This window comes from Gymnoscopelus braueri (genome assembly GCF_963280865.1).
Source record: "Gymnoscopelus braueri genome assembly, chromosome: 13".
Lineage (NCBI taxonomy): Eukaryota > Metazoa > Chordata > Actinopteri > Myctophiformes > Myctophidae > Gymnoscopelus > Gymnoscopelus braueri.
Window position 1 is genome coordinate 54,293,517 of NC_137615.1, and position 106,556 is coordinate 54,400,072.

The window sequence follows — 106,556 nt, forward strand, 5'->3', positions numbered from 1 at the left end:
AACCTGTGAACTTCAAGGGGTCACCATGAAATGTACTCATTGTCCTAGGAGGGAGAGAGGCTAGTATTTGGATATTGACTAGTTGTTGACTAGTTGTGACTAATTGTTGCAGTATCCCGTCCACGTATCCCGGGTTTGGTTGGTGAGAGTAGCTGGGTAGACCGTGAAATTGCGGGTCCTGTCTCGGGTAATCGCTGTCTTCGTTTAGAGGGCGAGTACCATGCGTCTCCTTCCTCGGGGTTGAGGTGCACTGTCCCTGATGGGAATCATCAAGGCTACTCCAGGTCGTGGCCTGGTTTGCCTCCTGAGACTTTATCTCCTGGAGGGTGGGTATGACGGGGGATATAGCCTGAATCAGGGTATCTAACTTCCGTTCTAGCCTAAATAGGCGGTCCTGGATCATGACCAGGATGTCGTCCTCGATGGCCTCACTACCAGTCTGTAGTTGCCAGTGTCCTATTCTTTGCAGTTGCCTGCTGGGGGGTTACTATTGGTCACCCCATGGCAACTTCCACATTATTCTTATTAGTGTTACCTCTGAGCACACCAAAACAAATTCCAACACAAAATGTTAGTTGGATTTGGCAATACATGATTGATTATTGAATATTATATGCATATCCTCATTAGCAACATAAGTCTGGATGACAGTAAAGCTACGGTCATTCATTTGTATCAGACTGTCGTAGTCAATACATCTGAAACGCAAGCCGATCTGTCAGACGCATCCATTTCCCATGGTATCTTGCAGTGCAGTGTAGGCAGTGCCGGCAGACGTGCTGCTTTCCCAGTGTGTATAGTTCATTTGACTTGGGTGTAGTGCTATTTTTAGAAGTGAGGGAACACACCTATAACGGAACACACCTATAAGGGTGTGCACGTGCATTATGTAAATAATAATTTGGCCCCATTATGAAGTTCTGTTGTAATGCAAGGAATCATTTACTATCATTTCAAGCCAAATGAATCACATTTTTCAAACTCAACTTTGAACACACTTAAGGATAAGGATAATTCCTTTTAACAGGTCGTTCATGAAAGTCCTTGCGGTCTTGTTTCCAATGAGAACCTGTGAGCAATTGGGGTTAAGAGTCTTGCTCAGGGACAAATTTCATATCATCGGCACATATGCTGGGATAGCCTGGAATCGAACCTGGGGCAACCAGGGCCAGCTGGTTCCCTAGGCGGGCTCACTAACCACTCAGCTATGGCCGCCCTGCCACTTCAGAAGTGGTAAGAACATTAACAGTAGTTTATAATTTATAAAAATGAATAAATAGCTATATACACTCAATTTGACATGCCTTCGAACTGTGCTGTTTCCTGCCCCATAGCTGCAAGTGCATCTCTGTGATGATGTTACATGCCCTGCGTGATGTCATTCCAACCTGGTCTGATAAAAGTTCTGGAGAAAATAAAATAGACTCTACTTTCACCAGACCTCCTGTCTGAAGATCAGTAACAATGTTCTGTCTGTCTGGATGTATTCACTGATCCAATTGCCACTCCATTTGGACACAACTACTGCAGAACCTGTATCACACATTACTGGGCTACTAATGATGTGTGCCATTGTCCACTATGCAATAGAAAATTCTCTAAGAGACTTTGTCTTTGTGATAATAAGTTCAGGAAGTCACAACTACCACCCGCTGAATTGGATGCATGAGCAACCAGCTGAACCAAATGAAGTCTCCTGTGAAGTCTGCATTGAGACCAAACTCAAAGCTCTGAAGTCCTGCCTGGTGTGTCAGATCTCCTACTGTGAGAAAACTACACAAACTAATCGACCCTGTAAAGAATCTGGAAGACGTGTAAGAAACATGACCTATGGAGCTGTTCTGTAAGACTGACCGTGTGTGTGTGTGTGTGTGTGTGTGTGTGTGTGTGTGTGTGTGTGTGTGTGTGTGTGTGTGTGTGTGTGTGTGTGTGTCATACCTGCACTGAGTCAGACAACAAGTTACACCAAATTGTATCTCTGAAAAAGGAATATGAAGAAAAGAAGGTGAGAACGGCAGAGGCTGAAGTTCAGCAGATGATCCAGGAGAGAAAACTGAAGATTCAGGAGGTCAACTACTCAGAAGAGATCAGCAAGATAGACACAGACAGAGATATATTAGATAGTGTGCAGGTCTTAACTGCTCTGAGGATCTTCATTGAAGAGAAGCTTAAAGGAGCCTCCGGTATTGGCTTAGGAATGCGACAAAAACAAAAACAATCTCCATGAATTCAAGGCTTCATGTTTTGGGTAAACTACTTTTTAAAGCAACAGAGAAACAGGCTGAAGAGTTCATAAAAGAGCTGGAACAGGACATCATTAACTTAAAGAAGAGCAACTCTCACACACTGAAAACCACCAGCACCTTCTCCAGAACTTAACATCCATCAGCACCCCTCCACCCACCAAGGACTGGACAACGGTCAATGTCCCTCAGTCTCAGAAGACTGAGGGACCTGGTTCCAGACAAATCTGCCATTGCAAAACAAAATTGTCTTCGCAGATTAGGTCCCAGATTAGTATCCTCCCCAGTTGTATATTGAGATGGCAGATATGTCACATTAAAAAGGACAAATCAAACAAATGGGACACTTTATTAGAACACAAAATAAATTGCTACAGCCTCAGTAGTCAACCAGTGAAATGATATAGAAATTATATATATTAATGACGCTTCTCATAAGGATTGCATTGACATCTGCAGTACATCGTTCTCCCGGAGTGGGTGCGCTGTCTCAATTGTGGGTGTGAATTTATAGTCCGCCATGTGTCTCTATTGGCACTGGGTGAAAAAATGGGTTACAAAAATCGTGGGACAAAAAGAGAGACATAGTGAGAGATAGACTATGGCCATTTAAAGCACCATGGACAGGGACACAGTGGCCTGGACATACAGCTTGATAGTGTCCACATACCTGTCGGGAACATTTCAAAATTACGTTCTCTGCATATCAAGCTATAAGTAAGGCACTAACACACATGCGTTGCATCTGTTAATTGCAGACAGTGCAGGATTTTGAGTGACCCATAGCTGTTCTTTTTTTGTCTTTTGATTTCCCATTCCCGCTCACATGCCATTTCAATAAAAACGCCCGCTCCTGCAACATTTCTATTGGTTCCCATGGAGCCCCGCGGATCACAACTACAAAGCAGGGATCCAATACAGAGTATTACTATGTTATTCCACTGTTTCTCGATGTAGGGTCCGGAGACCACTAGGGGTCTAAATGAACCCTTACAGGTCCGCAACTCTGAGAGTGTATATGTCACAGGGTGAATGGAGAACCAGGTAGATTGAAGACAGAGCGCTCGTTTTTAGGCACAGGGCTTCGGGGCGAGGCGGGGCTTTTAGCGAGGCTCGCGAGGAGGAGGAGGAGAAGGAGGACGCTGCGAGGCGGGGGTTTATTACGTGAGGCTCGCGAGGAGGAGCTCCTCCTCGCGAAATAAACCGTCCTCCTTCTCCTCCTCCGAGGAGGAGAAGGAGAACGCGGAGAGGCGGGGCTTTGATGTGCCGACGCGGACCTGTCTTTTGTTGTTCCCCCCCACATAGCAACCAGGAAGCTACGCTAGGGGAACGCTGAACACGCGTGCACACGCACACGCTTGTCCACGACGTAGGCGCGCCGACTTAGTGGAGCTTGAGGCCGAGGAAGCGCGCCCTCGCGCCTCCAGGCGCGAGTGCCCGCGCTGACCGGCCGATGCTCTACTAGTCGACTCAGCGCCGTTTGAGTTGTAAACCGATAGGGACAGAATAGTTCTTTTCATGGATCACTGTGTGTGTGTGTGTGTGTGTGTGTGTGTGTGTCAGGGAGAAAGTAAAACAAAAGCCAGAACACAATAAAAGTATCTTAACAGTCCTGCTTTCAATAAACCAAAAAAAGCATGAGCGTGTGCGCGCGTGTGTGTGCGCTTGTGTGTGTGTGTGTGTGTGTGACTGTGTGTGTGTGGTCGCAGCCATATACATGTTTGTGCACAAGCCTGGCTTGTGGCTCCCTCTAGTGTTGCTTCTACAGAATTGCTGGGTGGGTGGTAAAAACGAACGCGCCTTCTTCAATCTACCTGGTTCTCCATTCACCCTGTAACATATACATGGAACCAAATGGACCTGTAAGCACGCTGGGCAAGACCTGGGATGTTGCTTGTCTAGGAAGTGACAACCGGAAACGGTTGAATTTGACGGAAGTACCGCCCAAGGAAATGACGTTAATGCTTTAACAAATCTGTTAACATTCTCCGTGAATGAAACGAGTGTTGTGATTGGTCAAAAAATATCGTTTCCGGGGGAAACGCGTACGACGGAAATCCTACCCACTCAGGACTTCCTAGACACTCGCTGCTTTAGGTCGTAACCAGGCTCTTCTTTTCGCAGATGAGTGAGGCTGGGACCGAGGCTAACCTGTAAGGGGCCATTTGGTTCCATTTGTTTCTCAACCTGTGGCTCGGGGCACAAAGTGAGTCCCGGCAGAGCTCATTAAAAACTATTAAGATGAGATTCCAGTCTTTAACCACAACATCTTTCTAAATTAACTAGACAATGCCCAATCTATAAGATCACAATGTGACCTTGTAGATCGGGCATTTGCAAATACATTTTCAGAATGTTTTGAAAATAAAAATCATAAAATGAAACATAATTATAATTTGAATCAAAGTGTAAATAATTGAAAACAATCAAGAGGAGATTCCGCTCTTTATGCACAATTAATCATCAAGACAAAGATTAGCAGGACAGTACAGAACCTTTCATCAAAACAAGCCAGATAACCATAGTCCTTCAATACAGTAGTTCCCATGAGGAAGCTCAAAGGTTTTGTTGTGCGTCAACATTAGAAGAGAATCATTTAAAAAGATCTTGATGAACTTAAGACAATACATGAAAAATTAAATAGAAGCAGTCAAGACGAATACATGTTTAGAGAACTAGTGCAATAAAGAGTAAAGATATTTTTATGGTTGGACGTGTTCATTTGAATGGTTGATAACTTCTTCATTGTACGGTTGGCAAACTAGCTCAAATTACTTCCATAAACCTCCATTGAAAACCTGAATCGTACTGGTTCAACTGAATATCTTTTGTGTCCGGATAATAGTGCAACGCCTAGATATTTATACCTCAATGAAAGTTTTTCAATTGGAATTTGATACATTGCATTTCTGTTTTAAATACATTTAAAATAAATACATTTATTTTAAATGCCTGTTAGGTTCTTACATGACAGAAAGCCACTTCAGTCTCCATAGGTTACAGTGCTGACAAAAATATATACATAATGATATCAAACTCAATACATTTATATTAATACGGCATCTGGCCTCAAACGCTTGTGCAAATACAGAGGGATTAATGTTAGTAAAACATGGATATAGCCTGGATTCATCAATTAATGTGACTGCAGAAAAAAAGTTAAATGTAATCCTAGCGATTTTCTTTCCTTCAATACAGCTCTTCTATAGAAACAAACTTTATCAAGTATAACAAGAGATTGATGACATAAAAAATATTCCTTGTGTGCACAGTATTAACAGTGAAACACAATATAGATTTTCCAGTGTTTTACTTGCATATTAGGCTGCTTCATTCCCGGTCTCCAGGGTGTCTGAAACCTTTGGAATCATGTTATGAATACAGGCTTTTTAATTTAGCATCAGATGAAGAAATGAAGGTTGAGACAAAGTGACTTGAAGCTAAACCAATTTGATCCATGAAACATGGTATTCCATCTGCAAATGTCTGTGGTGCTTAGCACATTCCAATGACTCCACACCTTTCAGACACCCCTAAAAAATTAGTGACTAGACTAGGTTAAATAGCCCGATCCAAAACTATTTACATTTTCCCTTTAACCTCCAAAAGTGCAGTGTAGCAAAATCTCTGCTCACAAAGCCAGGTCCAGTAGGACACACACACACACACACACACACACACACACACACACACACATATATAATTATATATTAGAATTACACCCCCCTTTAATTAGTTCACAGCTCTAGTTTGTTACCATTCTGAAATCTATATTGCTTTCTTCCTCCCTTAAACTGAATTCACACCAGCAGCTCTATTTCACTTCCACGTTCTGCAAAAGCACAGAGGTTCAATGCATTGTCTATGGAGAGGAGCGACTGCAGCGGAGCTAGCAAAGGGCGGAGTGTAAAAGTTGAGAAAAAATATCTATTTTGACACTGCCACTCTGTGGCTAGACAGAGTGACAGTGCTCTGAATCAGAAGTGTGCTGTGCTCTGAAGTAGAGTTGGGATACGGATCCAACATTGTGGAGCCAGAATATGTTCCATCACATTTGGAACCGTTTCCGGGACCGGTTTATCACACGGTCAGAGCTGGTATGGACTTCACGTCTGCTATGCAATTACTATAACGGTGGGTCTAAATGATTTGTTCTTTTATTTCAAGGACCACCATGAGTTCCATTTATACACTCTCAGAGTTACAGACCTGTAAGGGTCCTTATGGAACCCCCTCAATTAACCCAGAAGGTCCCTGAACCTCACTTTGAGAACCACTACAATAATATGTATGCAATAGTTTTTGTATGATTTAATTTGTGTTTATTTAAGATTTGAATGAAAGTCAAAATTATATACTTTTTTTGTTTATATAGGAATTATTAAAGGGAACTGTCGTGGCAGGAATCGGACCGTTAAGAAGGAATCGTTAAGAAACCGGAATCATTAAAATCCTAAAGGATCCCAACCCTACTCTGAAGTAGACATCACTGTATGGAAGTAGCACATATTGATAATAAAGTTTTAGAACTCTCACTGGACTGCACCTGCAGCTTATTTATGAGAAAATACCTGGGAAACACCCAATTTATTGGATTTTGCGACAAACGCAATGACAGAAAATCTGAAATGGCTGCTGCTGGTGTGAATTCAATGTTAAAGTGCCAGTTTGCAACTTGCGACAAGTTTGCAACGTTGTGTCGTAATGTTTTGGATATTTCTTTTACTACAGCACAACAAGCTCTGATCAGAGCTCTCTACAAGTTCTAGAAGCTCACAATGTATCATGATGCGATGCAGATCGGCTATTTTCACATTGTGATACCGTCAAATATAAAAATGGGCCATAACCACTTAAGCCCAATATACTACATCATACGATATATAGCTGAGCTCGTACATATGCTATTTTTGAACATTTTGACGATGTTTATGAAAATGTCAATAATGACATGCCCAGAATAGGGACACCAGGTTGAAAATCGTTAAGCATGAATCCACCCCGATATCCTTCTAAAAAAAACAAAAACATCATGAACTGGCACTTTAACCGTGACATCATTGTAGCTGTGAAGTTATTGGACAGAAAAAACTAATCTAAATAAATATAGTAAATGAAGGTAAATATTTCTCTTTTGTTATTCAAATGAGTGGAAGCAGCAAAAGGAGCTGGTTTTCAGAATGGTGTGTGCTTTTTTTGGCAGGTGTTTCGGGCCGTTAGGATTCTAGCTGATGGTTGGAGGAGCCTGCGTCCTCGGGGGCTGTCTCTCCAGGGGCCGCCTCCATGTCCTGGTGCTCAGGAGCCCCGGGTTCAGGGGCCTCCTCCATGTCCTGGTGCTCAGGGGCCCCAGGTTCAGGGGCCTCCTCCAGGCCTCCGTGGGGCGTCTCCTCCTTGGGGAGAGACAGGGTTATTATAGTTAACCACTTAACTCTTTGACCGCCGTCGACGCGTTTTCGAGTCAATTGCTACTTAATCCATCCATGCCGTCGACGTGTTAGACGCGTTTTAATTGTTTAATAAACGATCGCGCTGTTCTCTGTACCATCCTTCATCATTTTCTCTTCCCACTCGCCTCCGACTCATCCTATGCAAAAATATCCGTAAACCGTTTCCTGTTTCCGGTTTTATCCTGTTTCCGGTGATTTGTAGGCAAAACCAGGGCAAAAACGAACGGAAAGCTCTGGTTATATTTTCTTATAAATGTTCTGTGGCCAGAGGGGGGGGGGGGGATACGAGCATTATCACCGGATATGGTGCCTGCAGCCTGTTTGCGCTGGTGAAAACTAACTCACACAGCTCGGCTCTGAAAACGTAACCCTTTGGTTGGTGGATGGATCGTGTGTGTTTATAAACACGGCCAGATGATGGATTATAATTGATATAACATTTCTGTGAAAATCGCTGGCACTGGGTGAGTATATAATGAAAATACTCAATGGCAGTCAAAGAGTTAAACACCAGCATCCGTATTGTGGGGAAAGCTTTCACAGAAAATAGCCGATCGACAAGCTCACAACGCATCACACTGAGCTTGTCAATCGGCAATTTTCAGCATCAGCTTTCCCCACAATAACAGAAAACAGAAGAGACACCAAAACTAGAACTGATGAAACATTTTAGTTAACTGAAGAATAAGATAAAAATGCTGGACAAAAAAAAAAAGATAACTAACTGAAACCGTTTTGTGTATTTTCAAAACCAACTAAAACCAACTAAATTCATAGAGAAAATGTCCTTAGTTTTAGTCTTTGTGAGTATCCAATATTATTCTTAAAGGGATTCTAGGTAACTTTAAGCTTAAATTAAAAAATATTTATATATATATGTATTTTTCCCCCTCTATCAGTAATGTGTGTATATAATGATTCTGGGGTGTTTTCCTGCATTGAAACACAGTACTCTTTCTGAAATCCGTATTTTCCCTACTATTTATGTTTTGACATCCGGGTATCCAGCTCTGTCCGGGACGTAAATGAAACGCACGCATGTGCGCGTCCGTGCACGTCCATGTCCGTGTGAAAAACATGACGAAAATAGCAAATCTACAAGCTCATAACGTGTCACATCATGTAATGAGGCTATTTCTGATATTCTTCTGAGCTTTTTGAATCTCGCCCCTGAATACCCCAATTAATAACAAAACGGAACTAAAACTAATCCCTTTCACAATATTGTTATTTTAATTTGAAAAACAATACAAATTGTGAAAATCACAGATTTACAAGCTCACAACGCTCGCTTTGCGAGTCGTTATTTTCACAATTCTTGTCCTGTATGCTGAAGTAGGGCAATTTTACAACAAAGCATAAAAAGAAATGTGGAGATACAAGGTTTCTGCGACAGCAACAACATAAAAACTAGCAAACAGGCTTAAAAACAAATCATAATTACAACTAAGCTGAAATTGAAAAATGAAATGAACTAAAAAGTGAATGAAACATTCAGAAGTGTGCTAACCTCGGGGACAGAGGGGGAGGGGGTGGGAGGTTTCTTGGTCAGCTCCTCAGCGTGTTCAACAGAGCTCGTCTCACTGGTGGAATCCAACGCTGCTACCGAGCGCCGGAATAACCTCTGACCTTTGGGAAAAGAAAGACAAGGCACTGACTACATTTACAAGACAACGTTGTCTTCTTGGTGCCGTGCTATTGGTCCATTATTAGAGCCCATGACATATTTGAGTGTCCAATGCTGATCCCGATTTTTGGGGAGTCTTATATACCACGATTACCCATGTTTTGACCCATATTTTGTCAAAGAGTGCACAATGTTCTGATCAATTTCAAAAACATAGATTTGATTAAAGTTTATATTGGAGGACATTTAACTTAAAGCTGCACTATGTAACTTTTCCTCTTCCACCCCAGATTTGAACCCGCTGCCATTTTTACCATTGAGCTAATAGAGCATGCCTGCTTGCTCAGTGGATAAATTGAATCTTAACCTTCAGGTTAAAATGTGTGTCAGATCCTGTGTCTAGGTGAGACATGACCTTTGACACAATCTAAATGTCTCAATAGAGGAGCAGGGAGACAAAATACAACCACCCCAAAGTTATATTGTATAATTAACATGCTCTACCATACAGATTGGACCACATTGCATTGTATTCATTAACAAGTTTCATAGTGCCGCTTTAAAAGGTGAAAGTGGGACACATCGGCTGCACAATTGCCGAAACCGATATCATCACAAACGTCCAATAATGGCCAATATATTGGCCATACAGTACATCATTATTCCAAAGCAGTAGACTTTTATAAATCCTATAACACTAAACGAAACCAGCTTCAATTTGTTGTGATCATGTGATTTCTGGGTGTACTCTTCATCATCATCATCATAATCAATCACAGGCTACGGAAGAGCGCCCTCTATCGTAAAACCTCTGAAAACACATGACGAGAATCTCGTCATTGGCGGTGTGAGCCTTGGTGAAAAATTACGAGAAATCTCGTCATTGGCAGTCAATGAGTTAACGGACATAAAAGGTAGAGATTGCAGTTTCAATAAATCATATTAGGCCGCATGGTGCCATGTCATTATTCCGATGTCCCGACTGGCCCCATTATCATCATAGGCATTCGTCCGTCAGTGATGACGATTGATTGCGCCTGAGGGGTCAGTTTTTCTTGCGGTGTGGTTGTACAGCCCCACTCTGGAGTGGGGCTCTACTGCAGTTGGCGCAGACGAATGGAGAGGGGTCTGGCACTGGAGTGGGGGCTGCTTCAAGCAGTTTCCTCTTCTGTCTCTTCGCCTGCAGCAAGAGATGTGCCTTTCCTCGGCAAGGCGAGTTCCTGTAGCGACAGTCTGCCTCCAAACGCCACAGTCTTTTGCAGCTTCCTCCCAGTTTTTGTGGTCAATGGCTGCCTGCTTCATATCACATTTGCAAACGTCCTTGAAGCGGAAGCGTGGGCGACGAGAGGTTTGGAGCCTGTTCACAGCTCACCGTACAGGACCGCTCTGGGGAGCCGGCTGGGGTCCATCCTGTGGACATGGCCAAGCCAGCTGAGGCGGCGCAGGCATGGTGAACATGCTGGTGGAGTGAGCACTACGTTCTAGAACTACTGTGTTGGGAACTTTATCATGCCAAGAGATTTCCAGGATGCAACGCAACGCAGGTGGAAGCTGTTTAGCTGTTTCTCATGTCTGGTGTAGGTGGTACAGGTAAACTATTCTATAACTGGCCATAACCCTATCCCTAACCCTAACCTAATAGTTAGGGAATTTTAGCAATATGTGTGGACCATCTGTGAAAAAATTTACTACCAATAGCTTTCTTCACCAATGTGTTCTTATAGGTGTCTAGAATCACCTCTCAATTAATATAAACCCAAATCCTCGTGGAAAATCCTGGAGAGCCAATCAAAGTTAAGGAGCCCAGAGGGCTTGGGTGAAAAATATGTAAGTCTAAAATGAACTTGTGAGGTGTCTAACTAGGGGTTTTCAGGGGTGCTGAATCCATTCCAACCATTATTTTTGAGTAAAAATGTCTCCCTGGCCATCTAATATTGGTATATTGGTTATTGTTAGTGTATAATCAGTGTATAATCAATGGTAGGGGATTGGGGTGTTGTTGAATTGATTCTATTCTGAAAAATAAAATAAGAAAATATTGCTAAACACTTGATAAGAGTGTACACGGGATACACTGTCTGCATGTGGGGAAGGAGCGGGAGTGTTGCATCCTGGCAAATATGTCTGGACGATTTTAAGGTACGGTAGTTTATCTACTTTTTGGCATTTATTTTCCTCTGCTGGCAAAACTTTTGATTACTGTGAATTTAGATGTCAATTTTCTCTAGCCTATTGCTTACATTGAACAACCATTAGTTAAACAATCATGACACTTGTCTTTTAGTAGACAACATGGAAGAGGATTCTGTAGCTTGTGGCTTAAGGTGCTTCATCTGTGGTGGTCCTGAGACTGAGCTCTCAAAAGTCACCCAAAAAGGCTATGCATAGATTTTGTCTTATTCTGAGAGTGTGGATGATGCAGCATTAATCAGAAGACTTCATGAGGACTGGAAAAACTGAGATGACCCCAAACTAAGATACCATTTGGAATGCAAAACCGAGCTATACAGTTGTGCAAGAAGTATATCCACTGGAAGTTTTTTTTCATTGTGATGAAAGTTGCCACTTGCAGATTTCAATCCTATTCTATGTTGTGAGTGACATCATGATTTAATAAAAACTTTAAACATAATCTATTCTTTAGAGCAAGATGAGCAACACCAACGGCCAGACAGGAAGAAAAGACGCAGGGCATTGTCTGGGTCAAGTAGTTCAAGTGCTAGCTGGCACACTTGATCTACCATAATACTTGCATCCTTTGCAATGAAGGTATCAATGTTGGCACATTGAAAAGAAACCCTGGTAAGTCTTTTGTATGTAAGATTCAAATGAATTTTTATAATTGTTTTTCTTGCTCCTCATTGTAGGCTTCCACTCAAAGTCAAATAATTTAATCATGCACATACTGTATGTGGCTACCTTTTATCCAGACAGAGCTTGGCAGTTGTATCGTGCACCTGATAATGTCTACCAGGACCGACTGAAAAGGAGTTTGATGCAGAGAGGAAAGCGACGAGGTGATGACTGGGGACTTGAAGTCGCTGGTCGCCTGGTGGCAGAAGAGGCAGTATATCATATTCGATGCAGAAGAGACTTTGAGAACCCTGTTACAAAGTCTGAAGTAACATTATATGGATACACAATACAGCTGTACAATGCAACTCACATTTCTTATCCTGAGGGAAGAAATATAATTTTCAAAATCATTTATTCTGCAAGATTGATATGGGTCCAGGAATGAGGGGGACTAATAAAGGATAAGAAATGTGAGTTGTATTGTACAGCTGTATTGTGTATCCATATAATGTTACCTCAGACTTTGTAACAGGGTTCTCAAAGTCTCTTCTTCATCGAATATGATATACTGCCTCTTCTGCCACCAAATCTATAATACCAGACAGGCGACCAGCGACTTCAAGTCCCCAGTCATCACCTCGTCGCTTTGCTCTCTGCATCAAACTCCTTTTCAGTCGGTCCTGGTAGACATTATCAGGTGCACGATACAACTGCCAAGCTCTGTCTGGATAAAAGGTAGCCACATACAGTATGTGCATGATTAAATTATTTGACTTTGAGTGGAAGCCTACAATGAGGAGCAAGAAAAACTATTATAAAAAATCATTTGAATCTTACATACAAAAGACTTACCAGGGTTTCTTTCAGCAAGTATTATGGTAGATCAAGTGTGCCAGCTAGCACTTGAACTACTTGACCCAGACAATGCCCTGCGTCTTTTCTTCCTGTCTGGCCGTTGGTGTTGCTCATCTTGCTCTAAAGAATAGATTATGTTTAAAGTTTTTATTAAATCATGATGTCACTCACAACATAGAATAGGATTGAAATCTGCAAGTGGCAACTTTCATCACAATGAAAAAAAACTTCCAGTGGATATACTTCTTGCACAACTGTATAGCTCGGTTTTGCATTCCAAATGGTATCTTAGTTTGGGGTCATCTCAGTTTTTCCAGTCCTCATGAAGTCTTCTGATTAATGCTGCATCATCCACACTCTCAGAATAAGACAAAATCTATGCATAGCCTTTTTGGGTGACTTTTGAGAGCTCAGTCTCAGGACCACCACAGATGAAGCACCTTAAGCCACAAGCTACAGAATCCTCTTCCATGTTGTCTACTAAAAGACAAGTGTCATGATTGTTTAACTAATGGTTGTTCAATGTAAGCAATAGGCTAGAGAAAATTGACATCTAAATTCACAGTAATCAAAAGTTTTGCCAGCAGAGGAAAATAAATGCCAAAAAGTAGATAAACTACCGTACCTTAAAATCGTCCAGACATATTTGCCAGGATGCAACACTCCCGCTCCTTCCCCACATGCAGACAGTGTATCCCGTGTACACTCTTATCAAGTGTTTAGCAATATTTTCTTATTTTATTTTTCAGAATAGAATCAATTCAACAACACCCCAATCCCCTACCATTGATTATACACTGATTATACACTAACAATAACCAATATACCAATATTAGATGGCCAGGGAGACATTTTTACTCAAAAATAATGGTTGGAATGGATTCAGCACCCCTGAAAACCCCTAGTTAGACACCTCACAAGTTCATTTTAGACTTACATATTTTTCACCCAAGCCCTCTGGGCTCCTTAACTTTGATTGGCTCTCCAGGATTTTCCACGAGGATTTGGGTTTATATTAATTGAGAGGTGATTCTAGACACCTATAAGAACACATTGGTGAAGAAAGCTATTGGTAGTACATTTTTTCACAGATGGTCCACACATATTGCTAAAATTCCCTAACTATAAGGGGCGGCAGTGGCTCAGGGGTAGAGTGGCCGGGTTGGGGGGCTCCCCCAGAGTTAGTGTCGAAGTGTCCTTGAGCAAGACGCTGAACCCCTAATTGCTCCCGATGAGCAGGTTTGGAGCAGCAGTAGTGTACCTGACAGTCTCTTATTGGAGGAGGTGGGTGTAGATAGTGTACCTGACAGTCTCTTATTGGATGAGGTGGGTGTAGATAGTGTACCTGGCAGTCTCTTATTGGATGAGGTGGGTGTAGATAGTGTACCTGGCAGTCTCTTATTGGAGGAGGTGGGTGTACTGTAGATAGTGTACCTACCTGTCAGTCTCTTATTGGATGAGGTGGGTGTAGATAGTGTACCTGACAGTCTCTTATTGGATGAGGTGGGTGTAGATAGTGTACCTGACAGTCTCTTATTGGATGAGGTGGGTGTAGATTGAGGTGCCAATCTGCCCATCTGAGCTTTGGTGTTGTAGGTGGACTCTGTGGAGTCTAGACAACCTGTGGACAACAACACCCCAGCAACATATTAACATACGATTCAGTAACTGCATCGAAATATCAATTTGAATTTCAACAATCAAAGTATATCAGTATGTAAACAGCAACATATCGTATTGTTTGACTTTGTATCTTATCGTATCGTTTTGCAATGCAAATAATCGATCATATCAATACTAAGTACTAGTGCATTGTATTTAGCGATTTTAAGAAGAAAAAAGAAAAAGAGGGGTTCAATTACTTTTCCATTCCATATAGCTACACTTAAATATAGATAAATGTGTGTAATCTCTGCGTTCATGTCAAGGTGTGGGTTTGTCCATATGTGTTCAAATACAATGTCCATGTATTTGCCAGAGAATCACTTTGTTTACGTATTTATATCCATAATAATAAATGTTTCCCGTAAAAAAACCTGCACTATACACATACTTTGCTAAATAGTTACTGTATCGATTTTAAATCATTGAATCGTATCGTATCGCCATGAATGAACCAATATCGTCCATGTATTGTATCGTCAACCATGTATCGAAAATTGAAAAATAGAAACCTCAAATAGAAACCTCTTATCTCCGTATTGTACGTTTTTTTCATAAATGAATGCCCTACCTCATCAAACTACAATGTCACACAAAGAAATATTATATATATATAGTCCATTCCATTTAATGTAAAATGGAATGGACTGGTCCATATCTCCATACTTTTTTTTACAGTGGTGAAAACAAGCCATTTTCTACGCACGATCACTCTGCAATGGCGGATCGCGCTAGAAATATTATTGTTCCAGTCGTTAGACGGGACCCTCAACCATCGCAACCTTATCGTCCTATAAATGGTCCTCACTAATGCTCATTATAAGATGCCACCATTTCTGTCTACTCACTGTCTCAGAGGGCTGTGGACAGTTCAGACATTTCAAACAAGAATTTATTTCATTTATTCTTATTATTTGTTATCAATGGCTTCTATTTCAGCATGCTAACTTTCAAGGAAGAGAAAGGCTGTAGTTTCTATTACCCTGGAATCCCCATCTATTCCAAGGTAATAGTCATCTGTAGGCATGTTTCTGAACAGTCCACAGCCCACCAATGAGAAGAGTAGACAGAAATTAAGCCATCTTATAATATACATTAGTGAGGACCAATTATTGAAAATGGGAGTGAAGTAGGGGTTTGACCAACTAGTCGACTACTATAACCACTAGTCCTGCTACCATAATTGGCGGCCACACTCATGGAGTGTACACGATTGTATGGGGCCAGTCTCCAAGCAGACACATGGCCCAACTAACTCCACATTTTCACCGAAAATTCCACAATATTCTGCCTGTAACAACAGCTGCTTCCCATACCGTTACTGTACTTGCACAATGTACAATTAATATGAAACGCATTATGCCCCAATACTTATGCAAATCACTTCCACAGCTCGCAATTTACTTCCGGATGGTCCGTTTAACAGCCAATCATCATCATCTACGACACAAACTGAGCACCTTCCTTGCCACATCCGTGAAACGGACGAGAAACAAGCGCTGCCGTGGTCAATGCAAACGAGCCCCAAAAGCGCGCCCAAATACGCCCAAAATCGCTTATACAAAAGGCAGACCTGGCAAGTTAACGCAGGCTACGCCAATCATGTTCGCGAGATCTACAAGCTATGGGGCAGAGACGCTATGTGCCGTATCTTAGCAACAACCTAAGCGCTAACTCTCATTGGTTGTGTCATGCTTAGGGCAGTTTCCAGACAGCAGCATCAAGTACTCGCTCAGATAGCTCGCTGCCGCCATTACAGTCAGACGCACTGACGCAGCAACGGCTGGCCTCCGTGATTGTTCTGCGAGCCCAGCTGGACAGCACAATCACCGTCATTTCTCGAATAAATCGCCCTGTCATTCATATTGTCAAGACTTTGAGGTCACTGCAGCCTCTTACTAATGTAACGCATGTTTATGTCCACTACTGTCATAAATTATTCATAACTTAACTCATTCATTGTAAAAAAAAACATTCAGTGCCACATTCAAAATTCATTGTAAAAAAAAAGTGCTTAGGAGCCGAGATTCAGTTAGAAGTTAAACAAGAAGTGAATGGAGCAGAACATTTTCAAATCATCATATCTTGGGTTCTGAATTTTTTTTTCAAAACGTTTTAGACGTCCTGTGGCACAGGGCTTATTACAACGGACGTTTTAGACGTCCAGTGGCACTGAATGAGTTAACATGAGCCGTTAGCATGCGGTTAACGCTAACGCACTTTCAACGTTAGCATGTAGCTAACGCTAACTTGGCTGAAGCGGCTGTGCAATCAATTTGTCAACAATGAACGTTAGTGTGGTGAATGTTAATATTCCTGCTCAGTTACTCCATTGTAGATGGTGCGCCCACATAAGCCCAAAATCGCTTATACGACAAACAGATCTGCCAACCCTCATCGTACACAGCATTGGCTGCTAACGTGGCCTGCAACTTGGATTCTTTTGCCCATGGTTGTTAATGCAGCCTGCTAATAGTGTCTAAAGCATGTATGTGAATGTTTATGTCCATTACTGTGTTGCCGTTAGTTGGGTTAAATGACTATTAGCCAAGCGCTGCCTATAATGAGCCGTTAGCGTGTAGCTAAGCTAACGAACGAGTAGCGTTAGCATGCGGCTAATGCTAACGCTGTTGTCGTGACTGAAACGGCTATGTTACACATCTTACCAACAACCTGTATGAACGTTAGTCTGGTAAATGTCATCAATGCTACCTAATTAGCCCGTTGAAGAGTTTCATTTTAGTTTATCTTGTGGGCTTTTGTGACACAATGTAACATAATGGCAGCGACGCGTTGCTGCGCAATCAGAGGGCATCAAAATCAGTTTTATTGTCACATCACAGGTTTACAAGGTAAAGAAGTGGGTGAAATTCGTTTTTGTACATCGTTCCCATCGCAACGTTAATTTCCATAGAAAGAAGAGGGGGGGGGGGGGCTATAAGTGGGTTCTACCTGGGCCCTAGGTGTATTCCAACCAACCAGAGTGCAGTGGCCATCACTCCAAATGTTGTGACGTCAGGGCTCTCAATACTGCTCATTGGGGGAGGAGTAGGGGCGCAGGGCGGGCGCGCAGATCGCTGAACCAATGGTAGCCCACGGATGTTTTCTCTGGAGATTTCAAATCCGCCCCTCTATGCCACATATCAGACGCGCTACAGGGTCTTTACTGACCGAGCCATGGCCCCACTGGCTACGCCACTGATATGCGCTGCCAAGTGGGCGCGGGCGCTACGTGGGCGCGGGCGCTAGAGCTGAGGCCCCGCGCAGAGGGGCCGAAGTTCTAGTCAAAGTAATAGAGGATTTGTTCATTATTATTATTCTAATTATTGAAACAAAATTGTTCCCTGAACCAATTAAAACCGGGAAAGCATAGGTGTCATTTGACATTGACAAGTGGTATTGGATGACAACCAGTGGTGTAAAGTAACTAAGTACATTTACTCAAGTACTGTACTTAACTCATTCACTGCCACTGACGTTAAAAAACGTTTTTTTCCCCGATTACCAATACTGCCAAAAACATAATAATAAAAAAGTTGCTGCTCCATTCACTTCTTAGTTAACTTATTACTTAACACATTAAGTGCCAAAGTTTTATTAAAACAGGGTACATCTAGTGCCAGCGCTTCTTACCATGTACACTGATATGTTGCGTGCTGTAGAAGCCACGACGAGGACGTGGATGTAAACAAAGGCTGCGTGCACGACGGTGGAGGGTCCCATCTATCGCCTGGAACAATAATATTTCTAACGCGATCCGCCATTGCAGAGTGATCGCCCATCAAAAACGGCTCGTTTCTCACGTTAAAAATAAATGGAGATATGAAGCTTTTTCTCAAGGAGTTATAATGGGAGAGGCCGAGAGGAAGTGTTTTTGTCATGGATCTACATCCGGCCTTTCCATTGTAGAGAATCCGTGCATGATCCCAAAGTTAGGGCGCCCCGTGTGGAAAAAATATATAAAAAACATGAATTGGCTAAAACGGTCCTGACCGTTTATAGCACTCCACGCATGGCTTTTCAAAAACGGTCCGGACCGTTTTTGGCAAACAATGTGTTAAAAATCATGTATCTCGGCTCCTGTGTACTTTTTTTTTATTATGTATTTTTGGCCGAGACATGCCATTTTCAAAGACTTATAAAAGCGAACGGGAGGTCGCAATGACATTTTTGTGATTAGTAACCATCAGGGGATCAATCATACTGGAGATAAATATTCTGTGACTACTTCAAAAGGTAAGAAAAATCAAAAAATCGCTGGCAGTGAGTGCACGCAGCCAGAAATAAGTCTGGCAGTGAAAGAGTTAAGTAAAATTTTGAGGTACTTTTACTTTACTGGAGTATTTCCAATTGTCAATACTTTTATTTCTACTCCACTACATCTCAGAGGCAAATATTGTACTTTTATTCCACTACAATTATTTGAAAACTTTAGTAAATAGTTACTTTGTAGATATGATCGCACGCGATGATATAATCGCGACTACATTTTGATACCAATACTTTACTCATGTTTTGTTTTGTTTTAGTTTCAACATCAAATGGTCAGAACAAACAAACTGAATAGATTATTAGATTAACATTATTTACACAGGTATCAACAAGCTAGTTCACTGCTCCATCCTAATTATCCGCAATAAGATTACTCGCACGCATGCACACACACACAGTACCTGCACTAAGGTTGAAGGTCCTGCCCATTATGGAGCTCTCTACTGGAGAAAACCAGTTCATCACGGAGCCCACTAGGGGGAGCTGTCTCAACATGCCCTGAGAACGAGAACGCACACACACACACACACACACACACACACACACACACACACACACACACACACACACACACACACACACACACACACACACACACACACACACACACACACACACACACACACACACACAGTTTGAAGTCAATCAGGCGGACGATTCTCAAGATGCATGAAGGACAAAATATGCAGATGTGTGCATTTATAGAGGGATTGGCTCAGATATAAAACACTGATATACTGATGTTGTGTACAAACACACACCTCTTCCATCAGCTTGTCCTGGTTGGCTTTTTGCAGCTGGAGTTCTGCTTCCAGAATGCCTTTCCTCACCACGTCCGTCATGTTCTCCAACAACTGTACACAACATTAATACACACCTTACTGTATACAGTATATGCAACACATCATGTGTGTTTAAACTGCAGAACACACACACACACACACACACACACACACACACACACACACACACACACACACACACACACACACACACACGTTTAAAACATACACAACACTCACAACTTATAGACACATTTATGTAAAGTTATAATGATATTATAATAATATGCATTATACAATGTACACAGAGACTGATATAGGCAACATAATCCTACCCTTCCACTCTCCTCTATGTCTGTCCCCAGGCTGATAATAATTAGGGATTATGGTGTTACTATTTCCCCCTTTTGTGCCAGGGATACCGATGTTGACCAATAGTGGCAAATATCGGCCGATATGGCCGATGTATCGGTGCATCCCTAATAATAATAATAATAATAATAAGGGTAATAAGGGTAATAATAATAATAAGGGTAATAATAATAATAATAATAATAATAATCATCATCTTACCCTTCCACTCTCCTTTATGTCTGTCCCCAGGCTAATAATAATAATAATAATAATAATAATAATCCTACCCTTCCACTCTCCTCTATGTCTGTCCCAAGGCTCATCATGGTCTCCACCAAGTCACAAACATCAAGGTCTTCTGTTGCCATGCCAACAAATACACAGTTCTGTTCTGTTCCACACTGTGATCCTAAAAGGACAAATAAAACAACATTCACTATCTACACATTTGCAGCTTTTCGTGCACATGTGGGTGTTTGGGGTTTGGTGTTTGGGTGGCTCCGGTGTTGCCAACAAGCTCAAAAGTAGCGACCAGTTTTACCACTTGAACCCTATTACATCAGCTATTTTCAAATAAATATAGCAACTACACTTCAGAAACAAGACCAAACAAAAGCAACCCGCAACTATGAATATAGTTAGCTCCAGCTTATGTGAGTGAAACAAGCGACCAGGTCGACGTAGCGGACATGCCACCACAATCTACGACAGAGAGAGCGAGAGAGAGAGAGATGAAGAGAGAGAGACAGTCTGTAATACAGATAATCGGCTGGTTGTTTAGAACCGGACTCAAGAGCCACTGTGAAGGCCTAGCTGGGTTGTAAGGCCAGCTAGTCATCCTGACTCTGCAATCCGTGATTAACTGGGTTGTAAGGCCAGCCAATATCCTGGTACTCTGGAGAGAGTTAAGATGCTCTTCGAGCGTCGCTGAGGACACTGCCTTAACCAGGGCCTCCAGCGACCTTTATATTGCTGGCTGTGCCCCTGATGTCACCACGAGGATGTCAGATAGTGTCAGATATCTCCATACATGGAGCTGCCCATGTCAGTTATGCCCAAATATGGGACCATGACGTCAGTCCTGGACGTGACGGCCATCTCCATAAATGGAGTCTCTGGGAAGGGTTCGCATATGTCAGACCCCGTATCTATGGCACGTCTTGGGTCTCTATGACGACTTCGTAGGTCGATCGTCTCCATTTATGGGGATCTCCATCTATAGGCCAGTGTTGGCAAGTATGCCCTGAACGTTCGCAACACAGTCTGGCAATACATCATTCGTATTGATGCAATATGAAATTGAAGTCAAGACAACAGTTACTGAAGGCCTGAAACATGCAGAATTGATTGCTTTAACCAGACCAGTCCTCCTCAGGGCGTAGATCTCCGCCAATCTCCGCCAGGCCGGGTTGTCTACCCAGGACCCGCAAACTTTGGAAGGCAGTCATAGCCACAGGAATGGGAAAAAAGCTGAACTTTTCAAAGAATGTTAACTACTACTGTAATAACTTCTTCTTAAAGAAGAATCTGAAAATTTCAATGACGGTTGATAAAACATAAAGTTTATATTATCAATAGGCTATGTTAAACGTTTAATTATTCTACAGTCTCATTTATTATTATTCAAATAAACGTTACTAATAATAATAATAATAATAAAATACACTACTCCTATTATATTAAAATTGGCTTAAGGGAGGACAGGTGGGCGGTTGGACCACGCCATCACACTCATGTCACCATGACTCAGCCATAACCATATACTAAGGAGTTCCCAAAGCAGCTACACCCAAATATGGAGTGTGTTGTCAATGTGTCATCATGGCATCAGGCACAAACAAATCACTCATCTCCATATATGGCCACAGAAGGGGCCATGCCCATTATTGGCTTATACTAATGACATCAGGTATCTCAATTTATGGCCATAAAAAAAGGACTGACAGATACAAAGATCTCAATATATGGCCATATCAGTCGGATCGGCGGTGCAACGTAGGCGTGAACTCTAGAACCTCTAGTTATTATACATTTCTAGGGGGTTGAATGTTTTGCATTATGTTTATTTTATTTTATTATTATGTTTTTTTACGGTGTGACTCCTGGAGGGCAAGCTGTCCTGTGTGTGTCTGTGTATATTGTTCAGTTTGTGAATTCATAATCTCAGATCGATCCACGATCTGAGCCTGTCCATATTTGGAGAAGACTGATGTCCTAGATATGACATCATCAAGATGATGTCATAGATCCACTGGGAAGCACTATTATTAGACAATGTTAAAGCAGCACTATGTAACATCTTTTAGTGAATTGTGTACAATCTGTATGGGAGAGTATGTCGATACAATATAACTTATACAATCTGTATGTTAATACAATATATTACACGGCTTGGTTGAATGCTTGATTCTGATTGGTCAATCGCTTAATTCAACGGCGTGTTATTTCTGGATAATGACCAATGAGCTCAATAACAGACCGCTGTCTAATCAAAGACTCAGAGCACCTGCTCATATCAACATGTGCTGCTTGATGTAATGATGTATGCAACATGACAGCCATGTAAACAAACACACCATGTCATGTAAACATTTGAAGCGAGAAATAGACAATGCAGTAACCAAAAATGTATTCTATTTGATCAGCCGCCTGTTTTCCGAGGCGACCGTGTCCACCCAGCGCAACACTTATGGAATACTTTCATTGCCATAAGCAAGGAAATACTTTGTTTTGTTGTTACTTTAGGATCAATTTATTAAATTATTTATCAAGTAGCCGTGTAATAAACGGGATAATTGACAGGTAGCTGGTCATTAGTTTTTTTTTAAATGAACAGCTACCCGTCAATTGTCCCTTGCATAACGTATACAATCTGTATGGTAGAGTATGTTAATACAATATAATCTATACAATTCGGGTGGTTGTATTTTGTCTCCCTGCTCTTCTATTGAGACATTTAGATCGTGTCAAAGGTCAAGTCTCACCAGACACAGGATCTGACACAGATTTTGACCTGATGGTCAAGATTCAATTTATCCCCTGAGCAAGCAGGCAGGCTTTATTAACTCAATGGTAAAAAATTCAGCACTTGCGCAGAAAAACGGGTTCAAATCCGAGAAAGAGGAAAGTTACATAATGCTGCTTTAACATCACAATTTATACATTTTATCTTTATTATTATAAATTATACATTTCCAAATGACTTGAGGTGTTTGTTTTTGTTTAGTTTTTTGCAGAGGAGTGCTTTGGATATCGTCGATGTCGGGCAAAATCCTTGTATTTCCATATTTAAACTTTTTTTGTTCTTAATGTATGCCATACTATATCATACAGGTGTCACACAAAAGTAGTGAAAATATCAGATCTACACGCTCACAACGTGTTGTGGTGGGACACATTGAAGCTTGCACATCTGCTATTTTCACGATTTTATTTAGAACTCATTAAGACCACGAAAGCATCCATGTCATTTTAGATTCTAGCGTTGGCTATTCAAAAATAGCAGATGTACAAGCTTGCAGGGCAGCACGACGTGACACGCTGTGAGCTATTTTTGAACATTCATGAAAAATCTTGAAAGTGTTTATTTTTTAATACAAAAAAGTTGGAGAACTACTGATTTAGAAGGTATTTGTAGAATCAACCTCAGGTCTTAATTTTATTGTTTTTAAATAATAAAGGAATAGTTTGGACATATGAGGTTTCCAACCGGCAGTGTCGATATCATCTTCTCACTAAATGCAAAAAGCTCAAAGAGCGTCTATTGACACAGATAATGCACCGAACCTATCAACCGTTGCTGTTTTCAAACATCGTGTCATCTGCGTTATTAGCAGAAATAGCCTAGCTGAAATGACAGTTAATAACAAGGACTTCTTTTTTTTATATAACAAAAGGGTCTTTCCTGTTTTTAAACGGTTCCAAAAACAACATTGATTAAAACATTTAAACATTAAAATAAGTTCTGGATTGCAGCTTTAAAAACAACAGCTCAAATCAAGAGGTTGCAGGGCAAGGTAAAGCCCCTGAAACGCACACATTCCACACAATACTGTACAGTACGTATTTTAATGGGCCCTATGCACAGCTGCCATATTGGAAAGAGATTCCTTCACAGGTGTTACCAATGATTCTAAAGGCTCTGTTCCATTTAGCGTAGCCCAGTGGTTTTCAAAACCTTCAAGGACCCCCATTATATCTTCTATGTTTGCTACTTTAGTGTGACACTCTTGTAAGGTAAAGTAGGGCATTCATTTATGAAAAAAAACATAAAAAAGTTGAAATGTGGAGATGGAAGGTTTCTGCCCGACAGAATCCAAACCAGTTATTGAATATTATATATTATATGTAAACAGAAGTCTATGGGAGTGTCTCAATGAATGACTCTGGGTCAGATTTATTCTACCCCCTCTAGTCTGGCCTTGTGTCTGCTGCTCACCAGCCTCCTTTCCCCCCTCCTTTTTTCTTCTTTTGGGGGACCTTCTTGTTTCGGGGAGCCCCTGAGGAGGCTGCAGGTTTTTGCTGGCGGAGAGAGGCCCCAGTACTGGTGGTAGCAGAGCCGGACGCAGAGCCTGGTCTTGGAGACGTTGGGGGGCTGCTAGCTGTCTTACTGGCATCCAGCTGGTCACACTCCGCTGCCGATGCTCCCTGCGTTCCTCGGCCCACCACCTCCTCCTGCTTCTTGCCCTTCTTCTTGCCCCGGTAGTAGGAGCGCTCCCTCAGGGGCAGCCATCGCTCTGGGTCAAGGCTCAATGTGGGGTCAAAGTTCTTGGGCAATTTCCCTCTCTTTTTCTTCTTCTTCACTTTGACAGTGCCTTGGCCTTCCTGCTCTTTGGGCAGGGTTTCTCCCGTGACTTTAGCGGTCTTCTTCCTGACGTAGTTCGCACCGCCGTGCGACTTCTCCAGCTCGTCCACGTCCACGTTGAAAGCCATGGCGTCCGGGGACGGGAGGTGCTTACTCAGGGACTTGGCTTTGTCCGTGTCCACCAAGGAATATGCCAGGATGAGCTGGGCCAACGTGTGCACGTCGCTGGTGTTTTGCTTCCAAAGCAGCTCCAGATCACAGATAGCCTCTTTTTTCCGTCCGTACTTCAACTTGAAATTGGCGGCTTCCCGTACTATTGCCAGGTGTGACGGGGATACGGGCTGCTCGGCTTGGTAGTACTGAAGAGCTTGGCTGAAGACATCGACGGCACTGTCAATGTCTTCCTCATGGGCGTACAACGTCACCAGGGCTGAAACCATTCCTGGTTTGTGCTTGAAATCTTCAATTGACCGCAAGACGTCACATGCTTTTGAAACATGACCTTGAATCAAGTACAGCTGTGCCATCGTCAGTTTAATGCTGGCTGCAGTCTCTGGATGTTGATGGGAGAATTGCTGCAGCAGCTCCATTGCCTCGCTGTGCTGTTTCTGCCTGCACAGTTGGGCCGCCTGTATCAGCACAGGTCGGGGGTGACCTGGGTTCTGCGTCTGGAGGCTGGATGCCAGCTTCCTGCACTGTTCATCCTGGTTGCTGTACATGGCAAGGAGGGCTTTATTAAAGTCTATGGCCTGCAGCTGATTCTTGGTCAGCTTGTACTCCACACCGTCAGCGTTCGTTAGCTTCACCTTCTTCTTTGAGTCAAACACGTTTTGGTCCTTGTTTATTGTAACGATGTTGTTGGCAGTCACGGCAAGCAGCCCCACATCCAACGGCTTGAGCTTGATGACCTGGTTGTAGAGCTGCAGAGCCTCCTCTGGCCGGCCTTGTAACTGCATGATGTACGCCATCTGTGAGTGGATGACAGCCAGCTTGGACTCTATGTCCTCCTCAGTCACATCCAAATCTTCACTCAAGGAAGCTCTACGAAGCTCTTCTGCTTGCCGGAGTTTATTGAGGGCCTCTATAGGCTGACCTTGACCAATAAGAGTGCAGGCAGCGTTGTAGCAAAGCTCATACGTCGTTTCAGGCAGGCCAAGATCGTCCAGGGAGGCTTCTTCCTCCAACTGACTCAGAGCGGCGACTACAGCAGCTAGGTTGGTTTTCCTCTTCTCCTCGTATTTATCCAGGGAGTTCCTGATCAGGTCCGTGTACACAGCCTTGCATTCCTCATAGCGCTCCAGTCTGTAAAGAACTTGGCCATAGAGCTCCTTTAACTTGTCAGTCTGCTCAGAAGCACCTTCAATGGTCTTCATGGCACTTTCCACTCTGTTCAGCCGGTATTCACAGTAACTCTTCTCGAAAACAACGGTGTCACTGGCAAAGACCTCAGAGTGGGCATTTATGACATCCAATGCCTCTTTGAAGTGGCCATTTTGGATAAGACACACAATCTTACAGTGAAGGGCTGTCGTATCATCTTGGACCTCGTCCAGAATGGTTTTGATATAGTTTATGGCCCGGGTGTAATCCCCCGTCTGTCCACAGCGGTTCACTTCGGTCCACAGTGAGACCACAGAGCTTCCTGCATTCGCCATGTTTCACTGTTTGTCTTTGAAACACTGAATCGAGTCCCAACTATCAATTTGTAATGAGTCAGAAAAATGCATGGATTAAACTGTTAGTCTATTATAACTTTGTAGAGTTAGAGCTAGCCTGTATCTGAGACTGTCATTCTTATATATACCGTCTGGCGGGAATTGGAATGACATCACCATGATAACAAAGGGATTCTTCGACATCACCATGATGTCAGACTGTGTCAGTCAGCTCCATATATGGAGGTCATACTCACAGTACATGTGTCAGCCAGCTCCATATGTGAAGGGCACACTTAGATGTGTCAGCCAGCTCCGCTCTATATATGGAGTTCTAGATCAGTAATGCCCAAATATGGAGTGACTCACTCAAACATATTGAGTAGCCATGGCGACCTTACAGTATATCAACAAACCTGCACGTCGTGAAAGCCTTCGTTTTCCTTTGTTTCCATGCAAACAAAAACAGGCTGTGCCCAATGGCGCTTTCTTGCTACTATCTGAGGCATTAACATAAATATCTCTCTCAGACACCCTTTGCCCTTCTCTCTCTCTCAGTCGTTAATACTATTTTCAATACTAGTCCAGTACCGGTTATTAGAAATACATAGAAGCCAGTCTATCATGTCAGTCATCTATCTCATCAGTACTTTGACATCAGTCATGTCCATATCTAGGCATAAACTGTGGTCAAACATACAGAAATACATGCACATGTGGAAAGACATACAGACATACACAGATGTGTGGATTTCCTAAATATGTCTGTTGTCTATACTGTATATGGTTATGTCTATTGTCAATACTAGATCAGTGTCCAACGGGCACCAATCTAATATTTTAGTATTTTGTTACTGAGTGTACAGCACTTTGGTTCAACACTGTTTTAAATGTGCTCTATAAATAAAGTGGATTGGATTGGATTTGGATTGAACGATGAAAATGGTGTCCCTTTTGTGCCCATATATGGAGATCTTTGTATCTATCTGTCCTTGTCCCTTTCATGCCCATATAATCCCTGATGTCATCAGTATATGCCCATATATCCGATAGACGCAACGCCAGGCACCACACTCCCTCGAGTTCTCAGTGTGCTGATGCGTGCACCGAGTTTGAAGTCGGTAGGTTCCATAAAGGCGCATGACCATATATGGGCATAGTGGTCGGATCTGTGGCTCTGGACAACTGGATCTCCATATATGCCTATGTATAGCCCTATCGGTCAGGTTCTGGAAAACCGCCTATCTGATCGACTCAACGCAGGGAATGGTACTCCCTCGGGTTGTCACAAGCGACGCGCATGCCGAGTTCGGACTCAAACAGTTCTCAAGACACATGAACTACAGACGGAAGGATGTACAGAAATAAATACGTACAGAAACTTTGCACATTTATTGTAAGATATGTGTTGTCTCTTTCTCGTGCAGTGCCAGTCTGTACTCTGGAGACATGTGGAACTCCATATGGAATGTGGAACTCCATTGGGAGTGGACAGAAACACGCTGCAATTTGTGGAATTTAGTGACCTCACTGTATGTCACTGGAGCGTGCTTCAGAATCACACGACCTCTATCCGGAGGCCGGATATCTATTTATCTATAGCGATCACGCAACGCAATTATTATATTTAATAATATTAGTTTGTTCTTTTAGATCGCCTTTTAAAACACCTATATGTAATCAGTGGGACTGGGAACCGGTGCGGGTAGTAGCACCACCCTTTCAGAGCAGCATATTAGGCATCTGACCAGGCAGAGTGTTAGACTGCCACTGACAGTGTTTGCCCAGGTCCTCCGCTATTTCCTTGTTTCGCGGCGGGTTGCGTGACATGTTTGTGCTCGTAGCGTCAAGGTAAGCTGTTGTTTTAATGATGTAGCGTTCTCTGTTTCTAGTTTGATTTATGTAGACATCCTCCAGGTTACTTATGTACATGTTTTTCTTTGTTAGACATTCGTTTAGGAGCTCAAACTAGAGCACAGAGCCCTGCTTGTGTGTGTGTGGGTTTGCACACAGGCTTAGAGAAACGAAGGTAGGCTTACTTTGTACTGCAACAGCACAAACATGTTCATGGATTTTAATATGTTCGACATTCTACAAGTTATTTATGTACATGTTTATCTCTTTGTTAGACGTGCTTAAAAGAGCGCCGAACTAGAGCCCTGCAGTGTGAGTGTGTGTGTGTGTGTGCGTTTATACACAGGTCTGGAGGTATGCTGGCTTTTGCATTGCAACAGCACAACAGTTTTTATGAATGAAATGAATGAGTTCTCACGCTGGTGTATTTTATCATGCAGGCTAGGACCGAGTGCACTGTTTGCACCAACACCCTGGGCATTCCCTGATCACCTGTTAATAGGGTATGTTAACTTTCATGATAAACATTCTAAAGTACATTGAATGCATGTTACTGGTACTGGGTGTATTCTTGTGAATGTTTGGCTGAGGTCGAAGTTGTAGTCAGAATTTGATTCTGATTACAACCAAACATCAGCAAAACATCTATAGCACCAGGGTAAATCGTGAAACTAATTCAATGTTTGTTTTTATTACAGATTGTGCCTTACTGTCGAACCGCTGTTCTTTTTACCGTTTTGTTTTTATAGTTTATGCTGCTATGTTTTTTATTCTTTTGCACTGTATTTAGATACAGTGCTATAGCCCCTGTGGCTTTAAACGAAAATCACAACCTGTCCAAACCAAGAGGTTTAATTAGGCTACAACCTGAGACAGAAATACACTTGGTTAATGGTTACAGTATACTGCAGATTTGCACTTAATTGATTGCTGTCCCTTTACTGTGTGGTGTTCATGGCTTTTCATCCTTTGAGTTTGTATTTGCAGTGATCTTTAATGCCAAGTGCACTTGGCTCTGAGCAGGGGCGGCTGGTATCAATGGCCTAGTGGGGCTAAAAATTAGAAATTATTATTAAAATATATATTTTTTTAATTAAAAAATAATAATTTATTATTAAAATGTTATTAAATGTTATTAAAATGTTTTAGAATAGATTATTTTACATGCTGGTGGAACCTAGAGCAGCAACAGCATCAAATAGTTACAAGTTACACTAAATATGTCAAAATGGGCTGATTTCTTTTAGCCCAAATCAGCTTCCATTGGCTTTCATTGAGTTGAGTGATTGACAGCTGACATGACACGCCTGCTTGATTTACTCACCATTGGGGCTAACTTTTCTTAGCCCCCATGCTCCGCCCTCACTGGCTTTTGACGGTAAGGCTGACGGACATGGCAGTGGATGTGTTGGATGCAGCTCAAAGTCAACTTTGAAGTTTGTTGCCTTACGACCTTCCTAGCCCGAGTTATTAACACATTGGGTGCCAGAGGTTTATTAAAATATTATACGTTGAGTGCCTGCATTTCTTCCATCCACTTGCGTTATACGTTTCGTGCTGCAGAAGCCCCGACGCGGAAGTGCATGTAAACAAAGCGTGCGTGCGAGACGGCGGAGGGTCCCGACTAACGCCTGGAACAATAATATTTCCAACGCGATCCTCCATTGCAGCGTGATCGCCGATCGGAAACGGCTCGTTTCCACCACATTAAAAAGAAATGGAGATATTAAGCTTTTAGTCAAGGAGATAACATTGAAAACGCCGACCGGAAGGATTTTTGACATGGAGCCTCATCCAGCCTCTTCTTCTCAGAAACTCCTTGGGTGATGTCAAAGTTTCGTTTTAGCGCCCCACGTGGGCCACTCGTATAAAAATAGAATTGGGTCAAAAACGGTCCGGACCGTTTTCGGCACTTCTCGTTTGGACCCTCAAAAACTTTCAATGTGTTAAAGAAAAACGGGCGACAATGGCCAAAACTCAATCGAAAATCCGCGAACGAAAATCGGCAAAAGTGTCCGTTTTCAAGATGTTTTGGCCATTATCTCTGGAACGGAATGTCCAATCTGCTCAGTTCAAAGCTTGTTTAATGCGTGACTTTGAGGACATTAAGCTCCTAGCGACACCTTTACGGGGTTTTTGTACAAGTATGGTAATTGTGCGGACCGGCCCAGTAGGGCCCTTCTTGGGCCAGGCCTTAATTTTCAGGCCCGTGGAGAACTCTTAGAGAGAGAGAGACACAGACAGACAGACAGACAGACAGACAGACAGACAGACAGTGTGTCTGTCTGCTATGAGAACAGGCTATATTATCTATCTATAGCGATCGCGCGACACAATTATTACACAAAGTCTTATATCTTACAGACAGACAGACAGACAGACAGACAGACAGACAGTGTGTCTGTCTGCTATGAGAACAGGCTATATTATCTATCTATAGCGATCGCGCGACACAGTTATTACACAATTATAACACAATTATTACACAAAGTCTTATATCTTACAATTTATTGATTGAATATCAAATATATGATCAAAATATGATATCAAAGTCAAGCACAGAAAAGTACAGATCAATACAAGGTCTGCTAAGAGGATTTTAAACCCAAGAAAGCGCTATGGTTTGTTTCCATTGGGGTCCTTTGTACAATGCTATGCAAAAAAAAAAGAGTAGAAATAAAATTAAAAAAAATGTACAGTTTAACAGTTAAACTTCCATTCATAGGAAAATCGTCCAGAAGACAAATGGGGGAAATAATAACTGTTAAAAGCAGCAGCAAACAGAATGGTGTTTTAAAGGGCGATCTACAAGAACTAACTAATATTATCAAATATAGGTGTTTTAAAAGGCGATCTAAAATAACTAAATAATATGATTAAATATAATAATTGTGTCGCGCGATCGCTATAGATAGATAATATAGCCTGTTCTCATAGCAGCAGTGCGGGGGCGTGTTTGTGTGGATGCGCTGTCTCTCAAGACAGCCGTGGGGGCGTGTTTAGGTTCAAGGGGCGCAGCCCCGGATAGAGTGCGGTGTGATTCTGAAGCACTCGTCACTAGAACCTATATTAAAATTGGCGTAAGGGAGGACTGGCCGTCCGGCCGGCGGACCTCTGACATCACCGTCATGTCGCTATAAGTCAGCCATAACCATAAGGAGTTCCCAATGCAGCTACGCCCAAATATGGAATGTGTTGTACCTCAATGTGTCGTCATGGCATCAGGCGCAAACAAATCAGTCAGCTCTATATATGGGCACAAAACGGGCATGCCCATAAATGGGAATATACTGATGACATCAGGGATCTCCATATATGGGCATAAAAGGGACAAGGACAGACAGACACAGAGATCTCGGGGGAAACAAATCAGTCAGCTCTGTGACGCAAAACGCGTCACAGAAGTGACACGCAGAAGCCCCAAATAGGCCTCGCCCATCACATTTCCAACCCGGAAGAAGGGGTGATTTCGGCCCACGCGCTGGGAGAGCAATTCCATACAAGTGGATGGGAGGGGATATCCGGTGCCCTCTAGGGCTGTGAAACCACCAAAATTCAATATCCTCACAAATATAAAACACTATATGTTTTATATGGGGTTGAGGAGGAACCCTCAACATTCACAACGCGTTGCAACGCATTGTGAGCTTGTAGATCGGCTATTTTTTGCAAAGGCTTTCCCCACAGTACGGATGCTGGAGTTCAAGTGTTTAACTATTTCCACTCACCTTCTCTCTTCACACAATTCCTGCTTGTAATGGGCAGTAACCCCCGGCTTTATTGTGGGCTCGCTGCAGCAGCAGCGAGCCCAGCTATTTTCTGAAAGGTTGAGTACTTTTATTTTGGTACTCAAAGTATATTTTGATGCTAAAACGTATGTAGATTTCAAGCTCCAAAAATACCTCCCCCCCACACACATCCCATACTCCACCACCACCCCACCTACCACACCACAAGACATACGCCCCTCTGTCATACTTTGACTATTAAAAAAAAATACGATCTACAATGTGATGCGTTGTGAGCTTGTAGATCTGCTATTGTGTAAAAAGCTTGACAGTTTTTTGAAAGTGTGAGTACAGGGGGTGGCAGTGGCTCAGGGGTAGAGTGGCTGGTAGAGCAGCCAGATGGCAATTGCAAGGTTCCCAGTTCTATCCCGGGCTCCCCCAGAGTAAGTGTCGAAGTGTCTTTGAGGAAGACACTGAATCTATATGAGCAGGTGCCTTGCATGATTTCCTCCACCATCGGTGTATAAATGGGTGACATTTTTATGGCAATAATTTTGTACATTTCAAGCTCCAATATAACACTAATGGTGTGTATTGGTCAACATAAACCGACACAACTCCCCCACACCCCATACCCCCCTCTCAACCCCCCCCCCCCCCCCCCCATCACACATGGACACGCACATGCAGGCAGGCAGGCACGCAGGCACGCACGCACGCACACACACACGCACACACGCACAGAGTAAACCATCGGAAATAGCTAATCTACAAGCTCACTGGAGCCAGGGGGAGCACCCCACACCCATCACTCCTGCCCCTATACCCCTCCATCCCCTTACTACCATCAGCTATGCAAGCTGGTGTATAACTGATGACAATTAGGAGAATGATAACGGGTGCTCCCGATCTGATCAACCGGAGGCACGTCTACACCCACACACAACACAAAGACAGAGATACAGAGTCAAACTGAATTTGTGCTTTTTATAACTTGGGCAATGTGGGCTTTAAAGCGAGCCCACACTGTTTCTTCAGGAAAAATATTTCTAGTTTGTCTTTATATGTTTCTGGCTTGACGTCAACGAGCTTGTTGATCGACACTTAAACAGCGACACAGCCACAGATTAAAGCTAAATAAAATCTCACGACTGAAAAATGTATGGCCAAGTCCTAATGTGGTGCTGTTTCCTAAACAACACAATATGTAACATTATGAAGTTTTAGTAATGTTGATCCTGCTGTTCCACATACTGCCTACCAGGTGAAGAAATCACAGATTGAGGCTTTAAACTTTGCTTTTATGAAATATCCCAGACCATTAGAGTTTTACAGAAGATGCTTCTGAACACATTGCTAGTTTGACCACTTCAAATGCTTTAGTCTTAAAATAATAACCGAAAACTCTCAATGCATCGCAGTGCGATGCATTGAGAGCTTGTAGATCGCCTATTTTCGCTGCGCAACGTGCTTCCATTAGAAGACATCCTGGCTTCTATGTAATCCAAAAGACTGAAATCAGACGTGGCGACTGAGAACTTTAATCCATGTAGATCTGCTGCGTCGCTTTGTGGCTTTGTATCTTTTGCACCTGCCAGCGTGAACGCAGCATGGATCCCAGTGTGAGAGCAGTGTACACACTCACCAGAGGAGAAGGTGAGGTCAGCATCCAGCTCTTGTAGTTTCTTCAGCAGCTCACTGTTGATGTGTTCAACCTGCTGCTGGGTCTTACTCTCATCCATACCGTCTGCCTGGGGCTCATACCTACACACCAACACAATGATATACACTCTGTTAACCAGGGTTACTCTCAACCATGCCGTCTGACTGGGGCTCATACCTACACAACACAGTAACATACACTCTGTTAACCAGGGTTACTCTCATCCATACCGTCCGCCTGGGGCTCATACCTACACATCTATCAGCCTGTACATTGGCCGAGATACAGGTTATTTCCCAAATAAACTAACCAAAAAATGATCTTTCTCGTCCTTGGCAGGCTGCGCCTTTGCAGAATTCGACGAGAAATCTCGCCGTGGCAGGCACAGACTTAAAGGTATCATGACATTCATTTTCACTTTTTTTATTTTCAATGTTTTTTTTGGGGTTTTATGACCTCAATTACACCCAAAAAACCTGAACTTAGAACATTCAGTGGATTTTCTGTGGTCTGGGGTTTTCTGAATAATTAGGCTGAAAAGTAATCTGAGCTTGGCCCTTCGACAGTGAGGTCACAGTCGATTAATCCCGCCCACTCTCCTCATCGCCCCTCCCCTCCCCTATCCTTTCCTTTGGGGGGGGGGGCGGAGCAGAGTCGATGATTGACAGGCAAAATCCCTCACCAGCGACACCCGCAGGCAAAGATTTCTTTTTTCATTGCAGTTGAAAAGGCTTTAGAAATGTGAGAGAAAAACACCTGCCATGGATCACTGGAATGGAATTTTCACTTAAAACTTTTTGTACACTTTTGAAGGACCAAGACAAAGACTTTGAATGTGGTGTAAAAGTGAATGTCATTAAACCTTTAAAAGGATATACTGTAACTGCTTATGGTAAAGAAAGATCCATTAGATTATGCCAGGTGCATCCAGTGCAACAGGCTCGCTAAAGTCCAGTAGTTAATTAAATATGCATACATTGTATGTTACTGCATGTGATTATACAATGTTCTTTCCTCTACCTAACTTTTCTTTACCTAACTCCTCGTAGTGTATGCAGTTTCACATCACTGACATAATGAAAAAGTAATTGGCTTTCTTTATGTTAGGGGTGCAACCTGTCCTGCATGGAAGTGCTGAGGTGCAGCGCCTCTTAACCTTATTTCCTGTCCCCTTGTCACCCTAACGTTTCTTGGTAAAACGCTAGCCTCGAACTGTTTGCGATGTTTGCAGAAATGACAGTTATCTACAAGATTCATCTACCAGCCTTCCTGTAAATCGGGGAGGCTATAGCGCCCCGTGCGGGAGGCCATTTGCACCCGTGGTGAAAACCTGACGACGTTCTCTGGAAAGCCACAGCACATCCCTCCCATCAGCACATCTGTCTGACAATCCAGGATGTGGCAAAGGGGCCCTGCCGATGTCTTCGCTTATCTCATCTGATGAACTTTTGCACTTCACTCACTTACACATATAGGCATAATTTATTTGGGTAATAGCTACGCCCATACGAGACCGCCTCGGTGGGCTGTCCAACACTAATTCTGTCAATGTATATATGTGACTGCTTGTCTTTCAATAAATTAGGACATGTTAACTTGGACGCTTGTTTGAGACTTAATGTGTTCCCGATGCATCACTCTTCTTCTATGCTGCTATAACTGACACATCAGTGTTTTCTAATGAACTTCTCTCATCCACATCATCTGACCAGACTTTGAATGACATAGAGAATAAAAATCGTTACACTGCATTGCCATATTTATTTTTGTGTACTGTTTAGCGGTAAAATTACATGTGTGTTTGTTTACATGGCTGCCTTTTTGAATATGGCAAAAAAAGCACCATGGATTGCTTACTTCATTGTCTCATTCAGGTGCATTGTCTCCATCGGTCTGTTAATGATAGCATGTGGTCATTATTGAACAATATCAATAATCAAGCATTCGACCAAGCTGTGTAATAAACACTGTTACGTCACAATGTGTGATAAGACTGGAGCCCGACTGATATTGGTTTGGCTGAAATAATCAGCTGATATATCGCTCACATGAGCTTGTAGTTCTGCTATTTTTGAGAAGAATAAGAACAAATGCCAATAGTGATATTATCAAACATATCAGACAGTCTACATTTCCCGAAAGGAAATGCATGTATTTAATTCAGTCTGACCAGAAGCAAGGATAAAACATAAAAAAGAGTGACAGAGGGGTGGGGGGGGGTATCAAAAGCACAGGCACACTTACCGTACAGCTCCCAGGCCAGGCCAGCTGAGGTCCTCTACGTAGCGCAGCGATGGGCCGTGGCGATGCACCTCCTCTCTGAAGTCCTGCTTGAGACGCAGTGTGGAGCTCAACACAGGTACCACCTCACAGACTGTCTGCACCAGAGTCCCTACGTCCCTGGACTCTGTCCCCAACACTGTAGGACAGACACAGTTATACAAATGAGTCTCTATGTCCCTGGACTCTGTCGCCAACACTGTAGGACAGACACAGTTAGACAAATGAGTCTCTATGTCCCTGGACTCTGTCCCCAACACTGTAGGACAGACACAGTTAGACAAATGAGTCTCTATGTCCCTGGACTCTGTCCCCAACACTGTAGGACAGACACAGTAGACACATGAGTCTCTATGTCCCTGGACTCTGTCCCCAACACTGTAGGACAGACACAGTTAAAGCCCCTTTTCCATTGCAGCTTAAGCACCACACCACACCACACCACACCGCATCAAAATATCTACCGTTTCCATTACACAAAAGTACCCCCGCTCAAATCCACAGATATGAGTAGCAGACTCCGGTCGTTGACACTCATTTGTAATGTAACTAGAAAAGGTGCTCCTCGGAGCACTGCCAGACCCCTAGCGGTTGAAATCTGAATGGCCGGACTTCGCATGACGTGTGTGCAGAGGAAAAGAGGGACAGACAGAGGAAAAGAGGGACAGACGGAGGAAAAGAGGGACAGACCGACAAAGCCTCATGTAGGCCGACCCTCTGGGTCTGGCAAACATAGGTGGAGGTCATTGCTTTTTGTCTAACAATGTAATGTAGGTGAGTGACCAACTGTCCTGTATACAAATGCAAATCACCTGTGCACGTGCGGGTGAACCATTTGAAATGGATCCTTAACTGTGATTACAATACAATATAAATTATAATGTATTACAACTATGATAATTATAATACACTATAATGGATTATAACTGATTATAATACAATATAAATTATTATAATTTATTACAACTATGATAATTATAACACTATAATAGATTACAACTGTGATCATAATACACTATAAAGTAGTATAATGTTTTACAACTATGATACTTATAATACACTATAATAGATTATAACTGTGATTATAATACACTATAAATTATTATAATGTTTTACAACTATGATAATTATAATACGCTAGAATAGATTTTAACTGTGATTTTAATAATCTATAAAGTATTATAATGTTTTACAACTATATCCTGTTCTAAATAAAAAGTTGGTGAGTGATCAGTCATTATGAAGTGTTTGGCCCCGCTTGGCCTAGCTCAGACCTACCCAGGACTGGGCACTTTTTAGGCACCAGTTTCGTACCACTTACACACCACTCTACCCACTTCATTGTAGTGGAAACCGAGGCACAAGTGGGCGGTGTGGTGTGGGGTAGGGTGAGGCCATGCATATGGAAAGCCGCCTATAGACACATGAGTCCCTACGTCCCTGGACACTTTGTGCCACGCTATGCATCAGCTATTTTTGAAAAATCTTGTTTAAAAAAAAATATATATATTTTTTTTAAAGCAAACCTGTTTAACTAAAATCTTTGCTTCTGGGGGTTCCACATACTTCAGTTTAGTTTTAGTCACATTTTAGTCATCTGAAATGTTTGAATTTTCTAGTTTTTAGTTTTAGTCGACTTTAATATTATACGATTTTAGTCCATTTTAGTTCCATGCGCAGCCAACGATAAAATTACTTGTCTTAGTTCTACTGCATCTTTTCTCCACTAGTCCCTCCCTAACATTTTAGTCTAGTTTTTATTTGTTGACAAAATTGTCAGTATATTTAGTCATAGTTTTAGTCATCATATGTTAGTTTTTTTTTTTTTTTCGACAGGCAGTCGACGCACATTTTTCATCATAGTTTTAGTCAACGAAATGGACACTGGGACAAAACACAGTTAGACCCATGACCCTACTGTGTCAACACTGTAGTACAAACACATTTAACCACATGAGTGGTTGTCACGATTACAACATTGCTGTCACAATTACATTTAAGTTGATGATTAATTGTCATCCAAATAATTGCGATTTAATTGTGTTTTTGAATTGAACATTGGAACAAATGAATAAAAAAAGAAAATTTCTGTTTAGCTTTTTAGGCTTCGTAATCAAAACTTGCATGCGCAGATATGACAAAAAACTTAAATATACAAAGAAATTGCTGTCATATTTAATAGTTTAGAAGCTATTTCTGCTATGCTTGAAAATGTATTACCATTGTTCAACATGGAAACGATTATGACGATGCAAAATAATTTCAATTATCTCAAATAATTGTGAGGAATCAGCTTTACGCCCACATCCACGTGAGATTTATCAAGCAGGGTGTACCCTGTCAATTCTAGCGGTAGATTTATCCGCTGTTGATAAATATGGCGTAGACTCGCCCCACCTGTTTTCCGTCATGAAGAAGCGGAATACGGCCAAGAAGAGGAACTTCTCCAACATGTGAAGTTACCCCACCAATCATCTCTGTATGTATTATTAGTTTTATAGCTATACATTTTTGGAGTGAATACATAATTATGTTTAGATGCCTGTCAGATGGTCAGACAATGCTGCTCCGCATCTCTAAGATGGTACAAACGAGTATAGAATCCTACACACCGTCAGACCAGACGTGAGATCTGAGTGGACCGTACGCTCAAGTCAAAGTCACGATAGATTGATAAATATCAACACAAAATACAGAGGAAAAATATTATATGTACAAATAAAACAAATATGCATAAATAAATAAAAACATATGTACAAAAAATGGGGGGGGGGGTCGTCTGTCTAACAGGAAAATGGTACTACCTCCCCTTTTTTCCTCCAGAAAGGTGAGTTTTTAAGGCCATTTTAAATGAGCCCAGCGAACTGCATTTTTTGAGGGATGGGGTTACACTATTCCAATCCTTGGTGGCAGTGCTGTAGAAGGAGAATTTGCCCATGTTTTTTTGTGGGTGGGTGGTACCAGATTGTTGTTAACTTCTAGTTCTAATTCTAGTTTTTTAAATAGTAATATCTAGTAATTAATTAATAAGTAATTAATAATAAGTAATCTAGTAATTCTAGTTTCGTGACTGTGGGTGTCACTAACCTTTTGGAGGTATTTAGACAGATGCGGGTATAGGGGGCATTTCGGGCAAATTTGCATTTACAATTTTGAAGACCAATCCCATTCTTAGTTGTTTAACCCTGTCTTCTACCCTGAGCCATCCTAGGCTGGTAAAATGAGTGGGAGAGAGGTGGGTCATGGGCCCCAGTCCGAGAACATTGATAAATGAGGGCCTATGTCCCTGGACTCTGTCCCACCAGTCGACCCTAAAATGTAATTTGGAGCTTAATCTCAGACTCCAAAGGGACGTTGAAGGGCCTCATTGACGACCTTGCAGGCTTATGCAAAGACTAAAATGTAACTTAGATAGCATGTTATGTAGACAGATGCCAGATCATTGTTGACCTGGCCTCCTATAGTGTGTATAGTTTCAATGTACAGGCTGATGATAGGTTATTGGTTTAATTATGTATTAGTTATGTTAAATCGTGGGTCTTCAACAGCGGATCTTTTATTTTTTGCATTAACCATCTGAACCCTAGCATCCCAATTTGGGGGGGAACATTTGTAGAAAAGAGCAGATCTACAAGCTCACAACGTGCAAAGAGGCAAAGAGATTTGGTGTCGCAGGGAAAAAAGAGCAGACCAAGTACAGTCAAAGGTCAGGTTTAGTATTGAGGGTTTAAATGGTTTACTATGTAACTTTGTTTTATGAATACAATGTAATTTTGTCCAATCTGTACGGTAGAGTATGTTAATACAATATAACTTATACAATTGGGGTGGTTGTATTTTGTCTCCCTGCTATTCTTTTGAGACATTTAGATCGTGTCAAAGGTCATGTCTCACCTAGACAAAGGATCTGACACGAATTTTGACCTGATGGTCAAGATTCAATTTATCCCCTGAGCAATCAGGCTCAATGGTCCGGGGTAGAAGAGGAAAGTTACATAGTGCTGCTTTAACATGAATTCAACACTGATGATAGTGCTGTCAAACAAGTCTATGAAACTAAAAGTTTAATCTGCAACACAATTTTATACAATATGTAGTGGGGGGGGGTCCCTGCTTCATCTCCCCTCAGCTAAGGGGTCATTGGACTGAAAAACGTTGAAGACTGATCTAATGTGATTGTAATGTTATGTTAAATGTACTGTATACGTTCCTTGTATCTGGTGGTCCTTAGTATCATCAATAGCAGATCTACAAGCTCACAGCATGTCACAGTGAGCTTGTAGATCTGCTATGTTAGGACAGGGAAATATGGTTTGCAGTATGGCTCAACACAAACAACACAGATGACAATACATCTGAACAGCTTGTAAGAAACAAATAAGAACAAGCAACAGTCATCCATCAAAACAACAACAACAACAACAACAACAACAACAACAACAACAACAACAACAACAATAGTAGTTGTTGTTGTGAGAAGTGCTGTTGCAGGATTACGTCGGGGGCAGGGTTGTTATAGTTAATTAAAGCTAATAAAACTAAAAGCGTAATAATTTAGTTAGTAACTGAACCTAAAACAAAATTAACACTAACATGAACAAAGGAATACTAATTATAACTAAAACTAACTAGAATTAATTGCAGGTAGAATGTTCATTGTTTTAGTTTTTTTCCACCACCATATCTGATCTTTCATCATACAGTTTTCAGCTTCTATAAATCAAGGCATTTGTCATAATAATTAAATACATAGGGCGATATCTTGCCCCCAGAAGGGTAGCACAATTGTTACTGCTATCTTTCAACCGGCACAGTTGTCTTTTTTATGCCTGGCGCCCCCGTTGTCTACATACCAAATTATCTCTTACCTATGTAGCGCCTCCCCGTGGGTGTGTTGGTCTTAAAATGAGGTGTGGTCTGGCGCTATGAGTGTGTGTGTGTGTGTGTGTGTGTGCGCGCGTCTTACCTGCAGCAGTCATGAGTGGTCTGAAACGAATGCAGATGCCTTCATCCTCCAGTTGAACCACGTCCACCCCACACCTGGGGACCTGACCGATCAGCAGCTCTCCCAGCTACACACACACACACACACACACACACACACACACACACACACACACACACACACACACACACACACACACACACACACACACACACACACACACAGTCAATGCAAGCCCTTCAACTTTATACTTTAAAAAGCTTTAACCAGGCAAGCATAAAGGTTCTCGAATAATCTACAAGCTCATAGCGCGGCACTCGGTGCCGCGCTATGAGCTTGTAGATCTGCATTTTTGGGGGAAAAATCGTGGGTCTTTGAATATACTGTATATATTTTTTAAAGCGAAAATTTGTACCTCAAATCTTTGCTTCTGGGGGATTCTACAAATGTATTCTAAATCCTAACTAATGTTGCTATAATATCAGTGGTTCTCAAAAATTATATGTATTTGGCCATGGACCCCTATCTCAAAATAGTTTGTTCCAGGGACCCCCAGAAGTTGTAACAGAGTTAAAAATGTTCGCTTTCAAAGATATATATTCAAAGATTTGCACACATTTTCACCAATTTTTCAAAAATAGCAGATCTACAAGCTCATAGCGCGGCACTTGGTGCCGCACTATGAGCTTGAACATATATAAAATATCCCACACCATTAGGGTTTTTATTGAAAATGCTTCTGAACACATTGCTAGTTTGACCATTTCAAATGCTCTAATCTTAGAATAATAACAGAAAATAGCCTATTCTACAAGCTCTCAATGTGTCGCAGAGCTGTGCAACATGATTCATTCAGCAACATACTGGCTTCTATGGAATCCAAATGACTGAAATCAGTTGTTGTGGCGACTGAGAACTTTAACCCATTAAGACCGGGAACGCATCTGTGTCATTTTTTGATGTATTTGGCTATTAAAAAAATAGCAGATATTCAAGCTCTTAGCTTGTATACCGAGTGCCGCACTATGAGCTTGTAGATCTATAGATCATTTTAGAAAAATCGTGAAAATGTGTGCAAATCTTTGAATACAGTATATATATATATATTTTTAAAGCACTTTTTTTTTTAACTCAAATCTTTACTTTTGGAGATTCTACAAATGTCTCCTAAATCCTAACAGTTTATTTTTGTTTTAAACTTATGTTGCTATATACAGTATATCAGTGGTTCTCAAACTTTTTCATGTCAAGGACCTCCCAAAATGAGATGTATTGGGTCGTGGACCCCCATCTCAAAATATTTTGTTCCAGGGACCCCCACTCCCCCCTTGAAGCTAAGATTTGAGTTAAAAGTGTATATATATATATATATATATATATATATATATATATATATATATATATATATATATATATATATATATATAATATTCAAAGATTTGCACACATTTTCACTATATTATATTTTCGCTATTAATTTTATATATCTATTTTTTAATAGCCAAAGAAATTACACAGATTATTTCCCGGTCAAAGATCCTCTGCACTGTTCACAACTGTGCTAATAAAGTATTGAATCAATCAGAAAGCTAAACTCAAGTCAGTTTGAGCGTTATGCAATGAAATGTATAAGCTTATAGAACGTGGATGAGGTGGTTCTAGAACTTTTTTCATGTCAAAGACCCCCAAATTGATATATATTTGGCCACCGACCCCATCTGAAAAGGTTTTGTGCCAGGGACCTCCAGAAGCAAAGATGTGAGTTAAACATTTTTGCTTTCAAAAATATATATATTTCATATTTTTTTCAAAAATAGCAGATCTACAAGCTCATAGCGCCGTTCTATGTATATCTGCTGTTTTTGAATAGCCAAAGTATAAATTAGGTTAAAATGATTGTGATGCTGGACTAATAAATGTAGCTGGGGACCCCCAGGTACCCCCCCCCCCCCAGGACCCCTGAGGGTCCCCGAACCAATGAAGTAGGACACTAGCATTCCACTCACTAGACCAAGGGCTGGGCAACTTTGATGCTCAACTTTGAAGCTTTTGAGCTTGTAGATCTGCTATTTTAGATATTTTTTACTTGGAATCCTGAAAAGTAACTTTTTATACTTATGTTAACTTTTGGAACTTAGATACAAATACATTGGACATAAAAAAGACAATAGAATTTTAATAGTAGTCATTAAGCTACTACATAGACATGTTTGGAATTTTAACAGCTGAAATAAAAAATATATCAGTATTCCGATATCAACCTGCAGGCCGCATTAAGTGAAGGTGGGGGCCGCATGTGGCCCCCGGGCCGCCAGTTGCCCATGTATGGACTAGACTCACCCATGTGTTCAAGGTGTCCAGCAACTCTCTGTCCCCAGTGCAGTAGCCGTCCATTGAACCCCGACTTGAAGCTGGGGAAGGACAACACATACTGTATCTTCACTGTCAGGCAGTGGTGGAAAAAGTAATCGAATGTTTTACTTGTTTTAAGTAAAAGTATCAATACAACAAAGTAAAAGTCTGTTCACTATTCACTTGAGTAAAAGTACAAAAGTTGTGGCATCAAAATACATTTAAAGTACCAAAAGTGAAACATATTCATTATGCAGAATGTCCCATTTTCACAAGTGTTCAAAATGCATAAATAACTTTTGAAAATAGCAGATCTATAAGCTAACAACACGTTGCGATGTGAGCTTATATGTCAAGAACATATAATATTATTTATAATACAATATTATATTATATTATAATAAACAATAGCCGAGCTTGTAGATCTGCTATTTTCAAATAGCCGAAGTGTATAGGGCTGAAGTGGCTAATGCATGTTTTGTAATAATAATCACTAGTAACTAAACATTTTCAAATAATTGTAGTGGAGTAAAAAAAAGTACAATATTTGACTCTGAGATGTAGTGGAGTAGAAGTAAAAGTATAGACAATTGGAAATACTCAATGAAATAAGCAATGAACCTAGTAAACTACTAAATCATCCTATCTACAAGCTCACAACGCCTGGCACTGCGAGGCGTTGTGAATCCACATGAACATGAATCCAACATATTAACCCCTTTAGACCTGAGGCTGATTTTAAAAATGTTAAAGAAGTGTAAACAAACAAACATACATTTACACAACACTGATGACAGTGCTGTCAAACAAGTCTATGAAGCTATTTATGAAATCTATTACTTTTTTTATCTGCAACACAATTTTATACAATATGTAGTGGGGGTCCCTGCTTCATCTCTCTCTCTGCTGAGTCCCCTGATCTATTGTCAAGGGGAACATCTCACCACAAATGGTGTCCTGGGAAAACCTGAACACGACCACAGGAGAGGTGAGCTCATCTTCTACCTGGAGGAAAAAATAAAAATAATGTTCAGTTCTCAACCTCACCGACCTGAAAAGGCTGCTTTCTGCCAACACTATTTTACACATTTGTCGATTAGTTGACAAATTCCTATCACTATTAGTCGACTTAAGCTAAAACACTATGCTTCATGTTGATTTTTGAACTGTTTGGTTGCTACTATATATGTCTATGAAATTAATTCAATGACCCCAACGGAAACAAGACCGCAAGGACTTTTTTGGCCGGACCTTTTAGACAAAAGCATTATAAATGTAACTGTGTTGTTTTACATTCTTTTGCCTAATAAAATCAATCAATCAATCAATGACGAAAAACCGTCGACTACCTTTTTTCACTGACGGAAACTAAACAAACTAAATAAAAACTGAGCTATGATGACTAAAACTGTGACTAAATATACTGACAATTCAGTCAACAAACTAGACTAAAATGTTAGGGAGGGACTAGTGGATTTAATGCTTGGTTGCACGCGGGTGTCGCGCTCAGAAAATAGCCGATAGCTTACGTGAGCATTTTTATTCAAAAGACTACGACTAAAACTAAAACAGAACTTGCTGTCAAAATGAACGTGGGAGCTAAAGACACTGGTTCTAAAAGGGGTGTTTTTTTGTTGTTGTTGATGGTTGCATCACCTACCGATGTTCTGATGGAAGCCACAGTCCTCAGCTCCTCCAGCAGCTGTTGGCTCTAGAGGGGAAAAAGGAGAGAGGATGGTTGCCTGCTTGAAATATACCAATTTATACATGAAAAATACACCTCAGTTTTAACACTTCAACCATGGCATCACAGTTTTGGGCAGTGGTGGAAAAAGTAGTACTCAAATATTTTACTTAGGTAAAAGTATCAATACTGCAATGTAGAAGTACTCTGTTACAAGTAAAAGTCCAGAACTCAAAATTTACAAGTATTGGTATCCAAATGTACTTAAAGTACCAAAAGTAAAAGTACTAAAATGTTTGAAAATAGCAGATCTACAAGCTCACAACGGGTCGCGATGCGACGCATTGTGAGCTTGTAGACCGGCTATTTTCAAATAGCCTAGGTATAAAATAGGGCTAAAGTGGTTAATGTATGTTTTATATATAATAATTTATATCTGCAAAGTAACTAGTAACTAAAGTTTTCAAATAATTGTAGTGGAGTAAAAGTACAATATTTGTCTTTGAGATGTAGTGAAGTAGAAGTAAAAGTAAAGACAATTGGAAATACTCCAGTAAAGTAAAAGTACCTCAAAACTGTACTTAAGTACAGTACTTGAGTAAATGTACTTAGTTACTTTATACAACTGGTTTTGGGCATGTACAGTATCGTCATCTGTTTTTACGTCTGGAGACTGAACCCAGCTGATTTGGCGTTAGAGACCTGTTGCGACTGCATGCCCTTGCGGACACCAAAACCCAGGCAGGGTTCGAACCCACGACCTTCCACATTAAAGGCGCATGCTCTAACCCAGTGTTTCCTAAACGTCTTACTTTGGATGAAAATGTATAAATAAATCAACACGTTCACCACAGGGGGTTGGAATGAGTTCATGTTATGAACACACTTAATACAGTAATAACCAGGGTGATGTAGAATTGTCATCAGATAGCTGGTGTAACTGTAGTTGACTTATTTAAGAAATAAAGTTTGGGGCAGTGGTTCTCAAAGTGGGGTCGCTGTTACGCGTTGTGAGCTTGTGAATGTGAATGCCCCCCCCCCCCCCCCCCTCAGAATAGCGGTCATTGGTGCAGTGCTGGGTCCTCAGAGTGTTGGTTCCAGGGACGTGGCCCTCAGAGTGAGTGCTGGTTCTTACCAGGGACATAGCGTGTGATATCTTGTGGATGATGGCGGTGTGTCCCAGGTACTGCAGGGAGAGCCAGAGAGGCAGCGCACGCAGCTTCTCCATGGGCTGACTGGATGTCAGGCCTGCTGCGAGAGACTGCACACAGTCACACAGCGCGCGCACACACACGACAGTGACACGCATGCAGAAAAGAAAGACATCATTATCAATAGGGCTGTCACAATTACAAATTTAAATTGATGCTTAATTGTCACTCAAATAATTGCGATTAACGATTTAATTGTGTCTTGGCATTGAACATTGGAACATATGAATACAAAAAATATTTCTGTTTGCCTTTTAGACTTCGTAATAAAAATTTGCACACGGCAGATATGACAAAAAAAAGTATATGCAAAGAAATTACTGACATATTTAATCATTTTTATACATGTAAAAATAGCAGAAATAGCAGATCTAAATAGCAGATCTATCTTACAACGCGTGACGTGTTGTGTCACTAAAATTCAGGCTTCTGCTTCCAACCCTAAAAAACTCTTTGAAACTTTCTCCTCTCTCCTGCAACCACCTCCCCCTCCTCCCTCCTCGTCCCTCTTCCCTGACGACTTCGCCAACTTCTTTGACAAGAAGGTGAACGATATCCGATCCTTCTTCCCTCCTCTCCCGGCTGGTGCCCTGCGCACTACCCACACCCGTCTGCCTTCCACCCCTCCCTCTCTATATTCATCTATTCCTCTTCCCTCCCCCTCCCCCTCCCCCTCTCTATCCCACTTTTCTCCCCTCTCCCCTAACGAGGTCCTTCTCCTTGTTACCTCTAGTCGCCCCACCTCATGCTCCCTGGACCCGGTCCCATCCACTCTGCTGCAGTCCACTGCACCTGAACTTCTTCCCTTCTTAACCCACCTTATTAACTCATTGAGTGCCATTAACGTGTTTCACGTGTTTTAGCGCTATGGTGCAACGTGCCATTAACGTGTTTCACGTGTTTTTGAAAAAAATAGAAAAAAACTAAAATAAAAAAATATATATATATATATATTTTTTTCTTTTCTTCCTGAACCCACCTCTTCAGGAAACACTACCCTTCCTCTTTGCCTGGCCTACTTGTTGTTAACTAGTTGTACGAACGCTTGTTTTATTGTTTTATTGGATCTTGTTTAGTCGATACAATTATTTGTTTCAGCTCCTGCTCATTTGATTTAGCTTTTTTGCCTCATCTGTTTAAGGAAATAGGTAGCTGATATATTGCACTTTTACCTTAGCTTTAGGTATACTCTTGGTTGCTTGTTTTTGCAGAAAATGCACTTAAGACTTCTGGTGATTAGTAGTTTTCGTTCCCTACCTATGTTGAATGCACTTATTGTAAGTCGCTTTGGATAAAAGCGTCTGCTAAATGACTGTAATGTAATGTAATGTAAGCTTGTAGATCTACTATTTCTGCTCTTTTAAAATAAGAAATGTTTGAAATTTTTTCAACATGGCAACGATTATGATTATTTCAAATAATTGTGATTAGACGATTATGTAATAATTGTGACAGGCCTAATTATCAATTATCAACATCGTGCTCATCTGCTCACAATTCTTTTAATTGTTTTAACCAAATTAACTACTTAAACCCCAGCATCCCTGTCCGGGGAAAAAACCTTACCAGAAAATAGCATATCTACAGTACAAGCTCTCAAGTTGTCACCAAACATAGTATGTAGTAGAAAAAACTAGAAAAATACACTAGCATAGAGGTCTGAGGGACTCCTCAGAGTCTGTGTCATTTTTGTATTTCTTGTATTCAAAAATAGCAGATATACAAGCGGCACCGAGTGTCACGCTATGAGCTAGTAAATCTGCTATTTTTGAAAAATCGTGAAAAATTGTGCAAATCTTTGAATATATATTTTTTAAAGCGAACATTTGTAGACAGTGAGCTAGTAAATCTGCTATTTTTGAAAAATCGTGAAAAATTGTGCAAATCTTTGAATATATATTTTTTAAAGCGAACATTTGTAAAATATTTAGTTCCAGGGACCTCCAGAAGCAAAGATTTGAGTTACAAATGTGTGCTTAAAAAAATATATATATATATAGTATATATATATATTGTGGAGTCTAGCTAGGAGACCGCCTGTCATGTAAGCACCGCACCATGGGGAGACAGTGGATGAGAAGCAGAGAGAGGACCAAAAGGCAGCGCTGCCACCTAGGCCGCGTCATCGAGGGGCGGTACCTTCCAATCTACCTCCTCGATCAGCCCCAACTCAGCGCACCTGTGTGACCGGCCGGGCGTTGGCTACAAACACTCTCTGCTCTCTCTCAGTAGCACTGACTCTCCATGGTGAACAGACGGGCGCTCAGGCGGTAAGCGAAAACACTCCACTATTTCCCTTCTAAAACCCTGTGTTGTTAAGTGAAATGATCGCTAAAACTTGTGTCTTTTTATGTTGTAGGCAAACGTTTGGAACATGTAAAAAGACAGCCTATGTGATGACAGGACTGGGCCTCCGACCTGGGGAAAGGTCTTCCCCAAACAAATAACCTAACTGTATAAACAATGCTCTCTGAGCCAAAGGAGTGAGCCGGAGCCTCGGCTACTGCTAATGTTACTGCATTTGAACGTTATGCAGTAACTTTGTGCCATTCTTTGAATAAATACCCATATATGGGCTTGTACCACCACTGTCTGACTCTTGGCTTTGATCGATACCCCACAAAATATCTATCTATCTATCATGATTTTTCAAAAAATAGCAGATCTCCAAGCTCATAGCCGAGTGCCGCGCTTGTAGAATTTTTGAATAGCCAAAGACATCTTAAAATGACACCGATGCGTTCCCTTCCCGGTCTTAAAGTGCCCATAAAAGTGTTTTGAGGGCTGCCAGCGCTGACATTAGCTGCTCATAGACAAACAGACACACAAGTAAACACACGGTCAGGGGCGAAAACATAATGCCCCGCTTCCAGCCGTTCGTATATGTATCGTTGCTGTCGGGCAGAAGCCTCATATCCATGTTTCAACTTTGTTTTTTCGTAAATGAATGCCCTACTTTGTGTTGCACAATAGAAGTGAATAGACGATCTACAAGCTCAGAACGCATCGCATCCGCGTCACGATGCGACTGTTTTTGAATAATAAAAAAGGAATTGTTTGGACATACAAGGCATCCACCCGACAGTGGCGAGATATATATATATATATATATATATATATATATATATATATATATATATATATATATAGCAGTAATTTGCTGACATTTCAAGCAGTGGTGGAAAAATAACTCAAATGTTTTACTTAAAGGTATCATGACATTCATTTTCACTTTTTTTATTTTCAATGTTTTATTTGGGGTTTTATGACCTCAATTACACCCAAAAAACCTGAACTTAGAACATTCAGTGGATTTTCTGTGGTCTGGGGTTTTCTGAATAATTAGGCTGAAAAGTAATCTGAGCTTGGCCCTTCGACAGTGAGGTCACAGTCGATTAATCCCGCCCACTCTCCTCCTCGCCCCTCCCCTATCCTTTCCTTTGGGGGGGGCGGAGCAGAGGCGATGATTGACAGGCAAAATCCCTCACCAGCGACACCCGCAGGCAAAGATTTCTTTTTTCATTGCAGTTGAAAAGGCTTTAGAAATGTGAGAGAAAAACACCTGCCATGGATCACTGGAATGGAATTTTCACTTAAAACTTTTTGTACACTTTTGAAGGACCAGGACAAAGACTTTGAATGTGGTGTAAAAGTGAATGTCATTAAACCTTTAAGTAAAAGTATCAATACTGCAATGTAGAAGTACTCTGTTACAAGTAAAAGTCCGGAATTAAATTTACTTGAGTAAAAGTACAAAAGTATTGGTATCAAAATGTAAAGTACTAAAATGTTTGAAAATAGCAGATCTACAAGCTCCCAACACGTTGCGATGCGTTGTGAGCTTGTAGATCTGCTACTTTCAAATAGCCTAGGTATAAAATAAGGCTAAAGTGATTAATGTATGTTTTATAATGTAACACTTTATATCTACAAAGTAACTAGTAACTCAAGTTTTCAAATAATTGTAGTGGAGTAAAAGTACAATATTTGCCTACATCTCGTAGTGGAGTAGAAGTAAAAGTACTGAAAACTGGAAATACTCCAGTAAAGTAAAAGTACCTCAAAATTGTACTTAAGTACAGTACTTGAGTAAATGTACTTGGTTACTTTACACCACTGATTGCACGTGATTCGGACCAAGTTTAACTTTTTTTTTTTTTTACATTTTCACCTAATGCACGGAGCACCTGAAGTGAAATGGGGGAGTAACAAAAACATTGTGAGGGACACAAACGTAAAATATTTTGGTGAAGGAAAGTTTTAATCTAACGACAGTTTGCCTGCCGTCAAATTGTGGCCACTTTTCTTGTCATGAATGTAATCCCAATCCAATCATCCCCACATTTGAATCACATGTTGAGGGTCCTCTATCGCAATGGATCCCAAACTTTTTAGCTCAAGACCCAAAAGAGAAATTAGACATTTGCCCGGGACCCGGGCAAATGTACAGGTCATATTTAACCCATTAAGACCCGATGCATCTGTGTCATTTTAGATTTCTTTGGCTATTCAAAAATAGCAGATATACAAGCTCATAGCGCGGTGCTACGAGCTTGTAGATCTGCTATTTTAGAAAAATCGTGAACATTTGTGCAAATCTGATATATATTCTCACGTCCACACACACCCAGCCGGACGGACCCGCTCGCTTAAGCACGTTCTCTGTGTGTGCTTGTGGCAGACCTGCACGCACGCACGTCCCGTCGCCGCTTAAAGGAGAATTTTGGCCTAAAGTTTTCTTACCTTTTTCTATGACGTTATGATATCTTAGGAAGAATGGTACAGTAGAAAATTTTCATAACTCCACCCCTGAGCCGCCACAGCTTAAAAGGTGTGCGGATAGGCCTTAGGTTAGATCACACATTTTAATAGCTTTTTTTTTTTAGATCTGACGTTCATAGTGACAGAACACTATGCAACCAAAAAAAAAAAAAAAAGTCTCGCTAGACAAGATTGAAATCTCGAGATTGAAATCTCGTCTAGCGAGACTTCTGTTTTTTTTTTTTTTGGGACTGTTTTGTCACTATGAACGTCAGATCTCACCAAAAAAAACACCCAAAAAAGCTATTAAAATATGTGATCTAACCTAAGGCCTATCCGCGCACCTTTTAAGCTGTGGCGGCTCAGGGGCGGAGTTATGAAAAAATTCTACTGTACCATTCTTCCTAAGATATCATAACGTCATAGAAAAGGTAAGAAAACTTTAGGCCAAAATTCTCCTTTAAGCACGTTCTCTGTGTGTGCTTCTGGCAGACGACAACAGTGTAACACAGTGGGTCTATGGATTCGACGTATGCGCAGTTTGATCATTCATCCCATAGGTCGAAAGGCCATCCCACAGCTGGGGAGCCGTAATCATGGCGACATTCTTTTACATAAAAGCGCTAATAAACAGCTGACATTTGGGGAAAGCGAAAAACGGGCTTCGGTGTTCTGTGCTGTTGTGCACATGGTAATGGTCAATGGCTGTGTGCAAATGCAGATCAATTGCTCCAGGCATTGAGGAGAACTGGGCAATTTTTTGCGCACAGACAGACAGTGCTACAGAGGCACAGAGCTACAGACGCACAGAGCTTTGTCGAATTATACAGATTCTGTAATCATATGCCTGAAAGATGGACACCAGTTTGAACACGTCTTTATGAACATTAAGTCCAAGTGTGAATCTATAAAGCGCTGGCACACTTGGCTGAAGCCCGCACATGTAGTTGGCTGACATAATAAAGGAATATACAGAATATAAATCAAGATAACCACAAAATATACAATGTTTTTCTTTTTTTCTTATGGTTTCTATGCACCGAGTTGACTTGTCAACATCATGGTGGATGATTTACAAATCGCACGGGATGTCACTGTAGTCAGAGGAATAGCCTTGGATATAAGCCTTGAAGTTGTATAAGAAGTGATATGAGAAATTGTTTGAAATATTGTTTGAAATGACCAAACCTGCCTACCAATGATGGCACTGGTAGGAAGGTTTCTGAACTGTCCCCAGCCCTCCTCTGAGACACAGAGTGAGTAGACAGAAATGGTGCCAGTTTATAATGAGCTTTAGTGAGGCTCAATTATAATATGAAGGGTGAAGTGGTCGTTTTAGTGGTTAACACATTAAGACTAGGAACGCATCTGCGTGTCATGTTTAGATTCCTTTAGCTATTCAAAAATAGCAGATATACAATATACAGTGCCGCGCTATGAGCTTGTAGATCTGCTATTTTTGAATAGCCAAAGTACAAGATAATGGTTAGAGTGGTGAAAATCTGAAATGACACAGATGCGTCCCCCGGTCTTAAAGGGTTAAGGTAAAGAAACAAATAGTGGTAATGATGTTTACCAGAGCAGGGTCTTCATGTCTGTAGAGAGTGACAGCTGGCACTGCAGGCAAACCCAGCCATGGTCCTAATGTCAACGTCATACTGTCACTGCTGGTGGCCGCCTGGAGGAGGTACAACACACACACACACACACAGGCAATGTTTATATAATAAACTTTGTTTTTACATCACATCCTCTCCTCCACATGTGTTGAGTACTCTCATCTCCTCTTCTTTTGAATCAAGATTTGTGTTGTTGAAAGATATTCCAAATTCTTCACATTTCTTCATGAATCTTTGACAATAGCTGATCTACAAGTTCACAATGCGGCACATTGCGACACGAGCATTGTGAGCTTGTAGATCTGCTATTTTCAAATAGCCCATGTATTATAGGTTTAAAGTGGTTGAACTGATTCTGATACTATATTAACTAATTCACTGCCAAGAACGACTTCTGACGAGATGTCCAAACGCCCACACACCCAGAAAACATGTGATAAAAAAAGGGGAAAAAAGGCACCTTTCATGTTAAAGGATTTATAAAAATCAAATTTTCTCTGATTTTATAATGGATTTTCGAAGTGTTTTTTAAAAAACAAGCCACATTCAAACGGCCATAGCTCTGGAATGGAGGATTGCCCCAAAAAAATTCCGATTCTATTACCGTGCATGTAATGAGCCGATCTCTGAGGAAGGAGATCCCGGAGAATATTCCATGATTTTTAGGGTAAAGTAAAATTGCCGTTTTCGCTGGCAGTCAATGAGTTAACTCATTTTGCTGGGGGTCCTCTGGAACCCCCTCAAGGACACCTGGGGGTCCCCGGACCCCAGTTTGAAAACCATTGACCTACAGTACAGCCTCTGCACACAGCTTGACAACAGCCTGTGGCACTGATTGGCTATTCGTAAGACCCACCCATGTACTTTTCGTATCGTTTTTAGGGTTAGAAACTGAACTCAAATGGATACAACTTCATTGTACTTACATTTACAGTGGAGGACATTTTGGTCAGCACCAGTGTTGCCAGGTTGACCCTGAAAGAGACAAAGCATTTCAACTAGAGCCAGAACGTCATTATTTGAGTCACAATTTGTAACCTTTTAACCCTTTAAGACCGGGGGAAAGAATCTATCTTTTTTAGATTTCTTTGGGCTATTCAAAAATAGCAGATATACCAGCCGAGTGCCGCGCTATGAGCTTGTAGATCTGCTATTTTAGAAAAATCGTGAAAATTTGAGCAAATCTTTGAATATATATATTTTAAAGCAAACATTTTTAACTCAAATCTTTGCTTCTTTATTTAGAATTTGGATTCTACAAATGTCTTCTAAATCCTATTTTATTTTTATTTATTTTTACAAAAGTTGCTATAATCAGTGGTTCTCAAACTTTTTCATGTCAAGGACCCCCAGCATTATACAGGGTCCCCACACACTTTTAGCAATGAATTTCCAAAACTTTTCCAAAACTTTTCCAGAATATTTAGCCCAATTTCCAGGCCTATATAACAATCATTCAGCGCAATAATGTGTCTCTTAATCCTATGTACAATGCCCAAAGATAGGCAGTGTAGCAAAAATAAAGCATAGAATATAGAATGGTACAATTCCATTCAAAATTTCGTGCAAAATTAGGGCAAAGCTCACTGGAATACAAGACTCATTATGGCATCCGTATGATTTATTTTTTTAAATAATATTGCCTTGCATTTGCCCCATTTATGAATTTAAAAGTAATGAAGGATGCAAGGATGTTTTAAATTACACTTTTGTTGTAGGTTTTCCTATGTTTTTCCTATTAAGTTTTCAACAAGAGGATACTGTCAGACACGAGGAGGGATGAACATAATTATGTAAAACAAATCAAGAGTGGTAAACTTAAAAGTGCCATTTATTTTAGGAACAGTACAGTATCCGGCTAAGATTTGTGGCATAACTTGCAGCCAGCTCTATTCGGGTCCTCTTCTCGCTTTACCCAGTCTTTAAACTTTTCATTTGTAAGCCACAAATTATTAAACAAACATTTCCCTGGCATTGTGGATCATACTACTAGTTCAACAGATATATTTTAACTGCGTTCGTTTACGCTTCACCGACTATTCACATGTTGCTCGCAATTGTTTGTTGGGACAGCAAACACACAACATGCACAAGTTGCCAGGTTGGTGTCACGTGACAAACAAACAGCTCTACAAGCTAACTACTCATCACGCTGCAGCACGTTGTGAGCTTGTAGCTCTGTTATTTTTATCACGTGACCAACCTGGCACCCTATGCAGTGCAACCTAACAATTGAGACATACATTAGGCTGCCATCACACAGCCCGTTCGGCGAAAAACTACTTATGTTACATATTTTGTGTAATGTTATACATGTTTATGAAAATGTTTTGTGTTAACAAAATCAATAGCCAAAAACAATGCATAGCCAAATATTTTTCCAGGACCCTTGATAAATTCCAGGACCTTTGATCAATTCCAAACCTTTTCCAGTACTGGATTTTTTTAATTTTTATTTCAAAATATTTCCAGGAATTTCATGACCGTGGGGATCCTGATTATATGTATTTGGCTGCGGACCCCCATCTCAAAACATTTTGTTTCAGGGACCCCTAGAAGCAAAGATTAAAAAATATATATATATTCAAAGATTTGCACAAATTTTCACCATTTTTGAATAGCCAGAGAAATCTAAAAATGACACACAGATGCATTCCCGGTCTAAATGGGTTAAACCTTCTTGAAAGTCTTTGAATGGGGCTCATCAAAAAGTTATTTGGGTTTACTTTTATGTATTTGTCAATCAAATCAAAGTAGAAAAATGTTGCACTCTCAAAATCAGGGTCAAAACTGTAACACATAATAGAGTTTTCATAAATAAATACTAGAGGTTTATATAAATATTAGAGGTTTCATACTGTACCCCTCCACATGCAGCCACATGTTGTACTGTTCACATAACTCCTTCAGACGACCCAGTTTATCAGTGTGACCTGCAGCGGGTGTACCTGAGGAACAAGCACGCATAGTTAGGGACAATACAGATAGTGTAAGCGACGTGGGTGTGGGTGTAGACTCAGTTCAACACGGTAATAGGTTCTTCTCAATAACTTTTACTAAAGTCTCTCAGCCAAACAGAACAGTCCAACAGACGTAAACATGAATGAATGGAATTCCCCGGTCGCTCTCTCTTCTTCTCTCCTTCCCTCTCTAGCTTTTCCCCACAGCGCCCCCAGCGGAAACTCTCATACTGAACAGTGGTTATTTCTTATAACCTAACAATACTCCATGGCTGCATTTCACTCTTACAATAGTATACTAAATAAGAAGTACATTTCTTGTATCCAATGGACTTTGGTCTAAATCATACATGGGCAACTGGTGGCCCGGGGGGCACATGCGGCCCCCACCTTCACTTAATGCGACCCGCAGGTTAATATCAGAATACTAGTAATATAAGTAATATAGTATTGATTTCAGCTGTTACAATTGCAAACATGACCCGTTTTAATTACTTCAGTCTATAATAGTAGCTTAAATGACTAGAATAAAAATTCTACTGTCTTTTTTATGTCCAATGTATTTGTAATTAAGTTCATAAAGTTAACATAAGTATAACTAAATGCATTTGAAATGAAATAAAAATGCTACTTTTCAGGATTCCAATTCAAAAATAGCAAAAACGAATTCAGGATTCCAATTCAAAAATAGCAAAAATAACAGATCTACAAGCTCAAAACGCATCGCACTGCGGCACGTTTTGAGCTTGTAGATCAGCTATTTTTGCAACTTTTGTGTGACAAAGAATGGCCGAAAGTATATGCAATGTGGCCCTCTGAAGTGAGTGTTGAAATATAGTGGCCCTCTCCATCATCAAAGTTGCCCATCCCTGGTCTAAATCAAAGAAGTGCTATAAGTCAGTGGTTCTCAGGGTCTGGGGACCCCAAGGGGTCCTTGAGGGGGTGATTCCAGGGGGTCCCCAGCCAAATGTAATAGTTAATCGAGCCTCACAATCCATTTAACCAGTCTCTTATGGGGGGGCCTGACACAAATTGTTTTCATATGGGAGTCTGCGGCAAAATACATAATCAATCTGGGTCCTAATGTTTGAGAACCATTAAGTAATATGTTTAAGCTCTATATTGAGATAGAAAGGAGTGTTTGTTCAGTAACAGGGGTCTCCCTGTCTCTCCAGCTCTTTGATAAACATAAAATAAATGTCCAAGGCGGGTCACCAATGTCATCCAATCAGGAGAGAGAACCCCACAAAGACCATTTATCAACTTGTGTGCCAGTTCCAATTTTGTCTGCTCATTTATTTGTTTCATCACTTTCTAATCTTGCATAAAGGGTAACAATGCAAACAGTTCCATGGAGTTTACACTGACCTGCGTTAGCTAACAACAGCAGTGGACATTTCCCCGCTTCAACGTCCTCTTTGATCAGTTTGTCCAACAATGCCACGTCCTGCCATTAGAGAACACCAAGAGAGCTTAATGTCAACATTAAACCCCATATGGTTGAGCGGAGTCCCTCAGGGCTCTATCCTAGTGTATTTTCTTACGTGCTGTGAGCTGGTCAATCTGCTATTTTCTGCGAAAGCTTTCCCCACAATACGTGGGGAAAGGCTGGGGTTTAAGTGGTTATGTCAGGTGTCTTTGAGATTGACAAGCGGAGTCACGGTGGCCCTGTTGACCGCCCCCAGGCAAAACACTGAGTATGGCCAATACCAAGGCTCAGTGATGTAAAGTAACTAAGTACATTTACTCAAGTACTAAGTACTACAGTACTTTTACTTTACTGGAGTATTAACAATTGTCTATACTTTTACTTCTACTCCACTACATCTCAGAGGCAAATATTGTACTTTTACTCCACTACAATCATTTGAAAACTTTAGTTACTAGTTACTTTGCAGATAATAAATAGATTATATTATAAAACATACATTAACCACTTTAGCTCTATTTTATACGTAGGCTATTTGAAAATAGCCGATCTACAAGCTCACAACGCGTCACATTGCAGTGTATTTTCAAACATTTTAGTAGTTTTACTTTTTGTACTTTAAGTACATTTTGATACCAATACTTTTGTACTTTTACTCAAGTAAATTTTGAATTCCGGACTTTTACTTGTAACAGAATACTTCTACATTGCAGTATTGATACTTTTACTTAGGTAAAACATTTGAGTACTTTTCCCACCACTGCCAAGACTTCTCGGTAAGATCATAATGGATTATACAAATGTTTCACAAATGTTTCCTTGCACATTCCAACGTTGTGACAGCTAAATCTGCATTGAAATCATCTTGGAAAAGCTATACAAACATTGTTGCAAAACAAAACAAAAAAACTAAACATATTCCAGACGTTGGTCAAGCCTACCTGTGACCCATAGAACGGGGTTGGGGGGTCCCTAGATGATTAGCTTAATGTGCAACATTGTGTTCTCACTAACAAACCAACATACAGCATAAGTGTATAAAGGGTACTGTATCTGCACATTTCTATAGTTACAATTTAATTACTTTTAGGACCTTTTTAATACGAAATTGGCTAAATAGTAAATTATTACCTAAGAAAGAGGCAAACATTGTGAAAATAGCCGAACTACAAGCTCACAATGCCTCACACTGATGTGTTCTACCGTGGTACGCTGTATACGCAGTATGCCCTGTAGATTTTTTTCGTTGCCACCGTCTACATCCAAAAACTGTTCAAAACAGCGTATCTGATACGTTGATAGTATCAACTTGATACGGTCTGATACGCTACTGCCCAGGAGTGGCTGGGGGGCAGCAAGAATGTGGGCTAACTCTGAGTTGATGGCTTATCATGTGTGTAGCTATTGTTCTTGAGGTGATAAGTAATGGCTGCGACGGAATTCACACATTAACTCAACGACGCGAATACTAATGAAGTACTCTAATCAGGCAGTTATTAGAGTTATTAGAGTTCAGGTGATTAACATCAGAAACACTAGAAAATCAGTACAAAGCATATTGCGAGTGGGCCACACACGCAATATGCAATACGCGCGCAAAATTTGTATATATATTTTTTGTGGGCCACAATGCCTACAATTCCAAGTGCTTGTCAGGGCGGGGGGGGGGGGGGGGGTCCCCAGTTCAAATATTATAATCTTGGGGGGTCACGGCCTGAAAAGTTTGGGAACCCTTGCCCTAGGGGGAGCCATCTCACAGGAGACCATGCAGAATACAGCCAAATTCATACTTTGTCGCACAACAGTGTCGCACACACAGCTCATTACGCGTTGCGTATAATAGCACGAGTGCCGCGCTATGAGCTTGTAGATCTGCTATTTTGGAAAAATCTTTAAAAATTTAGGAAATCTTTGAATATATATTTTTTCAAGCAAACATGTTTTACTCAAATATTTACTTCTGGGGGGTCCCTGGAACAAAATATTTTGAGACGGGGGTCCGCGGCCAAATACAAATCATTTAAGGTGGTCCTTGACATGAAAAAGTTTGAGAACCACTGATTATAGCAACATTATTGTTTTAGGATTTAAAAGACATTTGTAGAATCCCCACAGATTTGAGTAAAAATATTCGCTTTAAAACATATCTATTCAAAGATTTGCACAAATGTTCACGATTTTTCAAAAATAGCAGATCTGCAGACTCATAGCGCGGCACAGATTGTACATCTGCTTTTTTGAATAGCCAAAGAAATCTTAAAGTGACACAGATGCGTTCCCGGTCTGAATGGGTTTAATGCATACAGGGGAAACACTGAAAGTAGCGTTTAGGTGTTTAGATAAAAGGGTAAAGTAGGATTGGATGTTCGTACCATTTGGTGATGAGATCCAAACATGGTGTTGCATGGAACCGTACATAGACTGGAGAGCGGCAGGCCAAGCTGAGGAGACAAACTCACAACATCACATAACACAACAAACACGTTTGTGTGAATGCAAATACTGTACAATATAGACGGAAAGAACAAAGATTGACCCCATGGGTCCCATTCCTTGTGTGTGTGTGTGTGTGTGTGTATGTGTGCGTGTGTTCTAATTCAAATAGATTTTTTTATAATTGACTATATTGATAGTTCTACTTAAAGGAGTTTTTTTTGGGTGAACTACTTCTTTAATATGTTATACAATGCAAAAATAGTAGAAATAGACAATCTACAAGCTCACGCATCGTGAGCTTGTCTATTTTCTTCTTATCTTTGAAAACTGATAATTTCATCAAATCGATTATTTGTTTATAACCAATTAAATAGATTAGTTAAATAAACTGTTGCACCTGTATGTAAGTATATGTGTGGGTGTGTGTGCATGTGTTTGCGTGGGTGTGCTAGTCCAAGCGTACAGTATATGTACCTGGCTACAGAGGTGCTGTCCCAGGCCCGGCCTGCAGGTGGCGCTCTGGTAGATGACAGGTTGTGAGGTCTTCAGGGCGGTGTAACCGTCAGTAGCGTAGTCTTCATAGCGAGCATTTATGACCAGACGGCACACCTTCACCAAGCCTTCCCGGTCATCCTCATGGACGTACGCCGAACCGTTCTCATACCTGGAGGTAGGGATGGGACTTAGCCATGGTTCACAAGCGTCATGGTGCCGAGTCCCCCTGTTTATAGTGGTGTTCGATTTTTTTACATTGCCAACTCTCACATGTACATAAACGTTTTTATTTGATTTCAAATATAAAGTGCTTACCCCCGAGCCACGGATGTTACAAGGCGATCCGGACCGCGATAAGTACCCGTATCTCCCGTATTGTTCAATAAAAAGCATTGTAATCTTTTTTTGGTAATGTATCAATACACCTCCCAACCATTAGTGTCGCATGGTTGAAAGTATTGGAGAAAATTTGGAGAAAATGGCCGGCGCTCGGATTAAAATGCTTTTTATTGAACAATACGGGAGATACGGGTACTTATCGCGGTCCGGGTCGCCTTGTAACATCCGTGGCTCAGGGGTAAGCACTTTATATTTGAAATCTGAACGTTTATGTACATGTGAGAGTTGGCAATGTAAAAAAATCGAACACCACTATAAACCAGGGGGACTCGGCACCATGACTGTCATGGTAAGGGGCGGCAGTGGCTCAGGGGTAGAGTGGCCGGGTAGAGTGAACTGGAAACCGCAAGGTTCCCAGTTCGATCCCGGGATAAGCAGGTTGGTGCCTTGCATGGTTTCCTCCGCCATCGGTGTATGAATGTGTGTGAATGGGTGAATGGCACAATCAATGTAAAGCGCTTTGGATAAAAGCGCTACTGTATATAAATTCACCATTTACCATTTTTACCATGGTATATGCTATATCACTGCGTGGATATGAGTCTGGCTACGCGAGGCTAATCCCACCCTACGTCCTGAGCCACAGGCTTTTCCTAAGGACAGCTCAGTAGTATCGGCTGTCCTTGTCTTTTGTACATGCTGTGGTTGGTATTTCAGTATTTAACTGTTGAAGCAAGTATCCATGTACACACACACACACACACACACACACACCCGCCCCTACCTGAACAGTCTGCAGAGCCAGAGTGTCGTGTCAGACATGACGCGCGTGGTGAGTTTCCTGAGCCGCTCTCTGTCCATGACACATATGTACGCAGCCAGGCTGTGACCCAGCAATGCCATTTGACCCTGTTCACCCACATGCTGCGTCCTGCGCACGCACACGCACACACACACACACACACACACACACACACACACACACACACACACACACACACACACACACACACACACACACACACACACACAAGAAGATCAATGTACTGCACACAATATACTACAGAACTCAACTCAAATTGTAATTATAAAACACATTTAAAATGACTTTGACAACCAAAGTGCTATACAACACAGCAAGAGCACAACAGTAACCCAGCAAAATATACAACATGTTGATACAGCAAATTACTATCTAAATTAAGTTAAAATACACACAGCAGAAAACAGCAAGGCAGGGTCTATGGTACTGGGTTGCCAGTTTCAGCTGTGCTCAAAGGCCAGAGAAAAGAAATATGTCTTCAGTAATTATTTGAAAGTATCTATGGAAAGTGTATGGAAGAATAAACCACTTTCAACCTGGTGTGCCTATTCTGGGTAGGTCGTTCAGTTAAGTCCTTTAGCACACCCACTTACAAGGACAGGTGTGTAGGAAGGAACAGTCAACAGAGAAAATAAGTGATACCGCACACCGTCTTCACTTACACACAAATTATCAAAGTATTTAAAGAACAACGTTTCGGTCCAAATTACATTCGTCGTCAAGAATGTGAATCAACTACAATTGACAGACACGTGTTATGTAGCGGAACTCAGAGAAACCTGGTCAAATCACGGAGCCACGTCAATCACAGCAGTTATCATTTTGATCTTGCTGCATCCAAAAACTATGTCCAAAATTAAAAGTACAATAGACTTAACTGTAGTTCCCCCTTAAAGGAGAGATCCGGTCATTTTAAGTGTTATCTTTGATGTATCGCTAATCACTCACCAACATAGAAAGGGCCGTTGAGTTATTCCAGAGAAGCCCCTGTCGTCCAGTCTGGCAACCCCCTCCATTGGCATAATGGGAGCCGTGTGTAAGAGTGAAAATCGTCTATTATAACCGATGAAAAGTTTTTTCTACTACCACTCATCGTGGAGTCTCGTGATACTCAAACATGTGCTGAATGTCGCGCACAAGCTACCGTTCGTGCAGAACGAGATGACGCTGGTTCCTTGTTTCTCTCACAGACGCCAGGTTCTGTGAGAGAAACAAGCAAACTTTTCATCGGTTATAATAGACGATTTTCACTCTTACACACGGCTCTTACACACGGCTCCCCAGGGGCTTCTCTGGAATAACTCAACGGCCCTTTCTATGTTGGTGAGTGATTAGCGACACATCAAAGATAACACTTAAAATGACCGGATCTCTCCTTTAAAGAAGGTGCCACAAACATTTCCTGTTCCAGGTCAGTTTCTCTTAGCTCCATTTGACTAGCTCAGCAGCAGATTTGAACCAGAAACGCATGAAGGTGTTGTGTATTTCCAGTTCAAATCAGCTGATGAGCCAATCATTTTTAGAGCGATGACGGAAGCATTTGAAAATTGTGGGAGGCAACAGTGGCTCGTGAGACTAAATGAGCATTAACTCAAAAGTATGTTGAAAAATAGCATGTGATTTCGGACACAGTAGAATGTTAAGTGTAAAACTTACATGTGGACGGGTGTGTCCTCGTCTTCATCATCTACATCATGTATGAGGTTGTGTACCAGCTGCAGGATGCTGGCTACGTCCTGCCCGCTGCAAAAAAAACAACGCCAACATTCAGATACAATGTCAACCACATCCACTCTGGCCTCCCGGTTTCGGGTTTTGGTTATGTCATTATAGGCTAAACATTTCCTAAATAAATGTTCAAAATATAAAAGAAAAAAAGGGAAAATAGCCGATCTACAAGCTCACAAGGCGTCGCAAAATACGACGCATTGTGAGCTTGTAGATCTGCAACTTTCGCTCAGCAACACCATTGTGCCATTATTTCTCTTTCCGTACAAGTGTGAGAACAGTATAAGCAGAGTAAATGTGAACTCTAGTCTATGAAGAACAACCTGTTGTTTTTAAAGTGTCTTATTGTTTTTTTTAATTGTTTGTTATACTCTGTTATTTTGCTTGCTATTACAGTACCCTTGTTTTTTATCCTGTTCTCATTTCAATATCATGACTGTTGTGCTATGCCTTTTGTAATCTCGGCATCAGTGAAAATGAGGGCCATGCCCTCAATGTATTCCCGGTAAAATAAATAAATTGAACTGAACAAGGTAATAGTCACATGAATAGAGCAATGTAGTGCCTCAGAGAAACTAGGATAGCAGGTAAACAGTGAACCTAGAATCTGTGTAAACAACATGCATCTGAATAACATTCTGTACATTTGAAACTATGGGATACCAAGTAAACAATGAACATAGCATCTGTAAAATATTTCAATACTATGCTGCACATTCGTGGTCAACAAAACAGTTTATGGCTATTTAAATAATAATTACACCTAAATGCAAAACAGTTACAGGCTATATCAAATTGTATTAACCCTTTAAGACCGGGAAAGCATCATTGGTGTCATTTTAAGATTTCAAAATTCAAAAATAGCAGATCTACAAGCTCTTATACTGTATCTGCTATTTCTTTACAATTGTTGAGTATTTGGGCAAATCTTGGAATACATATTTTTTAAAGCGAACATTTGTAAAATATTTAGTTCCAGGGACCCCCGAGAAGCAAAGATTTGAGTTACAAATGTCCGCTTTAAATAGCGGACACACAGCGGACACACGCGGCGCTATGAGCTTGTATATCTGCTATTTTTGAATAGCCAAAGAAATCTTAAAATAGCTGTTCAGCATTTAGCTGAACTTAAATATATAACAGACATATATCAGAGGTCATTGTCCTCTAAAAGCAGTGGTTCCCAAACAAAGGGCGAACCCTTTTTGGGCCGGGGATCCATTCTTATGGATTTACAAGCTCGAAAATAGCCGAGCTTGTAAATAGGCTACTTTCGATTATATTGTAATCATTTTGGGGGTCCTTGACGTGAAAGCGTTTGAGAGACACTGCTCTAAGTAGGACATCGCTATTGATTAGTAATGAGAGAGTCTTACTTCCCCTGCAGAGGTCCTGGGATGCTGGTTCTTTTATGTCTCCCTGTCCCCACCTCTGGCTCACTGAGAGAGAGAGAGAGAGAGAGAGAGAGAGAGAGAGAGAGAGAGAGAGAGAGAGAGAGAGAGAGAGAGAGAGAGATATTCTATCAATCTGACTAGAGGTCATCACGGGTCGACCCGATCCAAACATTCCCGGCAGTACCCGAGCCGAGCCAAGTCCGGTCCGTGTTTTATCATCATCGTTTCAGATTCTATTATCTCGGGTCCTGGGTAAGGTTGGGATCCGAAGCGGGTTTTTTGGGGATTTGAGTTTTGTAACTCAAATCTATGCTTCTGGGGGTCCCCTGGAACTAAATATTTACAAATGTTCGCTTTAAAATATATATATATTCCAAGATTTGCACAATTTTTCAAAAACTTTCAAAAAAAATGACAAATAAATCTTAAAATGACCTAAAGGATCCCAACGCTAGTCCCGAGTCTGTTTGTCATTATGTGTAATCCCCGAGTTGATCCGAGAAGATCTGAACTCAGCGCTGATCCGTAGAGAAAAGCATGAAGTGATATGCTGACCTGGGATCAGATTAGCCTATACTAGAGCTCATTATACAGGGAAAAGGTTGAGCTGTGCATGCATGTTAGACTGCCAGCTGTCAGTTCAGTGACTTGGGAGAGCGGCACAGAGAGCATCAAACTATACCTCCATGGGATCAAATGTGCAAGCATGGATTCTTTCTTAACCCTTTAAGACCGGGAAAGCATCTGTGTCATATTTAGATTTCTTTGGGCTATTAAAAAAATAGCAGATCTACAAGCTCATACACTCTGTGCCGCGCTATGAGCTTGTATATCTGCTATTTTTAAATAGCCAAAATAAATCTAAAACAATTACATACAGATGCGTTCCCGGTCTTAATGGGTTAATTGAGGTGCAAACATGCAATTTAATTTTGCTTATTGTAGGCTACCTCATAGCTGTTGGCTTCCATTATGGAGTAGCTTAAGTTATAGCTGGCATGTACTGGTAATACAGCACTTTTGACAGCAATTGTAATCGTTATCATTATGTTTGTCACATTCATAACAGCTCACATTGTGAGCTTGTAGATTGGCTATTTCCGTCAAAGATATTTAATGTAGGCAATAAGAATACGGTCAACTTCGTTATGAACTACAGTACGTATGGAGTTTCAATAAGAGTGAGGACAATGGCCCCGATTCATAACGAGGGTCGTAAATATGGGGTAAATAAAGTTCGTAAAGGTAGGTCGTATTTTGGTAGTCACAAACGGACGTGCAATTCCCAAAGGGGTTCGTATATCACAGAGACGTGCGTACGACCAGCTCTATATTCAAATGACAGCCAGCTGGGCGTGAAAATCCCGAGAGGTTCATTTACATTGCTCCACGCCCCATTTTGCACCATAAAAGGCGTGAACCGTGACTCAGCAGTTTCTCTCTGATCAGATCTGTCACTTTACGGCGCAGTGTTGCCATGTCCGCTTATTATAAGCGAATTTGGGCTTATTTTTCTGTAAAGTTGCTTGTAAATATTGGTAGCTGTGGGGTGCGGTTTTTGGGGCTTGTTTCTAAAGTGTAGTTGATTATTTGGGCGTGCTTCACAATTGTTCAATAATTTTAACCGGTGGTTCTCAAATATTTTAATGTCATGGACCCCCAAGTTAATATGTATCCCTAATAAGCCCCATCTGAAAATGTGTTGTGCCAGCTGGAGCCCCTTACCAGATTTGTGTTGTTAGAATGTTTAAAAAATATTCCAAATATTCCACATTTTATTGCAAGATTTGTTTTGAAAATAGCAGATCTACAAGCTCACAACGCATCACGAAGTGCTTTGAGCTTGTAGATTGGCTTGTAGATCGGCTATCTCCAATGTATACACTACAGTATATCATTTCAATGTATACAGTATATATATAGACCTGGTTGCTTATTTCTCTCACAAAATCTGGCAACACGGAGCTGGGAGTTTAACTTCTCGTCCAAACTTAGAGATGTCGGCCGCATTGCCTTGACACTGACAGAGAACTTGAACATCATTCTGATCTGTCTGGAAGCGAGTCACACTATTGCACGATGGATCAGCTGAACGTAATGTGTAATGTTTACAAGGTTTAACCCCGCCAGCAAATAATAGACTAATAACCTGGAAAGGATATTTCATAAGTCTTTTCTACTGAACATTGCTCACGTTTACCGAGATAAAAAGATGATGATGAAAATAAATCCAGGGCATACAAGTGGAACGCTGCTATCCGATTATGGACCAGAGCTTATTGATTACTTATTGATTAAATTAGTTAATTTTTGATTAATATATCACTGTCCTACGTCGGAATGGGGAATGGATCTTCTGGACACAGTTTTCATCCATGGTAAAATGTATTAGGCTGTTGTGTGTGGCGTTCATGTGATCAATATACAGTAGAGTAGACTACAGTAGGCTATTACAAATGAATACCGCGGCACGGACAGGTGCGTCAATCCTCCGCAGTTTCATTAAGGCATGATAGCCTATTTTCATTATTACGGTGGAATCTACATCATGTCTATATTATGCATAGGCTACAAGCAATACATCGTTTGACATTTATTTTTTATTTTTTATATATATGTTTTGACAAATGTTGGGCACATATATATTTTATTTGAGGTTTGCCACTTTTGTAATTGATTTTGGCATGAAGAATAAAGCATTCTAAAGACATACGCACATTTCAGCCCTGGTAAGACAGCCTCGGGGCTGACCTGAGAACGTGCGCACCTGACGCACGAAACACAGACCAAAAAACCTTTATGAATCCGACCGCAGGTGTAGGATTTGCCCTAAATGCCGGTACGTACAAAATATGGTCGTAAATCCCTTTATGAATCCGGGCCACTGGTCTGGAAATGATGATAGAATTATGACATTTCTGTTAAACTCATCCAGCTGTTTTTATGCAGATGAAAGTAAACAATTCTTTCAATTCAATTCATTTAATTATGCAAAATACTTCCAAGTGGACTCAAATAATAGTGATCGGGTGATGGATACGGCAAAAATCAAGAAGCGCAGATTGATGTGAGCCAGGTGCTCTGAAGTCTTCTAAGCGGCCTGTTATTGATAGCAGTGTATGTATCTGTTACAAGTGAAAGTCCAGAATTCAAAATTTACTTGAGTAAAAGTACAAAAGTATTGGTATCAAAATGTACTTAAAGTACCAAAAGTACTAACATGTTTGAAAATAGCAGATCTACAAGCTCACAACGCGTCGCAATGCGATGCATTGTGAGCTTGTAGATCCGCTATTTTCAAATAGTCTATGTATAAAATAGGGCTAAAGTGGTTAATATATGTTTTATAATGTAATAATGTATATCTGCAAAGTAGTAACTAAAGTTTTAAAATAATTGTAGTGAAGTAAAAGTACAATATCTGCCTCTGTGATGCAGTGGAGTAGAAGTAAAAGTATTGAAAATGGGAAATACTCCAGTAAAGTATAAATTCCTCAAAAGTGTACTTAAGTACAGTACTTGATTAAATGTACTTAGTTACTTTACACCACTGGATGTGTGTGTATGTTCTCACCTCTGTCCATCTCCTAGGATCCTCATAGCCTGGTCCAGGTTCCTGCCCATCTCAGCCAGCGTGGGGTCCACCATCATCTGACAAATAATACACAAGACAATCTTCCTATAATTTGACAAACCTCTGTCGTCATGGTGTCATGGTGTGGCTGCCCGGTTCTCCTCACTGGCTGGAGCAATTGATCTGAATTTGTACACAGCCATTGACCATTACGATTTGAACGCAACTGCGAAGCCCGTTTCTCAATTTCATTTCAGATTTTCAATCTCAGCTGTTTATTAGCGTTTTAAAAACCAACGGGAGATCAAACTGCGCATGCGTCGAATCCACACACCCACTCCGTTAGTGTTGCCGCCTGCCTCACGCACACGCACACACGCACACACACAGCTTAAACTTAAAGGACTTTCATTTACGCGCGTGTACACAGAAAACATTCTTACGGATCTGTGTGAGTGTGTGTGGGCGGGGGGCGGACCGGCCACGGGGGAGGTGGGGGACGCTTCGCCACCATTACATTACACACGATGTCACGCCGTTGACCGCGACGGGACGCGTGACAGGACGAGCAATAATCCCCCGTTTGCAACTACTTTCGCCTGCGCACTTCGACCATACCCGGTGGGGTATAGTTACAATTAATTAACTGTATTTGTGTTGCCTTAAGGCAAATGTTCAATTTTTCTGTTTAATATATTTCACTTGAAGTAATTTGCTAAAGTTACATGTTTCTATTTCTGTTAACAGTAGAAAAGCTAGAAACTATTTTATTGTGAAGGTGTGTACCAGTGCATTTTATGATGAAAACTCCTTTTATATAATGAGTCACTTCCTGTCGGCACCATTTTGATGCAGCAGTGCACAGAGAACACAGACATTTCAGAGCTGTGAGCCTTTGAAACCCATCTGATCTAACCCACTTGGAAGCCATTTAGATGCAATGTCGTAAGTTGTGTTGTTGATTTCAGTTATTGTAATGCTTTGTGACATTTTGTGAATGTTTATTTGGAATTTGGGAAAGGTTCATTATTTAGCCATGTTTTCTGCTGTCTGCAGAGTAGGGTGGCCTAGTGCACAGGTGTCTGTCATGCAGCTAATTGCTTAGAAGTGTGCCTGCCTCTGAAATGTGATTGCTACTCACCTGCCTAATTGCTTTGAAGTGTGCCTGCCTTTGAACTGTGATTAGCTACTCACCTGATTTCCTTTGACTCTGAATGTAGTTTGTAATGCTGTCAATTTAGAACACAGATACTGAATGTTTGCATTGTTTATTATTTTACAGTTTTCACCATCATCATGTCATTGAAGAAGTGCAAAAGTAAATGGTCAAAACTTGCTTCAACTCTTATGTTCATTGGCTGCGGTTTAACTTGGTGTTAAGTGACAGTTCCATACACTGCATGAGAACACTACAGTGAAAAGACAGCATTGGAAGTTTCCAAGTGAAGTGACAAGATGGCCTCTAAAGCAAGCAGCAAGGCGTCCAGTGCTGAGAGTAGCAGGACATCATCTTCATCAGTAAATGCGGCCCGTGCCCGAGCCAAAGCTGAAGCGGCCAAGGTGAGAGCACAATATGCTACTCAAGAGGCTAAACTAAAAATGGAAAAAGCTGCCAGAGAGGCGGAAAGGATGGCGGAAAAAGCTGCCAGAGTGGCAGAAACAATAACAAGAGATGCACAAAGTCAGTTGGAAACATTAAGAATAGACACAGAGTTGGAAGTGCTAACATCACAGCGAGATGCTGATGCAGCCATAGTGGAGGCGCAAGTGTTGGAACGCGCTGAAGCAATGGATGCTGTAGACGAAATAGAGATATCTGAATCAGAAAAGGCGAAAATGGAACGCACCAGTGAATACGTCAGATCTCAAATTGACTTGAAACATCGCCCTCTCCCACCATCTCACGCACAAGCACACGACTCCTTTGTATCTGTAAACGAAGTTCCACAGCTACAACCCATCAGCAGCAAGATAAAGTCTGTAAAAGTCGATAACAGGTACTTACCAAAGTCCGTGAAAGTTGAAGATTTACACGTACCTGCACCACACTCTTCTGACCCGTCAAGAGCAAGGATGACGCCTGGAGTTTAAAAAGCTAACCCCTCCATGAATGTTCATGCTTCGTCCTATGTTCCCCAACATAATCCTCCAGCTAGCACACCTGCTTCGCCCTACGTCCCCCAAAATAATCGCCCAGCTAGCACGCCACCTCCAGCAGAGCCATTGGCACAGTATTTGGCACGACGAGACCTTGTCAATGCAGGACTGTACCAGTTCGACGATAAGCCCGAGAATTACCTTGCGTGGTTCTCCTCATTCTCCAGTGCAGCTGGTGAAGTTAACCTCACACCAATCCAAGAATTGGATCTCATGACTAAATGGCTGGGAAAGGAATCTGGAGAACAGGTCAGACGCATACGCTCAGTACATGTTGGCAACCCCAACCGAGCATTACAGAAAGCATGGGAGAGACTGCGGGACTGCTATACTGCCCCCGAAATAATTGAAAGGTCACTGTTTCAGCGGCTGGACAGTTTCCTTAAGATTTCAGCCAAAGACCACGTCATATTACGTGAACTAGGGGATCTGCTTATGGAGATCCAAGGAGCCAAGGAGGATGGCTATCTCTCCGGTCTGTCGTACCTTGACACCCCATGCGGAATTGGAACAATTGTGCAGAAGCTTCCATTTGGACTTCAGGAAAAGTGGCTGTCTTCAGGGTCATGCTACAAAGAAGACCACCATGGTCGCTTCCCTCCTTTTGATTAATTTTATAACTTTGTATGTTATGAGGCAAAGAAGCGAAACGACCCTAGCTTCATGTATCAAGACAGCACCACAGAACCCACAAAACCAGCAAACTCCATAGTGAAGAACTTCAACACCAACAAACCCATCTCAGTTCACAAAACGGATGTTGCTACGACCAACGCCGACCCTAACAAAAACTGCCCTATACACAACTTAATACATCCTCTCAAAAGATGCAGAACATTTAGACACAAATCCCTCGACGACAGAAAGGCCTTCCTGAAGGAGAGAGGCATATGTTTTAAATGCTGTTCATCAACATCCCACATAGCCAAGGACTGCAATTCTGTTGTGAAGTGCTTAGAATGTGACAGCACCAATCACGATGCGGCCATGCATCCTGGCCCATCACCTGAAACCAACATGGCTCCTTCACCGTCACAAGTGAACGGCGGGGAGGGAGAAGAGCAGCCTGAAACGGCTGTGGTTGAAACAAGCTGCACAGAAGTTTGTGGTCCAGGGGAGTGGAGTCGCTGGTGCTCAAAGATCTGCCTCACAAAGGTGTACCCCAAGGGTGCAAAGGACAAGGCCATCAAAGCCTATGTAATTCTGGACGAACAGAGCAATCGCTCATTAGCCAGACCAGAGTTATTCCAGCTGTTCAGTGTCGAGAGCAAACCATTCTTGGACAACCTCAGAACTTGTTCCGGCATCACCGAAACATCTGGCAGATTGGGAGAAGGATTCCAGATTGAGTCTATGGATGGCGAAACTGTCATCTCTCTCCCACCACTCATAGAATGTTATGAGCTCTTGAACAATCGTTCAGAGATTCCAACACCTAGCGCAGTGCTACACCAGCCTCATCTTCACCACATTGCCAAGCACATCCCTGAATTGGACCCAGAAGCAGAAATACTTATGTTACTCAGAAGAGACGTTCTTAGGGCACACAAGGTCAGGCAACAGGTCAACGGACCACACCACGCTCCTTTCGCCCAACGTCTGGACCTGGGCTGGGTGGTAATAGGGGAGGTGTGCTCGGGCAATGCACACAAGCCGACGGTCAACACGTTCAAGACCAACGTGTTGGAAAATGGTTGCCATGCAACTTCACAACCCTGCACGAGCTTCATACATGTCAAAAAGACAGAGCAAGTGTACGTCCACGATCGTGTTCAATGTATCCATCAGCCCTTACCTGGAAGATCCTTACCTGCATCCTGTCTGGTGCAGTCTTCCTGGTCCACCGGACCGTCCCTCCTGCCTCATCCACATGCCGGGAAAGCGGAAACAAATGAGACGTTCAACCTAACCGAACCTGTAAAAGATGTAGAAATCCAACCACAAGTACAAACCTGTGCTACTTACCTTGAGGAACCAATACCTACCTCCAACCCCTTCCCACGCTTCTCCACCTCCATTGATTCCATGCTTCTCAAGCAGAGCTTTCGTTTAACAGTACTTTGTACACGGATGGCAGAGGTCACCGCTATCATGAACGCAAAACCACTCCTAACTGTGCCTGCAGATCCGTCAATACTCTCACCGTCAATGCTCCTTGCTCTGGCGAACCAGTTCTGGACCTGCTGGAGCAATGAATACTTACCTTCCTTGCCTCACCGACAAAAGTGGACAGTGCCACACAGTAACCTGCAAGTAGGAGTCTTAGTTCTGCTCAGGGACAAGCAGACCACCCGCAACAGTTGGCCTATTGGCAAGATCACTGCCACGTTTCTTGGAAAGGACGGGCAGGGCAATGTAAAGACCTTTCTCAAAGCAGAAATTGTTCTGCTTTTACCCAATGGCTGATCTAGAGACTGTCATGGACTCCCACAAGTTAATAGTGACCTCACCTAGGTCAGACGGGGAGTGTGTTGCCTTAAGGCAAATGTTCAATTTTTCTGTTTAATATATTTCACTTGAAGTAATTTGCTAAAGTTACATGTTTCTATTTCTGTTAACAGTAGAAAAGCTAGAAACTATTTTATTGTGAAGGTGTGTACCAGTGCATTTTATGTTGAAAACTCCTTTTATATAATGAGTCACTTCCTATCGGCACCATTTTGATGCAGCAGTGCACAGAGAACACAGACATTTCAGAGCTGTGAGCCTTTAAAACCCATCTGATCTAACCCACTTGGAAGCAATTTAGACGCAATGTCGTAAGTTGTGTTGTTGATTTCAGTTATTGTAATGCTTTGTGAATGTTTTTTTGGAATTTGGGAAAAGTTCATTATTTAGCCATGTTTTCTGCTGTCTGCAGAGTAGGGTGGCCTAGTGCACAGGTGTCTGTCATGCAGCTAATTGCTCTGAAGTGTGCCTGCCTCTGAAATGTGATTGCTACTCACCTGCCTAATTGCTTTGAAGTGTGCATGCCTTTGAAATGTGATTAGCTACTCACCTGATTTCCTTTGACTCTGAATGTAGTTTGTAATGCTGTCAATTTAGAATACAGATACTGAATGTTTGCATTGTTTATTATTTTACAGTTTTCACCATCATCATGTCATTGAAGAAGTGCAAAAGTAAATGGTCAAAACTTGCTTCGACTCTTATCTTCATTGGCTGCGGTTTAACTTGGTGTTAAGTGACAGTTCCATACACTGCATGAGAACACTACAGTATTGATTAATTAATTAATACATCTGACAAGCAGTGTTGCCAGATTTTGTGAGAGAAATACCAGGTCTATGAAAACAAGCCCGAAAGAAGTGACTAGGCTACGGCTAATTAAAATACTGTTGTTGGAAAATGCAGATCTACAAGCTCACAGCGTGTCGCGATGCGACAGGTTGTGAGCTTGTAGATGTGCAATTTTTTCCATGACAGAATTTTTTTTGAGAACCACTGGTTTAAACAACATCAGGAAGGAAGCCCAAATAAGCAACTTCACTTTAGAAACAAGCCTAAAAAACGCAACCACCAATCCTACTATCCTACTATAATTCTATAAAGCTCTGTAGTGCGTAGTGAGGCCAAAATTGGTTCTCAGTGGCTGGAGTAATTGATCTGAAATTGCACACAGCCATTGACCATTACCATGTGCATGGAACTGCGAAGCCCGTTTTTCGTTTTCACCAAATCTCAGCTCATCTTCTTTTGTGTAAAAGAATGTCGCCATGGTTACTGCCCAGGGGCTGCCCAGCTATGGGACGAACTGCCTCCCGGGTTGCCAGATAATGTGCGCGTATCCCTCCACGGATGCGTCGACTGGGTATGGACTAGTATAAGTAACTTTACAGAAAAACAAGCCCTTAGTCACTTATGTGTTAAATGTTTGCTTCAAAAATATATATATATTCAACGATTTGCACACATTTATAGCATATCTTTTTTTTGCAGATCTACAAGCTCATAACGTGGCACAAAGTGACGCGCTGTGAGCTTGTAGACCTGCTATCTTTGAATAGCCAATGTATAAATGCATAAAGTGGTTAAAATTATTGTAACACTCTATTAAAGGAGAATTCCGGACATCTTAAGTGTTATCTTTGATGTGTAGTTACTCACTCACCGAGTTATGAAGTGGCGTTGAGTTTTTCACGCAATTCCCCTGTCTGTGAGTCTGGTCGACCCCCACTATTGGCATAGTGGGAGGCGCGTGTCTTAGTGAAAATCGCCTAATTCCACAGCTCCAAACTTCTTTTTTTTCCACAAATCCTCCTCATGGTGTCTCCTGATACTTTCACATGCACTGTTTATCACTCACGAGCTGGCGTTCATGGTCAGCGACGTGAATGTTTTCCTCTCGCGTGAAATCTCGCGTCTCGCGAGATTTCCCGTCCTCGGCTCACTGCGCTCCTCGGGAAGTTTGGAGCTGTGGAATTAGGCGATTTTCACTAAGACACGCGCCTCCCACTATGCCAATAGTGGGGGTCCACCAGACTCACAGACAGGGGAATCGCGTGAAAAACTCAACGCCACTTCATAACTCGGTGAGTGAGTAACTACACATCAAAGATAACACTTAAAATGTCCGGAATTCTCCTACTACTACTACTTTTGCTGAGAACCACTGTGTTCATGACATGGAGAGAGAGTTGGAGCAAAGAGATGCAAGCACTTGGTGACAAATAGCAGGCACGTGACTTGCTTGGTATCATGAATAGTTAGGCTATTTAAGGTTGACAAAGATGCAAAATCCGAAATATGCTTAAGCCTGTGGTTAGTTGGTTTATACTCTGTGGTATCACAGTGTCAGGTAGCCACAACTATCAGATCTACTCCAAGCCTTATGACTAGTATACCACACAATGCAGAGCAAGCTTGTAAATATAGTATCACTCATCTGTCCTGACTAATTCTTCTAGTTATTTTGGCAAGTGACACCCCTGCATGATGGAGTAGATCAGTGATTCTCAACCTGTGGGTCCATGGTTTATTTATTTTTTTGGAGGGAGTCGCCAGATGACAGTAACGTGAAAATGTAAGGACTTTTTAACACCAAAGAAATAAAATGAAATCTAAAGTAATCCAAAAAAAAGGCAAACATTTTAAAAATAGCCGATCTACAAGCTCACAACGCTGAGTGTCTGTGGAACCGAGTTAAACCAAATGTAATGCCTCAACTCTTACACCCTTGTCAGGGTGGGGGTCCCCAGTTCAAACATGATTATTTTGGGGGGGTCGCGGCCTGACAAGTTGAGAACCAGCGAGTAGATGAATGATGCTTTAGGAAACCATGGATAATAAATGGATGGATAAATTACAGATTTCACAGGCAAACATGTAACTTTATTTAACATAGAGCCCTTTTCAAACAAAAAATAGCAGATCTACAAGCTCAGTGTGTCACAGTCAGATTCTAGTGACACATCATTACGATACGATACAACTTTATTGTCAGTTCTCACTGAAATTTGCTTTGTGTCCATGACGTCACCGTTTCAAGATACAGACAGGACATACACAATACATTACACAAGGTACATTACAGGACACACATCACAGAAGCAGACAGAAACAAGAACAAAAGAACATATCCTCTTGGTTTACCGATTCTGGTTTAAAAGCAGAACAGACTGATGTACAAAAGAGTTCTTTAGCCTGTTTTTCTTATATTTTGGGACTCTAAACCGCCTCATGGAGGGCAACAGTTGATAATCATCATTTAAAACATGTAAGGGGTCAGAGGAGATGCTCTTCGCCAGTCTAAGCATGCTATTGATCTGGGCTTCTTTAAAGGAACGTAACACAACCTCAACTGGCCTACCAACAATTTTAGCGCAGATCTTAATTTGGCTATACAGTTTGTTCTTATATACCAATGGTAGGCTGTTAAACCAGGCCGTGCTACAGTACAACATCACAGTTTGAACAATAGACGTGTAGAAAAGAGACAAGATCTGACTGCTAGCACCAAACGATCTAAGTCGGCGTAGGGAGTACATACGCTGATGTATCCTCTTACAAATATAATCAATATGAGATGACCATGATAAGGTGGCATCTATCATCACCCCCAGATATTTGTAAGATGGGACTTGTTCAATAGCTGAACCATGGATTGTCACCGGTGGTGTCTTATCACCAGGAGCAGGACCAAATATAATTTCCTCAGTTTTCTTAGTGTTGACAATCAGATTATTTTTGTCACACCATTCCACAAGCCGGTCAACGCTACACTGGTACTGTTTCGGGTCATCACTGTCAGTCATCAGAGCTATTAGAGTAGAATCATCTGAATATTTCAGAAGAAACTGATTTGACTCGCAGGTGTTACAGTCTGCCGTGTAAAGAGTAAACAGGACAGGTGAGCTAATGCAACCTTGGGGTGCACCAACTCTGGTCCTGATGGGAGAGGAGAGTGTCTTGTTTACCTTTACATACTGAATTCTGTCAGTGAGGAAAAGGATTAATGTGTAACTGAACCATTTTAGTGAGGAGCAAGTCCGGCTGTATTGTGTTCAAAGCAGAAGAAAAATCTAGGAAAAGTGCTCTAGCATAGGATTTTGGTTTGTCAAGATGTTTGGAGATGAAGTGAACCAGTGTGACAACTGCATCCTCTGTACTACGACCCTGCTTGTAAGCGAATTTAAATGGATCCTGTGAGTTAAATATGGCATTGTTGAGATGATGAACCATAATTTTTTCCAGAGCTTTCATGATAACAGATGTGAGTGCTATTGGTCTATAATCATTGTGTTCTTTAGGGTTTGGCTTTTTTGGCAGTGGTTTAATGTGAGCAGTCAACCAAGCCTGTGGTATGGTATGTGGATTGTCAACAATGTGCTGAAAAATGGGCTGCCAGACAGGGGCCAATTCTGTGGCAAAATCCTTCAGAATAAGGGGGCTTATTAGGTCGGGACCAGGGGCTTTTTTTGCGTTTAAACGCTGAAATATGCGCCTGGTTTCCTCCTCACTGACAGTGATTCTATCCCCACTAGAGGGCACCAACGCATCAATTAAATCTACACCTTTATCTAGACCATCGTTTGCAGACTCAAAGCGAGAGAAAAAGCTGTTTAAATCATTTGCAAACACCAGTTCATTGTCCGTCACAATTGGCTTATTGGAAGGAGACATACCGGTCATACTTTTCATAGTGTCCCAGAGTCTTTTAGGGTTATTTGCTTGAAATGAATCCTCTAGACGCTTCCTATGAGCCTGTTTCGCCTCCCTAATTTTCTTCTTTAGGTTCTTGTCCAAACTCTTAAGTTTGGCCAAGTCCTTGTTCTTAAACGCAGCTTTCCTATCGTTAATCTCGTTTTTAATGTCTCTGGTCACATACAGTTTGTTATTGGGATAGATCTTAATTTTCTTCGTAGGAATAGCCATCTGCACACAGAAGTTGATGTAGTCGCTGGTTACAGTGGTGGTTTCATCTACGGAGCTGCTGTGGAATGTGTCCCAGTCTGTACAGTCAAAGCAGGCTCCCAGCCTCTCCCTGCTTTCAAGTGACCATTTCCTTATTTCCCTCTCCTCAGGCTTGCTAGCTTTAAGTTTTGTTTTATAGGTAGGGATCAGGTACACCACGTTGTGGTCAGAGTTGGCTATGGGGGGTCTAATTCTGGATTCATATGCCGTTTTAACGTTCACATAGCATTTGTCAAGGATCTTGTCTTTCCTGGTGGGACTTTTTACAAACTGGTTAAAACCAGGCAGAGTGCTGTCCAAGTAACAGTGATTCTAGCCTCGATCTCCAGGCTTTTATTGCTTAGTTTTGCTAAAAAATAAAAGCCTGGCCCAACTATAGCCTGTACTGGGTATGAGGAAGTGTTTCATTTCCCAACCAACCAGAGTGCAGTGGGCGTCGCTCGTAATGTTGTGTTAACGGGGCGGGGGTTGACGGACAGATCGGTGAACCAATGGGATCAGGCGCCGTCTCTCGCCGGCTCTATACACACGCCCCTTTATACATGAAATCAGGAGGGTTGCAGCAGGCTACAGTGATTCAGATCCCCCAGAACAATAGCAGGTGCACCTGGATATCTCTACTGCTGGTTATGGACACAGTCCGCGATGGTTGCGGCCGCTTGCGCAGCATTAGCACTTGGCGGCACATACACCACGCACAACAGGATGCTTCCAAATTCCCTAGGTAAATAAAAGGGTCTCAGACTTACGCAAAGGATCTCCACATTCTTATTGCAGATCGTTTCTCTTACAGTAAACTGTCGACACCAGAGGTCATTTACATACGCGATGATACCTCCCCCTATGGACTTTCCCGAGTTAGTGTCTCTGTCAGCTCGCACGAGAGTAAATCCATTGATCTCAAACAGGGAGTCGGGCGCATCAGGTTTGAGCCAGCTCTCCGTGAAGCATAATAAAGATGCCTCACGGAATTCGTGACAGTACCTCGCATAGGCTCGGACCTCGTCCACCTTGTTGTTCAGGGAGCGCAGGTTACTGAGGATGATAGCAGGGAGCGGCGGTCTTGTGTGTCTTCGCCGAAGTCGGTTGCGAATCCCTCCTCTCTTTCCCCGTTTCCTACGCTTGGCTGGCCGTCTCAGTTCGGGTGGGATGTTGTCCAAAATCACCGGTGGTAAACGGTGTTGGTTTCTGTCCTCTTGGGTTGATAGCTCCAACAGGAATTTCCGGCTATAGGAGAGGCTCATTCCCCTGCCGAAGTCGGCGTTCGGGTTTGTTGTTGTTTGTGTGACAGCTGAGAACTGTGCTCCCCAAAGGGCACCGATCCCCACCAAAATCAGTACAAACCACTGACAGTTCATTTTCGTTCCCATTTAGTCATCCTAACATGCGATGACAAAGTCAGACAAACAATATAAAACACACATGACACATGACAACATGACAACATGGCTTTAAGTTTGTGGTTACATGCGTGCGTGTGTGCGTGCGTGCGTGTGTGCGTGCGTGCGTGCGTGTGTAACTTTATCTAAATGCTGCAGTATCTCTGGCTGCTATGTAGCCGCAAGCAACGCAGATGCTATAATGCTATCTGGCATCTAGAGTAACAGCCCATTCACCCAAACAGAAAAGTCAGATCTGATTGTATAAAACAACTTTAAACTCAGATTGCAGCTGTATGCAAAGCTTGGATTATCCTATTATTATGATTATTATGATTATTATGATTATTATGATTATTATATGTTATGAGCAACTTTCTGTCAATCAATTCTGTGCTGGTGATTATTTGTCTAAGTGTTGCAGTTTGGAAGCACATTGGTTCTCACTAATGCTTGTAATAAGATGGCACCATTTCATCTAGAAGTAAAAGTATTGAAAATGGGAAATACTCCAGTAAAGTAAAAAATCCTCAAACGTGTACTTAAGTACATAGTTACTTTACACCGAATGTAAAAAACTGTTACTTTTCAGGAAGTGTAAAATAAGAACCTGTGTTCCCATGGGTCCAATGTAGTTCTTATTTAGTCACAAAGTCACAATCTCTTGTGATACTTTTCATTGGTTAAATATTTATATAACCCACAGAAACTAAACCTGCTGTCTCTATTTTGGCCATGTAATTTTTTCCCCCAAAAAATGTCAAACACGGCAAACATCATGCTCACACAACACGATGTGTGCTTATAGACTGCCTATTTTCACTACTTTGGCACAACACTGTCACAGAGCAAAGTATAGAATAGGACATATCATTTTGGGTGGTCCTTGACATGAAAAAGTTGAAAAATGTTTTTGGCCACCGACCCCTATCAAAATATGTTGTTCCAGGGACCCCCAGAAGCAAAGATTTGAGTAATTTTTTTTTAAAATATATATATATTCAAAGATTTGCACAAAATGTTGAAGATTTTTCAAAAATAGCAGATCTATTTGCTATTTTTGAATAGCCAAAGTAGGCTATAAAATAATGATTATAGCTCAAATCTAAAATAAATGACACACAGATGCGTTCCCGGATTGAATGGGCAGCGTTCTGTTCATCTTTGCATCGTCATATTGGTGCAGAATCAGTGCACAATCCACAGAACGAGGCTATTTTCATTCCAACTCAAGAATGTAAACTACTATCTACTTAGTTGCTCCCCGAGGCTACAAGCTCTGCTACTATTTCCTTCTACAACACTGCAATGCGTTGTGAGCAAAGAGATTTGTTGTAGAATCTACAACAAATATCTTTGCTCACTTGTAGATCGGCTATTTCTGCCTAATGGTTGTCCGAGAATATGGACGGTCGTAAGCTTGTAGATCGGCTATTTGGAATTAGCTATTGGAAACATTTTAACAACACAAATCCTGTATGGGGGTCCCTGCCACAAAATATTTTCACGTCGGGGTCTGCGGCCAAAAACATTAATTTGGGGATCCTTAACATGAAAATTGTTATCCGTCTGTCAGCCATTAAACTGTAGCCTATCTATCTACATGTAAAGTGGTTGGAGGTGGTCTCCCTCCCTGGTAACAGGACAAGTGGGCACTAGGGACATCTGGGCACCTTGAAGTCAAATTGGCTATTTTGTCCAAAATGTTAAAACATTTAATATTTGGAAAATGTTTTCAAGTAAAGTAAAGTATACATGATTAGAACATGCTTAAACATTCATTAAGGTCTAATATTTCTACAATTACTACAAATTGCAACAAAACCAGTATACTGTATCCAGTCATTTTGGGGCATAAAAAAAAACAGTTGAAGGATAAAATTAAGTCTGATAATTATGTACCGTGCATGTTCACATCATGTATACTTTACATTACTTAAGACCATTTTTCAACAAAAAAAACTAAACATTTTGGACAAAATAGCCAATTTTACATCGAGGTGCCCAGATGTCCCTAGTGCCCACCTAGCCCTGAAACATGACTGTCATACCAAGCATCATGTGAACCATGGCTAGTGCCCACCTATCCAGTATCCATCTCCCTACAGCTCATAAGCTCAATCTCTCCCCCTTTGAACAAGTGGGCTATTGCTCTTGGATGATGAGCGACGGAAATGTGATCACTTATGAGACCTTGGCCACAGGTTCAAATCCCAAATAAGAAGATATAATGAAAGTTACGGACTGCTACTTTAACATCCATGCACTTCAAACACAACATATCAAGGCTGATGGTAAGTGTACTGAATCTATTGGAATTCCAAAGCCTGTGTACATTTATTAGATCAATATGCTATACAGTAAAATCCTTAAGTTAATGTAACTCCCAAAGTGTTACAAATGTAACCAGATAATTGGTTACATTTGTAAAACTCTGTGAGTTATGAATGACGAATACTGAGGATTTTACTACAGTGTGACCAAAACATACTTTCAAAAGACACAGAGAATCAGCTGGCTTATTATTATTTGTATTATTACTAGCAGTGGTGGAAACTAAGTACATGTACTCAAATACTATGTACTTAAGTAAACATTTGAGGAATTTGTACTTTGATTGAGTATCTCCAATTTCCAATACTTTTACTTCTACTCCACTATCTCAAAAGGCAAATATTGTACTTTTACTCCAGTACAATTATTTGACAACTTTAGTTACTAGTTACTTTGCAGATATTGATTATTATTACAAAACATACATTAACCACTTCAGCCCTATATACATTTCGGCCATTTGAAAATAGCCGATCTATTGTAGATCTGCTATTTTCAAAATATTTGTATACATTTGAAAACTTGAAATGGGACATTCTGCATAATGAGTACGTTCTACTGTATACTTTAAGTACATTTTGATACCATTACTTTTGTACTTTTACTCAAATACATTTTTAATTCCGGACTTTTACTTGTACAGAGTATTTCTACATTGCAGTATTGATACTTTTACTTAAGCAAAACATGTGAGTACTTTTTCCATCACTGATTACTAGTAGTAGTAGTGTTTTGTGTTGTTGTTGTTATTATGTAAAACAGCTTAACATGAATGTAGTAAAAGTGTTTTTATTTTTCTCACCTTCAGTGTTGAATGGACGCAGCCGTCAGGCGTCGCTCCTCAGTGTTGACGCTGTGAGGTAAGAGTTAATAATAACCTTAATAACAGCGGTTAATATAATAATAGACAATAAAATAAGTGAATAACACAGGTTACTGCTGTGCTGTGTGTGACAGTTGAGTTTACTTCCTGGTGTCTCCTTGTCTTGTGTGTGTGTACGTCAGCTGTGTTCTGCTGGCAAATATACGCCAGAAAATATAAGACCTCCGGTGGACGATCTCTTCGGAATAAGAGTTTCTCTAGAGTAAACAGAAGCCATTGAAAAACGATTCATTTTCACATTAAAACTATAAATTAGGCATTTAAACGAAGCTATACAACACAAATTATGTTTCTGTGTAACAAAAACGGGTTTAATAACATTAAGAATTTATCTAAATGGATAAATGCTGTTCACTGGAGTGCAAAGGCTTTACAAATTGGACTGGAGATGGTTCTTTGTGTCAGCACTTGTGACATACGCACGCTCTAGGGGAAACCTCCTTTACCACGCCACATTCTCAGCTAAGCCGGAGAGGTGCAAAAAAAAGCGTGGTGGGCCGTCCAGTGAGGTCAGAGGTCAGAAAAGCGCTGTTTTCAGACAATATGTAGACGCTGGACAGGGGGCGGCTCTTCGTGTCAGCACTTGTGACATACACAAGCCCTCGGGGAGACCTCCTCTACCACACTACACTCTCAGCTAGGCCGGAGAGGTGTAAAAAAAAAAGTGTTGAGGTCTCCCCGAGCGTGTGCGTATGTCACAAGTGCTGACACGAAGAGCCGTCTCCTGTCCAGCTTCAACTATTGTCTGAAAACTGCACTTTTCTGACCTCTCACACACGCACGCACGCACGCACACACACACACACACACACACACACACACACACACACACACACACACACACACACACACACACACACTAGCACATATACTACAAATCTACTTATACACGAATCCACGGAGCGCTGCCCTGGGCGCAGCCATTGCTGCGGTGTCAACGCTCCGCGGACGCGACACTGCAGCAATGGCCGCCTACAGGCAGCTACAGGCAGCGCGTCTGTGGATTCGTCTATATTTCTTGCCCTGTATGTTGTTAAATAATATACGTTTTTAATTGATTGGTTAATTGAGTAGGTGATATTAACTTCAATCTACTATTGATTATTTGTAGAATATTTTGTTATCGCTTTTATTATTATTTATTTGCTTCTGCAAATAAACAATAATATAATAATAATGATAATTTTCCAAAAGTGACCTGGCCTAGAGGCAGCATAATTACAACAATGGACAAACAATACAAAAACAATATCTAACACACACAAATGTACACAATATCTAGTTAAAGTGCAAAACAGGATCAGAAACTCAAGGGGTTACAACAACTTCATCTACGGCAATTGTACAATTGAATATTAGGGTTAGGGTTTGGGTTAGGGTTATGTGTAAGTGCACTTTGAAAGGGGATTAATAGCTCGCATTCCACCAATTTCAATGTGAAACAACCTGCCTTGACGGCAGTTATCACATCGTGGTTAGACAAGGGGTATGGAAAATGTGCGTGCACATTTAATGGGGATCAATAGCCAATTTAAATCTTTAACAACCTGTTAGGGAACTTAGAAGTACTCTAGTATAAGCCATTTAAAATAAATGTATGTATTTTAAAAAACATTAATTATGATAATCTTATTTTGAAGGCAACCGGAAACCTTATATTTTCTAGCTCAAAAACCGGAAGTCTTATATTTTTTAGCAGAACAAAGCAGTGTACGTCGACGTTCCACGTTGGCACCACTGACTGTAGCGATGACGTCACGTTGTGGGCGGAGCGGGTTCACACCGGGATATCCTCCTGACCTACTGTAAATATAAATGTAGCAGTAGAGCTAGAGGGTCAATATTGACGATCACTGAGTGAATGATCAGAGATGTGTGATAGATAGATCTATAGATAGATAAATAGATACAGTAGATAGATAGATAGATAGATGGATAGATGGACAGAAGGACATACGGATAGACGGACGGACGGACGGACAGACAGACGGACGGACGGACGGACGGACGGACGGACGGACGGACGGACGGACGGACGGACGGACGGACGGACGGACGGACGGACGGACGGACAGACGGACAGACGGACAGACAGACAGACAGACAGACAGACAGACAGACAGACAGACAGACAGACAGACAGACAGACAGACAGACAGACAGAAGGTTGAGAATCACTGTTTTACAGTATTATGTATTTAAATATTTGCCATATTGTATTGTATGATTATATGATTACATCGCTGAAACCATGCCCAAATACGGAGTCTATACGGAGTCTATACGTCATACGTTATGTCATAGATGACTAATGTCATAGACTAATCAAATCATCATAGATTTGCCCAAAAAGACAGGTTCTAATAATAGTCCTGAGCTGTATGGAACTCCATATTTGGGCAGGACTGACATGATGTTGATGATGTCAGTTTTATCCGGGCAAAATGTGGGGGGACATATCGTACATCCATTCAGATGACATGCAGACAGTTGAGCCCTTCAGTACTACGCCTTTAAAACAAGAGTCCATTTAATCTATTAAATCTATATAATTCTGAACCGTTTTTCCATTTCGAGGATATTGAACAGTAACCACAGTACCAAATTATATACATTTAATTTATATTACTATTATATTTTCCAATCAATATAGTAGTGACCATAACGCAGACAAAACACTCAAACATTAACAGAACTATACCAGAAATGTGTTTATAAAGTCCAACACAGTGACCAGTATTTCCAAAACAGAAACCTTTTCCATTCTGGACCCCAAACAGCTGTCGGAGAAAATGGCAGCACACACGCTGACTCCGTCAGTTCAGCTCATCTGTGATCAGACACGCCTCGCTGGTTAAACCTCTTATCCAGGTGTATGGAGTCGAGGGCCGTTATGCTACTGCTCTGTACTCTGCCGCCAGCAAGCACAAGCTGGATCAGGTGGAGCGAGAATTGGCCAAAGTTTCTACCCTCATCAGGGACCCCAAGCTTTCTGGCATCAGCGTGAACCCCCATGTGAAACGCAACGTCAAACAGCAGACGTTCAATGACGCTCTTACCAAGGCTAAGCTCTCCCCCATCACCATCAACCTCATCAATGTTTTCGACTGAACCGTGGACCGCATGGAAAGCGAGCATGGGGGGAAAGGCTTATAAATGCACATTGCTACCTGTTCCAGCACTGCTATTTCTGCAAAGCCATTGTCTATTGTTGAGTTGATCTCAATGTAATAAAACTCCTAAAGGTGAAGAAAAAGGAGGGGAAAAAGTTTTTTAATTTTAAGGACCCCCAGTTTGATACCATGGTCTATTTCTGGGACCCCAATCTACGTTGTAAAATTTGACTCTCAGAGTTACATACTCGTAAGGGTCTATTTGGTTCCATTTGTACACTCTAATGCTGTGTTCACACCAAAGGACGCCTTTGTGAAAAAAACGCCTATAGTCCATTTGAATTGGCGTTTTTTTGATCCAACTGGGCGTGTCCAAGGAGCTGTCACTCAAGTCTCCTCAAGTGAGCTTTTTTGAGGCGAGACAAAAACGGGCTGTGTGAGCAGATGCGCATTATGAAGTCAAAAATGAAAAATAGCAGCTGTAGATGAGAAATAAGTCTATATTTAGTTACTATATAACCTATTTATGGAAAAAAATCTACAGAATGTTTATAAACAAGCTGCTAAATTACTCAACGAGCCGTCTGGTCGCTACCCCCCCATGCTGCTCTCCGTGGAGCCCGTCATAGGAGCCCGTTCACGGCGAGCACATCTCGGTGGTTCCCTGTGCTAGAAATGACCAAAGCGAACTTAATAATCTCAATAAAAAAGCACAAACTAACTACTTCACACGAACAATGTTGGTGTAATTAGGAGATTCGACAGGGAATCTATATTTTATATACACAAATTAACAAGTTAAAAGAAAAAAACATGTGGCAGTATTTCCTGGTTTTCCGCGGACTGTCGGCCCCATCCTCCCCGTTCAGCTGCTGCTGTCTCACCGCAGAGATGACAGCGGGAGCCCCGGTGCCGTGGTTCTCGCCTCTCCCCGGGGAGAGGGCTCGCAGGATTGATATGCATGCCTGTTCATAGCTAAAGTAGTAGCAGTTTATTTCATAGTTTGTTGCTTCGCTATACTGGAGCGACATTATCATTATATATATATATATATATATATATATATATATATATATATATATATATATATATATATTTATATATATAGGGACCGTGGCAGGCAGTCTCCCCAGGCCGAGCTGACTGACACACACACAGACACACACACACACACGCCGGTTCAGAGATAAAGTAACTGAGTACATGTACTCAAGTACTGTACTTAAGTACTTGAGATATTGTTAGTTTACTGGAGTATTTCCAATTATTTTACTTCTACTCGGCTACATCCATCCCAGAGGCAAATATTGATTTGACAACTTTAGTTACTAGTTAGTTACTATGTGGATTTTTATTTTTATTACAAAACCACTTCAACCCTATATACATTTCGGCCATTTGAAAATAGCAGATCTACAAGCTCACAATGTTTAATGTTTTAACAACAACAACAATAATTATAATAATTATATAATATAATGTATCTAATATCTAATATATCTATATCTATATCTATATCTATATCTATATCTATATCTATATCTATATATATACATATATATATATATACATATACATATATATATATATATATATATATATATATATATATATATATATATATATGTATATATGTATGCTATAGGCCTATCAGTTATTATTATAAACGATCTATCTATCTATCTATCTATCTATCATATGCATAGGCCTATATTCTGATCTATGTGATTTATCCATCTATCTGTCAACCTTTGCAATGAGATGAAGCGATTGGTTCATTGATGCCTGAACGCAACAAACCAATTGAAATGATTCCCTCACAAAACTTCTACTTTTCGCGGGCAACAAATGGTATAAATAAAGGGGTTTTAAAGACTCATGTCATAGCGCGACAACATGGATAATCAGCGGGTCAGAAGACGGAGGCTGTTGATCGTTCTTGCCGCTCTGGAAGATGAGGAAACGCGGGAGCAACCCCTACCCCGCCAGCGCTCTGAGCGGTCTGTGTGGGTCCACAGCATCCTCCAGACCCGTTTTGAGCGGGGTGAATTTCACACGCTGGTTCGGGAGCAAATGCTGGATCGAACCCGCTTCCAAGAAGCTTTCAGGCTTTCTGTGGCCCAGTTTGAGGAGCTGTTGGCGAGAGTGGGACCACGCATAGCGAGGATGGACACAAACTACCGCCGAGCGATACCCCCAGCTGAACGGCTCGCAATTTGTCTTCGGTGAGATCTCTTTTATTCTAGCAACATGCAAATAAATATAGTTATTTATTTATTTTGCTTATAGCGTATTCTAGAACCCAGTGAAGTGCTATTACGTTTTCTGTATTATTCTTCTGTGGTGGAAATCAACAATGTACATGTTGCTAAAGTGTACTGTGTTCAGGTCAATTTAGGGTAATTTTACCTAACTTGGGTATTTCCATTTGTCGATGATTTTACTTCTACTAGGCCTACAGTAAAAAAAATTAAATAAAAATGTTACACTATTTGCTACATTGAGGAAGCAAATATTGTACTTTTTACTTGTGGTGCATTCATTTTAGTACAAAACAAAACAAGATTACCTCTTGCTCTATATGATAATAATGATAATAACAATGATAATAATAATAATAACTCAATCTTTTTCAATTGTGTTTTCAAGCTTCTTGGCCACTGGAGACAGCTACCGGACCATAGCTGGCAGTTACCGTGTGGGCATCTCCACTGTGTCTGGGATTGTGCCAGAGGTTGCCAAAGCCATCTGGGAGTGTCTGGTTGGTGACTTCATGGCTGTACCCACCACAGATGACTGGCGTGCCATCGCTGCTACCTACCAGCGACGTTGGAACTTCCCCAACTGTGTAGGAGCCATAGACGGGAAGCATGTCGTCATCCAGGCCCCCCCCGCAACCGGTTCACAGTTCCACAACTACAAGGGGACTTTCTCCTTGGTCCTCTTGGCAGTTGTGGATGCTGATAAAAACTTCCGGGTCATCGACGTCGGCAGCTATGGAGGTTCCAGCGACGGTGGGATTCTGGCACACTCTGCCTTTGGTCAGCGTCTGGTGGATGGCACCCTCTACCTCCCTGAAGACGCTCCGCTTCCTGGGGCAGAAGTCTTGGGCCGGCAACCCCATGTCTTTGTGGCAGATGAGGCCTTCCCTCTTCGCCGCTACCTCATGCGGTCATTCCCCGGGGATCACCTCACCAGGAAGCAGAGGGTCTTTAACTACCGGCTGTCACGTGCCAGACTGGTGGTGGAGAACGCCTTTGGCATCCTGGTAAGCCAGTGGAGGCTGTACCATCGGGTCATTCCCCTCCACCCAGACAATGCAGATGCCTGCGTCAAGGCCACGTGTGTCCTGCACAATTTCATGAGGAGACGCACCAGCCGTGGACCTGCTGCTGCTCGACCACCAGCTGTGGACCTGCCCGTGGAGGGAGAGGCTCCGGGGCTTCGTAGGCTTGGCAGAGTGGGCAACAACAACGCAGCACGAGAGCCCCTCTTCAGGAGAGAATGCTTCACCTCGTTCTTCTCTGGAGTGGGTGCTGTTCCTTGGCACGATGACGTGGTCTAGTCCAACACAAAGGCTCTTTTAAGAGCCACTCCCATATTCCAATGAAAGAGTATAATTCTACTAAACATATAAAAAAAAACCTTTCCTAAAGAAATTCCATTAAGTAACAAGTATGCACAAGCACATAAAAGGGCCACTCGTATTCAGATGAAAGAGCAGGTCATTCTACACCAGTACATGTCAAACTTTCCTAAATATGTAGAATATGCACGAGCACACATGGGCCTTTTTAAGAACCAGCCATTTTCAAATATTTTGAGTATTCCTGGCACACTGAATAAATTGTTTGGCAGAGGGAATCACTGTGCAATGCAGTTATGCAAGAACATGTTTAATAACAATATAACTATATCAGCTGCATTCAAGTACTGTATAACAATTATGAGGTATTTAACAATACTTCTACTCCACTACATATTGTACTTTTACTCCAGTGCAATCATTTGAAAAGTAAAAGAAAAAGGAAACAAACAAAATAAATAGCCGGCCTACAAGCTCACCAAACAATAGTGCAAAAAAAGCCTTGCCACAGGTCAGAGGTCAGAGCGCGGCACAGAGTGCCGTGCTATGAGCTTGAGCTATGAGCTTGTAGATCTGCTATTTTTGAAAATCGTTGAATATATTTATGTATATATATATTTTTTTTTTAAAGCCAACATTTTTAACTCAAATCTTTGCTTCTGGGGGTCCCTGGAACAAAACTATTTTCAGATGCGGGTCCATGGCCAAATACATACATTTTGGGGGTCCTTGACATGAAAAAGTTTGAGAACCACTGATATGTTATTGCAATATAACTTCCTTCAAAAAACTGTTAGGATTTAGAACACATTTGTGGAATCCCCCAGAATAGCAGATCTACAAGCTCATAGCGCGGCACTCGGTGCAGCGCTATGAGCTGGGAGGGGAGGCGTAGTGTGGTGTAGTGAGGTTTAGTGTAGCCTGGCATTGGATAACGTGGATTCACTCACGTTCCTCCCCGGTATCAGTCTGGACTTCGGCGCAAGGGAGCAAGTATGAGAAATCATCAATGCGTTTCAACTGCTGTCCGTACAACAGTGAAAAGCATCCAAATCATTTTCTGATTTCTCATACTCGCTCCCTATGGGCCGAAGTCCAGACTGATACCGGGAGGAACGTGAGAGTGAATCCACGCTATCAGTCTGGCCAATGCCAGGCTAGGTGTAGTGTGTTTCGGAGGGGAGCTGTAGTGTGTTTTTTTTTTTACAAAAAAAAAAGCACACTACAGTCCTTGCTCTCCCAGTTCCTTGAACAACTGATCGTTCACTGCCTGCAGTATGTTCATTTTCACCACAGCCTTCCCCCTGGCCGACAGCGTCTTCACCGTGTGGGCAATGCCCAGAAAGTAGTAGTCCTCCCCATCCAGAGCCTGCGGAACAGTGTGAGGGACAGAGGGCCCAGCGGTCTCCGCCATTGCCAACACAAGGCTCTCCTGGAAGGCTGTCATGTTCTGGTGCTGGGAGTTGGCCTGATGTCGACGCACCTTTCGGGGCACTGGGATGTCGTCCTCATCCTCAGACATCTCAAATCCAGATAGCTCCAAATTAGGCATTGAAGGTTCAATGTTTATGTAAAACTGTATTTATGCTCTGCTCTGGGGGTTGTGTGATTGAAAATCTGTGACATGTTTGCACAGGGAATCTTTAATATCACAAGAGCAGAGTCACACCGCCAAACTTGAATGCAATATCATTGCATATATGGTAAATGGTTAATATGGTAATGTTTAATAAATGGTATGGATAATTAATGGTCTGGTTATTTCTGAGCTGAAGTGTCTAAATGAACTGAGATTATTAGGGTTTAATTGAAGATTCTTCTGAACATGTATTCGATTGCTTTGTGATCAATTCAAACACTTTAATTTTAAAATAACAAACATCAGAAAATAGCTCATCTACAAGCTCACTACGTGTCGCGACCTGTGTGCGACATGCTTCCATAGAAGACAATGCTGCCTTCTATGGAATCAAAATGACTGCAATCAGTCGTAGTGACTGAGAACTTTAATCCATGTGAATACATCCCAGACAATACCTAGTCTCTGCAATATCAATGCAATAATGACATATTTCCCAGCCCTTACCTGGGTTTCTGGGATGTCCTCTTCCGAAAGGGTGCTGGGGTCCTGGGCAGCTGAAGGAGGTAGGGTTGTAGTGCCCTCGGGAGATGGAGATCTACATGTACAGAAAAGAACAAAAATAAATCAGGCCAGAAGGAAACTGTCGTGTATTATGAGGCATTAAACTGCGTGTGAGCAGGCTTGTAGTTGTTATAAGAAGTGGAGGAGAAGAGACAGACGTCAAGGGTTCCCAGTTTCCATGTTCATTTATTCAGCATTCAAGTACAGCATCATAGAATCCAGGGCAGAGAGCCCTCTCCTGCAGCCCCTCTGGGCAGAACCATCTCAAACAAACATCTTACACCGTTCTTATAGTAGACCATTTACCACAGATGCCATTCTAAATAGCCATATAAGGTATGTACTATAGATAAGAGCAACACAAGCATAGGTGCACATACAAATAGCAATGGCCACTCGGCTCAGCTGTTAGAGTGACAGCTGTTGCTGTGTTAGAACTAGCACATTCACCAAGCATTCACCAGTCACACACACTCATGATTACTCTTCTGACTTTAGCATATTTGTTCTACTAATAATCTGTTTTTACTTCCATACTGTCATATAAAATATAGCAAATAATACGACATTCCCCCCACGAAAGACTTTAACGTCTTTCGCAACCAGGTATATTGAATAAAACAGTTTGCAAGAAAAAACATCAAAAACAACATTCTTTCCACTTACACCCCCCACGACCAATGACTGGAAGTTTAAACAAAAGGACATTTCAGGAAGAATTAACACCAAACATCACATCAGACAGAACAACTTAGATACAGGTATAAAAATTACACAATAGTCATACAGTGATTCACCTTAAATTTCAAAATAAAAATATATTTTTTTTAAAAAACCTGTACTTTCTGGCACGCTGGCGAACGCCACGTCTCCGCGGCCTCCCAGCTACTTTCCTATCTATACACTGAATGTGAGATCACACTTTTCAGGTGCCGAATGCAACCCTGTGCTTTTCGGACTAGCAACAAAAATAACGCTCCGTAGTTTAAACCACTTTATCACTACAAATACAACCTCTCTCCTGCATGTTCATTGTTCTCATCCGATAATGCTGCTTTCGTCGCCTCTAACTCAATGTCCACGCACGTCAGCAGAATAGCCGAGCGCAGTTCCAGGTGATATCTTCGTTCCAGCCAAAAAGATAGCCGCTGCTCACACACACCACCTCCCCCCACGGATAACTTTGACACAGAAAGTTCTCCGCTCCGCCGTCTCCGCAGCCAAGCGCTCCGTCGAGTAGAGTAGTGTGGCCGTGTAGCCATCGGAGATCCGGACATGAGCGGTAGTAGTCATCACAGCGTCTCCGCAGCCACCGCAAGGGTGTCATCTTAGGTCGCGCCGACGTCCCCACGGCTCGCTCCGCGGTGGTCCTCCACGCCGTAGGAAGACTCCCAGGGAACCAATCCTCCTCCAGGCCCGCACCCGCCACGGCCACCTCAAAATACACAGGTCCGTTAATCGAAGCACACACCCGCGAAAGTATGCACAACGATGGAGCTGGCTCGCCATTGTGTCGTATATGATGAGGCATTAAACTGCAGGTTAGCAGGCTTGTTGGTGGTAATAAAGAAGTGGAGGAGAAGAGAGACGTCAGGTTACCAGGTTCCTTCAGTGTGTTTATTCAGATTCAGCAACAAACAAACAGCATTCAGAGAGGCAGCCAGAGCCCCAGCAGCCTCTCGGCTTGTGACAGTGTGACCATTCTGAGCTAAATTTCATTCCCCTTTTTAAACACTGTAGCATGTGGGTGGGGGTCCATGATCCCCACCTGTTGAAGCAAGGAACAGCTGCTGATTTGATCTACAAGTGCCCGGAGGAATGGAGTGGAGACAATGTCCAGACCTGATGTATTTTAGGTTGACAAAAGATGTAAATCACACTCTGAATAGCAGATGCCAGCTGCAGGCAGTCTGAGTAAACAACAGGTCACACAGTTAGACTGTCTCTGTCACATTATTATTACTCTTACTTTAGCTTTAGTATATTTGTTCTACTAATAATCTGTTTTTACTTGCATACTGTCATATAAAATATAGCAAATAATACGACAAAACACTAACCATTCAGTCACAAAAGTACATTATAAAGCAATAGACATTTAACCAATTAAAACCTTGATACTTAGTAATCTTAACCTTTCACTCTGTGCTCTTTTTTCCCCTCTACACCAAACCTCTTTGCTGAAAATAGCACGAGGCGTTGTGAGCTTGTAGATTTGCAACAATAACTTTTACACAGGATGTAACAATAAAACAAACCTAGAAAGTAGGCTGCTGCTGGTGCCCTGAGCTGCTGGGAAGTCCAATATGGGACCTAGGTTCAGGGTGAACACATCGGGTTCTGGAAGTGGTTGGAAGGTGTGGGGGTGGGTAGCTGCAGGCTGGGTCCTCTTGCGGGAGACGATGGCTCCAGCCTTTTTAAGTGGTCCTGGAGGCCGCACGACGCCGCTGGTGCCCTGGGAGGTAAATGTGCTGCTGTGCTGTGGTCCTAGTAGGATCAGAAACAGAATCATCTTTATTGTCTCATCCAAAGTTTACAGGTGTAAAACAGTGGGTGAAATTCGTTTTAGTGCAAGCTCCATTTTTGAATGTTTCAAGAAAAGAGAAAGGCGAGAGAGAGGGGGGGGGGGGGGGGCAAGGGAAGGAAAAATAATAAGGAATAAAAAGATAGAAGAGACAACGACGTATCTACATATACGCATAGCATATCCATCCAAAACATATATGTACATGAGATTTCGAAATAAGGTGCATGAGCATAGCAGCTGGTATCTGTTCCTAGACATTAGTGCAAGAACAGTTTCAGTGCATGTACATGAAGATTATGGTGCAGATTACCCTGGGGGGTATCAGCGCTCATCTCCATGTTGCCAGTCGTGTCCCTTTTTTCCAGATGGTCCTTCATGAAGGACATGACTGTGGCAAATGCCCAGGTCTTAATGGGCACATTGGCCGAGCCACTTGTGCTGCAGTCCTTCACCAATTGTAGGTGCTTCTTGTAGCCCTCTTTCAGGGTCTTCCACCTTCTCATGCACTCTGCCACTGGGGAAAAACACAAAATACATGTCATGTCATGTGACCTGAGTAAAGCAGCAGCTACATCATATCAAAATAACAATTATAACAAGCATTGTAAAATTATGTATTTATTCATATACATTTAGACATTACAGTGTGCTTGTTATTTGCCAAGTGAACTTGTCACGACTGCCACACCCACTCTACCTTTCTTCCCCTCTTTCTAGTTCTCATCTGATTATAGGAGTGGAGACAGGGGTGCAAGACAGGAGGCGGAGACAACCAATCAGCAAGTCTATAAAGCCAGGCTCGACGCTTCATGCTCTGCCAGATCATCAGTCTCTGTTGACCTAGTCAGTCGCTTTCCACCTGGGCTAAGCAATATTCTCAGTGTGTATCCTGAATACTTACCTTTCTTTCCTGTGCTTGTAGTAACCAACTGAACCCTGGAAGTCTGCCTCTGCTCTGCTGTGACCCTGTATCCACCACTGCTACACTCGGCTCCACTCCTGTATCTGTACCTGGTCTGCCTCTGTCATCACTGCTGGGATCCACCATTGCTGCATTCAGCTCACCTCAAACAGTATCTGAATAAACCTATATTCTATAACTGCAACTCTATCCTGTCTGTCTCCGTGTTTGCACCTGGGTTCAAGGAAACTTACAATATGACAGAACTAGACAGTATGGACAACTAAGTAATGTAGAACTGTAACTGTGCATGCATGTACATTTATGCTTTCAGGTGTCATGCTTCTATGTTGTCCAATAAATGCTTATCTCTCTATTATCCAACTATAACTAATGCAAAGGACTGAGGGCTGTGATATTACACGTAGGAAAAATGCATCTCTCGCTAAGATTATGCATGTTGTTTTTAGTGCATACATTGCCAGCTACAGATGGAAAATAAAATATCCATAATGCCAGCCATCTGAACTGAAATACAGTGATTTATTCTACTTTAAGTTCAGTCAGATGCAATTGTACTTCCACAAGCAGTATATGGCATTACAAGCACTTGGATGCAGATAGTAGGCCATTCATTGATTGATAGAATCGATCAGTATATTGATCAGCATTTTTACAGATCAAACCTCCAAAATATTACAACTTTTCATATATAATAATCAGGTAACATGTTAGCCCTGAGCACTTGTGTACTGTACTTAAGCACAATTTTTAGGTACTTTTACTTATTTTCAATACTTCTACTTCTACTCCACTACATCTCAGAGACAAATATTGTACTTTTACTCCACTACAATTATTTGAAAACTTTAGTTAATAGTTACTTTTCAGATATAAATTATTATATTATAAAACGTACATTAACCACTTGAGCCCTATTTTATACATAGGCCAGAGGTCTTCAACAGGGGGTCCGGGACCCCTAGGGGGTCCTCAGAGTTACTACACGGGGGCCCCCAAATCTTTGTGTGATATGACATTTTTTACATTAACCACTTGAACCCTAGCATCCCTTTTATGAGGAGAACTTTAGCCAAAAATAGCAGATCTACAAGCTCACAAGGCGTTGTGAGCTTGTAGATCTGCTATTTTTGGCAAAGAGGTATAGGTGCAGAGGGAAAAAAGAGCAGACCAAGTTGAAAAACAAAAGAGTTTAATCTACAACACAATTTTATACATAGAGGGGGTCCCTGCTTCATCTCTCTCTCAGCTAGGGGGTCCTTGGCCTGAAAACGTTGAAGACCCCTGACATAGGCTATTTGAAAATAGCCAATCTACAAGCTCACACGTGTGAGCTTGTAGATCTGCTATTTTCAAACATTTTAGTACTTTTACTTTTGGTACTTTAAGTACATTTTGATACCAATACTTTTGTACTTTTATTCCTGACCTTTACTTGTAACAGAGTATTTCTACAATGCAGTACTGATACTTTTACTTAAGTAAGAAATGTGAGTATTATATATTTAGCATTTTTGCTAGTATTTTAACTCACCTTCCTGGGCAACTATTGCAGCTACCTTCCTCCATGCGTCCATCGTCTTCAACTTGTTTCTGTAGTCGACAAGTGTTTTGTCGTACAATATGGGGTATCGACTCACTGCAAAGATCAGCCTATCTTCCCACTTCTGCCTCCTCGCCTTTTTTAAGGCTTTTCTGCCTTTTTTTGCCACCTTGTTGACTACCTTGTCCTTGTTGACTCGCCATTCTGTCTTTCTTCACCAAAAACGTCTCCACAAAGGGGGTGTGTTCCGATGGGGAATCAGACAGCTGTTTCCCTGACACCCGACACCACTGTCCTAGTGGCCTCGGGTGGTCAGCACACAAAGTGCATAGCACACACACACATGCCGTTCTACGGCGGGGAGAGATCTCCACTTGCTCGCCGAGAGCAGGTCAGAGTGATCAGTTGTGATTTGTCGCCTTCTCGGTGATAAAGGTTATTATTAATTCATCATGACAGTATGTAGTAACTTTAATATTCGTTTTATGTGGGTGTGTGTAGTCCACTTCGGTGAACTTCAATGGTCACATAGGCTGCAATACAATAGGGTGAGAGGCCGTGACAACACAACCGATTTTCACCCCTCCACGACTTGTTGGTTGTATATCCTTTTATTTCCGACCATTTATATGCCATGTTCTTGCCAAATCACCATTAATATTACAAATACAGCCTTTATTTAAAAAAATAGATTTTTCTTTCGGAAACCGCGTCTCCCTGTCTGCTGCGCCTGCGAGCAGGCAGGCAGTGCGAGCAGAGGGCTGACATTCTTTTTTGGCTGAATGCGCTAGTCCCCGCCTACTCAGATCATGCTGTGCTCGCTAGAATTGAGCTTTAAACGCCTACAGTTTGAAAGGCTTCAGAAGCAAAAGCTTCAAAACTCGGGTCTGGGGAGAAAAAAAGCACGCTTTTCCATTTAGGCGTTTAAACGCTCATGAACATTTTTAATACGCCAATTTGCATAGAGATAACATTGAAAATAGAAGCCAATTCATTGTTCAGAAAAACGTCGGTGTGAACACAGCTTTAGAGTTATAGTCCCATAAGGTTCCATTTGGACCCTGGTAGTCGCCGGGCCCGAAGTTGAAAATCATGTTATACCAGAGTGACCGTGACGTCATCAATGAGTGATAGTTTGAGTATATAAACAAATGTCAGGTTGACTACTTTATAGATTTGCACTTGTAATGAAGAATGAACCTCTGAAGAGTATCAACAGTTGATGTTTAATAAAGTCAGAGCGTGCACTGGTGTCGCGGCAGCAGCATTAGCAGGTGTGCTTGGTTACTTTTACATGCAGAAAAGAACGTCATCCGAGGCCTCGAAGAAGATGAACCAGGTCCTCATCAGAGAGAAGAAGGGATGGGAGGCCATTAAAGACAAACTGATCAAAAGGCTCCTCGCTCAAGAAGAGCAGATCCAGGAAATGGAGGAAGAGTGGAGGACCAGGGAGTTCAAGATGGCGACAATGCAGAAGTGGCTGGAGGAGATGGAAGCGGAGGAGAAGAGGAGCTGCCAGGTGATCGCGACGCTCAAGGTGGAGAGTTGGCACGAGAGGAACAAATGGGAGGAGGAGAGGTTCCGACTTATCCGTGAGAAGGAGGCTTTGGCGGAACAGCTCCTCGGTGCAGAGCGGAGGAATCAAGACGTGAAGAAGGTGAAGACAGCAGAGGACAGTGTAATGAAAACGGCAGAGACAGAGGAGGTTCAAGAAGAGAACAAGGGGACAAATCAGGTGACGGGGTCCCACCAGGGCGAGGAGGACGTGAAGAACAAGATGAAGACAACGGAGAAAACGGAAGAGGACAGGGAGGATGTTCAAGAGGAGAACCCATGGTCAAACGAGGCAAATGCATCGCCCCAGGAGAAGAGGACCAAACAAGAGGAGAGACTCCAACTGTTTTTCATTTATTCAACTCTCATATTCAGTGTGTTGCTGTATTTCTTTTTCTTTTAACACTAATTGTCGGCTTTTCCAAATATTAGCTTTTCAGGCGAGAGTTCAAATGGACCCTTACCTGTCTGTAGCTCTGAGAGTGTACGGATGGGAACTAAATGGACCTGTAAGGGTTACGGGTCCATTTGGTTAATTCATTCAGAGTTAAATTACCACGTTTACAGTGTAGATAGAAGATAGGGGACACCAGTAACATTTAAAGTCTCCATTAATGGGCCTGTTACGTTTGTGTTGCCCACCCACGATCCACTCATCGTCCACCATCCACAGTATACCTAAAAGGCAATTTTAAGAAAAAGATGACATGGGGAGAGAGATTCAGAGCAAATGTATTGGTGTCCACATCAGTGAGAAACTGACCTGGGACATACACACCACACTGGCCACCTGGTGAAGAAGGCACAGCAACGCCTCTGTTATATCAGGCGACTAACCAATTGGACCCTAAGATCTGTAACTCTGTGTAATGACGTCTTATCGGTTTTCTTACCCCAGCGGACTCTCGCTTTTCCCAACGTGCCACCTGCTCCGGGGACAGTGTCAGGTGGGGAGTTTGACTGGGGCGGTACACCTGTCAAACGGTAACACAGGTGTCCTAAGGTTGGCTCAGGGAGGACAGAAACCTCCCGTGGAGCAACCAGTGCTCGCTCTGATTGTTCACCCACTAATAGGGAACGTGAGCTAATCCTACTGATGATGTGTTGTTGCAATAGTAACCCCGCTCAGTACAAGAGGAACAGCAGGTTCAGACATTTGGTGCATGTGCTTGGCTGAGGAGCCACTGGGGCGACGCTACCATCTGCAGGCTTATGACTGAACGCCTCTAAGTCAGAATCCCGACAAGACGGAACGATATATGGGTGTCGAGGATTTGGTTGGCCTTGTGTCGCCCGGTTATGCCAGGCGCGGAGGGCCGTTTGTGACTGGGCCAGGGGGTCGCCGGACGCCGGCCCCCCTCCGGTTGAGCACATTATGTTGATGAATAACTTGCCCCTAAATGACTTGGTACCTTCCTGTGGGTGTCTACCTTATCGTGGTACGAAGGTTTGCATGCCACAATGACCCTGAAGGCTCTGCCATCTGGAGATTTAAGCTCCTGGCAGGTTCAACCTTAGCAGACAGGCGGATGGATAGTGGCCAGACAAAAATATACCCCAAACCCCTTTGGGCAGACTCAAGCTTCCTTGGAGGCAGAATGATCAAAGCCTATATCTGAAGCAAGGGTTGTGCTCTGGCCAAAATGTAACATCATGGAATGTCTGAAACATTTGGGAAATATCAAGAACCGCTCAGATCCTCAAAGGTAGAGGCTGAGCTGCTGGAGATGGGTCTCTGGCGGGGCAAGGCACAACTGCCAAAGACGTGATACAGTATGAGGAGAAACATTATCAATGCCTTATAGGGGGCAAAGAGCATACGTAATTTAGTAAGTAAATTACTTTGTAAATGACCTGGACCTTTATGGGTCCATTTGGTTCCATTTGTACACTTTCAGAGCTTTCAATCAAGACTTACAATTTAAAAGGTTGAGGATCACTGCTCTACAGAGGGACCACCAAGAGCATCCTGGTATGGGAACTGTAACTGACCTCAACTGCAAAAACACTCAATTTATATAGCACTTTTCTCTGTACTCAGTCACTTCACAAAACAAACAAAAACAACTTTATTAAGGAAATAACTAGTTAAAAAGGCTAAAACTAAGCAAACAAAAACATTAAAATTAAGAGCCAAAAGGGGGGATTAGAATTAGGTGAGGAATGCGAGTCTGAAGAGATGGGCTTTGAGGGAGGTTTTGAACATGATGAGGGTGAGGGCAGCTTTGACGTGGGCTGGGAGTGAGTTTCAAAGGGAGGGGGCAGCAACTGAGAAAGCCCTGTCACCCTAGGTTCGTCGGGGTGACAGGGCACCAAGAGGTTGGCATCACCAGACCTGAGGGAACGGAAGGGGGCAATTGTGTGTGATTTGAACACATTATCCAGTCATCTAGTATATAGCAGTCAGATGAATGAATGGATGAAGGAATGAATGAATGAATAATATAATAATAAAAAACAAATACAAAAAAATAAAACAAAGTGTGATCTGAATTGACCTACCACACAGTGGTTCCAACCTTTTCTTCTTGTAGTCCCCTTTCCTTACAGCTGACATATGCTGAGACCCCCCACAGGTTGAGGAGGTTGCCCAACACACACACACACACACACACACACACACACACACACACACACACACACACACACACACACACACACACACACACACACACACTCTTGTGTTTTTTTAAAACGTGTTAACCACTTAAAGGTAGGGTAAGGGATATTTTTGGTTAAAACTAAAAGTTTTTTGTTAAAAGGTTAAAGCACTATATTGTGATAGTAATATTTGCTATAGAGTGTTTGTTCAGTAGCAGGGGTCTCCCTGTCTCTCCAGCTCTGTTAAACAATATAATATATATATCAAATACATGTGCAGGTGGGTGGCCAATTTTAAGCCAAACAGGAGAAAGTACAGATTTATCAGCTTCAATTTCATAGTGTTCCAGTTCCAATTCTGTCTGCTCGTTTCTTTGTGTCATCACTTCCAATTTCACTTGTTTAATCTGTATCCTGTGTGATTTCTCTCTCCTGATTGGATACAATTGGTATCCCAACCTGAAAATGCATTTTATAAAGCAATTTAACACTTATTTTAACACATTTTGACTAATTTTAATATAATGACCCAAACATGCAAGTTAGGATTTTGTGAAATGTTAACAATTTTGAACTACCTCCAAACAGACTACGGTCTCAAGCCCCCCCTGTGATCTTTGGTTCACTGCTCTACAGAGGCCAGGGACCACCAAGAGCGTCCTGACTGGTTACATCACTGCCTGGTATGGGAACTGTAACTGACCTCAACTGCAAAAACACTCAATTTATATAGCACAAAGGACCCCAGTTTGGGAAACACTGATGTAGCCCATGTGGAGAAACACTCTATTCCTCACAGTTCAACACATCAGTGTTGCTTATGGAACTCAGTGCAAGTGCTTCGTTCCTGACCGCGTCACCTGTAATGGATGTTAGAATGCCAACCTGTGTATATATATTGTGTACTGGTGGTTATCTCATTGAAGCAAGGTTTCACATAAATGTGCTAATTCCAACTCAGCTACAGCTGTCAATCTAACAGCTGACCTGTTTCCCCCAGTGCTATTCTCACTGTGTCAGCTATGTGTATTTGTGTAACTGTGTATTTGTCGCTCTTATCTTTAGCCCATACCTCACATTTATAATACTTTTGTCTAAAAGGTCCGACCAAAAAAGTCCTTGCGGACTTGTTTCCGTTGGGGTCCTTGAATTAATTTCATAGACATAAGTGTGGTTTGAAGCTGTGGGCGTGGCTCGTAGATCTGATATCTTCCCTGCTTGCCTTCCTGCGGCAAATCATACTTTGTCAGCTACTGTAAAGTAGCTACAACGAGACGTTAAGGCCACAGAGTGACACAAATGCGCTCACGCCTGACTTGACCTCAAACGTGCCCACGTACCACCGCTCGCCTTGTCATTTCCTTCAACAGCTGAGTTGGCCTTGTCGAAAGGGCAAGAGCCTCCAAAAATATGCATAACTCATGAGTGTCCCTCTCCACGGAAGTCTTTAGTAAAAGGCGAAAGGCTTATTAGTCATGAATAGAGACCCGAGTAATTCTGACCTCCCACCGCCGTGGCCGGCAAAGGCACCAGCCACGCCGATCAACCATTTAGCGGCGCACGCTCTTAGCTTTCTGGCAACATGGCAATATCCCCCCCCCTCTGTGAGTCAGGTTATTCATTATATTAGAAATAGGGGGAGTAGGCCTCGTTCAAATGTTCACAAAGTGAGTGCTCTTATGTGCATCTGGTGATCTCACCTGTTTTGTTTTTTTTGTTTGTTTTTTTTTCTTTTTTTTCTAAGGAAAGCATCCTTTAAAATAAAAAGAAAAAAAAGAAAAGAAAAAAAAAGTTAAATATCGGACACTTTGGAGAAGCACCAGGGGGCGCTACAGCGTAGAAAGCTCAGGTGGGCTGCGGAACACGGAACCAGGCATTACTTTGGTTACACCTGGCAGAGTGCTGTCCTCTTAAGGGGCCCCGGTTTGGCGTGGGCGGCCCCGCAAAACTGCATCTTCTGCAGTTTCAACTTAGAAGAATTCAGGGATATAAATGGATTTGTACCCCCAGCCGAAATTGGCTTATACTCCCCTGTCCCCGGGCAACTAGCGCCCGCGGCTGTGGGTCCAGACTCCGGGGGGGGTGCTTAAAAGTGGGTCCCCGGGTTCGGATGGAGAGCCAGGTAGAGGACTTAGCTGGGCTCTGGCTGGGCACCCCGGTGGGGGCCGGAGGCTCCCCGGGGCCGCGTGGAGAGCCGGGCAAAACCCCATCTTTCGCCGTTTTGACTTCTGGACATAGTAATTTTCACAGATTTTGACTTCTGGACATAGTCATTTGGAGACATTTTCCACAATCCAAGCCATAGAGGCTGCATTGATCGATCGATCGATCGATTGATCGGTCGAACACTTAACCCCGCCCCCCGGGCCCTCCCCTCCCCGCTCTGTGGGCGTGGCCTATCGCTCCGGGGGGTGTGGTTTGAAGCCGGGGGCGTGGCCTATCGGTGAGAAGGGAGCGGTTTGGAGCTGTGGGCGTGTCCTATCACCCGGGGGGGGGGTGGTTTGGAGCTGTGGGCGTGGCCTGTCGGCTTGGGGGCGTGGCCTATCACATTGGATTGTGGTTTAAAGCCGTGTGCTTGTCCTCTATCGGCGAGGTGTGTGTGGTTTGAAGCTGGGGGCGTGGCCTATCGCCATGGGGGCGTGGTTTGGAGATGTGGGCGTGGCTTGTCGGCTTGGGGGCGTGGCCTATCACCTTGGATTGTGGTTTAAAGCCGTGTGCTTGTCCTCTATCGGCGAGGTGTGTGTGGTTTGGAGCTGTGGGCGTGTCCTATCACCCGGGGGGGGGGTGGTTTGGAGCTGTGGGCGTGGCCTGTCGGCTTGGGGGCGTGGCCTATCACCTTGGATTGTGGTTTAAAGCCGTGTGCTTGTCCTCTATCGGCGAGGTGTGTGTGGTTTGAAGCTGGGGGCGTGGCCTATCTCCATGGGGGCGTGGTTTGGAGATGTGGGCGTGGCTTGTCGGCTTGGGGGCGTGGCCTATCACCTTGGATTGTGGTTTAAAGCCGTGTGCTTGTCCTCTATCGGCGAGGTGTGTGTGGTTTGAAGCTGGGGGCGTGGCCTATCACCATGGGGGCGTGGTTTGGAGCTGTGGGCGTGGCCTGTCGGCATGGGGGCGTGGCCTATCACCTTGGATTGTGGTTTAAAGCCGTGTGCTTGTCCTCTATCGGCGAGGTGTGTGTGGTTTGAAGCTGTGGGCTTGGCCTGTCGGCTTGGGGGCGTGGCCTATCACCTTGGATTGTGGTTTAAAGCCGTGTGCTTGTCCTCTATCGGCGAGGTGTGTGTGGTTTGAAGCTGGGGGCGTGGCCTATCACCATGGGGGCGTGGTTTGGAGATGTGGGTGTGGCCTGTTGGCTTGGGGGCGTGGCCTATCACCTTGGATTTTGGTTTAAAGCCGTGGGCTTGTCCTCTATCGTCGAGGTGTGTGTGGTTTGAAGCTGGGGGCGTGGCCTATCACCATGGGGGCGTGGTTTGGAGCTGTGGGCGTGGCCTGTCGGCTTGGGGGCGTGGCCTATCACCTTGGATTGTGGTTTAAAGCCCTGTGCTTGTCCTCTATCGGCGAGGGGGCTGTGTTTTGAAGCTGGGGGCGTGGCCTATCACCATGGGGGCGTGGTTTGGAGCGGGGGGCGTGGCCTGTCGGCTTGGGGGCGTGGTTTACAGCAGTGGGACTCAAAAATAGCAGATCTACAAGCTCGTAGATCATAGCTCTACGAGCTTGTAGATCTGATATCGGCTGGGGGTGGGCGTGGCCTATCACCCCGGGGGGTGGGGTCTGAAGCTGTGGGCGGGGCCTGTCGGCTTGGAGGCGAGGTTTGAAGCTGGGGGCGTGGCTTATCGGCTTGGGGGCGTGGTTTACAGCAGTGGGACTCAAAAATAGCAGATCTACAAGCTCGTAGAGCATAGCTCTACGAGCTTGTAGATCTGATATCGGCTGGGGTTGGGCGTGGCCTATCACCCCGGGGGGTGGGGTATGAAGCTGTGGGCGGGGCCTGTCGGCTTGGAGGCGTGGTTTGAAGCTGGGGGCGTGGCTTATCGGCTTGGGGGCGTGGTTTACAGCAGTGGGACTCAAAAATAGCAGATCTACAAGCTCGTAGATCATAGCTCTACGAGCTTGTAGATCTGATATCGGCTGGGGGTGAGCGTGGCCTATCACCCCGGGGGGGTGGGGTCTGAAGCTGTGGGCGGGGCCTATTGGCTTGGGGGCGTGGTTTCAAGCCGGGGGCGTGGCCTTTCCCCTTGGATTGGGGTCTTAAGCCGTGTGCTTGTCCTCTTTCGGCGAGGGGTGTGTGGTTTGAAGCTGGGGGCGTGGCCTATCGCCATGGGGGGGTGGTTTGGAGCTGGGGGCGTGGCCTGTCAGCTTGGGGGCGTGGTTTACAGCAGTGGGACTCAAAAATAGCAGATCTACAAGCTCGTAGGTCATAGCTCTATGAGCTTGAAGATCTGATATCGGCTGGGGGTGGGCGTGGCCTATCGCCCTGGGGGGTGGGGTCTGAAGCTGTGGGCGGGGCTTATTGGCTTGGGGGCGTGGTTTCAAGCCGGGGGCGTGGCCTTTCCCCTTGGATTGGGGTTTTAAGCCGTGTGCTTGTCCTCTATCGGCGAGGGGGCTGTGGTTTGAAGTTGGGGGCGTGGCCTATCGCCATGGGGGCGTGGTTTGGAGCGGGGGCGGGGCCTATCGGCTTGGGGGCGTGGCCTTTCCCCTTGGATTGGGGTCTTAAGCCGTGTGCTTGTCCTCTATCGGCGAGGGGGGTGTGGTTTGAAGCTGGGGGCGTGGCCTATCACCTTTTTTTTCTCTATTTCCTCAAAATGATTAAAAATGAGGAACGCTTCACGAATTTGCGTGTCATCGTTGCGCCCTTGGCTAATTTGCATCTCCTCCGTGAACGGGCGAGGGTAGGGCTCCCTCCGCTGTAACGTTCCAATACCTCAACCTGACGTATCGTTCCATTATCCCGCGGGGATAATGGGGAAAAATACTCCCCGTGATCCCCCGGCCCCGCGGCGCCGGGGGCGGGCCCCGGGGGCCGGCGGTCGGGCGCGCGGGGTTTTATCCACACGCGGCGTGGAACGATACAGAGAAGATTGGGACCCACCATAGGAATAAGATGGGGGCCGATCTTCTCTGTTCCGCCGTCCCCCTTTTCGCGGCCTCCGGGGGCCGCGCGATCCGGCCCGGGGCTCCGATCCGCTCCCCGGGGTCCCCCTCCTCTGCCGAAACAGACCCCGTCCGCCTGGGCTCCCGGGAACCCCCCGAACCCAAAAAGGGTCCCAGGAGTGGAACCGAACTCCAGGCGACCCCGTGGGCGTGGGCGTGCCCTCCGCTGAGGGAGGCGCGCGAGAAATGGGCTATTGTAGCCAACAAATCCTCTCTGTATTGTTCCAATTTTAAACACCCATAGATCATAATGATGAAGCCCATCAAATCTGAATCACAGAGCATATTTAATGTAGACATGGTACTGCACAGACCCTGAATTGTGATTCAATCATGTATGCCACATTTTCTTAGCCAGCAGTGTGTTTGAACTTCTTTTATGTACATTTGGTATGTACAACATAGGACTTTACTTATACCCACAGTAGGCACAGTGTTCAAACCAGAGCATTTATATTTACATTGTTTTCTGACCGTGTTGAATGTATATTTGTCCCTGCTTGTACATGAGTGTACCACTTGGTCCCTATATATATATATTTATTTGTATATGTTGAATAGCAAAACATAGCCTGTACATTGTCATTGGTTGATAAACTGTGCATTATCTTAGGTATTGTCAATGTATAGATGGCTTCATGTTGTTTTTTATTATAGTTGTTGATCTGCTATTTTCACAATATGTATCGGTCAAGCAGAATAAACATATGAATACACTCTGTGAGCAAAGCTGTGTGTCTCCCTCCTTTCCGTTATTAATATATCATTTTTAAATGCTGGCTATTACAATAGAGTGGGAAAACAGGAGGGGAACAAGAAGGAAAGAAAGAAAGGGCTACATTTGCTATTCTTTTTTCTTCTACACTACACTGTAGTTTAGTGAAATTGTTAATTGTGAACATACAACAGGACACCGGTGATACAGTCAGCAGGGCATTGCAGGGATTTGCACCCTGTATCCAGCAGAAGCTAGAAGTACTTCACTACCAATGCCTTTTTGCTTTGTAAAACTATGTCTATACTTGCATGTGATTACACTACATTACAGGTTGTTTACACACCAGATCACTATGCACTAGCCTATGGGGTTCATTTGGTTATCAATACAGTGAGTCAACCTGCCCGTTCTTTGAAGAATGTAATAATAACAAAAAGTCCAATCAACAAAATATTAATCACAAAAATAATAGGTGAGATTATTAAAATTACCTCTAAACTTAACTAAAGAAAATTAATACTTTTTAAATGATATTAAATGATCCAGTAATACAGTGGTTCTCAAAGTAGGGACCAGGGACCCACAAGGGTCCTTGAGGAGGTTCCCTGCATAATTTGTTAGTGTAGCATGAAAATAAGGTGTCCACGCGCCCAGACAGACAGACAGATAGACAGCTAGATAGCATGAAAATCAGGTGTAGACACCATACATTAGCTGTTTAAAAAATAGCAGATCTACAAGCACACAAAATAGCAGATCTACAAGC

The 106,556-nt window shown here is 42.3% G+C and overlaps 3 protein-coding genes across 5 annotated transcripts; all 3 read right to left on the reverse strand.

Annotated features, from left to right (window-relative positions):
* Positions 1-4,671: 4,671 nt before the first annotated feature.
* On the reverse strand, positions 4,672-82,037 carry pdxdc1 (pyridoxal-dependent decarboxylase domain containing 1). Of its 3 annotated transcripts, XM_080448486.1 has the most exons (25): positions 82,023-82,037; positions 81,858-81,908; positions 67,773-67,849; positions 64,181-64,243; positions 62,733-62,819; positions 61,038-61,184; positions 59,894-60,083; positions 59,356-59,424; positions 56,923-57,001; positions 55,458-55,542; positions 53,521-53,569; positions 52,552-52,653; positions 46,139-46,264; positions 44,976-45,030; positions 44,264-44,320; positions 43,308-43,378; positions 40,989-41,094; positions 35,987-36,161; positions 33,725-33,843; positions 20,326-20,447; positions 19,664-19,756; positions 19,304-19,400; positions 14,491-14,589; positions 9,201-9,319; positions 4,672-7,633 (listed from the first exon to the last, which is right to left on the reverse strand). In XM_080448486.1, exons 3-25 carry the CDS (start codon positions 67,847-67,849, stop codon positions 7,460-7,462), a joined length of 2,361 nt encoding a protein of 786 aa, XP_080304612.1. In that variant the 5' UTR covers positions 81,858-81,908; positions 82,023-82,037; the 3' UTR covers positions 4,672-7,459. The 3 variants fall into 3 exon arrangements, with proteins under 3 accessions (XP_080304612.1, XP_080304614.1, XP_080304613.1); XM_080448488.1 differs by having other exon boundaries at positions 4,672-7,627; positions 81,858-82,030; XM_080448487.1 differs by having other exon boundaries at positions 67,773-67,955; positions 81,858-82,030.
* LOC308099739 (signal recognition particle subunit SRP72-like) lies at positions 24,473-26,497 on the reverse strand (the record flags this gene model as incomplete). The annotated part of the gene is made up of 1 exon (XM_080448489.1): positions 24,473-26,497. One exon carries the CDS (start codon positions 26,495-26,497, stop codon positions 24,473-24,475), a length of 2,025 nt encoding a protein of 674 aa, XP_080304615.1.
* Positions 82,038-89,859: 7,822 nt separating the features above from the next.
* LOC308099699 (uncharacterized protein) lies at positions 89,860-95,891 on the reverse strand (the record flags this gene model as incomplete). Its single annotated transcript, XM_080448432.1, has 5 exons — positions 95,764-95,891; positions 93,618-93,821; positions 93,039-93,267; positions 90,724-90,814; positions 89,860-90,174 (listed from the first exon to the last, which is right to left on the reverse strand). The coding sequence occupies exons 1-5, from the start codon at positions 95,804-95,806 to the stop codon at positions 89,860-89,862; spliced, it is 882 nt and encodes a 293-aa protein (XP_080304558.1). The 5' UTR covers positions 95,807-95,891.
* Between the last annotated feature and the right edge of the window lie 10,665 nt (positions 95,892-106,556).

What these genes read in the sequence shown, in the direction of transcription:
- pdxdc1 (XM_080448486.1), bottom strand. Translation starts at nt 67,849, where the DNA reads ATGATGGTGGACCCCACGCTGGCTGAGATGGGCAGGAACCTGGACCAG. An exon ending in ATGTGGCTGCATGTGGAGGG is followed by an intron (nt 53,570 to 55,457) that starts GTACAGTATGAA and finishes TGTCTCTTTCAG; the next exon opens with GGTCAACCTGGCAACACTGG. An exon ending in ATCCAATAAGAGACTGTCAG is followed by an intron (nt 9,320 to 14,490) that starts GTACACTATCTA and finishes CTTTTCCCAAAG; the next exon opens with GTCAGAGGTTATTCCGGCGC.